The sequence below is a fragment of the Chrysoperla carnea genome, chromosome 1, assembly GCF_905475395.1.
Source record: "Chrysoperla carnea chromosome 1, inChrCarn1.1, whole genome shotgun sequence".
Classification (NCBI taxonomy): domain Eukaryota; kingdom Metazoa; phylum Arthropoda; class Insecta; order Neuroptera; family Chrysopidae; genus Chrysoperla; species Chrysoperla carnea.
Window position 1 is genome coordinate 21,201,991 of NC_058337.1, and position 116,741 is coordinate 21,318,731.

The window sequence follows — 116,741 nt, forward strand, 5'->3', positions numbered from 1 at the left end:
TAAAAATAAGTACTATAATTTTTTTTTTGCCAATAATCTATTTTGCTAAAATTTTAAATGTTAATCTGGCGTTAGCTATACGAGCTTTATTTAAAATCATAACTGGTGATATAGATAGTATTTAGACTATAAGTATTTAAAAACTCTTCCACTCCCTTACGGATAAACAGTGATATTTTAAACAACAGTTGTTTATTTTTTTATAACGGACATTTTTTAAGCTTAAACTTGCGTTCAGTCTCTGACGGTTTACAATATGGCATATGGGTCCTACGGACCTAAGACCCAATTGATCTAAGTTGCTCATTTACAAACTCAAACTTAATTTTTAACTCCTGAGCACGCTATAAAAAGAGGACTTTTGAATGATAAATAAGGTAAATAACGACATATGTTAATAATAACATTATGGGTTAAATTAACTATAGTTAAGTTTGCCACTTATCAATGGATTCTTAATCTACGTGTAAAAATGCTTTAATTTGTTTTTTCCTGATGTTCTAGGATCATCTTAAAGAAAAGCTGCTAAACTGAACTTTTACCAAAAGCGAACTCAACTCACGCAGTCGATTGTCGCTGTCTTGAGAATTAAGTATTGTTAACTATACTTACTAAATTCTAAACACGTTTCTTTAATGGGCAAATTTTTCAATGAATCCTAACTTTAAGGGGGAGGTGGGAAATGTTTGCCCGTGTCGTGTAACGTTTATGCGGTCGTTATGCAAGTTACTTGGTAAGCGGCAGAAATTTTTTTCAGGTTTTACTTACCTTGTTTTACAGTAGTTTTCAGAAATTCTCCCACGCATGACTTAAATTACCGTTATACTGCCAGTTTGTGATGTCTGCCACTATTTTTCCAAAAAAGTTGTAATATGAAACTCTCACTAGAGTTTATCCGGTTAGGATCCACTTTACTTCAACAGGAATACCAAATTGATGTTCTTATTATCTCCTAGTGGTTTAGAAAAAGTTCGAATCAAATCAAATAGTCACTTTTGGATTTAAATTTTTGAATTATTACAACTTTTTTTAAAAAATAATTCACTAGTTTTGATAAATAGTACATATACATATTTGAATTAAGGTAGTTCCTCCGCGACAGTCCAGTCAAAAAGTTTTGGACTAATACTATCATTCAGCGCATTAACTGTGCTATGACTATACCATATATTTTTTTCACAAGACTGTACTTACTCCACTACTATATCACCTATACGTATACACACATGCATATATCCCCTATACGTATATCCAATCATCGCTAAAACGAGTTATTTATTTAAGTTTTTTATCGAAACTATATGGTAAATTTAAAATTTTTATTTTTTTTTTTTTATATTTTCTAAATATAGTATTCTACATTATATTAGATTTTCATAGAGATGGTGAACGTCATTCATTGATAAATAAATATAAATTTGTCATTTTTCCACGCTTCTCCCATGTACACGTACAAATTGCGTCACTTTTAATTGCTAATATCTCATGTATGACATGGTAAATCATCTTCTAATTTTAACAGCATGTGTATTATGAATTAAATATTTTATATTCTGAGTTTTGAGAAATTCTTGAAATATCACTTTCGTGGAGGTACTACCTTAATTAAATAAAAAAATTTGGAATTAATTGGAAAAATGACATTTTATTACTGAAAGAAAAATCGAATTATTCGAAATTATTAATATATATTTAGAGTGAGTCAAATTTTTGCCGATTTACGAATCTCCTTACGGCGGTGTTCTTTGGATTATTTTAAGAATTTTTGCCCAAGAAACCATGCCCAAGAAATTTTTCCCAAAAAGGCGATAAAATTCAAAAATATGTACGGAAGCGCCCTCTGGTGGCACTCTAAAATAAAAACTAAAAATGGATTCCTCGACCCCAAAACATCCAGCTGTGTTTTTGTTTTTCTCATAAAACATATGAATCACTTTTTGGAAAAAACCTACTTTGAAAAAATGACTCATATGTTGTATGCAAAAGACAAAATACATCTGGGTACTCTTAAGGCCTTTCAATAATAAAATGTCATTTTAAGAATTATTTTCCTTACGGCCATAACTAATTGGTTTTCATCAGATTGGAAATAGTTCTCCGACTTGCTTTAATAATTACTTTAGATCCTTAAATGTTAAGAGTTAGAATAACACTTGAAATTAGATAGTTGATACTTATAACAAACTAATATTTTTTATTTAAAAAATTTTTTCGAAATTGTTTGCTTTCAGAGGGAATACGATTTAAAAATATGTCACTATTGCATTTAATCGAAAGAAAAAGCGCTAGCCAATAGGACAATATAGGACATTCGCCTGTGTCCTTCGACCTGAAATTCTAGTTTCAAGGTCATTTGACTTTAATTTAGAAATGAAATTTACCTGGACCTATGTATGTATATGTTACGGTGGATTCTTTGAACTCAATTTTGAAGTAGATATCTTCAACCGATTGAGCTGAAATTTTGCATGCACATCTAGTTTGGATGACAATGCATGGTAAGGTTGCGCCGTCCTGATTTTCCCAGCGCTTCCACCATATTTTATATATATTTTTAGTCTTAAATTAAAAGTTTTAATAAAAAATACTTTTTAAGGGACAAGCTTTTATTGAACTAAAAAGTAGAAAATAATTTTATCTATAAGTCACTCATACCCGACTATTTGTAAAAGCTTGAGGCGCTTAATATCAAGGATGAATCGAAAAGTAATTAGGCATGTGGAGTAGATGAGGCTTTCCGATTCATTTTTGATATTTTAAATTAACCGCCTCAAGCTTTTTTTTTTCAAATAGTCGTTTTGATTGGTTTTTGGCCTGTCGCATGCCTTGCGCAAAGTCCCAGTAATCAAGATGCGCTTGTGGTAGCCATTGGATGCGTTTAGCAGAAAAAAGCGCTAGGAAGCGCTTGTAAGCAAAATGGCGATTGTTAAGCGGTAAGCGCTGTCAAATAGTAAATAGCTATATTCCTCTAGGACCCTAAGTTAGCTTTAACCGGGGAACCTAACCTAATTTAAATATATGTTTGTAAATTATTCATATTAAAAAATTACCAATAATGAATAAAATTATCCATATTAAAAAATTACCAATAATGAATGGCGGATTGTGTCAGCGCAACTGAAGTTAGCAAACATATCCTGGCCGAAAACTGGACAGTTTGTTTTTCAGCGCTAGTAAGCGCTCTCAAGCGCTTTTTTCTGCCAAACGCACCCATTCTTTGATTCAACTGAAGTGGCTGGTAGGGTAAAAAAATAAATTTTTCATTAAATAAGTATAATTTGTTTATTCAAATACAATCAATTTTTTTTCCAAATATATATTACAAATAATACGATTTAAAAAATATATTTATATTTTATAACAATTGTCTATTTATTATTTGGCATTTATATTAGTTAATTTAATAGTTACTTACAAAGTTTTATTTACAGCATACTTAAGTTCTTATTAATAAAAATTGGTTAATAAATTTGGTGTTTTAACTTAAAAAAAATCACTTTTCATAAAATCATAAAACAAACTCTACACCAAAAATTATAAGCACTTTTAAAATTCGTCGTATCTAGGGCCACTTTTTAAACTATAAAATTAAATTTTTAACCATTTTTTATTGCTTCATTTATTTTTTTTGTAATATTTAACGTTCATTGGTTAAAAATTCTAAAGTAAAATCCTTAAGGCAGTTTTTTCGAGTAGTCGGAACTATTCACAAAATGCGTATAATATACTCACGTATTTACGGCTATGTGCTCTAGTAACATTGTTCTGAGTGCATATTTGTTTAACACATTCTCATGCGTGAATATCATATCATGCTTCATCGTTGGGCAGACGTGAAAATTAAAATAGTTCGAAAATTACCTAACTTTGTGATTAATTGGGATTTTGAACCGAATTTTTTTTTTTTACAAAAATGGAAAGATCATATATAAGTTTTATAACAAAACTGTTTTTATTTTTTCATGATAATTTTAAAGTTACAGGCAGTTTTAAAAGAACTTTTCAAAATGTTCCTAAAGCATCGTTTGTGACGTAATAATATACAATTAATAATTAACATTATGACGTTAAACGATCTTTTACGAACATTGTTTTTGTCGTGCATTTTCGTTTCTTTTTTGAAAAGTTTTTTATAAACTGTCTGTAACTTTAAAATTATCATGAAAAAATAAATAATAAAAATAGCTTTGTTATAAAACTTACATATGATCTTTCCATTTTTGTCAAAAAAAAGAAACAAATTTTTTTTCAAAATCCCCATTATCCTCTGATTCTAAGACCGTGAAAAATTCACAAATTTTGGTATTAGTTAGTATACATTATTCTTAGTCTGTAAAAAAATAAGAGACGAAATCTTATCAAGAAAGGATTTTATGCAAGAACTACCTTAAAGTAAATTTGTTGCCTTTTAAATATTTATAAGAACTTTTGCGTACTGTGTTACATATAAAAAAAAAACTTAATTTAAAAAAGAATAAAAATGCAAAATAGTTTTCGTTCTCGTTTTATACGACAATTTTATTACCTAATGACTAACATTTTCGGAAGGCAGTGATAAGTTTGTTACTTTTTTATGACACAGTACAAAAATTATTTATTTTACTCTTAACCTACATTTGTCACTGGCGATCTATCGGGTATAGGCCGCCTTGGCCGATATGGTCGTCTTGGACGATTTATATTTGCTGGCCTTTGTCGTATTCTTGGTGGGGGTCTGGGTTGGGGTACGGGTTGGGGTTGAGGTTGTGGTACACTTTGTGGAAAATCAGAACGTCGTTCAAGCTCTGTTAATTCTGGATAGTAAATTTGCGGAGAAGGTGGAGGTGGACGACGAACTGTTTCAGTTATACGACGTCGCATGCAAACTGCACATCGACTAACTTTCGAAGTTAAATCAGCTTTTAGTGTATCTGGTCTTGGTTTTCGGAACATGTCATTATCGTTTATTATAGCCATCCAGAATGAAATTGCTGTTGTATAATAGTTACATCTTCCATGTCCATGGCATTCGATAAATGGTTTTGGTCGGAATTCTTCTAAACATGAGCCTGGTGATACTAATTGTTGACCAGAACCTAAACCACCTGCATCGGTGTGCTAAAAAACAAAAAAAAAACAATAAATTAAATAAATAAAAAACATGTTACACCTCGTGACAAATTTCGACTTTTTTGGAAACTTTGAACAAAATAGCAATTTTTAAAAATTGAATTTGCTAGTTAAGAAAATAGCAAGCAAAAACAAACACATCACGTTTTAAAGATTTGTGCCGTGAAAATACTCGCTTATTTATTTACTACAACAGTAGGAACTCGCCGAGTTAAGATTTTGGACCTCCGAAAATTTTCCAATGAGCAGATTTTTAGCTCAAAGCTTTTTCTGGGCATGAAACTTATTTTAAGGTCGGTGTGTCAAAGCAAGGATAAGTAACATGAAAATTTCAATTCAACACGGGAAAGTTATTGGCCTTTCTGGCCTTCTGGTGTGAGTTAATTTTTTTTTCAATTCATTTTAATTGGAAATTTGGGTTTATCGAGTTTTTTCGGAATGAATAAATTTTTGTGGATTTGAGTTTCGTAGTTGCGCAGCCTTGCTTGAATACGTGAGCTGTTCTCATGATCCAAATGAAGATTTGTGAAGTGTTCAGTGGGTTGAAGTTCATAGAATATAGCAAGTATTATTCAGAGTACCAAAAACGTGTCACACAGTCTTATTAAAATAATTTCTTAAAATAGTGTGCGTACCATCAAGAAACTATATCCAGCCCATAACTCTTCCCAACCAGCTGGACACTCAGGTATGGAAACACTTTGACTATGAAGTGTGATGACTCGAGTTGGCGACTCACATACTGAACATCTAAAAGAAAAAGTTAACATTAATATTTGGATAATTAATTTAAAAACACGATAAAGACATGCCTTGAAATATAATTTCCGGCGGATTTAGCTGGAATTGGATTCATCATCATTGGCATTGGCTCTGATGTTGATAACCAATAACTATAATCGTTTCGATTTGCATAATCACATACTTCATTTATATTACAGAACATGTATGGCATTGTTGAAAATCTTCTCAAGCAACTTCCAGGTGCACCTACAGTAAGAATAAATTTTATGTTAAAAAATTATTTATTTAAACAGTGTTGAAGATTACTGACCTAAATCTTGACCATAAGCATTTCCATTTCCTAAAATGTGTGTTAATGAAAAACCATCCCATAATTTCACAGTATTTTTAGGGCAATAAGGTATTTTTGAAGATTGAGAATGTCTAGTGAAATAAAATCCACGATTAAATGGTCCTGGAGGAGGTGGTGCAGGATCTCCACGATTTCCTGGGGCACCTGGATAACCCTTGAGACCTATAGGTCCAGCAATACCTTCTGGACCACGCGGACCTCTAGGCCCTGGAGGTCCAGCAAATCCTGGTAGGCCACTATCACCAATATCACCCTTACGACCAAATGCTCCATCTAAGCCTGGTGGACCCTCGAATCCCATTGGACCATCGAAACCATCTAGCCCAGGTGGACCCTGATCTCCTGGTGGTCCAGGAATTACAAATCCTTCGCCACCTGGCTCTCCGTCTTCTCCTCTAGTCCCTTTTACACCAAATGCTCCTGTGAACCCAGGTGGGCCTGGGTAACCATCGGGTCCAGGTCTTCCCTTCAATCCATCTTTCCCATCGATGCCTGGTCTACCTTCTTCCCCTTTTTGTCCTGAAGGGCCAACTTGTCCAGGCATACCTGGTAAACCTGGGCCACCTATCTCTCCTTTTATGCCTTCTCCAGGTAAACCTGCGTCTCCTTGTGGGCCAGGGTATCCTTTTCGTCCTTGTGGGCCTGGATATCCCTTTGGACCTGGTCGTCCTGGTATACCTAACAAACCAGGTAATCCATTGTCTCCAGATTCTCCTTTAATTCCAGGTTCAGATCTTCCAGGTTCTCCAGGTATTCCTCTTGGACCTTCACGACCTGATTCTCCCGGTGCACCCTTTCGACCAGGTCTGCCATGCCTTCCATCACGACCATCTATTCCTATCAAACCTATATCGCCTGGTTCAGGATTAATGCCTGGTAAACCAGGAGGCCCGGGAGGTCCGACAACACCTTCTTCTCCAATTTCACCGGGATATCCATTATCTCCGTTAGGTCCACGTCTGCCCATATCGCCTATGTCTCCTTTATCTCCTTTGTAACCAGTATAACCAACAACACCCATTCGGCCTTCTTCACCTGGTAAACCGTGTAGGCCGAATTCTCCCCGATCACCTTTTGTGGCTGGTTGCCAACCAGTAAAACCTGGTAATCCTTTTCTTCCTTGCGGTCCAGGTGGTCCACGTATTCCTTTAGGACCAGGATATCCGGCATCACCTGGCAAACCAGGTAATCCCATATATCCAGGCTCACCATCCATTCCTCTCTCTCCTTTTTGTGCATCTAGTCCTGGGAATCCAGTCGGGCCTCGTGGACCTTTTTCACCATTGCGACCATCGCGTCCTTGATAACCTTGATATCCCTTTGGGCCTGCGTCTCCTTGTACCCCTTTAAATCCTGGAAGACCAGGATTTCCTCTTGGTCCGCGTAATCCATCAACGCCATCTTTGCCGAATCGTCCAGGATTACCTTTCTCACCTTTTTCTCCGGGTGTTCCATCAAAGATAGGTGCTGGGTCACCTGAAATAAAAAAAGCCAAAAAAATGAGAATAAAATACTTCCATACACCTTAAGAAAATTTACCTTAAACTATTTTTTAATCAATATATATCAGCTGAGTTAACTGAGTTAATATTTTATTACAAGAATTTCATATCTACCAATGTCGTTTCTTAGGATCCAACGAGTGACTATACGTGGGTGGCACTCATTATAGATACATATAATACATATAATTAATAAATAATAAAAAATTTTCGCATTAGTCCTAGGTACCTATTTCGGATCACATAAATAGACTTTTTCATCATGCCAAAAGCGCAAGTGCAGTATTTATTTTTTCGGACTGACAGCAATAATTTGGACTAAGATAGAAAATATTTTCTACTCATTTTTTGACGTTGGGTGTAGATTATTTAGTCCGAAACATAAGTGAATCGTGATTTTAAAATGAAAAGCCCTATTTTAAAGGACTTTTGTCCTTTAAAGGAGATATTTCCTTTATATCAGATTGTTCGATTGTGCTCGTTACGCGGTATCCTTTGTATGTGTAATATAATAATTATTGTATTTTTCGTGTAGATTGCGCATCTTTGTAGATTGCGTGAAGGTTTCGCGTAAATTTCTATCAAAGTGCTTTTTATTTATCAAAATGATTTGGAGTAAAGATCTATTGACTTCGCGTTATATCTGGACTTTTTAGGTAGGAACAATTTTTATTTACTTATTTTGACAAACAGTTAATGTAGTGTAGTTTGTAAAAAATCTGCTTTTTTATCATCTACTGCAAAACTTATTCTAATTCGATCGATCTTCGGAAAAATTTGTTTTTTTTACAGGCCTTGATATTAAAAATAATTTACTTTATTTAACAGTTTTCTTTTATTAACTAAGGAGATATAATAAAAACAAAAAAATAAACATGGAAAATTCAATTATTTTCAAACAATATAATGATAATAATATTCTCCCTATAAATCCGCATAATTCAGTAATAACTTTTGTTGAAATAAGATAAGAGAATACTGCAATTGTTCCACCATGTCTCGTTTTTCACTGTACTTTCTCCCCTAAATCTCTTAACACACTTATGCTCTGTCTTTAAGGTATAAAAAGTAAAGGTGCCACTTATTTTATTATTTCATAATAACCAATTTTTATGAATTAATAATTTATTGTATTGATTTTAAAAGTTTTTATTATTAGTCACATCAATGAATGTTTTTACTCGGGAGTCCTCAATAACAGCTCCGATTTTGATGATTTTTTTGCAATGATTCTTTTTGTATATTATTTAAAATCAGAACATTCCAGATGGAGGAAATAATCTGGAGGGGGGATAGGCAATCTTGGGACTGATATATCGATGCCCAGCCTAAATCGCTAATGATGGAAGATTGTAATTTCAGGAGGATATTGATTTTATACTGTAGGTGAACCGATCTTAAAAATTCAAAGACAAGCAGAGCCTTTACGAGTTAAAATAAAGAAAGTAAAAATTATAATGCTGCTTTTACCTGGTTCTCCTTTTTTCCCATCAATTCCAGGTAGACCATTTGGACCTGGTGGACCATCGAATCCTGGTTCACCAACGTCACCTTTCCATCCACTGAAAGGTGATTCTCCCCGTCGTCCTTTTTTACCAGGTAGACCTCTATCACCTCTTGGACCTGGTAATCCTGGTGCTCCTGGAAAACCTGGTAATCCTTCGAATCCAGGATCACCATGTTCACCTTTAGGGCCAGATATTCCAACAGGGCCTGGTCGACCTGGTAAGCCTGGAGGTCCCATGCCACCCATGATTCCCATTTCACCATCTTCACCAGCATCGCCAGTTAAGCCCCATACTCCTAGCGCACCTTGACGTCCTTTAATTCCTTTAATACCATCTATTCCTCTTCTGCCCTGCAGTCCGACATCTCCTTTTTCTCCTTTCGGGCCTTCATATCCAGGTGGCCCTTCTAGACCTGGCAAACCTTTATCACCTATTTGACCAGGAAGTCCAGGACGTCCATCAAATCCGGGTAAACCAGGCTGCCCAGGAATTGATATTCCAATAACTCCTTTGGGACCCTGAAAATATATTATTACAACAAATAATTTTTATACTAGTTACACCAATACGAGAGAAATGAATGTGGTAAAATTAACTTACAATTAGACCTGGTAAACCTGGTACACCTGCTTCGCCTGGTAAACCACGCTGCCCTTTTGGACCTGGAAAACCTGATCTTCCTTGAGGACCCGGAGGTCCTTCTAAACCATCATCACCTTCTTCACCTTTGGGACCAATTGGACCATATTCACCAGGTATTATACTATATCCTTGATCACCGCGATCACCTTTCTTTCCTGGTAATCCATGACGTCCAGGTAATCCAGGTTTTCCTAAATAGCCTCTTGGACCCTTGGGTCCCTGTTTTCCAGTAGAACCAGGGTAACCTTTATATCCTTTAATGCCTTGAATGCCAATTCCTGCTGATCCGCGATCACCTTTAAAACCTTTCAAACCAGTCTCACCATCTTCTCCCTTTACTCCAGGGTAACCTCTTAATCCTTCTTCTCCTGGTGACCCTTTTAGGCCTGGATCACCTTTTAGATTAATAGTATGTTCACTACTTTCACCAGGGTCCCCAGGAGCACCTTTATCTCCTTGGATACCTTTCACTTCTCCACTAAAATGAAAAAAAAACATGAAAGTTGTAATATTTTAAAATATTACCGTTAGATTATTAAGTGAATTATCAGTTGCATTTTTTATAAAAAAATTGTCTTTATTGTTAAATACATCGAAAAATAATAAAGTTACAAAAAAATTTAGCTCTTTTTCCGCAGAATATTTTACTTTCCAAACTTTTTTTTTATAACTTTATAATTTTTCGAGTTATTTAAATATAAAGACATTTTTTTTTAAATTTTTTGCATTTAAATTCAATATTTGAAAAAATATGTATCCGAAACTACTAGAAGTTTTTGAGCATGTTTTCTGTACTTAAATAAAGTAAATTGGAACACGGCAAGCAAATAATTTTTATCCCTGTGGTAAATTCATCAGTTTTTGCGCTGAATAAAACATAAAAAAGGTACTGGAGACTTTCTTTTCATTATACCTACGTTAATTATCATGCAAATGATTTGAAACGTTTTTCATTTTCAAGATTATTTATAGAAATTTTAAAAGTGTATGATACATACTTTTTTCAAAAAACGTCCAATTTTTCATTTATTTAACGATAAATGCTTCGAATTTCAATCGCCAATAGCACGGAAAGTATTGACTTTTCGAAATATATTTGAATGGCCCTTTTTGCTTAGATTTATTTCATCGCTCGATCGATTTTCGTTGCTGTTGATTTTCAACATATATTTTTCCACCCCTTAGAAGAGGTGGTCTCCTGGGCAAAAGCACAACTAGGCACATTATTACTTTTGATCTAGAGTGTAAACAAAGCTTAATCCCAAATTTCCAGCGAAATCGGTGCTACAGGTCAAAATTTAGAGATTTCGTCGTTTATTGGATTCTAATATTCTAACATGGCGTTTTGCCCAAAATTTCTAGACAATAAATACATTAAAATCGCAATTATATGTGCTTGCAAAAATAAAATCTGTCATTAGGTATATCCTAGTAGATTTTGCAACATTTATGGTCTATAATTGTGTGGTTGCTTTTGATAACAATTTCAATTACAAACTGATAAGCTTTCCAATGTGATTTAAATATTTACTCTCTTCCTGGTGGCCCACGTTGTCCTTTCAATAAGTCAATATCGATGTAGTCAGCTGGTTGCCCTTTTCGACCTGGTAAGCCATCAACACCGGGCAAACCATATCTTCCAGGCTGACCATCTTCTCCAGCATCTCCTCTTTGACCACGATAACCAATCCGTCCCGGTAATCCCGGCAAACCGTAATCTCCTTGATCTCCTTTCTCTCCAGGCTCTCCAATAACACCTCTATAACCAGTGTCACCTTTTTCACCTTCTTGTAGTTGGCTATCTCCTGAAAAAATTATTGAGATTTAGTAAGTCGATATGAAAAAAGTAATCTTCATAATATTTATGCCATATTAAAATTTTATATACCTTTGAATTTAGTTGACCCATCGCGCCCTTTTCTTCCAGGTAAACCTTTTGAGCCCATATTTCCTTGATTTCCTTGAATACCCGGATTACCTTCAGGTCCAGGTAAACCTGACTTCCCTTTAATACCTCGAGGTCCGATTAATCCTCGTTTACCAGGAATTCCCGGAGCACCATCCCGACCAGAGTCACCAGAATCTCCTTTCACGCCAGGTGTACCTGAAAATTAAAAAAAAGTTTTATTAAGTATATTATACGTGTATCACACACAAAAAAAAAAAAATAATTTACCAGGTAAGCAGACTCCACAATCATCACCACGATCACCTTTCGATCCCAAAGGCCCAAGTCGTCCAGGCAAAGCATCATAACCTTCTCCTGGTTCTCCTGGTTCTCCTGGGGGACCAGGTTCACCTGTAGGTCCAATTTTATTTATACCTTGTCCGGGGAAACCTTTAGGTCCCGATGCACCAGTAGCTCCGCGATCACCTGGTAAACCCCAGAAACCATTTTCACCAGGGCTACCTCGATACCCTTTTGGGCCATAGACAGTTTGCCCTTCTAATCCTTTAAGTCCAGGTAACCCTGGCGCGCCTTCATCTCCAGGCAATCCAATTTGCCCTGGGATACCATTTAAACCATCAACTCCTCCTTCTCCTTTAATTGAAATACCTTTTGGTCCAGTAACACCGCGTGGGCCTCTTTGTCCAGGGGGTCCAGCAGGACCAATATATCCCATTGGCCCAGGTTTTCCTGGTTTACCTTCTAAGCCCATTGGTCCATCTTCTCCCTGAGGTCCTTGAGGACCAACGACACCCCCGACTACTTCGTCCAAGGTTGGATCATAAGCACCTTTTTCTCCTTCTGCACCTTGAAAACCAGGTTGACCTATATAGCCAGGCTCGCCAAATTCTCCAGGAGGTCCATCTTCTCCGTCTTCTCCCGTGTAACCTGGTGCCCCTTTGCTTCCTTTAATACCAGTTGGCCCGCGTAGACCTTGCTTTCCTTGTTTTCCACGATTTCCATCAATTCCAATATCTCCTTTTACGCCCTTAAATCCTTGAAATCCAATATCACCCTTTTGAAATAAAATTTACACATGTTATCGAAGATAATAAATTTAATGTTATAAAGAGAAAGTTAGCGAAAATACAATATGAATACTTACTTGATCACCTTCAGATCCTCTTAATCCAGGTTCACCTCTTAGAGAATCTCCTTCATCACCATCATCACCCATGTCCCCTTTTTCCCCTTTTACAAACTTAACTCCTTTTGCACTATTCGTTAAAAAGTTCCCACCGCCTCTTTGACCAGGTGGTCCTTGATCACCTTGTTCTCCTTTAAAACCTTTTAAAGCGGGGGTAGAATCACCTTCGTCTCCTCGTTCGCCGTAATCTCCCATTATACCTTTACGTCCCTAAAGTATTTTAATAAATTACGATTAAAACAATGCTTAATACCATGCATTTTAAACTGTCTAATAGTGTAAAACGACAAGGATTTGGTTAAAGCGATAACATTATGAAGGGCGTTTTCCGAAATATACATCAGTATACGAACCAGTAGAAATGACTTCAGAAATCCGACACCATATTGTGCTCATGAGAATAGTTTGTCAGATAACTATTTAACCGAGCGTGTATACAATAGAGTGTGTGGAGTAATAATAAAATAAAAATTTTATTAAATTATGTTTCAACAAAACAACAAGACATATTGTCGTAATAGATAAAATTTCCAATCTTGAAATAGACTACAGTTAAAATTTGGCGGCAGCTAGCTTATTTCGGGACGAACCATCAGTATGGCATCAATTCATGACGTCATTACCAATGACAAGTATAGATACTGATATATATTTCGGAAAATGCCCGAAGAACTAAAAAGAAAAAATGTGTGTTTTTTTTTTAAATTTCTTTGTGGGATATCTTTAAATGGGTTCTATTTAATTAAAATATTTCTGGCAACTTTAGACTCAAGATATAGGCATTTTTGACTCGATGTTATGAAACGTCTATTTTAACCCTCAAAAAAGAGAGAGGAAAGAATGACAAAGCGGACTGGTTTGAAATCATCAAAAAATTGATTTTACGGGTCAAAAGACATAGAAAATAATCTCTTATCCTCTTTCACGGCCACAGAAACCTTGCTAGCTAATAGAGTAAATTTAGAAACAGAAATAATAATTGCCGTTATTCTAGAATCAACTAATGAACCTTGTAGCACCAATCATTTTGTATACTAACCGTATCACCAGACGGTCCTTCAAGTCCTCTAGGTCCTGGTAAACCAATACCACCATCAAAACCCCGAAGACCGTCTCTTCCACTATCGCCGGTATCCCCTTTATCGCCTTTAGAATTTGAGCCACCGACACCTGCATCTCCTGGCATACCAGGCAAACCAATCGAACCATCAATTCCTCTAGCACCGTAGACTCCAGGTCTTCCAGAACGTCCTTCTTGGCCATCTTCTCCATCACAGCCTTTAATTCCATCATATCCTCTTTCACCTTTTTTCCCTGGTGTTCCCTATTTGGTATTGTAAAATATATTTTATAAAATAAATATGTAATAATGGACTAAAAAAAATTTTTACTTACATCTCTTCCTTCAATTCCTTTTAAACCAGGAATCCCTTTTGGACCCTACACAGAGAAAAAAAATGTTTTTTTTCAAATTTTTATGTTTGGATTAAATGAATAAACAAATTTCTAATATATCTGTGTAAAAATATTTCTAACCCGTTGTCCTTTTTCTCCTGGAGAACCGATATCTCCATCTGCACCTTTTTCACCCGGTGGTCCATATGGTCCAGGAAATCCTTCAGGTCCAGGTAAACCTTGCTGTCCTTGTACTCCTGCAATACCTTTTATACCAGGAAAACCTTTAATACCTCGACAATCACATTTCGCAGCGTTTGTACATCCTGTACATGGCTAAAATAAGAAAAAAAGTTTCGTTAGGTTAAAGTGAATATCATAGATTGGAGAATTGTTTTGTTATGTATCATTCATTTTGTAAAAAGTATACTTTTAATTTGATTGTTAAACTGAATTCAATATTTCTAAATATATATTTTTTTCTTTTTTTTTCTGAAATATTTCAAGATAATTCCGTAATTTTCAATAAAATAATTGTTAAAAAAACACCAGCTCTTTTGAGCCAACTTTGAAAAAATTGTTCATGAAAACGAGATGTTTAGATTTTTATCCTAAAAAATGTATGAATAAGTAAATTTTTATTCCAGGAATAATAATTTATGTAGTATATGTCATTAATGTATTAAATCTAGTCTAAAGTGCGTAACATTTTGATATTTCAGTAGCGAAGAGTGTTCTAGACCCAAAAATAATTTGGCGCAAAAGCGGTCCTTGAGTCATACATTCTAAAATGCACTTTTTATGTCGTAAGAAATAAGAGAAAAATTTAAATATAAAGAATGTTCTTTTCGAAAAAAGACTGTACAATTTCTGTTCGAAACATTTTTTTATATAGTCATATAGAATCGCCACAATTTCACCTTAACCTACGCTAATACAGGGTGTTTCATTTTAAATGAACCGGGCATTTTTCTACTCAGGTTACCGCTTGTATTCAACACGGATGATTCTTTTGAACAGAGAAGAAAATATATTATGCGTATCAATTTTTTCTTTAGAAACGAAGGTCAACATCGTTTACTTTTTGTCAATTTTTTCAATAAAATGTGCGATTTTCGACTTTTTCTCTAAAAATTAACAATTAAAACGGGTTAGTATCATGACCCGTTTTGTGTTAGAAAATCGTTTAAAAACACAAAATGGGCAAAATTATGCCAGCTGCAATTCTTTTTTTTCAATTTTTATGTAAAATTTCTGTCGCTCTATTAACTCAGTTGGGTAAGGCGTAACCAATTCCGCCCGCGGTATGCATAGGGTAGCGGGTTCGATTCCCTCCGTCGCAACAAAATTAATTTAATTAATAATTGTGATGGGCTGGTGTAGTGTATGGTATATGCATTAAGGAAGTGCACTCAGCCTCTGAAATTGAGGAGCTGATAAATGAAATTATCAGCGGAAAGGTCGTAAAACACATATATGATATCACAAAGGGCTCTATAACCTAAGTGTGTCCTTCGTGGACAGCCAATATAACCTAACCTAACCCATGTAAAATTTCTAGCCATCTGATGGTTAGTAGGTTGATAGTTGGAGATAATATTTTTGTTTCGTCTATGCTCCACACTTATCTGGTAAAATCGGGGGGATAAATATAAAAAAAAAAAAAACAAAGAATTCAATTATCGGCGAAACTTTTTTTTCAAAGAATGTAAATTCCAAAAACGATTCTTGACAATACTTTCGAATACCAAAGTGTTGTTTTATTAATAATAAATAGTTCAAACACTATCATCCATGGGTAGGTATTTAAACAGTTAACTTTTTAAAGTAAGTTATTATTTTAGCTTGTGTATAGACTGATTTATTGAGACGAAATCATGACAACAATATTTAGGTATTGTCAATAATAAACAAAACAAAAACATTTAAACAAATATTATGTTTTATTATATAAATAAAAAAATATTAAAATGTTTCAATATTGTGATACAAATGATAATTATTTCTACTTAAATATCATAAATATATGAAGAAATTATTTATATGAAAAATGAAAGATGAAAATGAATTATTAATGATGTCACGTGGCGGCGGCGTTAATGAAATAATACGTGATCGTTCTGCATCGCATCGTATAAAATCAACGACAAAATCACGTCATGAAGTAAAACCATTAACAAAAATAGTAATACGTCATTTGCCAGGACGTATTACAAAAACAGAATTACTAAGACAATTAGAACCATTGCCTGAGTATGATTATTTAAATTTTGTAACACCAGATTGGACATTGGGTATGTTTGTAATGTTTATTTATTATCCGGTTTTTAATCTTTACTTGACTACATATACAAAATGCCATTTGCCATTGGATTAACGACAGAAGTGATTTTTTTGGTTAATTTGTGGTTGCGTTAAAAAAGTGCTAGTAGCGGCACCCCATATATGATAATCCATTTCTAACCGACTTCAAACAAAAAAGGAGGAGGTTCTCAATTCGACTGAATTTTTTGTTTATTTTTGTTACCTCAGAATTTTCGACTGGGTGAAACGATTTTCATGATTCTTTTTCTAATTGAATGCTGGTGCTTCGCGAGTGGTCAAGTTCTGAAAATCAATTTGAAATGGTTTTTCCAAAGCTCTAGTTAAGCCCATTGCCTATTGTAACGATTTCTATTTTTTCAGGTACAAAACATGCATATTCACGTGCATATATAAATTTTGTAAATCCACAAGACGTTTATGATTTTAAGAATAAATATGATAATACATTATTTTATTATGATAACACAGTCACAACAATTATTATTGAATTTGCACCATTTCAACGCATTCCCAAAATAAGAATAGGGCGACGTAAAGATGATAAATGTGGAACCATTGAACAATGTGATGAATATAAACAGTTTTTATATAATTATGAATTAAATACAAAATATAATAATATATTTTCAAACATTACCAATAATCAACAACAACAATTATGGTTTCAAAAAATTCAAACAACAGCAGCAACATTGGGTGGAGTAAATAATAATATCGATCATAAAAATGTAAAATTAATAACAACGCCATTATTAGATTTTATTAAACAACAGAAAATCGATAAACAAAAAATTAAATATCAAAAGAAACAAATACGTGATAAAGAACGAAAACTACGAAGATGTGATTCAGATAATAAAAATTATTTACGTAATACATTTGATTATCAAAAAAATGATAATAATAATAATAATACCATTGTTATATAATAAAATAACTGGAAGTTTTTCGATGGGACATAACCTATACTTATGTTATATAACCTCTTTGATTAAATGTCAAAAGAAAAACCTAACCTTACTGATTACACAAGTTTTCTTTTCTTTTTTTTTCTTTTATCAAATATTAATTATATTATATTTATTATCAATTCTTATTGTACGATTTCATGATGCTGTTGTTTCCATTTAAATATAATTAAATTTCATAATGTGTGTTTTATAGTAAAATAAAAATACAAATCCTTGAAATGAATTTGTTTTCATTTATTTTTTAAATATTTTTATTATATAACTTGTATGTATGTGACATGTGTGGTATGACATAATACCATATGACTGGATGTCATTATGAAAGAGAGGCATCAATTTTTATTCATATTCATATAAAATTAGTCTTGTGTGTAGAGAACCGGTAAAATAGGAATTCAAATCGAATTGAAAACATATTTATAAAGTTTTCCCAATGTGCGGCATGCAATTTTAAGGGTATTCTCTTTATCATCTAGCCAGTGGCATGCAAAAAAAAGTTACATAATATATGGTTTTTTGTTTGTTTATACCATGGAGATCGATTAAAGTGACATCTATAGTCTCTTGAAGTCGTATATACATTCATTTTTCAATTCAGTTTTATTTATTTATTTTATATCAAATTTTTAATTGTTATAAAAGTGAAATATAATATTTTGTTTATTATTATTTACTTTTTTGCAACTTTGAGCTCCAATAAAGATTAATTTTAGCGAAACTATCAATCATTATTTTCTTACGTTACTATACGAAAGTAATTAAAGCGAGTTAAGTAGTTGTTTGCCCTAAAATTTTTTTTTGCTTACAAGATACACAAGTAGATGAAAAGTTACGTAAAATGTAAGAAATGTAACCTCCTGGCAACCATGCATCTAGCGTAATACGATTCATATGTTTTTTTTCCTTCATGTTTTTGCTCTAAAGGTGTACTTTGGTATTACTAGACTCGAAAATTTAATTAGATGTTGGGTTTTTCAATTAAGATTTCAGAACCTTAATGCCATAAATTTAAACCGATATCTTCGATAAAATAGCTATTTCCTCGTTTAGTAAATAATATTTATCGAATTCAATTGATTTAAGATAAATTAACAGTCTTTTAATCAAAATATATTTAACAAAATATGTTTTTAATAAGAATCAAAATGACAAAAATTGACAATTATTATTAATTTATGTAAAATAATTTTTCTTATTTGATTTATGAAATATTTTGACAAATATTAAGAAAAAAAAACAAATTTTGAAAAAAATTATTAATCGAATAATAATGTATCATACCTATCACGTAAGTGTCTAAAAATTACTGATGTCTATTGATGTTGTTGTGAAAAACAGGTTGTTTATCGGAGATGTGGGTTATTACTTAAAATGCTAGATAGAGTATCTCTTATCTGGAAAATCCAGTATGTATCACAATAGCCGCCTATATAGGGTACTAAGTCTTTCTTTGACAACGAAGAAAAGTTTAAATTACAATCTTTAATTCCTTAACTAAGGAATCAAAACCTATTATGTATTTCAAATTGTGAACAAGATTAAAATGGACGTTATAAGTTGGAATATAATTTTTATGAAATTTTTTAGCGATTTCGAAGCGTAATATTCAAATTGACGTTTAAATGTTTGTCTATTCGTGTGTACAAGCCTTAAACCCAGTAGTCAATCATCCATATACATTCAAGCAATTATTGCTTTATTATTATGTATACAAAAAATGATTTATTGTTCGGGGTACTACATAAATTCATTTCGGCTACTTTCAACCCACAAATGACTATAAAAGTGCACACATATGCATGCATGGTAACAAAAATTAAACACTTAAACAGACCATGATGTCATCTTTAGTTTTAAAGATAAATATTTTAATACAATTTGTTTTACTGAGTGAGAAAATTATGACGCGTACTTGTTAAATATCTAATAATAATAACATGCAAACTTTTTATGATTATCAAACATAAACCATAAAAATATATAATATACATATACATTAAAATGTTCAAAACTTTATTATAAAAAAATTGTCTTTCAAATATATTCCCACACAAATTCAAATAATTTAACACCTGTATTTATGTTTTTGTTTATATATTTGTTTGTATCATAGCGCTAAAGCGGTAAAAGTTTGAACTATTTTGAATTTGGTAAATCAGCCATTCAAAATGGAATTGGAAACAATAGCTGCAAGTATAATTCTTTGACGAATTTATTTTGAATTAAAATAATAGTTCTAGTATGTATTCTAGTAAGTAAACAAGTATCCCTATGGTGATTTTATATGTTTATAGTGATTTGAATCAAAATGAATTGGCAAAATAATACAAGATAATACTACTATTCGCTCCGAGCGTGAATTTCGTTTCCATGACAACGATACACTACTTTAATTATAGAATTAATGGATGCATATATAATTGTGTGGATTGCATTGAAAACTTACATTTAAAATTTAATATTCTTGTTTCACAAATTTAAATAAATAATTACGATAATTAACATTTGAAAAATAATATTTGTACAATTTGATTTCTTATTTTCACAATTTTTAATGCATTAAGTTTAATTAATTAGTGTTTTTCAATCATTTTAATTTGACAGTTTCTATATCATTAACATGTAAATAATTGCAAATTAGTCATAACAGCCCACTTTATCTCCAAAATTTTTCACTTAAAGCGCTGGCATCGATTTTATTATCCCCACCATGACTACGCACACAACGAATAAGGAAGCTAGAAAGTAACTGGACATGATCGATGATCATATGGTGACAATGCAGGGACGTTAATTGTGAATTACTCACATATGTTAATCTATATTCATTTCAAATAACTGTTAAATCCTAATTTGTTCGCTACGAGCGATAGTGGCCAGTAAAACTAGACACTTTAGGCTATCTATATTTCCTAGGCTGTTTGTATTTAACAGCGTAGGGTAAGGACCAATTATATATTTATGCGATTGATGACGCGTGATTCAATTTGCATAATTCGCTTATTTTAACTTTGTTTGTTTTTTAAATAACGTTTTGGTTTATTGAGTTTTGGAATAAAACCATGACTGCCTAGAACTTAGCAGTTACGCTTGCTATTTAATATTCTTTCACCGTTCCTGTGTGGAGGAATATAATACTTTTGCTTCAATATTCAAATTCAATAAACATAAGCATGTTTGAGTTAAGGGATAGAGGCGTGTGTGTTTGGCCATTAAACAAACTACAGCTTCTACCTGACAGTGCTAGACGTCACCACTCGTATTCGTGAACAGGCAGCTAAAGAAACTGCTTTTCCCATCCTATTTGGACTATCCTTTAAGGGCTATTCTCTATGGCCTTTATCTATTGTGACCCCGTTAACGAACACCGATTAGTATTTTATCCTTTTTTTTTAGAGTTTTAATGTTTTTCCATTTACTTGAATATATGAAACAGAAATACTCTTACGATATTTTCACGACAGGTGTTATATAGGTATAAATGGTATAAGCAAATGTTTTTGTATCATTTAGTACAGTTTAATTACGTCATTGTCTACATACAATATTATATATTAATATATATGCACAGGTTAAAAAACATGGCAATATTTATATTACTTTTAATGATTGATTATTCATAATAATGAATATTAAGACCTAATTTTGATTATAAGAGAATCTCATTCGTTACAACACAAATCATATTCATACATATAAATGTTATACATTGTTATGTAAAAAACAGATTTTTCAAGGCTCTCCTCCAATCAAATATGATGTCAGTTTAAAATTGACCCAACATACATTTAAAACTATACATTCAAAGAGCTTTATTGTTCATGTAGAGTGTTTAAACACATTTGTGTTTAACTTATAAAATTTATTAAAATAAGTACAATGTTAAACTTAATTTGTTGCATACGTTAAATAAATTTTTATTTTATATAAACAAAAACTTGTGTGAAACCATTCCTATACATAACAAGTCATTCATAAACGGGAATATTCAATAGCCTTTTTATTTTAATTATACAAAGATTAATTGGTATTTTTGGTTATTCGGCATTTATACTATTTGGTAGCATAATATATTTTTACAATTTTATCGAAAATAAAATATTTTTCGGTGACATATTTTGATTTTGCTTGGTTTTGGTTTGTTCTCATTGTACCTAAACTTATACAGATGTTGCTTAACATATCATCTGTTTTAAATCACACAAAAATATTTCTAAGTTAACACTTACGAATAATTAAATAATTAAATAAAATGAAAAAGTAATTTTTATATTCCCATTTTTTTTAAAACAAGCACTAATATACTGTGGTGTATCATCGAATTATGGAGGGCAGAGATAAGGAGAACTATCTCTCTATATAAAATGTGTTAAAAAAAGCAGAAAATAAGGATAGCGCTGCTGCAGCATAAGTGTAAGCTTTAAAAGAAGTGCTCAAAGTAATAAGAGTAAGATACAGATCTAAACAAGTTGTTAGTTAACATCAAACACCTTTTGCTACACTAGCGCCATTCTAGCCATTTTATTTACTGTTTTTTTGACACTCTTTTTGTCAAACAGCCATTCTGCTCGTTTACCTTTATACTCCATACACCGAATAGGTATATTTAAAAAGGTCAGGAAGTAAAACAAATTTCACGATACCTAAAGAGCTTGTATTAAGTGTTATTGCAAGCCGGAAATAAAATATTTATTTTAAATATGAATAAAACTAATGAATGTAGGTACCATAATCTGTAGATACCCGGTATATAAAATTGTAAATATTGATTTATTTATTTAGTACTTTGTTGATAATTAAAAAATACAAAGTATTAAAAATCAATATTGATAAATTGGCTTATTACACCTTAAATTGCAATCGTAAAAATTATAAGGTTATTAGATCATTAAGCAAATAAAACTCGATCTATATTTTAATCATATAGTTAGTTCTTGACGTTTTAATCCTATACTGCCACTAAAACTACTTGAAGTTCGCTTTATAGACTAATAGAGTAGGTATTTCTGCCATTTATTAAGAAAAAAAAAAAAAAATAGATTTGTGAGACTTAAAACAAATGAACATTTGTGTCAAAAATTTTATTATAATTATTTTTAATATTATCAAATGATCTCTTATTAAATTAATTAAACTAATGAAGTGTTTTTAACAAATCAATTTAGATGGTTTTAAGTACAAAATGTATCTATAAAAGTCCAAAATTATATGCTAATCAAGTATTCAAATTTTATGTTATTAAAAACAAAAGAAAATCATATGTTAATATACTTTTTTAATTTAATGGGCATTGCCTTGAAAGGATCACGTGATCCAAGCTCATTGACTAAGCACGAATCACTCAATCGAAGCTGATTGGCGGACATAATAATTTCTTAAATACTGGGAAACTATAAATTGTTCACACTCCAAAACAACAGTGCGCAGACCGTCACCAAAATAGCGATGAGTAACATACAGTATTTATAAGAGTAACAAGTGAAAACAAACAATTGACTGAGTTAATTGTTGAAATACCATGTATAGACAGTGTTGATGCGCAATCGTATAGACAGTATTGAAGCGCAATCGTTTGTTTTTTTGACGTCACGTAAATAACAAAAGACATTCACTTTTAAATACACAACACACACACAACTGATATTCCTATATTAATACATACTATAAAATTTGCACCTATTTAACGCCCTCGTGGGTAAACAGTGATGTTTACAAAAAAATGTTTCACACAAAAGTTTTTTATTTTTTTATAAGGAATATTTTTTACATTTAAACTTTTGTTCTATCTCTAACGGTTTACAAGATGGGTCTTACGGACCCAAGACCCAATTGACCTATGATGCTTATTTACGAACTTGACCTCACTCTTTACGTCCTGAGTACGCTGTAAAAATTTCAGCTCGATATCTTTTTTCGTTTTTGAGTTATCGTGTCCACAGACGGACGGACGGATAACCGGAAATGGATTAATTAGGTGATTCTATGAACACCTATACCAAAATTTTTTTCGTAGCATCAATATTTTTAAGCGTTACAAACTTGGGACGAAACTTAATATACTATGTATATTTCATATATACATGGTATAATAATTGATTGGCGAGAAACTTGAAATTAAATTTGAAATATCTTAGAGTTCTCATTTATTATCTGATAATACTTATATATTAATGATACATTTGAAATGAATATTTTGATTGAACTGCAAATAAAAGATTGATATTGTATAAAGATTGTTAATTTTTTACTATTCGTTAATATTCCTTTCAAAATTTAAATAACAAAATAATCTTTCAGGTAAAAAAAAAAAAAGTGATACTAAATATTATAAAAACAAGTTCAGAGGTGTAAAACATTTAATATTCTAATACATTTGTAGCCACCGGAAGGGTTTAATTAAAGTGTTATTGTCTCCTCAAATGAGGTAAAGCGATATGGCATATTTGAACAAGTTAAATTTACAAATTTTTCGGGTACGAAACCCTAGACTCGTACTTGAAACATAGCTAAGAACACTCTCCATTAAATTACCTTTCAAACGAAACAAAAAAAATCAAAATCGGTTCATAAGTTTAGGCGCTACGATACCATAGACATACAGAAAGACACACGCACACACATAGCGATCAAACTTATAACTCCCGCTTTTTTAGTTCGGAGAAAACAGATTGATTACAATAGCTACAAATATTTGTTGGCAATCTAGATATATCAAACACGTCTATGTGTAACAGTTTAATGCGCCTACCTTAAAGTCTTTTCTTTTAGTGTCTTATTATATTAACTACGATGAATAAGTTCATGACACTTAAAAAAAATATGTCAGTAGAGTAAGAAAATTAATTTGACAAATTATAAAGGATAAGTACAATTTTATTATTAAATATAATACAAAATAATAATGTTTAGTTAAATGGAACGTTGATGTTGTCTACAATACAATTATATTTTAACTTGTAACGTACGTTAAACATTAAAGAAATATTATAATTTATAAAAAAAAAAAACAACAAAATATAACACTCGCTGTACTGGTAAGTTTCAAACAAAATAATTTATGTATTTAAATTGAAATATTTGGTTTATTAATCAGGGTCGTATGAATAAACGCCACTGCCGTTAAGAAATATCGTACGTATAATGCATACATGTTTTTGTTTTCTTTTTCATTACTAGATGTCGGATGTAATCACTAAATTTGGTAAATAATTTAAATGTAAGACTTCAAATGCGGTTATCTTAATAATTTTTATTTTCAACGGTTCAACTTAAATTATTTACCGAATTAAGTAATCATGTTCAATATCTAGTAGTGAAAAATAAAACAAACAATTGATTGAGTTAATTGTTGAAATACCATGTATAGACAGTATTGGTTACTCTGTCACATTACTCATACATACATGTCACACATACATAACTGATATTCCTATAAAATACATACTATACAATTAGCGCCCTCACGAGTAAACAGTGATGTTTACGAAAAAGTGTTTCAAACAAGATGTTAATTTTAAACTTTTGTCCTATCTCTTGCGGATTCGATCTCTCCAGCTTGATATCTTTTTTCGTTTTTGAGTTATCGTGTTGTCAGACAGATGGACGGACGGACTTACAGACAACCGGAAATGGAATAATTAGGTGATTTTATAAACACCTATACGAAAATTTTGTTTATAGCATCTATATTTGATATCTATATCATATACATGGTATAAACATGTAAAACTATTTTTTCTAGCAGATTTAAAAACAAGAAATATATGAAGGTATATTAAGTTTAGTTTCAAGTTTATAACGCTTAGAAATATTTATGCTATAGACAAAATTTGGTATAGATGTTTACAAAATCATCTAATTAGTCCATTTTCGTTTGTCCGTCCGTCAGTCAGCACGATAAATCAAAAACGAAAAGAGATAAAGAGGACGTAAAAAGTGAGTTTAAGTTCGTAAATGAACAATATAGCTAAATTGCAATTGACCCATCTTGTAAATCGTAAGAGATAGAACAAAAGTTTAAATCTAAAAAATTAGGGTCCAAATTAGAGCAAAACTTAAGTTTCCAATTTCTCAAAAACTATACAAGAAAGAAGGCGAAACAATGTTTTTATGGCGAAATATTCAAGAGTAAACGTTATACAAAAGTACTTTAAATTAAAATATCAGTATTTTCTCATCTACTAGAAACTTTTCATAATAAATTTCTAGCATGATAAATAAGAACAAGGCGAGTGAATCTGAGAGATTACAGTCTCAAATCCTGCCAACGGTAATTAATTGGCAGATAAATTTTGCATACGTTATGGATTGTTTCTGAAGTAAGAAAAAGATAGATAATGTATGGCAGTGTGAAATTTACATTGTGAGTTTATTGAGCGGAATATTTTCTGAGTACGACTAATTATACGCTCTATAAATAAGGACGAAGTAGTCGGCTATACTCGTTTAGCTGGGATATATTTGAAAAACGGAGGTAATATCCTTATTGTATACTCAAATAAATGGGTAGGTTCATCCTGCCAAGTATAAACGTTTAATTATTGACTGGACTACATGAATTTTCAAATTTGAAAACAATTTCTACGGAAATGTTTCATTCACGGAAATCCGTTTATTTTTATGGTACCAGAGTAATTGAACTCGTGTTAGTGTTTTGACTTATACTTTTAATAATATTATTTGTCTCATTTTAATTACACATATGAGACTATGGAATAATAATATAATCAGTATTTTATGAATGTGGGATTTTGTGTTCTAAAATACATCCTACGTAAATGAAAGTTAAATATTTAATGTTACTATACATATTGTATTAATAGATTTTTAGAAAAAAAAATTCAATTATTGATAAAATTAAAAATAAACAATCATATTTGAGATTAACCACTAATATATATCGTTATCAAAACTATTAAGATGAACTATTGCATTATGCAACAATATGCTTAAATTTTCGACAATTCTTGACAATACATTTAAGAACCTAGTCCGGTGTCTGTGTATGTCATCTTTGCGTTTTATATTTTGTTTTTAAAATAATATACATAACCTATAAGAATTTAAATTTAAGTGTTTATTCCCGCTAGTGATACGTTATTGCCAACAATCAAGAATTTCATTATTTAACAGACTTTAAAATAACACTATTGGAGACAAATTCACACATGCTTAAAGCACATTGAATATGAACAGGATCCGATCTAGCTATTTTGCCGCTAAGAGCAAAAATAATGTTCCCCACCCTTTACACTAACGATATACAGGCTGTCTTTTTTAAGTTGACATATGCTTGAAACTCAATAAATAAATTTAATCGATGAAAATGCTTCGAACGAAAAATATTAGTTTCAACGGCACACACATCTTATACCGGCATCGAAATCGATCTAAGTTTCCAGGTTCAATTAAAACCTCACTAGCAAAACTCTAGCTTTTTGTGCGCTTGTTCATGTTATATATAATAATCGTTCAGTTTAAATCTAGGCATAGACGTAGCACGAGTATGACAGAGTATATGTGTTAAGCAATGCATCTAAGTAAGAGGTATTATTGATGTTATATGAAATTGCAAAAGTATGTCTTACAACTCCAAGCATCTTACAACTAACTCAACGCGTATCGAAGCTTCAACACGTGCCTATAACTATAACATCTCTTTCTTAGATGCATTGCTCAACGCATGTATTGTCTCATACTCGTGGTAGGCCTATGCCTAAATGTAAACTGCACACTAGGTATAGAATTGAATAATATTGATGAATGTTAGTCTCTTTGAACAAGTATACAAAGTTTATGAGGGATTGTATGTCTGTATACATGTTTGTAAGCTCAAAGTGAAAAATAAGAGTCGTTCACTAAACTACGGTAGGTTTGTGACACACTCTATATCATTTTTTAGGAGTTTATTTCCTCTTAAATGTCGCATTGGAAGAAAGTAGGATAAAAAGGCACTCCCCCAAAATTATTATAGTACTTATGTACAAACAAGGGAAATAATTACTTATATCAAAGTTTGTGGGGAATCCCCATCAAACATTAACGGAAGAAAAACGGTTCAGAAATGTAAAACCGCTAAAAAAAACGGGATAATTTTTGTGTGTTGTCGATATACATAGTTGATCCCTTCTTACCTATTTAGGTATCTCTTCTTCTTTCTTTCGGCTTGACTGTCTTAGAATATTCTGACTAAAGATTTAAATAAGTAAAAGTAGTGTTTTTTAAAGAAAAAACTTATAAACTTGCTTTTTAGGTTGCATTTTCCCGACTGCCTACCCCCTTAGATTGGCCCTTGAATATGAATCAAATGTACTGGTTGAAAATGTTACAGTTAACGTCGAAATAAATCCTAATCAATCTGCTAAACTCATTCTACGATAACATAATTGGGACGATCAACTTGCACTTGAGTTTGGGAGAACATATGTTAACCATTTGAAATCAACTTCAAAAAATTATAAATTGATGATGAAATTAAACAAATGTTTTGATAAACTCATAAACATTTTTTTTGTCATTGCAATGTTTATAATAGATTAACTTCGAGTAACTATCCTAATAACATGATAATCTCTTCCTGAATAAGGAAAGCAAAACTTAAGATATTAGCATGTTTTAAACATTTGTTCAATACTCACCATGCATTAAAGATAAGTTTACAACCGATACTCTATCACCTCGTAGAGCATGTAAGTAAAAATAAGAAAAAATGTAAAAATAACAGTTATCTTACACTTTCCTTAGACCTAATAGAAAACTACTTCAATGAATATCCAACTTCGTCGAACATTCATCAACATGGTTATTTTGAAGAAAGTTTGTATAAAAGTGTAGATGTTTCTCACCAAAGCAAAACGTCGAATCAATTGAGTACTTATAAGTTTAAGCAGTATGATTAAATTTGAAAACGTGTCAAAAGAGAATTTTATCATGTTAAGAATGTGTTTTTGTAAGGAATATAACCACAAAACTTAACTTGAAGATGAAGCGCATAGATTGGGGACCTACAGCGAACTAAAATCGGAAATATAATGTTTTGTATACAGGCTTCAAAAATAATGATTTTGATGAGGAAATTAAACAATTTTTCACGGAAAATGTTGGAAAGTTTAGAATTAGTGCTGTACTTGCAGAATCATTAACAAGTGACACGCAACGGTTAGGGCTTAGCTGTCATTTTCAAGGGTAGACAGTAGGATTAGCCGTATAGCAGTCGAAGCAAAAACTACGGGATCCGTGCTTAAAGACTCCGAAGACCCAGCGCAAAAAAGTTTTGATAAGGGACGGTAAAATATGGTGGTGAAACTGTCGTTTAAAAAAAACAACGTTAATGTGATGAAAACAAGTTTATCTCTTTATTGATAAACGGGGCTTCGTCAACGTTATTTGCTTCGGGCCCCGCGCTTGCTTAATCCGACACTAAGGGTAAATGAATAAACATGTGGGTAAACAAGGGCACATGTAATTAACATTAGGTTTTGATTAATTTTCAGAAATAATATATTCTTATCAATTCAAAAATGGCGTTCTTAGGTTTTATGACCTACTTTTAGTTAGACGAAATTAAATTCTAATATATGGATATGTATTTACATTAGATACGGGGCACTAGACAATGAGGTAAACCAAGGAGACGGTGACTGAAGGAAATACAGACGCGGGCGGCCTTGCAATAATAAAAGGGGCAAAGGAAGACTATGTATAGAAAACAGTGATGTAAATTTGTTATGCAATGATCAATTAGTCATATATATCGTATTTTCTTGACTAAATATACACTATTGATAAAAAAATTTGATACTATCGGAATGAACGATTATAAATTTTTTTACATAAAATATATAATAATCCGCCACTGAATTAGATAATATAAAGGAAAAAATGTCAAGTATAAGTGAAGTAATGTTGACTACCTAATTGAATGAAATAGTGTGGTCGCTTTAAGTGAATTGTATGAATAAGCCCACACTTTTATAATCAACAACGATTGAATTGAATGGTGTATGGTGTATGGTGAGTGGTGTATACACTATATTGGAATGGTCTCGTCCGCGATGAGGTCGATTGGTACATGGTGCGGCGCCTACACAAACAACCAATAAAACACTACATACAGAACAATATATACAACATACATTTGAATGAAATAATATAATGAAACACAAACAAGTGTGTAAAACATACGATTATTATTATTTTAAAACATAGATTATTATATATACTTTTATATAATAATATGTTTATTATAAATATCACGATTCTAAAAACATAAACAAAATACTTAATAATATTTGTTTTATACTGAACTCTTATGAATTGTGAACATCGAGGAAATATTTATCGATTGAAATATAAGTATATGCTAATTTATTTGCAACAATGTTGTTAAAATTGGCTTTATAGAGATCCACTTGATTTGAAGAATATGTTTTGGAGACTGATTAGATATTTAATGGGGGGGAGGCAGAGGCGTCGCCAGCAAATAGGCCACCCTGAAAGATGCAGAAAATTAATTATTAGAAAAAAAAATTTGAATCGATATTTTGCTAAAACTGTTAAAAAAAGGGCAAACAGAATTTTTGTGCATTCAGGGATAGCACAGTTTGCTTAATTGATTATAGATGATTCTTTGGAATTTAGATAAAGCAATCGTAATAATTTTTTGAGGAAAATTACATTAATTAATAAATATTTCTTCATTATCTTATGCAAAACGTCTCTCAATGGCTACATATATCGATTACAGTGACGGACTATCCGATTGTCCCTATATACATGCCTCTGATCCAAATTTGGTAAAGAAAATTTTTTTTCTCAGCTTATTCAAGAAGCGATAGTTCTGCAGTCAACTATAGAACACTTTGTATACTGCAAAATACTCTAAAACTTAAATCTATCATTCTATTCATTTATCAATATTTTCACACTATAGCTTTTAAGTCGCGAACTTATTTTTATAAGCATTTGGGTAAATATGAATGGTGAAGCGTTTTCTTTTATATAATCGTCAATAAAAATGGTTTGAAAACGTTAACCAAACAGACTAGCACTTCATTAATTAATAATTTGACAAATCATTCAAGTGAAAATATAGGGGAGACAAAACCTGAAAATAGTGGTGTTTTTAATTTTCAGGAATCTCTAGAGGGAGATTCCTGAAAAAGAATACAATAAGAAATGATACAGAAGCTAATTTATTTCACATAACAAAATTAATACCAGTAAGAAAACTATAATATAATCTTTATAGTATTTTTTCCGAACCAGTCCGTGACTTCAAGAAGGGAAAATGTACAACAGTTTTAAGTTTAGTTTGTTTTGTTCTGTCAGAAACTGGGGTTTCTGATTAGACAAAATAGATTCAGGGGTCGAATTAGCTGTTCAGAAGGAATTTATATTTGAGCCAGGAGAGAGCAGGATAGTGAACAGAAAAAAAATTATGGTTATAAAATGTATAGAATTTAAAAGTATTAAAAATAGAAAAAATCAAATACAAGTGATTAGCGAAGACAAAAAATCATGTGGAACTGTAGAGACTAACGAAATTCGATCTTTCGGTTGATATTTACTAATGGGGTAATAAAGGAATTTGGTAAAATTTTTTCGAGTTTTCTGCCCCCTACTCTGGTGCCGACACCCTTTCCTACCATATGATTTGGCTTTGCTCTCATATATGTTATATAGGAATAGGCTAGATAAGAAAGTCTTAGTTTCTTTAGTGTACAACATTCCATATCTTTATGCTGCAGATAATTTAAAAAAAAGTAATATTCCAAATATGTAATCCTCCATGCATTACTCCTACACCTAAACTAAATTCGCTGATTTAGTATATCTTAAAGTACTCAATAAATCAACTTCAGTATTAATATAAATAGAACATCATATTGTATTTTCTAGAATTGTATATAGAAAGTAGGAGCTTTTCTTTACTATAGATAATGAGCTAACTAATAAAGACATAGGTATAATAATATGTGACAGAATCCGTGTAATCTGACATCGGATTCGTATACAGCGACCAAAAGTACCGACTAGATGATAATTTTAAGACAAAGTAAGCATTTCAAAAAATGCCCCCGCTGGGTTTTTTTGCCCCCCTATGACTAGGTTAAGTTGACTGAATGTTCCTTGGGTCCTATAAACACATTACAAAAAGTTTCATTTCGGTGCTGTTTCCCAACTTTTCCACTATCGATACTTTTTCCGGCTTATTCACTGTATTTAATTATTTATAAAGAAAATTTATCGTTTCATATTAAATAGACTAGATGAATGGGGTTTAATTATGTGACATTAATTTTATATTGAAATTTATTTTACTATTTATCAAGCATTTATTTGCGCTTCCACCACATTTGTTAAACTGACTGGTTTGAAAATATTTGTGAAACTGACAAAATTTTATCAGAGAGCCTACTAAATCGTATCGAATGTTTTTTGTCTCTTTGGAACAATTTCCAAATATTGAAAATATTTTATAAACGATCAGACATTCATCTTGTTATTCAATTTTATAATATACCTATATAGATTAATATTTACATCTGTTATTTATGCTATGTACAATTCTAAAACATACAATCTGAATATAATAGGAAAAGGAAACATATGCATGTGTGTATTTTTGCCCTTGAAAAAAAAAGAATGAAATGGTGGTATATTAATAATTATATTTGTAGTTTAAAATTTATGATAATTTGTCACAGATAGATATGCCGAACCGATAATAGTATTAAGTTTCCTTTTGGTAGCAACACTTGTAGAATGCTATTATATATTATATTACACATGTTTTAAATCATTCATATAATACTTATATATAAGCTCTATTATATCAACAATATATACAAAATCTATGCCATTAGGCAGTTATCGCACTTGTTCGGTTAAAATAACGGGCTGTTTTTTAATCAATTGCAACGTTAAGATAACGAAGTTGAAAATATTCGAGTTATTGAAATCTCGACTATTGATTATTTTTGTTTAGTTCGCATATTAGGAATTGATTGCGAGCTTGAAGCTACATCCACTTATAATACTGATCAGTTTTGTCGTTCAGCCACACTGCCGAGTAGGGCTGATATGGGTAATTTCTAATATACAAATTCAGAAATTTTTTGATACAGCACGTAGGAATTATATTTATCGTAAACCGTAATTTCTCGTATGTCCGGTTTATTTGAAATAAACATTGAATATTATACAGTTTGAATATAATATACCTACTTAATAATAACTAGTTTATTTATTTTAAACAAAACTGTTTTAAACGTGTTAATTTATTTTATAGTTAATTATTTTATATTATATATGCTCTTAAATAATTAGTGAGTATTTATATTGCACTACTTTTATACTTCTTAAAGTAAGGTTGATTCTCGCGGAGGTCTATTGGTATTGTTATATGAACATTATTAGGAAGACATCTTGGTAATATTCTAGAACAGGAGAGAATAATATGGAAGCTTTTTTAGCAAATTTTTGGTGATTTCTATATAACATGTTATTCATTCAAAATAAGAAAGAAAATAAGGTTTATATCTAGATTACTTCAGCTAACATTTTGATATAATCAAAATAAAATGATACTAGCTCAACCCGTGTGGAATTCTGCACTCGTAACTAACGGACCCCTGGCTACTCTAGTCCCGTGGTTAAAAAAATAACTACAAATTTAATAGAAAAATGGTGAAAAAAAAAACAAAAATTTTGCTTAAATTACTATTAAAAGAAGATGCTAAAAATAATTTATATAAAATAGGTCTAATAGTTTTGAAATATCTGCAGTTGTTACTACTTAATGATGTCTTCAGTATGAAGAAAACATCTATAAAAACTGTTACATTCGAACATACTAAATAATAAGTGTATTAGGCAAATTTAATACTTATTTAAATTTATGATATTTTTTCGTTTACATTATTACTTTTGCCTAGCATATTTTCCTAAGCGGTACATTTTTTGACTATGAGTATCTTTTCCCAAGAAGTCTACATGATAAGCTTAAAAATGAGGGATGAATCCTGGAATTTGATAAAGGAATAAAGAATATAAAGCATGTACAGAAAAAAAACATGCTGGAAAAATATTATATAAGAATTGAGAATAAATAAGAAAAAATTCGCTGGTTTGTTGAATTCAATATCGTTAGTAAGTCTTAGATCAATTTGATAATACAGAACTTGTTCTAGTGTGGAACATTTATTACACCAGTACGAATTATTCTTGACCTACATATTATTGAAAAATAAACCGAAACATGTTTTTAATGTAATTTTATTAGCAGTATATTTGCAGTTGTATTTGTGAAACTTAGGGCCTATTATAGTCATACCGATCCTAGTTTCAGTGGTGAGCTTAACTCGCACCCGGGGCATAATACCTTTTTAGAGCCTCCCTCCATTCGAAAACTATATAGTATTATATGTAAAATAAACTCGCATATTAATAAATAAATAAAGTAAAATAAATAAAGTCATAGGCTCATGCAAGGCTTTAAATTTGAGACAAAAAGTGTAGTTGAGAAAACAAGACTAGATTTTGAAAACTATATGATCATCTAGAATTAGTTCAAAAGATTATTTATTACCTATTATTTATCTTTAGTCAATTATCCGGGCATCTTGCGGTGTCTTCTTACACGTATGGCTGTATCAATTTTCCATTTTTCACAAAGAGACCTCGCTTTTTCTATTGCCTCTTCACAGAGCTTGTCTCGAATTCCGGTTAGTTCAGTCGCTATTAATTTAAGATAATATCTAACATATTATTATTTTATCAGACAAATCAAGAAAGGGGATAATTTATGTAACCACACAGCGTAAATGCCACAAGAAGTGCTGAAAGATACAGGTCGATTCAACCCTGCCAGTAGAAAAGACGAGCCATTTCTATTATGAATATATTATTACATTTTGATTTAGACTATTAGTGTTCCTTTTTTTCCTTTTTATTTACGAATTAACATTTATTATATTACACTGACACTAAATTTAAAGCATATTTTCCAGAAATCAATTATAACAATTATAAATAAAAATTATCTAGCAATTTTTTCTTTTACGGACCCGATTTGGCGCCCTTTGTGAGTTGCGCCCGGGGCATGATACACCCATTGCCTCCCCTTCATTACGCCTCTGCCTAGTTTAATAATACAGTTTTCACCTATTTTTTATTATATTCGTTTTACATTTTAAAAACATGAAATTTTGGAAATATGCTATCCTATAGAAATATGGTGGAAGCGCAATGAACAAACACAAAAGATATTAATTAATTAAAAAGTATAAAATAATTTTTAGAATTTTTTGTAAAATTCATGGTAATAAAACAAGTTATCAATTTAAAATGACTATAATTCATAAATAACCGCCAAACAAAAGGGCATTAAATTTTTCTTGATAGTTATATTAATAAGGGTTTCCGTATTTCCCTTTCAAGGTATGGAATCCTAAACAAGGATTATATTTTATATCCTGTAGAATATGTAAAAAAATTATTTAAATGATCATTTTTATCACATAATTATCTTCTATGTTTTTCTAATGATGTAATTATTTTATATTCTTGATCGTTTTAAAAATAGACATGATCTATTACTTTTTTTTTTTTTTTTATAGACTAGCTGAAATTTGTAAAGAGTTTCTTTCTGAAGGTAGTAGAGTGGGGGTTGTTTAAAACGTGACACTCATTAATATAAATTAATTAATTGAATGTTATGTTTCCTTTATAAAACTTTTAAAAACATTTTATTACATATTTATAAACATGTAATTTCTAATTGTAATTTTAAATTCTTTAATAGCTGACTTTATAGATGTAATTTACATTTTTTTTTTAAATTTAGAATCAAATATTGACGTGAGTTTATTATAAGCATCCGAGAATAAGTAATACGATCTCCAGAAGTAAAATGCGAGCTATGCGTATATAAATTTTATATTGTTTGAAAAATTAGTGGATGGGTAACTTTGTCTACATTCCTTTTCAACAATTATTCATTTCCTTACATCTTTAGTGGCTCTAAGAATTCAACATTGACAGTCATTCGAAGTTCGAAACGATTATCTGTTCTTTGTGTTTATTTTTGAATTGAAGGATATTTTAAGATTTTTTTTCTCGTTTATGGTATCTTGTATGCGCGTATACAAAATAATTTATGGATGCAAGTGTCATGTAATCTGAAACAAATGTAAATTTGGTTTCATAATAAAATTTGAAGTTTGTATTACTTATATGATTAGTTTGAAAATGTACTGTCATAAAATGTAGCCCACTCCACTGGTTTAGTCATTCAATAAACAGACTATTCTGCTTCTTTTTATACCATGTATATATGAAATATATCAAGGTATATTAAGTTTAGTCCCAATTTTGTAACGCTTAAAAATATTGATCCTACAAACAAATAAAATATACCTAATTATTCCATTTCCGGTTGTTCGTTTCTCCGTCTGTCTGTGAGCACGAGTGAGGAAGTGCTCACGAAAGTTCGTAAATGAGCAACATAGGTCAATTGGGTTTTAGGTCCATAGGACCCATCTTCTAAACCGTTAGAGATAGAACAAAAGTTTAAATGTTAAAAATGTTTCTTTTAAAAAAATAGTTTTGTCTGAAACATTTTTTCGTAAACATCCTTGTTTACCCGTGAACATTATTATAGTACTTCTCTATCTCTATCTCTACACATTATAAATGGAAAGTAAGCATGTTTGTTTGTTTGTTACGCTTTCACGCCATAATACATATATTTTACCTGTGTTAAACAATCCCTACCATTATTTTGAGTGTTATTGAAAGGGGATAAGCGAGAGCAATCTTTACTTTTAAACCCACCGAAGCGGGTGGGTATCACTCTAGTATGTATATAAAGGTACCTATTGTTTATACTTGAAATTTATATGTTACATATATTATGTATGTGTTTTTTTGTTTACCTATCTTTGCTTGCATGACAAACGAATGCGTAATCAACACTGTCTATCCGTGGTATTTCAACAATTAACTCAGTCAATTGTTTGTTTTCACTTGTTTTAAAACTTAATTCAGAACTAAATGATTTTCCCAATCTTGAACAGAAATAGTTCCACACGCAGCGTTATTCGGCCCTGTACGCCACGAAAAGAAGTTAGTAATTGGCATAAGTCATTTGTTTACTATTTCTTATTTTGTTTTAAATTGGTTATAATTAAATGTGTTAAAACATTTTCATATACAAATGTGATTTGACATAATGGAAAAAAGAAATACCAAAGCAAACACAATTTATGCTAACGGCTAATAAAATTATATTTAAAATTATTTTCTTTAGAAATTTTTAGAAAATATATTATTATAACTTCGATGTAAGTGAATTATAACTAACAATGCACATATGACGGTAAAGAAACATCTATTGCGAAATAAACATGCGACTTCTATATAAAGCAAATTTTGAAACAGTAAATAATGCAAAAAAACCCCGGAGATATACATAGATATATATGGAATATACACGGAAGATATAAGGACCTTCAAACTTTTGGTTTATTGATTCTAAATAAATTCAGAATGAGGGTCTGTTCAATCCATTTTACGAGGCACACTTAAATTTAAAAATTAAAAATATCAACAACACAAGAGAGAAATCTTTTTAAATAATGAAAGGAATCAGCTGTCAAAAGCATGCTTTAAGCTGTCAAAAGCATGCTGACGATCTCCAATCTTTTTATTCGATAAAATGATCAGCTGAGCGGCCTGATAAAAGGTTCATTTTTTTTTTCTACCGCGGCGCTGAAATCTTAAAAATATTCTCGGATAAAAAATATTCAAATGTTCTGACGGAAAAAATATTTTTGGAATCTGCAGGGTGAAAAAGAAATTCCATCAATTTTTCAAAATGATATCTTGAAAGTTATGAATGCACTGAATGTTGTACTATATATTGTGTTTGAAAGTAAATTCAGTTAATTTAGTACTAATTTTTAATAAGTTTAACACTAATAAGATAAGGCGTAGACATTTTTTTAGGTCATGAGTCTGGAAGTTATTCATCACTTGCCGCAGCATTGCTAGTCAATTTGAACCATTTTAGCGGATCTACTCCTCCAATGCTTCAATTTTGTTTTGATAAAACCCATTCATAGCGTAAGCGCAAAGCTAGGCAAGTAGTTGTGAGGATTTTGAAGGAAATGCAAGCTCCGGGGTTAATATAGTAATAATAATGATGTTTCCTTCGCTTCTATAATCGAAATATAATAATTTTTATTATGGCGGCAGTCAAAATATTGATTCTATTAATATGTATGTACATAGAGGTTAAAAACGAATAAAGACTTAACTGCTCGATTTTATATTTGTGAAGAATAAATTTTATTTCTATTTCTAAAAAATATGAAATAAAATTAAATATTAATAATACGCTTATTAAAACTTATTATACAAGTTTTTGTCCTAATATTATAGTATATGTATTATATTGTGCATATAAGAAGTCATTGAGTATTTCCAAGAATTGAGACGAATGCAAAGAACACTAAATCTTTTTTTTTAAATACCCATTTACATAATATTTTTTACAGCATGTTTTAGTTAAAACGATACAAAAACATAATTTTCGTTAATTTTTGCCGAAGTAATAATTTTTCATTGAGTTTAAATAAATATTACCTATTCAGGTTAGTTATATAGCCTTGAAGAAAAATTGAACAGACCGGTGGAATAAAGGCGCAGGTATTTTAACACCATTTTTGCTCCGATTGGTATTTTAGATTCTTGTAGTAAAACAAGACAGGAAAACATTTGCGAGCCCAAACTATTTCAGCCAAAATGAAAGAGAATTTCTTGAGTTTTTGCGTCAAGGATCGGAATTTTAAGCGGAGGATGGAGTTGGTTTTCATCCACTTTACAACTTATTATTTTTTTTTGAAACTTTTTTCTTCAAAAAAATTGCGAGGGATCTAAGTCAGTTTAAATAGGCCGTAAAATCTTTCCTCTTAACTAGTGGCATCTTCAGAAATTATTTTAATTTTCAAAACTGTTACTTTCATAGTATACGTTTAATTCTCATTTCGCCAAGCATACGATAAAAATAATTTTTTTATCACATTATAATCAGCATTTTTTATAATAATTTGTTATCGTTGTTTGATTCGTCTTATAGTAAAATGATTTTTTTTTCAATTCAGCATTAAATTATATAAAATTGTGACCAAAGATTAATATTTTTTATTTGTAAAAAATTTATAATAATATATTGAACATTTTTACATCAGCTAAGCTTTTAAAAATAACACTAGTTTTATGTATTTATTCGTGTCTGTGTTCCTTAAAATAGACCAGCAATAATCTTATGGACCCAGTATCTTTCAATAAGGTTTGGAAAAAATCGAGGAAAACGCTTAAAAGCTATGCTAACTTTATCTAAAGCCTTAATTAAGTTTAAAAATAAATAATAATTTAACTAAAGTCTGAAAATAAAATGTGATGACAAAATGTGATTTGACTTTATTTAAATGAAATAAATATATGTTTGCATTTAGTTATTGCCACTAAATAAAACGATATGAAATTCACTGGAAGTACTTGACCTTTAGATTTTGTAAACCAGTGTTATTATATTTTTGTGGAAGCGCAGGGAAATCATAATATTTTAAAATTAATAATATCTTATCTCGATAAAATTAACGTTTTTTCAGTGTTTTCTTAAGATAGTTCGGCTGTTTGAGAAAGTACGGTGGATGATCATTTCTTTTTTAAGGTAGAGGATAGTTTAAGGTCCCTTGATCACAATAAACACCAAAATTTTGAATTATTTCATTTTAAAACAGTACTTTATGGAAGAACTCATATTAATGTTAATTGTACAAAAATTAATCGCTGATTGAGCTTCAAAAAAGTTTTCATCATGAATTTATCACAGTTTCTGTTTATGAAAAGAAACTTTACCTTACGGCGCTCTCCAATAAGAAAACATAAAAAACTTTGGTTTTTGACGCTTTTACGATATTTTTAGAGCATTTTATCACATTTATGTCATATAAATTGCCTAGTTTACGATATTTTTAGAGCATTTTATTACATTTACGTCACACAAATTGGCTAATTGGCATATTGACTAGTCACGTGACGGACAGACTACTTTAAGAAATTTTAAGAACTACCTAAATTGTAAGAATTTTAAGTAGTTCAAAAGAGAAAATTAAAAAAATGAAATAAAATTACTAATAATTAAAGAACAAAAATTTCTAAAAATAAGATAATTCTAGAAAAGGATTGTGTTATTACAGTGTTATAAGGCTCTATTTTTCTACCACCTACACTGGAAGTAACAACAAGTTCTGTACACAATTACAATTACAGTGCTCTTAATTTATTGCAAGGAATTATTAGAACTGCAAAAAAGAAAATTTAATTCTGCACAAATCAGAAGTAGAACAGCACAATTTGCGTATAGTTGCATAAATTGTGTAGAATTGCATAATTTGTGTAAAATTGCAATATGTGTAGCCGGATGATTGAGATGTATATTAAAAATTTTTTTTAATGAAAATGTTTTTCATGTCTTAAGTTTTCATTAAAATTAAAAGTGTAGGTATTTTGTATAATTTTAATTATAACTTTTAGTTAGTTAGTAAGATAGATGTGTTGAATTATTTATAAAATATAATAAGACTTCAAAAAGTTGATTAAAAGAAACTGATAAAGTTTTATAAATTTAATTATATACATGTATGATGTAATCAATGAATGTACAAAATGGGCTGTGCGTAGTCATATTTTTTAAGATTTTTTTGATTTATAATATATCCTAAAAAGTACAATAATTTGTATGGCTTGGTTTTTGGTTTTTATAACAACATTTTTTAACGTCTCTTTCAACAAAATAATTATTTTTTATATTGCAAGTCTTGCAAATGTTTGTGTTGTATATAAAAGTGATCATCTTTAATAACTGTAAAGAATTTCATATCACATAAAAAGGTTTTTATACCATGTATATGAAATATATCAAAGTATTCCAAGTTTAGTCTCAAGTTTATAACGCTTAAAAATACTGACGCTACGATCAAAATTTTGGAATTGGTGATCATAAAATCATTCTGTCTGCCTGTCTGTCTGTCAACACGATAGCTCAAAAACGAAAAAAGATATCAAGCTGAAATTTTTATAGCGTGCTCAAGACAGAAAAAATTAGGTCGAGTTCGTAAATGAGCCACATAGGTTAATTGGGTCCTGGATCTGTAGGACCCAATTTGTAAACCGTTAGAGATAGAATAAAAGTTTAAATATAAAAAATGTGCCTCATAAAAAAATTAACAACTTTTGTTTGAACCACTTTTTCGTAAACATCACTGTTTACCCGCGAGGACGCAAATTAGGCGCAAATTATATAGTATGTATTATATGGGAATATCAGTGAAGTGTGAATGACATGTATGTATATATGTTTGGCTATCTTTCTTTACTTATATGACGTAAAAAAACAAACAATAGCGTAATCAACACTGACTATATATGGTATTTCAACAATTAACTCAGTCGATTGTTTGTTTTTACTCGTTTAATATATAAAATTATGATAACTCATTTATATTCGAGTAATTCGAAAAATACACCAAGAAATAAACGTATTTTGGGAAAGCAAAAGCGTTTACAAATAAATTTTAATGGAAAAACAAGTGAAAGAAAATAATTGACTGAGTTAATTGTTGAAATATGATGTAGGTATAGACAATGTTGATTACATAATCGTTTGGTTTTTTACGTCATGTAGCTAAAGATAGATAGTCAGTCTTATATAATACCATAACCTAAACTGCGCTCTCACGGGTAAACAGATATGTTTACGAAACAATTATTCAAACAAAAGTTGTTTGTGTTTTTATAAAGAACGTTTAAACTTTTGCCCAATCTTTAACGGTTTACAATCCCAATTAACCTAGATTGCTCATTTACGAACTTAGCTTCACTTTTTAAGTTCTGAGCACGCTATAAAAATTTCAAGTTGATATCTCTTTTCGTTTTTGAGTTATCGTGTTCACAGACAGGCAGACAGACAAACGGACAACCGAAAGTGGACTAATTAGGTGATTTAATGAACCCTTATACAAAAATTTTGTTCGTAGCATCAATATTTGTAAGCTCTAGTTACAAACTTGGGACTAAACTTAATATACCTTGATATATTTCATATATACAAGGTATAAGAAGTAGAAAATACACCTTTTCCTGAATTAATTTTACCTCCATAACTATAAATAAAAGTTTGAGTCGCTTAAATTTAAATTGTTTAAGAATTTGGATGATCATATCATAATCAACCATTAAATTATGAAAATGGATTTTTTAAATGGAAAGAGGTACTACGTTCTTATCCGCTTTAGTCTAGTATCCGCTTTGAAAAGAAAGAGTCTCAAGATATGCAGCTACATGCTTTAATTTTGAGTATATAGAAAAGAGAAATCCAATAAAAGCATCTCATATAAAAAGATATAAAGAGGAAAGAAACCCAAAATTTTTTGGGTGTAAAAAGAATTACATTCATGATAGACATTCAAATATACCTTGGACCCATGTAGCCACATCAATGACGTTTTTTATTCCTCCTTCATTGAATGATGTAATATATTTTTAAATCAATCCATGCCAATGCACATACACGCAGAGAGTGCTTGTTGGCTTTTTTCGTTTAAAATATTATGAATGCAAAATTTGAACAAATAAAACAGTCGCTGAAGGAAACTGACTATGCAAAAAAATGATCTGCCTGTATTTTACATACAATCTAATGTACAGTTTTATTTTTGCAGGAAGGTGGGAGACCTGAAATTCAGCTTCGTGAAAATAGCACCCCGAAATACGAATTTTCATAAAATGCTGACTCATATGTCGATCATTTGTCCGCCAAAAATTTTCGTTTTCCCACAAATTTACAATTGGTAATGCAAGAGTAAAATTTTAATAAAGGTAGAGACACTGTTGAGTTAACCCTTGTAGCTAGGTATGCCTAAGGTAACGGGTTCCATTCCCGCATAACAAAAATTAATTTAATTAATAGTTGTGATGGGCTGGTGAAGAGAAGAGGGGCATGAAGGAGGTGCACTCGGCCTCTGAAAATAATTGAGGATCTTTATTAAATGAAATGATTAGCGGAAAAAGTGGTAAAATACATATATGGTATTACAATGGAGTCTATAGCCTAAGTGTGTCCATCATGGCAGCCAATATAACCTGGCCTAACCTTGACAAACTGCTGCCAAACGAATAGCATCCGAACTTATAAAGATTCGCATTTGGGGATGCTCTTATCAAATTTTAATTTCCTCAAAATTTAGAATTGTATGGTAGGCAAATAAAATTTTTTTCTCCACTCCGGGTGGAAAATTTCAACGTTTGTCCCGCTGTGCTAAATGAAGTTGCGGGTCTCCGCCTCCGTGGGGCAGAAAATAGTATATACACCACGAGAGCAAGTAAAAAAATCTCAGGCCTCTGTTTATCACCCTCGGCTTTCCCTCGGGCGAAAATGAACATGAGATCTGAGACATTCCTTACTTTTGCTCCCTAGATGTGTAATATACTATTTTGTTCAAACGTGGACAAACCGTTGAATCTAAAGAATGGCATTTGTATAAACATCCATTAGGGGAAAGGGTGAAGTAAATTTTAATTGCCTCAAAGTTTAAAATTGAAGGGTGGAAAAACGTGGAAAATTGTTGTAAAACGAATGACAACTGTCATAATTTTTAACCCGATCATAATTTTCAATTAGAGGGTGGTTGATGGACAAACAAATTCACTTAGCGTTACTTACAGAAGTTACAGTGAAATTTCAACCAATAATCAAATTTAATCATTCTTTTCCTAAAACACTCATTGTTGATGAATTTTTCGTATGACTACAGTGTCTATTTCTCCACAGTTATTTTTATACAGTGCCTTTCTCTTTTTTGCGGTCATGGGATTCCTTGAACTTAATTTGCCATAAGCTCTATGTTTGTTTTTATTACATAATGCCTGCCATTCTTGCCCAAAAATATACTGTAATACTTTTTTATACCAATCTGGTCTTAAGAATTTAAAGAAGAGTACTGGATGCCTGCACAGTTATATCTCAAGTCTACCACGCGGATGCATTTTGGCGCAAGTAATGACCATTTTCAATCATTTTTTGACCATTTGTATAGTATATAGGTCTGCAAAGCTGTAGACGTTCATCCATATAAGAATTTCGGGTGGCTTGAACAATCACCTGTATTTTGTAATTCATTTAAACTCTCCAAAGCTATTATATAGAAGTGTCGACGATCATGTATTCGAATAATGAAGGTTCAAAATAATGGTCCATATATTTAGATTTCTTTAAATGATAAAAGAAATTTTACACAATGTATTTTTTATAATTCTAACTCGACAGTATAATGTTAATGTATATTGTACATTCTTCTGTCTTTCAGAGTCCGTCCTATGATTTGCAAAAGAAAAGAATTGATCTACCTCAAAGTATTTGGTTTTTATTTTTATTTTATTTTTATTGTCTGCATAATGAACCAATCCACATGGTTCTTAAAGTCAGTCTCTGTTAGTGTACGATGGTCATTTCGTTGGTACCTTATACATAAATCTGTATACAATATATGTAAGTTTATAAAACCTCTCTGTTGGTCCAGATTTCATTTCATTTTAGTCAGTTACATGACCAGTTTTGTAAAGTAAAAAAAGAAAAAAAAATGATTGTATACATCACTAAAATAAATTCTAAAACACAATGATTTATCCTTACGATGTCTGAGTCACGTTTTTATATAATATTTTAATAAAATTTTTAAAAGATTTACAGATTTTAAATAAATATTCTTTCCGTTTTGTATTATTAACCGAACATTCAACATTTAGAATATCTAGATATTGTATAAATTAGAATAATAATAATTTTCTAACCTATAAAACTCTCTGATAAAGATCATTGACATATTGGTTTATTAATGTCCGATTCATAAACAATTTTCTATTATTTATATTTTTACTTTGATTTAAATTACTTGTATCCACCTCACTTTTCGACTTTATTTTTCCTTTGCGCCTAAAAATTCATTGAATAACAAATATAGAGTGAAACAGACCTTTATTAAAAAAAGCTACCAGTTATATGAATGAAATATATGAATGTAAAAGATGGTTAGAAATATTCCAATATTATGGGAGTAGAGTTTCATGGTCCTAGGCCGGTAGAGAGTCTCGGATGACTTTCTAGACAGAGCTGTTCGAATGAAGTCAATGACAGTGTTGCCAACTCAGTTTTACCACTAAAATTCGTGCTTTTTCTCTTCCTTTAGTGGGCAAATAATTTATAATATTATTTATGCTGATTATTGAAAGTTTATAAAGGTTTTTTGAAAAATATTCTGGTAACACTGCTTTCTAGTGGTTTTCTACCGTCTGTTTAATGGGTTTGAGAGTTGAAATTTGGTAAAACTCCTAAGTTTCTTTGACAAGTGTGCAAGTGAAACGAAAGTGTCTAGCAAATTAAACCGAATTACAAACCCCAACCAAGCTACTAGCCTAGTAACTATCTGTTATAAGTGTATTTATTTCACGAAAGTTTTTTTTAGGTCACTAATACGTTTCAAGAAGAAATGCCTAGTACTTCAATGATAATTGATTTATTAACAGATAAATTTAATATGCTTTGAATAAGTGATGACAATTAATAATCTTTGAAAACTTTTTTTGTAAGTAATAACAGCAGGATAGAATCAAATTCAAATCGAATGATTGACATATCATTTTTCTATGATATTATATCAATTTATCATGGTACCAATCATTAAAGGGCCATAATATACTCTTCTTTTTTAATATTATATATTAAACAATGTATAGAATTGTATCAAACGCTAGACTATCTAATGAGTTTGAATGACTTAAAAATATTTTTATTTAATTACATTTAACATTATTTTAAGACCCGCCTCGTCTCATGAGATCTATCATATTTTTATATTTAAAAAAATAAAAGAACAATTAACTTCATTCAGGAATTTTAATATTTTGTGTTAGTTCCTTAATATATTTTGTGATTAATACTACCGAATTGGCTAGAACGTTTTTGCCTGAACGGGTAGTACTTACATTGCGTTCTGAGTGGCTGGACAATTTTTGGAACTGAAAGATAGCGAATTGAGCGCCTTCGATGTTTTAAAATATGTAAAACATGAACTTTTTAACTCAGCTTTGTTATCAATTTAATAACCGTATGGTTGAGTAAGAGAAAAAGGTGTGGCATACCACGTTAAAGTTTATAGTTTTAGAGAAAAATTTCATCCTATCGTGCGTATTATCGTTGAATATGCCTTTGTGTAACTATGTTTTTAAAAATGAAAGACGAATATTTCAATTTAGGTTTCCTGTGAAAATATGCCAAGTAATCGAAATTAAATGCGCTGTAGTATACTATTTTCGAAATAATTTTCGTTGGAGTTATTAGTGAAATTGGAGAAAAAACGTTTGAAGAATAATTAAAACTACCTAAATTATGCTGTTGCAGACTGCATTGTAGACATATTTATAATGGTGATGGATTTTATAATCATACATAGTATAAAACAAAGTCACTTCCCGCTGTCTTTACCTATCATGTCTATGTGTGCTTAGATCTTTAAAACTACGCAACGGATTTTGATGCGGGTTTTTCTAATAGATAGAGTGATTCAAAAGGATTCAAGGTTTTTATGTTAATAAATGTATAATATAGTACAGTAAAGTTAAAATAGGGACTGAAAAGAATGTGCTTCAAAAATTTGAAAAGTTGTGCATCGATGAAGCTCAAATATTGACATGTTGTATTGAAGATATGATGAATAATCGAATATATTTATTTAATTTATTTATTTATTTATTTTTTTTTTAATTTTTTTTTTTGTCAGGGCACATAAACTAATAAATTAATAATATTAATAATCGAATATTTTCAAATATACCCAAGTGTTATAGTAAAAGAGCATAACATGTACATTACAAAACTGTAACTCTTACGCAAGGAGATATGGGGGGAGGGGTTGAAACTGGAGATTTTGCCGATCAAAGCAGGTATTTAACAGCTAGTTTATTTATTAAATGCTAATGTCTGTACTATCTGGACTATTTCTGATTATTAAACTGCTTATATCCAGCAAAACATTTGCCAGATGATAAAAGTCAGATGAAAGAATGTTTAAGAAGATAAAAGTTTGGGGAATGACCGTGTTTCTTCTCACTTAGGCATCTGGACGAATCTCACATATAATAAACTGAAGGTAATCGTACCGAATCTACGATTTTTTAGGGATATTCCACGGCCTCTCAAAACAACAAAGTTTTATTTTAAAATATTCCACTATGAAGATATTTGAAAAATTGAAATATTAAGAAATTCAAATGTTTAAATCGATTGTAAACAATGCATTGATTTATTTTGATAATAGGTTTGTCAAATTGTTTAAATCCTAGACATAATATTGTAATCGTCACACTTAAAAGACAACAATTTAAAAAGAATCTAATACTTTTAATTTTATGATACATAATAAATTATCATTATATATTTGTATAGCTCTCATAATGAGTATGAGTAGATATTTAATACACGTATGTACCTCGTATTAGTGTATACACTGCACATATAAGATATAATACATAGTAAGGCCAGTGCACTTCTTATAATTTTATATTTTATATTTTAAAACAGATGCCTTTGAATTGAATATAAAAACATCAGAAAATATTTTACAATAATAAACATTTTTTAACATATTTATATTATCAATACAAAGTGTCTTTTACATAAATATATTATGTAATATATTCATTATAAATTATATATTATAATAAATGGATTAAAATCTGTCTATTAGACTGCTTGTAACTAGAGTTTAAGTACACAGAAAATTTTACTAAAAAATGCAATACAATTTCATTTATTTTCTTACTAGCTGTGAATTATCCGGTTTGCTGAGAAACATCCCCACTTTCACCCCTCCTCATATTCCCTTGCGTCGGGGTTACAGCTTTGTATTATACTCGCCATGCTCTTTTATTTGATACTTGGGTATATTTAAAAATATTCAATTATTCATCCCCACTTTCTCGCTATACCATTCCACCACCAGAAGGTTAAAAATAGATAAAAGCAATCCTTGAAGCTGGTTGCATATCTTGTTAATATTGAGCTTAATCGTTGTACAACTTTTTAAGTTTTTGAAGGAGGGATGTGCATCGTTTATTTCAACCCTTTAATCTACTAATTATGCATGTATCATAAGAACCTTCCTCTTGATTAACTCCGTCTATGAAAAAATTCATCAAAATCCGTTGCGTAGTTTTAAAGAGCTAAGCATACATAAGCATAAGGGACAGACAAACGGAAGCGACTTTGTTTTATACTATGTATTGATTTTCGCAGTGAGAGCTTAATTGCAAACTTAAAATGTGTTTGATTCATTAATTTTTTAGACAAAATTCACTAAACAAAATATTAAAACATTGGGTTTGGTTTAAGAGCTATAGTTTTAATGGTAGATATGTATTGATGTAATCATTGTTTGTTGATGTTAATCGGTTGCATAAATGTGTGCTGCATAAAGTAGCTATATAACGTTCATATTTTTAGTTATATCTCTTCTTTATAATTAAGGACTGATACCTGCACGCAGTTTCACATGCAACCATTAAACTAGCTCTTAAGTGATGTGAATATTACTGTAGAAACTTTGAAACGATTTATAGGATGTTTTAAAATTGGCACTATTTTAAGTACGTGTTCTTCTAGCTTGAAATAAGAAAAAAAATTTATAAGTATGTCCAAAGATAAATCATTACTGACATGTTAGAGAAAACAGATATTAATTCAACAATACAATATTTATTCAAAGTAATTGTTCAAAGTAGCCGCCGTTTTGTTGAATCAAGCATTAAGCACAACGAATCCATACATCTTTGGGTCTTGGTACAACATCAAGAAATTCTTTAAAGTTGTTGCGGCTTCCAAAATCCAACTTTTTAACAATCAGACTTTTAATAACCTAATAACCAACTAGTAACAGTATTCAACGCACTTAATTGACATCTGGCTTTAGAAAAATAAATCTTTAAACATCTGTATCTTAGAAATAAATTATTTTCGGTCGGATGTTTACAAATATAATTTTTTGCTTATCTTGAGCTAGAGAATACTTAGGTACCTAAAATGGTGCCGTGCAATTTTGAAAAAAATTAAAAGGTATGAAAATTTATAAGATTTCCTGTTAATTCATTAGTTGGACTATAGTTCGAGAACTACTAATCCAACTTATATCGTTTTCAGTTTATAGACAAATTCTCTCAAGTCAAGCGAAGTTTTTGTATGTACGTATTTCGTTACGATTAAAGAATGGATTTTTTTACTATACCATCATCAGTACTAGTTTAAGAGACGGTATGAGGTCGATCTTCACCTAACTGATAACCAGATGAGACATATTTTTATGAAATTTTATTGATTTTTAAACACTTCTATCATAGTTTTTCTATCGAAAAGTGTTCAAGTCTATTTTTAATTAAATTAATTTTAATCAATTTTTTCCAAAACGAGTTTTTTCAGGCAAGCCTATACCGTTATTTTCATAATTAAATTATGTTTGTTCTGATACCAATTTCGATTGGTTAACAGATCGGTGTTGTTACCTATATTGACTTATCTACTCATATGATATTAACAGATCTACATCGATCTGTTACTCAATCGAAATTGGTATCAGAAGAAATATTAAATTACGAAAATAGTGATATAGGCTTGGCAGAAAAAAACCGTTAATGGAAAAATTGATTAAAATTATTTAAATTAAAAATAATCATGATCACTTTTCGATAGAATAAGTATTATAGAAGTGTTTAAAAATCAATAAAATTTCATAAAAAATATGTCTCATCAGATGGGTGAAGATCAACCTTATACAGTCAACCTTGTAGCGTTACTAGCTAAACGGTTAGATAGTAAGAAAATGAAATTTCGTCACAAACTGCATCTGCGTACTATGACATTTGCGCTATGATAGTTTAAACAAAAAAATGATACAAAAACGGTTTCATATGAAAAGTATTTCAATAAACATAAATTGAAACTTTAGAAATTACATTTTAAACGGAGTTTCAATAAAACATGTCTCCAAAAGGTTTTTATTATTTCTTATTACTTGATATATTTTTGTGTTTATTTGATTAGATGCCACTCTGTATAGTAAAAACATATCAATGTTTGTGAAGTAAAAAGTTTGTTTACAATTATTTTGAGTAAATATTTATTTTATTCACTTTTATAAATGTTATCGTTATGGCAAATCATTTAGTTAGACGATAGACGAACATTATCTAACGTTTAAGTTTACTTTATGTACACAAAGTAACTATTAAGCAAAAAAAAAAACAAAAAACTATCATCTTCAAATAAAATGGTCATATACACACTACAAAAACTGTTTTTTTTATATTACAGTAGAGTCTCAATAATCTCGAGAATCGGAAAACTCAAGAATCGGAAAACACGAGAATCGGAAACGTCCAATAATCGGAAAACTTTTCGCCAACCTGTACTTTCCACAATCTCACTTAATATAGAAAAAATGATTTTTTCCATACCATCTCTGTAATATCCCCGGTTTTTATTGAGTCCTGATTTCGAGACTCGACTATATATGTATATTTACATTAATTGAATCTTTCAGACACGGTAGAATATGTTTTCTTTTCTAACTTTATTTATTCAAATTTCAAGAAATGTTTCTATACTGACCCGCAAAAAAGTGGCGCACTTGTTTATATTTTATTATTTTCTCAAAATTTCAAACAGGTTATATCTCGGTAATGTCTAGTTTTTCAACCAATATCTCACACACTTTTATCATCCCTTATGAGCAGGGCTGAAACTCTGAGAAAATGTATTGATTAATTTTTATATAAATTTTTAAAGTGTGCTATTTATACAAGAAATTGAGTATGTTCAATTGAAGGCTTCTTTATTTCTTTTTAAAATGTGCTTATACTATATTGACCATTGAGCTTTAAAGATCCAGTTATGTATTTGCCATGAAAGCAAAAGAGAAACTTTTCAAATACTCAATTTCTTGTATAAATACTCATGCACTCCGCGAACGTTTTTAAAAATTTATAAAAAATTAATTTAAAAAATTTTCTCAGAGATGATAATATTTTTTGATATATTCATTCAAAAACTAGCAAGTACAAGCTATCCGATTATATATATTTCATTCAGATCCAAGTACTTTTTGCTGAGATATAAACCTGAAATTTCGAGAAAGTTAAAAAATTTTGCATGGTCGCTGCGTTTTTTACGGGGCCGTATATACTGATATGTACAGTTTGTCTGGGATTCTGAATTAATGACAGACAAAAAATAACCCGTAATTTAAACGTTTGAGATTTTTAAAATTTCTCAATTGATTAGTCAAATTGAAAGTTTTATAGTGAGCAAAATTACAGAAAAAAAAATTATAAAATTTTATCCTTGGCGTTTGACCAAAACCTTGAATATTTCAATTTTTTAAATCTAGATTAATGGACATCCCATTTTTCTGTATATCGGACTAGGACACCCTATTTTTCTGAATATCGAACTAGTTTTTTTGGTCGCTATAATTTACTGAAACATAGAGTCGTGTCATGTCATAGAAACATATTTAGTTGAAAATTTGTATTTAATTTTTAAGATAATTTTAAAACCAATAAAAATTTGTGCGTGTATTTCTCCTCTATAAGAAAATATTTGCAAATATCGCACATTCTTTACTTACGAACTTTTAACTAAATCATAAATTTTCGTAATGTTAAATATTAGTGATAACCTCTGTTGTTCAATTATGTTATTTTACAATCCAACTCAATTTATTAAATAAAAAACTTGTTAATTATTTGAAGATAATGAGAAAATCATTCATAAATAATTTTAATGATAATTTTTAGTGGAAGGTCATTTTACATATATTTATCACATGGGAAATATTATATTTGCAAAATATTTTTTCATAAATAATTTTAATAAATGTCTTTTTACCCTTAAATCATCTTCAATAATATTAAACATTTTTTTTTCAATTACAGATACAGTGCAACCTTAATATAACGAACCTCAATATAACGAATTCCTCGATTTAACAAATCCCCTTGAATTTTGTAACCCACCTAAATGTTTTTCCTTATAACAAGATGAGTACGTAATGCTGAGGTAAATAAAACTATTTCTTTACCCCTTTATAACGAATTTTAAACTTAACCTCAATATAACAAACCTCAGTTTAACGAATTACTTGATATAACGAATATTTACTGGTTTCCTTCAGATTTGTTATATCGAGGTTGCAGTGTATTTACAGCTCGCTTAGCAACACAATTGTTCGAAACATTGACCTTGACCAGAGTCCCTGTATCAAAATTAGTTGGGGGCCCAAATTAAGGATAAAGATTTCTCATAAATGAAACTTGCATTAAATTAAATTAAATATTTATTGATTATTAAAGTTATTACTTTCTCCTAGAAATTGAGCTAGCCAAACAGTTCAAATTAAATATATACTTTTTTGTTATCTTTTTTTCGGCAAATTGATTTATTAATGCTGCTCCTATAGACAATAGTGACAAGTCTGATAGCCTTTCTTGTTCCATCGAAGTCCTTAAGTTATTTTTTATCAGTTTTAATTTTGAAAAACTTCTTTCAGCTGTTGTGGTTGTATCTGGAAGGGTCAAGAATATAAGCCATGCTGTTATTGAATTTTATCAGCAATAATTCCATGACTTCCTTAATGGTATGCATTTTTGAATTTCAGATTTTAAGCATGTTTTCAGAGCAATTAATTGTTCATAACATTTTACTAATTTTTGTTTACACAGTTAGGGGCCTCTGTTGCCCGGGGGACCCGTATCATTGATACGGCTGATACGGCGGTAGCTACGCCCCTGACCTTGAAGTTGCTGATATGTATCCCGTTAACATACACAAAGTTGATGAATACTAGTTAACACCATTTGTTGCGTGTTGATTGCATCCGTGTTGTTATCCCTATCAGATAAAAACATCGTTTTGTGGATAGACGTTTTGTTGTCTAAATGTCAACATATCAATCAAAACAACCACTGAGGTAATGTGTAGATTTTTTAGGAGTTACTAAACTAAGAAATTTTTCTAAGCTTGTTTATCGTGGACTGACGGAACTTCGAAATTAGCTGCCATCTCGTTTTACTTATATAGATCTTAAGATTAATTCAATTATTTTATAGATCTTAAGATTAATTCAATATTCATAAAAATTCCTATTCCTTGCAAAAATCTTGCAAAGATTCTCTCACCGTAATAGCAACGTTTGCGTAAACTATAAGTCCATGCGCAACATAACTAATAGCATATTTCTGGATATAAGGTTTTGTGTCTTAAAATAGTAGACTAGCGGCAAACCAGTCCCTGTCTAATCTGGCATCCCTTGTAATCCGACATAACTATTCGCTCCGTGCGTGAGTTTTTTAGGAGGCGTTTCCATGGTAACGATACACTACTTTAATTATAGAATTGTATGGATGCATATATAATTGTATGGATTGCATTGATGACTTTCAATGAAAATTTAATATTATTGTCTCACAAATTTAAATAAATAATTATGATAATTTACATTTGAAAAATAATATTTGTGCAATTTGATTTCTAATTTTCACAATTTTTAATTCATTAAGTTTAATTAATTAGTGTTTTTCAATAATTTTAATTTGACACTTTCTATAAGATTAACATGTAAAGAATTTCAAATTAGTCATAACAACCTCCTTTATCGCCAAAATTTTTCACTGGTAGCGCTGGCATCGATTTTATTGTCCCTACCTGTAATTACAATGCAGATTTATTATAAATATACGAATTCTTCGTGGTTTAAAATCGAAATCTTATCACTTTGATATGTAATTTTTCGGATTACAAGGTATTCCGAAAAGGTATTTTTTTAAAACTTCCGGACTAAAGGAGGTTTGTGGCAGTACTCTTTAGTACGACAAATTCGAAAATTTGACAGCACCTAACAAAATATTTGTCGGATTACTGCTCGGGTCCACTGTATAATGCAACAATGCAATACTTCAGTGAAGGTTGCCAACGATGTTTATTTCCCGATGCGTAGCTACTAAGCTTATAACAGGACATCCAAGCAGCAGGCAGAGGTAAGCTTCTGGTGGTTTTCTGTAATTACCTTTCACGAAGTTTAGACAATGAATCTAGACTTTGATCTGTATTTCATTTTTAGTTAACTGGGAGTTAAGTAACTTTGTCAACTTAGTTCTCATCAAAAAGACCACTGTAACCGGACTGTCTACCAATTAATGGTTTTCACCAAATTTCTTTCCTTCACCCACATCATCAATCTAGTACTCATGGATATAGTTAATAAAAGATAAATAACGTATTGGTAAGATACGTTGCCGCCTAATATATTGATAGATCTTTAATGAATCAATAGACTTTTACGGTCAATATGTTTGAAGCAATTATATTATTGTCTTTAAGATGAAGAAAAGAACGTCGTATCAGAAAGAAACTAAAACAGAAAAACGTATCGAACTACTAAAATCTTATCGAAAAACTTCTGAATATTAGCAAATTAAAGGTGATTTATAATGACTTCCCGAATTTATCATCCTTCTTTATATAATTCACAATTTTGTAATGTAAGGGGTGAAAGTGCCGTATTATATATTATTATATATTATTACTTTTACATGATTGATGATGTTATAATGTCTGATGTTTGAACTTACAAATTTACAAATTAATACATAATACAACTCGAAAAATGTGTAAGACAAATAAAACAAATCATTTATGAATAGTAATAATAATGCCTTGTTACTTTTTATTTACAAAAATTGGAAAAAATTTAGTTGACAAGCTCAATAGAGAAATATAGCCCCAAACTTAGTCTTGCCTCGGGACCCCTTTAACTCTATTTCTGACTCTGATTGTTAAATTTCGATATTGGGTCATTTATATTGGCCGTGTAGGACAAGCCCTAGATAAATTCGTCGTACATATTAAAAGCAATAATTTTTATCGAAAATAAATTTATATTTAAGTTTGTAGATAGGTATTTTAAATATATAAATATAATTTTAATCCTTGGCGACAAACAGAATGTGTATGATATTTGAGAGACGTAAAAGGTATGCATTTTTATTGCTGATTTCGTTTTTTAGTTATACATGTCAGATAGATAATTATCGAAAAAATGCATAACAATTTTTTTTTATATTATAATGGAATATAATTCATAGAATTAATATTTTAACTTCTGTATAAAATACATGCTATATAAAATAGACTACAAATAAACTTGAATTAGTAATAAGTCTTAATAAGAGATCGATACAATTATTGTACTTAAATTTAGTGTTTTACTGTTTCTCTTTTATGGAGGTTTAATCCGACTTTTCTCACTTGCAAGAAATAAAAATATGAAAAATTTAAATTTCTCTACAAAATCAAAGTTGAAGATAAGAAAGATAGTTGTAGAAATGAAGATCAAGCAAGAGACAGTTTCAGTTTTATAGGACTCAGTTACAAGACGATTCAAATGAGTCGTAGGAAGGCAAAAGGATAGGCTATGGCAATCAATCTTTCTAGTTCTTATTTATGTATGTACAACTCTTTGGAATTTTTTTATTTATGTATGTTCAACTGTTTAGGAAGAATGAAAATTTGCATCTATATAAGATACGAACCCGTTAATTCGGAGATATGATACATAGGTGATTTGATAATTTTATATCAATTTATTAGATAACTGAAATTTGTTTATTATGCTAAATTCTCTGACATAAACCTTTCTTCTAGCTATCGCTGTCGAAAATCAATATGAACCATATGTGTTTCATGCCAAACACAATCTTACCTATATTTCTTAAGCACGACTTAGATAACTCATTGTAAATGTTAAATAGTTGCTCTATATCTAATACATTATTTCTCTGGCTTACTTATCCTTTTATCCAATTCCATGATTTATCCCTCATTTTAAAACTTATCGTGGCAAGAGAATTAATATTAAGAATTGTCCCATAATTGTTGAGGTTCCATTATTCCTAAATTTTGCCTATGCTTCACAGGTATTCTAAAAATATTATTTTTCAAATTTAAGGAATTGATTAAAAATACACTAAATACCATAACCTTTTATGGGGATGGTTATGTTATTTTGTGGATTTTTAATTAATGATTTCTCTTTTAATTGATCGGTAACGCACTCAAATTTAAAAAAGAAAACATACTAAAAATTCGGATCATTATCTACTAATTTATTTTTTTCCATTACTGGCGAGTGATGATACTTAAGCCTATACATAGAAGTTGGATGAGTATTTTGCTGCAGATTTTTATTTGTTATCATAATGAAAGATGAAAGATGAACACTAAACATTCTTTTAAATAACTTTGTAAATATTTTTACAACAATTTATCTCTGTCACTCATATCAATTCAAAGACAGTAAGTTATAATACTTAGTTATAATACTAATTAGTAAACTGTATTGATCAATAAAATAAATAAATAATAAATCTATAGGAGGGTTTGTAGTTATGAACGAAAATTAATTAATGATAAACTTAATTTTTATTAATAAACCATTGAGTTGTAGGAAACCTAATTCATAGGTCTTGAAAACAAATTTTTACCAGTGGCATGGGATATGGCCTTGGCCTCACCTGAACTAAGAAGATAAGCCTTAAATTATCTTAAAATATTTATGAACAAATACTATAACTTCCTGAAATAACTATATACTACTGAAAAGTGTCTTTGTATTCGTATATTATAAAGCGTTCACAAAAAGGACCTCCGATAAACAGAATAAATACTCCCATGTCAAATTTTGGAAGAAATGTTCGTGAAAAAACAGTTCTTAAAATGTGATTTGAAAAACAAAAATTAGAAATGTTAGTGGTTTAAACATAATAAACAAATTTTCAAAAATTATATTTTGTTGAGCTATTCAGAATAAATAATTCTTAAAACGAATGATCAGACGATAAAATTAGAGTTGCTACTTCAAATTTAAGGGAAGTTGGGAGATAAGTATCGAAATTAATCGAATAATATTACCGAATCATAATAAATCTTATATATTATTTCTTTAACCTGTTTTTCTGCCACATAGCAAGAAGAATCATGGAAATTGATAAAGAAATAAGTAAGTTCTTTATCAATTTGCATGGTTTACCCCCCCCCCCTATTTTGAAGCTTATCGTGCTGGCTAATGACGAAAGATTCACGGTCTAAAAGCTTAGCAAAAAACAAGCTAGAGAAATAATATAGGTAAAATTTAATTTTTTTCAGTATGTAATTTGTATATCATATCTGTAGTAAAATTGCTTATAAATAAAAAGAAAGTAAAGTGTTTTTAGCCGTGGAAATTCCATACATTACAATTTAAAATAAAACCTACCTAGAATTGACAAATTTAACTGAATATGAAACACAGAATCAAAAAAAAAATGTTTATTTACTGAAATCGGGAGGGTTTATGCTTATATCAGCAGTCGGGAGAAACTATACGTTTTCGGGATTCTCCCGATAAAATCTGGAGAGTTGGCAATCTTAAATAAAATCCAAAACAATTCTAATTAGATGCTGACAAAACCTTTTTTTTAATATCCAGATGTTTGTCAAAAACTTTAACGATGCTGGCCTGAGACAGGGATATAGTTTTCCTTAAAACATAGTCAAAATAAACCTTTATACCAGGGTTGCGACAATAACAATCGGCATGGGATGATTTTCCTTGTTCAATTGTTGTTCAACTATACCAATGCATTCCAAACCTCTTATCAAGATTCATCAGTTCATCTATTTAGTGTTTAATTCTCCGATTTCCATTATTATGTGTATGGATGGCACACCTTATACCTTGACAACTTAAACTGAATACATTTTTTATTAAATTTATAAATGAATATACAAGTAATATAGATTACATGTTAACAATCCTATCATCTATGTATTATAAAATATTTATTATTTCTTTGCAATGTGCGTTATTAAAGAGATGTGTTAAACATCCGCTATATTATCTGTCAATGCACTTTCAGTTTTCCGTTTTTAAAACACATGTTTAATATTATTATTATTAAAATTACTAAATTATTATATTTTATTACATACTATGTTCACTGAAAAATATTCAATATTTTATACTTTTAAACAAAATTATATTTTAATTAATAACTCACTTTTTCATTAGTAAGAAATTGTTATTACCTAGGCTATAAAGATTAATCTATAAATATATAGGAGACTTTCTATAGATATAGATAGATAGATAGATAGATAGTCACTCATCACGATATCTCTGGAACTATAAGACCTAGAGACTTGAAATTTGGGAGGAATATTCCTTTTACCAAGTAGAGGTCAGCTAAGAACGGATTTTACGAAATTCCACTCACAAGGGGGGTTGCGGGGGTGTTCATGAATAAAAAATTCATATTTTTCAATTATGGCTTTTAATAGTTCAAAACTTGGTCAGAATGTTTTAAATTACATTTAGAAATTTTTTTAACCTTCGGAGGGTAGAAAGGTGTAGCGAGAAAGTGGAAAGGAAATATCGAATATTTACAAATATACCTAAGTGGGGTATCAAATAAAAGAGCATGACGTGTACATTACAAAACTGTTATCCAACGCAAGGAAATGTGGAGGGAGGGGTGCAAGTGGGGATGTTGCCCAGCAAAGCGGGCGGGTAACAGCTAGTTATGTATATTTTGTCTGGGGTTAATCTTATAGCAAAGAAGTGCAAAAACTCAGCTTTTCAGTTAGATGCTACCATAAATAATGTTATATAAAGTTGCATATACAGGGTGGACACATTTAATCTATACACCTATACATCTTGTTTTTTAATTAACCAATCAAAAAATAACTTAAGGTGATTGTAAACCTACATTATTGTGAAAGTTTTTTGGTTTATTGCACGGTACATACATATAAACCAAATACATGCTTTGTAGTCAAGTAATGAGTTATTTTTACCTTTACAATGCGATGGAACTACAAAAATATAAAATATATTGTGTGCAAGTGATGCTTATAAATTTGAATTTAAATATCGCTCTTCAATCATCAATACTCTAACTATAGTCGTCTCTGTTCATCAAATGATGGATCTTCGATGAACTCATAATTAAATTAATATTTTGTTTTTATATCATCGACAACCTTATATTGTTAAGGTATAGACTACAAGATTGTCTAAACATTTTAGATAGTTTTTTATCACACTCTCCAGATTTTTTGATATAGAAATATATCCAATTGAAAAGAATAACCTATATGATTCATCATTTTTTCAGCCAACTTTGAACGATAAATTAATAATAAAAAGCCCGATGACCTAGGAATTTTTTGTGATTTTTGGAAACTTTGTTAATCAAAAAATATATTTATAAAGTTTTATTGAAATCCCTAGTATTATCCAATCCTTGCACATCTCCTTAAAATTTTACAAACATATTAATGTATTAATTTGACCATTTACATTTCAAAGAAACCTCTAAATTGGGTTGTTTTATCAGTTATCATCATCTGCACATGTAGTTTTTGTCACTTATGAGACAAATACTTTTTTATACCGAAACACTCTGTACAGTGAAGTGAAATACAAGATTATTTAATAATAAAAATATGGTTGTGGATCAATAATAATGATTGCTATTTTGAAATTTCGTTTGAAATACGAATACAAGACGACTTTATTATATCTTGGACTTGACTTTAATCGTTTCTCTATTGTGTATATTATATATTATATATTTATTTATCTGAAGTATTTAAAAAAAAAAAATATGTATTGCATATTTTTTTATATTTCAAATTCGAAGAATTTTATATAAAATATGATTTATGATGATAGTTCGTCAACATTATTTTTTATCAATAATTATAATTAATTATTATTAATGAATTTAAATTTGGGTCTTTACGTATTTATGAAATTTACATAATTTTTAAGAAATTAATATCTATTTAGGACAATGGAATTGTTTTTATTTATTTTATGTTCAATTTTAAAAAACAATTTTATGTCAATTGGAATTTAGAACAAATACAATGGGTCAAAAACGATTTGTTAAGAATTAGTATGAAGGAATCCAGGATAGGCTTTTTCCACGCAAATCTATCTTCTTATGAATATCTTATTATTCTAATCTTATTATGATTATTTTCGAAAGAATGTACAAAGATTTTGTATTACAAGCACGGAAACAATTGCTTGTATTTTGTTAACCCCTGAATTAAAAAAAAAGGTTGTTATAAGTTTGATCGCCATGTGTATGTGTCTGTCTGTGTGTGGAATCGTAGCGCCTTAACGGATGAACCGATTTTGATTTTTTTTTGAATTTGTTTGAAAGGTTATTTAATGGAGAGTGTTCTTAGCTATGTGTAAAATGCGAGAAGGTATGTTATGCAATTACCTCTACAAGGTCAAAAGCTTTTTGATGTAAACATTACTCAACCTGTGCGAACAAACGAATAAAGTAATCTTAACTTAGAAGTATGTTTTGTGTTAGCAATGTAAGACGTTATACTCGCTGGCTAAACTAAGCAAGCTCATTAGGAGTAAATAGGAGAAATAAGAAACGACATTTCATTGTTCGACAAAAAAGGCACTGGTACCCGTTTGATTCAAATGACGATCAGTCTGAGAAGTTTGATAACTGAATTGGTCTTAATTTGAATATCGATTCAGATAAAATGCATAAAAATGTTAGAATTTCTCCAGTATGGACAATTTCATGAAATTTCGCTACTTATAGAACTTTTACCATTTATTGTTTTAAATTTCAATACAGTTTCATATATTTAGGCACTTATCATCAATTCTTAAAATAAGTATAAACAGCCTGCCGCGCAAAATAATCAGTCCTAGAAAATCTTTAACTTTATTATTTGTTGATTTATAAATATTATATTATTATTGAAATAACAATTATATTATTACTTGAAATAATTTTAGTTTTAACAACTTAAAACAAACAATTGACTCAGTTAATTGTTGAAATATCATGTATAGACAGTGTAGATGACGCAATCGTATGTTCTTTTACGTCTTATATGTAAAAAATGATAGTCACTCTTAGATAGCCATACATACATATAAGTTACATACACATAACTGATATTATCATGTAACACGTACTACATATGTTATAAAAAATGTTTTAAACAAAAGTTTTTTATTTTTGAACAATTTTTACACTTAAACTTGTGTTCTATCTCTAACGATTTACAAGACCCAATGGACCTATGTTGCTCATTTGCGAACTCGACCTCAGTTTTTACGTCCTAAGTACGCTATAAAATTTGGAGCTTGAAATCTCTATTTGTTTTTGAATTATCGTGTTCACAGACGAACAGACGGATAGACAACCGGAAATGGACTAAGTAAGTGATTATATGAACACTTATAGCAAAATTTTGCTTGTAAGATCAATATTTTTAAGCGTTATAAACTTGGAGCTAAACTTAGTATACCTTGTTATATTTATTTCATATATACATGATATAAAAAGTTTATATGTACTTAAATTACACCGAAAGAAATTGGAATTGATTCTGTTTTATTAAATATAGCGAGAGTGTAATTTTAAATAGATATTATTCATAGCTTGAAGCATCTCTTAACATAAGAGCGTGTCACAAGAAAATTTTAATTTTTAATGTTGAAACACTAAACATAAAATATTCATGAACGAATTGTAGCACGACTTTTATTTTTTGTTAAATTTAACTCAATTTTTTTTGTCAGATATTAATTAGAATAAAAAAATTTTATTGGAATATTATCGTGAATTATTTAATAGTAATAAAAAATATCATGGTAAATATTAACTTGAACTTTGAGGTTATCGTACAAAGTCTATTATAAATATACAGGATGTTCAGAAAAACAGTGCAAAAGGTGTACTCTAATGATGCATATACCAAAAGTAAATAACTTTAATAATGGTTGTGTTCAAAATGATGGAGAAACATTTGTAGCCTACAATTCAAGTTAGGGGAAGAGGTCCTGTAATGATCTCACTTAGAAAAAGTGTAATTAATAGTCAAACTATTCGAGTAATGTATAACGTCGAAGTAGTTTTTGTTTCTTTATTCAAGTGTTGCAATATTGGCATGCCAATTTCTATTGTTTTGTTCAAATTTTTAGAACTATTCAATATATCTCAAAAGGAATCGTTTTACTAACCTTGTAAGGATAAGTGGGTAAATGATACCATTGATTTTTTTATCAAACAGTTCAGATAAAATATTAATTGTTCTTTTACATTACATGAACGATTAGTATAAAAAAAAATTACTGATAAAATCATATAATGGGGAATCATTTTACACACAAATTAGGGATCATTTTAACGTGTATAAAAAGGATCATTTTACCCGACAAATTTGAATATTGTCATTAAAACTGAAATTAATTATACTGAATGTAAAATTTTTTATACGCCTATCAAAATGTGTTATAATATTATTAAAAGTCAACAAAATACAAGAGTAAAACAACCAGCCTGGGAAAAGTAACACACAAAAAGAAATTCTATGTTGAAATTGTCTAACCATAGATCAAAAGCAGTAAAATTAATATTTTGACAATGAAAGATAAAATAGCTTATACATCGCCATAAGCCTTTGCGTTAGCATTTATCGATAAATATACTAGATAGCTTTGATGGTTCACTTAAAACAACGAGAGATTATTTTACCCTGAGGAATCATTATAGAACACATTCCTCTTCTGAGAATAAAATGCAAATTTTATTGTTTAATTGTAAATAATTAAAAATTTGCAAACTAATTCTATGTGGCAAAACCGCTGGTATCTCATGTCATGACACAGTTCCATAGAGAATACCATGTAATGTTTCTCGAACTTAATTTTGATGGAGTTTTCATAAAATGAAGACCGCCAAAGTTACCTATATTGCTTTTTTTTTATGAGAATTAAAAAACAGGAGGGAAAAACGTAGGTACTTATTGATCATGTTTTAATTTTTCTAGTCTCAAAAATTTATATATAAATTTATAATGAATTTTCAATCATTTTCACTTTTTTTACAAAATCAGCTTGGGGGTGTAGCATTAAAAGTGAGAAAAAATGAGCATCATTTTGAACCATAAAATAAAGAATTCTGTAAAAATTTAAAATAGTAAATGTCAAATGTAAAAATCATGGCAAACTCAATGAATTATGACTATTTTACATTTAACAAAATTGAAAACTGTGTATATCAAGAGAGGATGGAGGCTATAAAGCGGTGGTTTTTACTTTTAAGCCCAGTGAAGCGGGCGGGTATCAATCTAGTTTTGAATAAAAACGAAATCATAGATTCTTTAAAAAAAATTCAAATTTTTAAAAATGAATAAACAATAATTTTCAAAAGATATTCATGATGCTGCCTGGTGTCTACATTTTAATATATAAATCAAATATTGTTTTTATACTATTTTAATATTATTTTTATTTTTATACAGAATTTATCCCCACATTTAATGCCTATCTTATTTACTTAAATTAAAAAATTGCAAAAAATTTATTTCATTAAAAAAATGACAATTGTGACTTGTTTGAGTAAAGTCTTCCATTTCAAGAAATTTATTAGTAATAAATTTCAAAAATAAATTATTATATATCAAGACAGACATATAAAATTAAATTAAATTAATTTGTAATAAATAATATAATTTAAATTCATTAAATTTATTGTTAAATATAATTTGTTTTAGACAATCAATTGAATTTATTTGAATTAAAATGAAATCTTATAAAAAAGTAAAATTCATTGATAGATAGATAGATGATATTATATTTTGTTTAGTAAAATTTAATGATAAAATTAAAAAATTAAATATATATATATGTGACGGATCTCTTCTTGTTAAATGTAGAGCATAAGGTCATAACCCTTTATCATCATGTACTACACTATTCAGTTTATAAATATATTCAACGTAAAATGTAAATAAAATATTTAAATAAGTATATTTTAAAATTAAACCAATTGATTAAAATAGTAACTAAAAACATGTTTCGTTACTAACTATTTTTTTTACAATTCCTATATATTTATAGTTTGACATTGAAATATTATTTTAATTCATGCATGATTTTCCCGTCATTTAAATTGCAACGGAAGCAATTTTTAAAACTGCACAAATTGCACAGAATTTTTTGCAGTTCTAAACAGAAAATTTTTAAAGTGAGATAAAATTGTCACAGAAAGTTTTTAAATTGAGATTTTCTAGTTTTCACAATTAGCAATTAGTAAACCAGAAAAGTGCTATAGGTTATTTCTTCCCTATCACTGTTATTTCCTTTTCTTGTTACACTGAGTATAACACAAAGTGGTTTACACAATTATGGATACATTATCCTTAATTTTTTTATAGGAATTTTTGGAACTGTACGAAAAAAGATCCGCATTCGTCTATTATTATTATTAGCTACAAAAAACGATTTTCCGAGGGGTTGCGTTGTGGAAAATAAAATTCGAAATTTTCTGTTATTTAGACTTTATTTCAAGTCGATTGCTGCAAATCTCATCTCGCATGTACAGAACAGATAATTGTTATTTTTGGGTGCTTTTTCGCGCGCTCTCTTAACAATTAACAGTTAATCATTTTCAATGCAACTAAGCCAAAATCTTTTATCGCACGTTGTTGAGTAAGCTTTACACTACAAATAAAGATTGTATACATATTAAAAATATGACTTTTTCATTCACATTTTTCAAATTTATTTGAAAGAATCGCCTTTGTTCAAATTTTACGAAATTTTTATTCGAGAACTGGGTTTTAGAGAAGAATATATAAGAACCTGTTTTTGTTAATTTGGGCCCCTATAGAGAATATTCATGCAATTTAAATTTGGTTCAAATATTTTTTTTCCTTAACTTTTTTGGCTGGAAATTTGAACTAAACTATTATTTTAGTAATTCAAATCTTTTTAATTACTCAAAATAAATTAATAAAAGTATAAATTCAGTGAGAGAAATTCAAATTTCTAAAACGGAAATTCAAATTTTAAAACGAACGTGACGTCATAGTATGTGGCTTGTCAGACTTGTTGACATAGTGTGTGGTATTAATTATTTATATTTTGTGTGGCATTACCATAGATATATACTATCAATTACTACATACGTTTGTATTACATCTGTAATAAACAGTACATTAATTTGACCATATTACTTCGGTCAATATTATTTATTTGTTTAAAAAAATTGTTTAAACAATATCCTACCGGACTACCCACCGATAACCTAAATTTTTACGTTTAGGACCATTTTTTATACGGGATTCTCCAAAAATTTTCCATGCGAAAATAATTCATGCGCAAAGACGAATTTTACCGGGTCTATATAAAATCTCTATTGTATTATTCTGTTTAGATTCATTTCTACCTGTGATTTGAAGATTTCACTTTCTTTTCCTTGATGCTGTGTCGAATTGCATATCAAAACTTATCTAAACAGCTATTGTACAATGACCAAAGAAATAAATACATACTTTTAAAAACTTAAGTTTATAATATGAAACATAAGTACATTTTTTTCATTGTCCCACATTTAAAAGTGCAAAAAAAAAAAAATTAACAGAAGTATATAATATTGCTATGAATGAATTTACAAGTAAAGTATTTCTACATAAGGACATTATTTACAGATTTAGGTTCACCAAAAACTATTGATAAATCTATTACAATAGGCAAATATACACATTATTATTATTGTTATTAATTATTTGTCATTATATTTCAAGGTTATTTTAGTTTAGATCTTTTACTAAGAACTATAATATTTTGAGTAGGTAGAAATTATACAATAATTTTATTATTCAAAATATAAATATAATAAACTAGGATTTTTTATTTCCACGACGAACAATTAATTTTATAAATTAATAATAAAATTGTTTGTTTACTCTTGTGAATAGAAAATACCTATCTATTTATATTTATTTCTTCATATATATGTTAGCTTTCTACCTGTTTTATTTGATTGTTTTAGATACATAGAAGACCTCATAGATATCGGAATAAAGACTGCCATCGAAAAATGCACTTGATTAACTTTAAACTAATTTCAATTTGAATTTCTTTGTTAATTTGTAAAAAAAGGTGTTCATTGTAAATCCGTAATAATATTATCAAAGGCAGAAACTTGAGGGTATTTTTTCAAGGATTTGAAAAGCGGGAGCAGCTCCGAAAGCGAGGTCTAATTTCAGGTATTTCCAGCATGTTATTTGCAGTTCCTACGCTAAAGCTATAGTAAAATTGCTTTTCTGTACGTTCAAGAAGAGTTTTGGTATTTGAAATTTACCAAATTATAAGCTCATTCATGAGAAAAATCGACACATAAACAAGGTTTAAGGAGGGATTGGTCAAAGTACAAAATTTTGGTTGTTTTCCAAATAAAAAATATTTTTGTATTTTTTGACCAGTTTTAAGAAAAAAAGTACTTTTGTGATTTTTGATTTAGACGCTTAGTTTTAAAAAAATTCTTGAAAAATTAAAAATACTATATTCGATTTTAAGAAAAATGTATTCCTTTTTGAATCTCTGAGGGAATTCGCTTGCTAACACAGCTACGAATTTTTTGTTTTTTATTTTACAAGCATAAACTGTTTTATTACTATTTACCTATAAACATGTTTTGTTACCATTTCAATAAAATGAGGGCCATTTTTTGAGATTGTTGAAGCGTTATTTTCAATTTTGTTAGGTAGATAATGTGAAAGGTAAACTGAGAAAAAAAAAACTTGATTTACGGTTTAGGCCAAGTATTTGATAATATATCTCATCAAATTTCTTTTCTTAAGAGATTTCCTAAAACGTACCCACAAAAACATTAAAGCTGAGTTGAAGGAAATGTGTGAAATTTAAGTGGATAAAGTGCAAGCTGATATTCGTTTATTTCGGAAATCATAACAAATATTTTATTAATTATAAATTATTATTTTATTTATGAAAATTATTATTTTGTGTTTTGAAAAAAAAAAAAAATTAATAATGTTATAAGATTCTATAAATGATAAGGACATTGCATGTAAAAAGATAAAACAGTTTTTAGCCTAAAGATTTGAATATATTACAATTTTATTTCATTTAAAAAATAAAAATGCAATTAGATTTAGATGAGAAGTGTATGCATGCATGTATGTATAATATAAATTGCTTTTAGGGATTATATTATAAGTATATAATTAGTTTATTTATAGAATACCTAAATATAATTTATTGTTTACATGTGTTTTTTTAAGTCATCCTCTGTCAACACACTGTCAATGGTTCGTCTTAAGGTAGTCCGGCTGCTTAAGCAAGTACGGTGGTAATTCATTTTTTTGTGGTAGACGATAGTTCAAAGTGCATTGATCCAAACAAACACCGTTTTACGGCCTCTTGAGGGACAAAATTTTGAATTTTTATTAATATGTAATATATATCAAGTTTTATTAAGTTTAGGCCCAAGTTTGTGGTGCCTAAAAATATTGATGCTACGAATAAAATTTTGGTATAGGTGTTCATAAAATGACCAAAATAGTCCATTTCCAGTGTCCGTCCGTCTATCCGTCTGACTGTGGACAGGATAAAAAAAAGCAACAACAGGTCAAGTAGGTCTTGGGTCCGTAGAACCCATCTTGTAAAAATGAAACATAAAAAATTTGGTTTTTGATGCTTTTATGATATTTTTAGAGCATTTTATTACATTTACGTTATAAAAATTGACTAGTTGACTAATCACGTGACGGCCGCACTACTTTAAACAGTTCTGAAGTAGAGGTAGAGGATAACAATTAACTTTAGACATTTAATTATATCAATGGTAATATTCATCAAAATTAAACATTTTTTTAAACAGTTTAAAAAGACCATGCGGGTGTTAATTACCGTGAGCCTAAAGAGAAAATTTCTACGATTTTTTTTGTTTGCTATTAAGAGGATTAGATAATAAAGATAAATTTAGAAATAATTCTTTTTTGTGTGTGTTTTAGTGAAGTTTTAACCAGAACTATAAAGAAAAATAAAGTTTTAATCGGAGTAACGCGAGTTTTCGATTTTCATGCTCCGATGTTTGTTTAATTATCGATTTCGAATAAAAGAAGGCTAAGAGATGATAAAAGGTCGATCTTAACCCATCTGATAACCAGATGAGACATAGTTTTTATGAAATTTTATTGAATAATAAACACGACTATCGTAGTTTTTTATCGAAAAGTGTTCATGGTTATTTTTAATTAAATTAATTTTAACCAGTTTTTTCCATGAAAGATTTTGAAAGCCTATACCACTATTTTCTAAATAAAATTATTTTTCTTTGGATACCAATTTCGATTGATTAACATATCGGTGTAGTTACCTATATTGACTTACCTGTTCATATGGCATGATCAGATCTACACCGATCTGTTAAACAATCGAAATTGGTATTAAAAAAGATAATTTTATTACGAAAATAATGGTATAGATTTGTCTGCAAAAAACCGTTCATAGAAAAAATTAATTAAAATTAATTTAATTAAAAATAGTCATGAACTATGAGGCGTCTTTATAAATCAAAAAAATTTCATAATAAATAAAAAATTTAAAAAAAAACACGCTTTTGTAACTAGTTGAACTAAAAGGTAGAAAATAATTTCTTTAAACTCAAAACATTGATTTTATCGTAAAAAAGCGTGGGGTGCTAAATTTCAATTAGTGTAAATATTTGATAGAAAAATATTGGTAAAAGTAAAGTCATTACAAAATATCTTAAGAGCACTCCACACTTGTTTACGATAAATTAATTTTTTTGAATTTAAAGAAATTATTTTCTACCTTTTAGTTCATCTAGTTGAAAAAGCGTATTTATTATTTTTTAAAGAGCAGAAATGGCCGAGCGGTCTAAGGCGCCAGTTTTAGAATGTTTGACTATTTAGACTTAGGTTGCGGGTTCGAACCCAGGCAGCGGCAGTGTGAACAATTTATAATTAATGAGAGTGCAGAATTGACCATATTGTCATCGCTTGGATAAGAACGAAGTAACCGACTCCACCCACATCAAAAATGTAAATATGTTTGTAATTTAATAAATAAAGATTAACAAATAATGATGTGGGTGGCCTCTGTGATTAGACATGCGTCCCAAAACGGAGGTTTAAAACCCCCATTATTATTATTATTTTTTTTTTAAACTATTATTTATTTTGTTTTTTTTAGTTTTTTAGACTATTATTTATTTATCAAAAATTTTGTATAAATATGGTGGGAGCGCAAATAAATGTATATATTTTAAGATATGGAAATCGTTAATCCTAAAAATCCTGTTGAGGATAATCAAATAAACTTTTTAATTAAATTATTGTATTGTCATCGGGCCTTGATAAATATGCCGAATTTCGAGTTAAAAATCATGTTCTAAGTTTCCGTTACATACTAACGTACTAACATACGTATGAAGCTAATAAAAGCGTGTTAAAAAATTTGTCTCAACTGGTTATCAGGCGGGTGAAGTTCGTCTTCATACCTCTTTTGTACTAATATTAGCTTTTTGATATTATTTATAATTACTTCTGAAAAAAGAGGAAGCAGACTGGATATAAGTGTTTCTAGAGAATTAACAATATCCTAAAACAACAGTACGTAGTTTTCCTTGCTGGGTCATAGCCTAATTGTTGTCAAAAGTAGGAGTTCAAGGGTGTAGAAAGTTTGGGAAATACAGGCTACATACGTATCCATAGACCAGAATGAGAATTTGTATGTTTTTCAAAATGATCTTGTGAAATATTATTACAAATTGTTTATAGAACAAAAAATAGTTTAATACAATACCACTTACTGTGCATATTTTATTAAGATATAATTATTTTTTTTAAAATAATAATAAATTGATTTTTATATAATTCAATTGGTTATTTTTTATTCTTTCATTTGAACATGAAGAATTAATCAATAATTTCAAATATGATGTTGTTATAAATGGGGTTTAGTTACATTCAAATTGAGAAGACTTAAAAGTTAAAAAATTTAAATTTCGACTTTCTATCTATGGCGGTTCTCTGAATATCCGGAATTCATGGAGCTACACCTCTACTTTTTGTAAATTCACTTATCTTCATTCTTTATAACTGGTTCCAAAAAGAAGAGTTACATCTTTAAGGTATTTCCAACATAAAAGCATTTGTCGACAGATTTGGTCTATTTTTTCACAGACACAGAATAATGTAGGCTGTGAGATTCCAAGGTTGCAGAATTTTTTATCGTTTAGATCGCGAAATAATAAGGGTTGGAAGGAATATTTTTAGAATAAAAAAATAAATAAATAAATAAAACCACGTCGTTTGGTTTTCGAGATTTTGAGTTTTTAATTTTGACGTAGATTGGTCCATAACTGCCTGTGAAAGAACTTGCCTGTTAAAAAGTGGATTTTACCATAGTTTTAGCATAGGAACTGTACATACTACTATTTCTGATCAATTTTAACATCTTTAGCTTCAATAATAGAGGTAAAGAAATTTACACTTGAGCGGAGATCGAACCCAACATTTATGATATTTCAGGCCAGCAGCCTAAACTACTGTGCCATACTGTACATATTTTTGTTATCTCAGAATGTAAATGTGATTTACCAATTCTAAAAAATAAATGCGACAACGATGCAGTGATTTGCATCACATCAATGTAAATGGTCCGTAATAAATTTATTATTTCTACTTAAAAAAATATCAATAAGTAAATATATTCTATTTAAAAATAATATTCATTTTTGAAATTATAAACTCAATGATATATTTGATGAATAATTCCGGCCCGTACACTTCAGTTATAGATAATGAACCTACACACATGTCCGTTTGTTATCATAATTAAATTCCAGGAAGTTACTCACTAGAATATGGACTTGTGCAGATTTATTCTGTAAACTATCATTCACAACTTTTTTCTTTATCGTTTTTTTTTTTCTTTTTTTTATAATTCATAAAACAAAGAAATTATTGAAAAAATATTATAATGTATCAAGTACATTTATTTTGAGAATTCGAGTGACATACATTTTGTCAATATTTTTTTTTGACGCTTTTCCATGAACTTCATACCGCAAATGTGGATTGAACTCATTAGTATTTATATTTGTCTATAGATGGAAGCACTTATAATGTTTATATAGAATTATTATGTCATTTATTTATCAAAAATTACTAAACAGGATGTAGGAGGAATATTTCGCTCTATTTTACAATATAACAAATGATACTATGATATACGGAGTGTATAAAAAAATAGTGCAAAAATAAGAACGTAGTGGATACTGTAAATTAAGATACGAAACTTTTGCTAAGAGAAATTTAAATAAAGTAATTTTTTTTGTTAAAAAAGCGAGCAAAGTTTTGGCTCGAAATAGTAATGCGTTAATTAGGAATAATTATTAGGTTTAAGAAGTTTTATATATAGTATAATAAGAGGGTTTTTTTATTACCGGAACACAAAAACTTTAAAATAAAATAAATAATTGAAAAAATAAAAAATCGTGAAATAAAATCTGAAAAGAAAGAAACAAATTCATTTGTTTACATAGCAATTTTAACAATTGGGGCCTATTCAATTCTAGACCGACTCAAATCTTTCCAATAATGGTAAATTATTGATTCACCAATAATTAGCATTATTGGGATTGCTAAAGTGACTATGAAAACTACTGGACTTGTTAGCTCTCTTTTTACATTTTATTGAACGCAGTCGGGTTTTTGAATTTTTTAATAAATTACTTTTTTAATAGATTTTTTCAAAGAGTATTATTTATCTTTAAAAATTTGAAAACCCGATTAAAGTCATCGAAAGTTCTTTATTTTCACGTAAAAAAGTAAAATTTTTGAAAATAAATTTTAAAACAGAAGTAATATATTTAAAAAAAATTGTGATAAGCTTATTTTCAACTTTTGTTGCTTCAATAACTGTTTTGTTTCAAAAATGTACTCCCTATAAGATCAAAATTTTCAAAGAAAGAAAGAACACTCTGTAAATTTTATGCCAATTTGCATTATTTTTCACTTAAGGTTTTTGTATTAATATAAAATATTAGCAAATTTCAAAAAATTGTTGTGTAAACTATAAATAAAACGCCTTTTTTTAAGAAATTATCATTTTAACCAGTTCAGTGTTCAATTTTGGACAAATCATAATTTTTAATCGCCTACTTAATTTGTTCAAGTGAAAATAATTTGGGTGTTAACGATGTTATTATTAATTTGATCGCATGCCTTTTTATCTGAATATAAAAACTGTATTATATTGAATACCAGCATTTAAGTTTACAGTAGGGTAGAGTGTTATACCAAAAAAAATTTACAATTACAAGAAAATTTGTTTAAAAAAATTTTAAACAGTTATCACTAATTTTGATTTCAATTAGGATTAATAGGACTTCTTTTTTTTCACTTGCACAAAATTTAGTTCTTAACCTTATGAAGTATTAGTGATACAGCAGGTTGGTTGATTCAAAGTACATGACTGTGTTTCTTTGCAAACTGTACATCCACCAATAAGTAGTGATTTAAACCCTAATTCTCTCTAAATCACTATTTGTTGGTGGATATTTTGTCATATTTCAGTTTTAAACATAATGTAAAGTATAGAGGATGTATAGTTTGAAAAGACACACAGTCATGCACCTTGAATCAAACAACATGCTGTACCACTATTACTTGATAAGTAAAATTTTGCACAAGTGAAAAAAAATGTCCTATTCACCCTGATTAAATCAATATTAGTAATAACTGATTAAAAGTTAAGATTGTGATTGTGTGAAAAGTTTTTACTTTTTTCACTGATTTCTATTTTACTTGTTAGTAAGTGCACAGGGTTTCCTGTTTTCTGGCAAATAAACTTTATCTTCATATAGTTGCTGGCAAATAGATAACCATAATTTCCAAGAAACTGAGTGATTGTTTCTAAGGTACAACAACTTACTTTATAATAATAATATTTTTGAATGTTTTTATTAATTAAAAATATTAAAATTGTTTAATAAAATTCTTGACTTTTATTAAATGCAACGCTGCTGAATAATTAACATTATTAATAAGTTTTAATAAGTAGTCTGTTTTTATAAATATTAAGGCAATGACATGAAATTAATAACACAAAAATAATAATATACTTATTCAGACAAACACGTGCTTCAGGCCCTGAATTTACAAAGCCTTTATGTGTTATATTTATTAATAAAGAATAAGTGATATAGAGTATGATCCATGATAGTTTCATGATTTTCTAAACCATTTTATTATTGTTTAAAAGTATTAATTCTTTTGGGAAATAAAGGATCTGAGTTAACTATTAAAGGATCTAGACGCAGATCAAATCTGATGCTAGAATATGATGTCCCACTTTAATTTGAATAATTTTTGTACGAAACATTTTTTTGTAGTGTAAGTATTTTAGAAGATATGTGGGTTCATCGATTAAAATGGGTTAACTTGTATAATGTATAAGTAATAATAATATGTACTATGACGGTAGACCAAGTAGATAAGTTTCCCGTCCCGTGATTTGTATATTATATTGGACCACTTTTATCTATTTACTTATTTATTTAAAAATCATTAAATTTTAATTTTAATTAGGTATTTTACGTATATCAAAGAATTTATTAAATTAATTTTATGTGCAAAATTATTTTCATACCTAGCTTATACAAAAGGAATATTAACAGGCGAGTACATGTTTTAAGGTTTGAATTTACAAGGCTTTTGGAGTTCGACGTGATTGCGATATCTGATTAATAATTTTCATGATATTTATAAGCTTTTTTATTAATTTTGAAAATTGGGTAATTGAAAAAGTTACATTTGTTAAAATTTGCTCGAAGGTTTTCCCTATTACGGTCTTCTTTGAATTGATTGTGTCAACCATCACCGCGGTCAGAAACAGAGATTTCTGTGGCCATGGTGATTACTTCAAAAATAGTCTTGAAGATAACCTGCCTCCTGTATTTACTAAAGGTCCCACTTGACGTCATAAGGTAAGATCGTATAGCGGTGAGGTTGGTATTCACTTAAAAGACATTTTTAACTCTTATAAAACATTTACTTGTTTGGTGTTATGGTGTGAAAGTTTTTTAACCTTCTTTAAGTTACAAAAACAAAATTAAATATTTAGTAGCATTAGAGGATTGTTTTTCTGTAAAAGTTACTTTCTGTACTACAAAAATTCTTGAAAAAAATTTATTTTTAGTTGCCACTAAATAAGATATAAATATATTTTTAATCGTTATGAAACCTCCAAAATTATAAAAAATTTTTTTCTTTAATTTTTATCAATTTAATAACATCCTTGAGCGGCTCGGTCAACCGGTCCATTTTTCATTCATATTTGATCCAAAAATATACAATTTTTATCAAATGGGTTATCATCAATACACTCACACAATTTTACATTTTTTTTTTTACATAATAAGATAACATACGCAAGTGTCACATGTTTTAACATATTTTCTATTCCGGACAAATGGCTACGCACAAATCTAATTAGTGCGTAAAGGTTACCATGAATGCTGAAAGATTAGAACTATTGTTTTTTTCTTTTTTGATAGATACAAAAAAATTTTGTTAAAAAAACTAAGACAACACTTTTTTTTTTAAAATATGTATTAAAACGTGGTATAATTTTAAACTTAAAGTAATAAGGCGTGATGTGTTCGATACCTGTTAGGTAAAGTAATTAAGAGAGTAAAAAAAGGCCTAAAGACCTCGCTATTTTAGAATTTTTAAACTTGTTTTGGAATGTTTGGTTTAATCTTTAATAAAAATGTTACTTTAGTTCATTTAGATTATAATTTTATAAGACCATAAATTAATTGACTAGCGTTTCTATTTTAATATCATTTTGCCACCTCTTCCACCAAAATTTAATATTTCTTGTAGGTCTAATATTAATAGGAACATTTAAGAATTTAATGTTCTATTTGTCACAAGGATTCAAAATATTGTTGTAAAAAAAAGTATTGCACTGCGCTTCGATCTTCGATGATATGATGATGCTATCATACAGCGTATAGTTTGGTCTATGGATATACAAAATTGATTTGTTGGTAAATAAATAAGGCTTCGAAGGTATAGATATGTACATGTCAAATTATACAAGGTTATACAAGGTTGATGAGATTACTGAGCTTCAAACTTTGATAAATTTATCACGTAGGCTGAAAAAAAGATTTCTAAACACAAGAAACTTTTTCTTCAACTAAAAATATTCTTTCTTGGCGCAGGATTTTAAAAGAAGGCAAATATTATTGAAACGAGAGGAAATAACTTAGTGACAAGAAGAATTCCTTAATGCAAGAAAATTTTTTTCTTCTCTAAATAAAATGTTTGTTTTCCTTTTAATATTCTTGAGTCAAGAAAATAATTTTTTCTGTGTAAAATTTGGTACACGAATACAAAAATTGTTGATTTGGGTCCATATGGAATAAAATATTTATGATAATGAGTAGGTACCAAAAGTTTCGAGAAATCGATGTACCCACATGACAAAAATTTATAAAAATAAGTTAAACGAATTAGTTAAATTGAATTGGTATATTAATTTAATTTTTGTAATACTTAAATTCAAAACAGTCCAAGTTTTTTTAAGAGTGGGAAACTGCACCTACAGTTGCATACACGTGACGAAGTCGCGGGCATCAGCTGGTTAATTATAAATACAGAAATTATGTCATCCATAATATTATATCACAGATAATTGCATATGCAGTTTTTGTATTTAAGCGATTTATCAATTATCCCTTCTTAAACATCTGCCAAAATGATGAGACTGATTGTATTACAATGGGTCATACTTATGTGAAATATTTTTTATAATTATAATTCTTATAAATTAATTAGTTCAAAGAAATTCATTCCCAAATCATAAAAATAATTTTTTTTTAAATAAAATATACATATTCTTAAAAACTACATTAAAATGACATCATTTTTTTATACATTCTCATATCTGCAAAATAATTTACAATTTATTTATATTATTAAAAAGTTTAGTCACATGTTAGCACATTATTTTAAATAAATATCTCTGAAGTTTGCAAAGCTTTCTTGGTTTCCTTGTTTCCAAGTTTCTTTGGTTATATTAATATTATGGAAGAAAAACGATTGAAAAAATATTATGAAACAAAAATGATTGGCCAAAACCGACCGGAAGGAAGCATAAAAAATTATTTACATATTTTCCTAGTTAATTTTTATAATTGAGTATGTTGACTGCTATTTAGAATAATGCGGCCAGCGGTATTTTGAAGACATAGTTCTTGAAACATTAAAATGCTTTAAACGAAAAGAAAATGAGGTTCTAGATCTCCGTTCCGTAAATCTGAATTTTTAAAGACTACTCAAGCCTAAAAATTATTTAAATTTACCGGTGTATTAAATAATTTAAAAAAAAATTTTCTATCGCTCCCTTATTCCTTAAATTTTTTTCGTATTGTGTTTGACTAAGTATTTTTGAACTGATTTTGGAAAATTCTATTCAAACCTTTCCTGAGAACATAGGTGTTTTATACAACTTAAAAGAGTTCAAAACTTACCATATGGTTCTTGGTAAAAGTTTTATAATGTAGGTACTTCCCTCTACCATCTTTACGTTCACACATGAATTTGTATAAAAGATATGGAACCATGAGAACAGCTTTTATTAACTAATCTTTTTTAAACCAATTTCCCTCTACATTTCCGTAACCATTAAGATTACTTTGGCCTCAAATCGTGTTTTTTAATTTTTTTATGACTTAATCAAAAAAACTTTCGCCTTCACGAGAGTTGCAAACTTTTTAATATATGTGTATAAGGCAGAAAAAAAGGCAAAAAAATTTTAAATTAAAAAGAAAATAATTGCACGTTTTATGTTGCCAGAATAGGATTGATTACAAGCATTAATGATAAAAAGCCTGAAGATCATAGTGATTTCATCGATATAAAATTTCTATAATTAGTTATTTAATACATTGTTATCAAAAATTTATAGACTTTTTTACTTTAAATTTTATAATGAATATTGCTCTCTCTCTTGAATTTGTTGAGTAAATCCAAAACAATATTTTAACGTTACCACGTGAACATACACTACATTGTGTTAAATATGATACAATGATGTAATGAATTATGATTGAAACTATATATAACACATAAATATGATTTCATTTGAAAATACGCTATTATTTTTATTAATTACATAATTGGTCATTAAGTCATAACATTTAATTAACAAACAATCAGAGTAATTAAAATAGTCAATGATTCTTGATTTTAAACATTTATTAACCAAAGTAATTCGCGAATTTGTATCAACTATTCTAAGTAGTTAACTAACCAACTTTCCTTCAATTTTGTGGAAAATCCTTGCATGTCCCAAGCCACTCTTTACAACTTTTTTAGGAATAGATTTGGAAAAATTCTGGAGCTAATATCTTATATCTAAAACACATTTTCATTATTTATTTAGAACAGAAAATAAACTTCTTGTAGAATAAGTTTAACTTATTTGTAGAATTTTTATTAACAAAAAGGTTTTAAGAAACCAAAAATATCTATTTTACAGAAATAATATTTATCATTTAAGATTTGATCTAGTTTTTTTTTGTGGGTGATTTTCGGCAAATTTATCTTAGTTCATGAATTTCTACCTCTATCGTTTTTTAAATAGCGTGTTATCTGTCAGTAAGTTATGAAACTGCAGTTGCAATTCAAATTTCACTCTGTTCACATTTTAAGTTGTTAGTTCAAAAACAATTTCCTTCCCGTTTTCCCTCTCTTATCAAAGTTATGATTTAAGAATTTAAATAAGAAAGCTAAATCAAATTTTATTGGGTATTCAATTATTGAAGAAAAAAATCAGTATTTAAAAATAGAAATATGACGTGTTGTCCTGTTCGTTACAATAATTTTTTGGTAGGTCAAATTATTTAGAATAACGGTTTGAGAAATATATATTTTTTTAATCGTAATATCTAGATCAAATGTCAATGTTTTGTTTTTTTTTCTCGCAGGAAATTTTTAGATAAGCAAAATTAATATTTTTTTTATTTATGAAAATAAAATTATTTTATTTATTAAGTCCTAGTTTCACATGATAAAATATATATTAAAAATAATTTTGAAATAAAATAAGAGGATAACGTAATTTCTTTAATAGCTATGCACTGTTAATAACAACAGGGGTGAGTAGCAATAATCGTAGCACTTATTTTTAAAGAACCATTTTTCCGTAAACATCATTGTTTATCCGTGAGGGTGCAAATAAGGTTAGCAAAATAAAGTAGTACCTATGTGTACAGGTATTGTATATAAAAAAAAAGATTCTCTTACACACAAAGTAATAAGAGAAAAGGCTCTTATTACTTTGTGTGTAAGAGTGGATTTCTTTACTTACATGACGTAAATAAATAAACAATTGCGTAATCTACATTGTCTATACATGGTATTTCAACAATTAACTCAGTCCATTGTTTGTTTTCACTTATTACATTTAACATTCGTAAAAAGCTGACATTTTTTGTCTAGATATTCAATTTGTCATTTAGTGTATGAATCGATCGTCAGATTTTGCATTAAAATTACCAATTATCGGAAAATCGGCTGGTACGAATTAAGAAACCACACACAATAAGGTACGATCTCCTATAAACGTATAGCCAGTATCGTATAGCCTTGTGGTTAGCATTTGAATTGGGGAGGGGGGGGCGTTTGCTAAGGATTAGGACCATTAATTTTTCTATGAATGAATCAGAACCAATAAGACTTATTATTTTACCTACTACTATAATTGTGATGGATGAGCTGATAAAATTAAATGTTGATCAACAAAAATCGATTTTTGACGATACGTAAACAAAATTCCTGCAAATTTGTTTATGTAATCATTATCTTGCCAATGATATTCAATTACTTTTTTAAACATACAACAAATACAAAAATTGTTGAAGCACAAAAATTAAAAAATTGGATTGAAAATTTTATATTTTAAGGATACGATTAAATATGTCCCAATTATCAACCAATATCTTTCAAATAATAATCTTGCAATCCTGAGGGGCATACTCCCAATTCTATCATCCCAAAATTTATGTTGGTCTACTATGAAGATCTCTACAATAATGAAAAAATGCAAATTAAATCGCTAAATAGATTTTCATAAAACAACATTTAATTAAATTGATCTTCTTAAAAAATCGTACTTATTCGTTTTGAAGCTACGATTTCCTAGAGATAAGTAGTATTAAATATTAAAAAAATAAACTGATGAAAACAAACAATTGACTGAGTTAATTGCAGAAATATCCTGTATCGAAATTGTCAACGGTCAATGCTTGTATTATTTTAAAAAAATTAGAAAAATTTAAAAAACTTACACAATTATAGCGATGTTTTGGTTTTCGAAAATTTTTGAAAGTATTTTTAATAATTTTTTTTTTTCATTTTCCGAGAATTTTTCACAAGAACACTAGTTGAAGCTACTTGTAAATTTTCAACTGCCTATCTTTTATAGTTTTGGTGAAAATTGATTCTAAAGTTTTATCCTAATTTGGGCCCTCATGGGTAAACAGTGATGTTTATGAAATAATGTTTCTAACATAAGTTGATAATTTTTTTTATAAGGAACATTTTTTACGTTTAAACTTTTGTTCTATCCTTAATGGTTTACATGACAGATGGAAGACTACGAACCCTAGACACAATTGAGCTATGTTGCTCATAAATTTCAGCTTGATACCTATTTTCGTTTTTGTGTTATCGTATTTACGGATAGACAGATTTTATGAACACTAAAATTTCGTTCGTATCATCCAAATTTCTATGCGTTAAAAACTTGGGACTAAAAATAGTAAAGCTTGATATATATTTCATACATACAGGGTATAAAAATTGAAAGAGTCAACCATCTGGTCCACCATCATACAGTGAGTAAGAAACGTAAAAATATTTATTTAATTCTGTCTTAAGGATGTATGAGCATGGTAGTGGGGGCACAAATTTAAAAATAGATATTTTCAATTTTGATGATAAATTTATATTATTACTTGACGATATAAGACGAAAAGTAAGAATAAAATTTTTCGATATCTGGCTTAATTTTCAAAATATCGAAAATTGAAAATTTTGTTTAATTATTTAGCTTTCGATATTTCGAAAACCAAGACACATATCGAAAAATTTTATTCTTATTTTTCGTCTACATTCATGAAGTTATAACAAAATTCATCATCAAAGTTGAAAATAAGATAAAAATAATTTCAACCCTTAATCTACCCTGCTCTTACATCCCTTATATGGACGGTGACACTTAGTTTTTTTCTTTTCTAATTCATTGCTAATATGTTTACTTTCTATTAAAAAGTTTTTTTTAAATTTGTTTTCATTCATTGCAAATGAAAATTATCAAAAACTTCCAAAATATGTCGTTTTTTGAGATTCCTCCATAAGAGCCAATGTATTTTATATCGATTTTTAATGACTTTTTTCTTAAAAATTTGCACGGATACCTAAGCTGAAATTTTAACCACATATTCTTTGAGTAAAAGACTACCTACAAACAAATTTTGAGCCTTTAAATCAAACATTGTTGTCATGCTCATACATCCTTAAACGCTAAATGTATCCTATCGGGCTCTTAACGTTTGAAACAAGTTTATTAACGTATCAACACCGTGTACCGCTTTTTGTGAGCCACTTTGTATAAGTATATAATAATATTTTTATAGTATTTGTATAATGCTATAGTTAATCATTTGATTATAAAACAGCTCAAAGCTGAAGTCATCAACCATCCAACACCAAACATGAATAACAAGAATCAAGTATCGTCAAATCAAGTGCATTCATTTCATTAACTCTATGAAATATTTTTTAACTGCTGTAACTTATAATTATTAACCAAAAAAGTGCATATACAAGTAAAAAAACTTCTTTACTTTATTTGTATTTTTATAATACTTTCCCTTGTTTACTCTGTGATAATGAAATTCATTCATTGTTTTTGGATCTTTATGAAAGTCCGCTAACATTACATAATAGCCTGAAAAATATTACATTTAAGGAAAAATGGACACTACTGTTTATTAAATATATAGACCGGTAGCTGCTAAGATCGGCCATACTATTGGCTTTTGTATAAAAAGAATTTGGGAAATCTAAGTACAATGTTTCAAAGGTCTATTTCATCGATTGATAAAAGTAAAGCGCATTAGATAAATTAAAAAAATGGGTTAAATGATTAGAAAATAAATTAAATGGAATTAAAAGCCCAAATTATTAACTTTTTTTTCTGCTCTATCATTCGAATTTAGTACAATGGCTTTGGAAAGGCTACTTTAGTTAATAATATACCATGTATATATGAAATATATCAAGGTTTAGTCCCAAGTTTGTAACGTTTAAAAATATTGATGTTACGAACAAAATTTTGGTATAGGTGTTCATAAAATCCAAATTCCGGTTGTCCTTTCGTCTGTCTGCCCGTCTGTCTGTCTGTCAACACGATAACTCAAAAACGAAGAGTTATCAAACTGAAATTTTTATAGCGGACGTAAAAAGTGAGGCAAAGTTCGTAAATGAGCAATAAAATTCAAGTAGGATTTATCTATAAAATATGTTCCTTATAAAAAAATAAACAACTTTTGTTTCAAACATTTTTTCGTTAACATCACTGTTTACCCGTGAAATTAGGTTAGAGCATTATACATGTATTGTATTGTATCAAGTATACATTTATTTTATGTATGTAGGTATTTGTTTATTAATATTTTCACTGAGGAAGTGAGAAGAAAGATACTCTTATTACTTTGTGTGTAAGAGTGACTATCTTTTTTTATTTACATGGAGTAAAAAGCAAACGATTGCGTAATCAACACCGTCTTTTTATGGTTTTTCAACAATTAACTCCGTCAATTGTTTGTCTCCACTTGTTTTTAGTGTCTATTATTTTTTTATTAATCGATGAAATAAAGAATGCTTACAATTATTTTTTACTGTTCAAACCATTAAAAATTGTCTCTATTTTTAAATTTGCAATTTTTGATGTTATTTGAAAACATAGTTATCGGCACTTCCACCATTTTTTTTTTTGGTGCGAGTTTTACAGTTTTCAATAATTTTCAAATAACGATTTCCGATTGATATTTTAGTGATTTTGTTCATTTTTTTCATAATGTAAGGTAAAATTCGCTCGCGTGTATATATTACTAATTTAAAATATTTACAATACGCATGCGCAATATTTAATAAATGTTCGTATAAGAGATAATCAATCTTTGTAGCATAAACGAAAGGTGAAATTTTATTTAAAATTTAAAAAAAATTGTCATGGTTTAAAAGAAAATAACTTATAAAAAAAAACTTTTGAATTAATTATTCAAACTAGAATCCTTATTGCTTAAAACATTTATGGCTAAATGTAAAAAAGAAAAAATTAAGGAAAATGAGTGATTTAATATTTTTAAAAGAATAATAAACATTGAAATTTTTTTTAAATGTGTATTATTTCATCGGCAATATGAACATTGCAATCCGAGCCATTTTTAATTTACACTTTTCCAAAATTATAAATTAATTATTATGAACAACAATTATGTTCAAATTAAAAAAATTATATAATTGTAAAGAATACACGAAATAATTGAGAATTTAAAGTCGATCAATTTCGTATTAATATATTTAAGTATTATCATCAGCCATGCGCAAACACTTGAAACCATTTTTTGCGCTAGTTTTGAAATTAATAACAAAAATATTAAATTAAATCATAATTTACGGAATAATAAAAGAAAATTAAAAAAAAATTTGAAGGTTAGACCATTTTCAAATAAGTTTGCAGCGCCAGGACGGTTTTTTAATAAAACTTTTGAAAGCGCAATTTAATTGTTTATATTATGTACTTTTATTTGACATTAACATGCGAGGAAATAAGAGTAAAGCTTTTCTTTACCCTTGATTAAGATGGTAATTTTCATACTTTCTGATTATTTTTTGTAAAAATTTATAATTCATGACAGCGACCTATTTAAACTCAATTAATCCTAATAATTAAATTTACTCATTTATTTTGAATGAATGGGGTATTGCGTGTTTTTTTAATCAATATTTAGAAATTTCAATGAAAGAAAATTTTGATTTCATACCCGTAAACACTGTTTATAAATGCAATAAATAAAAATATTACATGTCTTTTATTTTTTAGCCATTTATTTTCAGATGACTTACAACAATGAATGAACTTAATAACAATACAATTTTCAAAAAGAAAAAAAATGAATATTTGAATAAATATAAAAATCAGTTGAATTAAATAAATATATTAAATAAATAATTTAAAAAAATAAATAAATAAATAAAATATAAAACTTACTTTTTGACGATTTTCAGCACTAACATAATACACAAACAATAATAGAAAAATACCGATAACGATAATATTCGTTCCGAAAAATTGTTGCCGCCTGTGGCAGCAACTAAACGGCCGTTGCATGGTCGTTACTGTGGCATCAACACATGCCATGCCATATTCTTACACTCATATTCATTGCTGGATTTACTTGATTCCCTCTCCAAGAGTTAAAAAAAGGAAAAAAGAAGTATTAGCTCATATGTAGATGCGTTCGTAAATTCTCGCCGCCTCTAATCACACACAAAAATTGTATTAATCCGCCACAATGTATCGTATCAAAAAATTTTAAATAATTATTAAAAAAAAAAAAATTAAATTAAAATATTTTGTGTCATTTATTAATTTAAATTCAAATGCATACAATTCAAATAAAGATGGAAAGATCTTTTCTGTTAGTGAGTTAAAGACTATTTGTGTGTGTTTTTTGTGAAGATAAACGAACGATTGAGATTACTTAACTGAAATGGTACTTTATGTTAACGCGGAAGCTGAGGGGAGATCATTGGACTAGATAGAGTATTTACCCGCCTCTGTAAGGCTGCTGGAGTGTTCAGGTCTTCAGTGGCGCACGATCTCGCATCTTGCAGAGTGCAGATCTAACCTATTACCAACAAACATCAATTATCTTGTGTGATTTAATAAAATAAAAGAATTGTACATTTCTTGAGAGAGTGTTTTGTGAAAGATTCCTTTACAACGTTGTGCTTATTGTAGTATTTGTCGCCCCAGGCATTTTAACTGCCGGGGCTAATTTTAAGCCCAAAAATATGAATTATTATCGACCATTACGGTAATTTAATATTTATTTTAAATATTTTAATTTTATTTAAAAAAAAAATTATTTTTGAAAATTCTTATTTAGATTATATGCGCTCCTTGTGTGTTTTTCGACTTTAGTTCGCGCGGTAAGTACTTTTTATTAATTTTATTTTTAAATTATCTTTTAATTTTTATCTCAACAATGAACATTTCAATATTTCATCCAACAATTAAATCTTTGATTGTAGTACTAAGAGTAATTTAACTATTAAAATATATTAAAATTCAACTATTTGGCAATTTTAGGAAAATTTCAAGCAATTAATCAAAATTAATGCATAAATTTTTATTTGATATCAGTTTGAATCAAGAATATTTCTTTCGCTTAGATATATTTTTGAGCATAAAAGTGCTTACAGTTAAAGTTTTACAAAGCTATTTTAGATAATGTAATTTTTCTGCCCTGAAAATATAATGTTGCATACATTTTAACAAATTAGCTGTTCCAATATCTTACTTGCAAATTATTTAAAAGAAAGGTATTAAAATTGATGATAAAAAATAAAGGATAAAATAATTAAAATTTTAAAAATAATCAAAAATAAATAGAAATGCTAAAACTTTGTTTGATAGCTATATATATTATATTTGTATTTATAAAATAATAATTTATTTAGTTAAAAGTTTAATTAAACAATCACAGATTTTTTATCCGTCGCATCGGGAACAAAATTCCTTAGCTTATTTTTACGCATTTTTTAAATTTATTATCAAAATTGTTTAAATTAAAATATTAAGTTATTAATGTAAAGTAGCATTACTTTTTGTAAGTTTTTATTTTTTAAACATCGATATAATTTTTAAGCATCAGTCAATATGATTTTATAGTTTACTTAATTTTAATAAATATAATTCCTAAATTCGTTATTACTTGCCAAAAAATATTAAATATTGAAGAAAATTAAAAAAAAAATTATAAAACAATTTTTGATAAAATTTTTCAGTGATTGATAACTTTTATTAAAATTCTTAAGTAATAAAGAAATAATTGTATAATTTTAATGAATAAAACGATAGGCAACTTATAATACAACTATACATCACAAATTGCCTACATTAAAAAAATATAACTTTGCTTTAGCAACAATAGTAATCAAAGTATAGTCAAATAACTACGAGGCACTCCTAAGTATAGCAGATAAAGACACTTGCATTGGATTAAGTAAGAGAGAAAGTTAGATTGCCGTTCTCTAAATGGCACTTTATAGTATTTGACTATACGGATCAAAACTGTTATTCCGGAGCGTAATAAAAAAATTAATTTTTTTCAAACTAGAGGTTTTTATAATTTAAAAAACGGCGCACATGTAATGGTCTTTAATCAACACTGGATAATAACCACGTGTTAAGATATCCGATTTTAAATTATAGATTAACTTCTTCTAAATTGTTGCTAGATTAAATTTGCACATGATACCTTATAAAAAATTATTTCTATTATTTTGAATTTATTTATGAATTTTTTGAATGCATTTGTAGAACACATGCGTAATATAAAGTGATCCAATATTTTAATAACAATAATTATGAACAATATTTCGATTAAATAATATCTATACTTGAGTTGTTTTATAGAGGTCAACATTTAAAAAAACAAAGTGCATTTTTAAAGCACACAGTTTAATTTAAGGAATACGGTCTTTTAATTCCGATTTAAAATAACTTATATTTAGCAAAAATATAAATTCGAATCAATTAAATTGTACTATTAGGCTCGAAAACACACTTTAAAATTCAAAAAGTTGGATAAAACAACTTAAGTATAGGTACTAATTACAAAAAATGAAACAAATAATGGACGCTATTTAGACAAATAATGTTAATGGACCTAAAATTAAAATAAAACAAGCCATGGGTAGGATCTGATGCCCCTTGAGGTCCATACGAAAAGTTCCCAACATAATAAATAGTTAAAAATATATAAATTCGACCAAATGGAAACGACTCGATCGAATATTATGAATTTCTTTTCGAATCATATTGCCGTTAATACGCTTCGTTCGACACCTTAACGAAGTCAATACCATTTTTTGTTCGCGCGATATCAATCAAGAAAAAATCTAAGAAAAAACTTCCCCGACTTCTAAGAGAGTCGCCCGAATATTATGAAATTATTTTCGAATGATATTGCCGTTAATACTCTTCGGTCGGCACCTCAGCAAAATCGATATCAATTTTTTTTTCGCGTTATATCGACGTCGAAAAAAATGTCTACGGACGTACACACACACATACTTCTTCTCAAAATTGGTGTTAAAGCCTTGTTCTAACCATGAAACGTAAAGAAATATTGAAAATTACGATTTCGAAAATCGGACCCATTACAATAACTTCCTATACTGTTCCTATAAAAAAAAATGTATCCGTCATAGTTTGAAAATGTATTCCGAGACATATGTCACATATTACAAATGTAACCACTGGTTAAAGCAAATTCAAAGTGGAAAAACAATTCTTGAAATTAAACCAACTACTCATTCCTCATTGTCAGATAGAACATCATGCGTATGTTGCCGTTAAAGAAAAATTTTGGATTCAGTTTTGCAAATCCACTGTTTAAACGACTCTTAATATATAAATTTGAATATTAATAAATTAATGTTTTAAATCAATTAAATAATAATTTTTGAACTAAAAAAAAACCTACTTCAGGTCTTTCAAAGAATCTTATACGATTATCTACGATTGCGATTATCTTTTGTAAAGTTCACCGTTTTCGAGATATCAAAACTTTAATGTTTAGAAAACCTTCAAAAATGCAATTTTTAAAGTTGAAAAACAATGGTAATAAATGAAATTTTTGAGCTTATGGAAATACTAAAATAATCTTTGAACTTCCTTTTAACAAAATCCTGAAAACTCATTATAAATTATTTTATTTTAACGCTTTACTGTTTAAATATTTTAAAGTTTTTTTTTAAACATTTTTTCGTTAACAACACTGTGTACCTACCCTTGACGGCGCAAATTAGGTTATAACATTATACATGTATTGTATTGTATCAAGTATACATTTATTTTATATATGTAGGTATTTGTTTATTAAAATTTGCACTGAGAAAGTGAGAAGAAAGAACTCTTGATGTCTAAGAGTGACTATCTCTCTTTAATTACATGACGTAAAAAGCAAACGATTGCGTAATCAACACTGTCTTTATATGGTATTTCAACAATTAACTCAGTCAATTGTTTGTCTTCACATGTTAGCTCTGTTTGTTTGTCTTCTTGTCTGATATATTGTTATTAATTGGAACTACCTATAGCCTTTTCTAACAATTAAGGTAGTACCAGCATGAAATCACTTTTCGACAGATTTGGCTGAATTTTTTTTCTCGGGTTTATAATAGCTTTATTTATGAATTCCTAAAATTTCATAATTTTTGACCGTTTAGATCGCGAGATATTTAAAGACAAAGTTCGCGATTTTGAGGGTCATGTCCCATTTAAAGCATGTAAAATGTCCGGTCTCTCCAACTATTTTTTATGATATTATTATATATTGAAGAAAAAGTAGAAAAAAATGTTTATACAATAAAATTCTAAAAAAAAAATTTAGAAATTAATTTTCACTTTCGAGATATTAATTTTGACGTAAATTGATCGAAATTGGGACGTTGGCATAATTATTTCCCATTTTAAACGGTCAAAATTTCGGAAACTTTGGGAATTAATAGTAAGCATTATTAAATTCTTAAATTTAATTTTTCGTTAAATTCTGTCGAAAAAAAAATTGTACCATTGCTTTAACATAGAAACTGCAAATACCATGCTGGAAATACCTTAACCATTTAGACCTTAGAATAAACAATCTGTAATAATGAATCTTCCGAATTTTTTTCAAAGTAGTAAAATAATATTCAGATAATAACGGTAAAATATAGAGGGTGTGCCATTTTTATCTATGCATTTTTAATCTATGAATATCTTGCCAGAGGCGCCACCTATTATAAAGTCACCTGAACAAAAATGGTAGAGTTGAATAGGGGACATCCTGTTTTTACTTAGTTCTTCGGGTTTCTTTAATAGATAATTTAGATCCTAAACGCAAAGAGATAGAATAACACTTTAGATTAGAAAGTTGATCCTTAACGCCAATTATTAACAGTTTAAAAAAAATTATGTATCAAAAAATAGTCTGGAAATGCTCCTTAAGAATATACAATTGCTAAACTTAAATAATTAATAGTAAATTAGTTATTCATAATTAAAAAATTTGAATTCCTAATTATTTCCATTTCCAATTACATATTTTAATCGTTAATGTTTAAAAAAAAATCTATATAAAAAAATTGCTCCTAAAATGCTCTTTCAGAATATACAATTGCCTCACTTAAATAATTAATAAGTAATTAGTTATTATACCATGTATATATGAAATATACATAGTATATTAAGTTTAGTCCCAAGTTTGTAACGCTTAAAAATAATGATGATGGGAAAAAAATTTTGTCATAGGTGTTCATAAAATCACCTAATTAGTCCATTTCCGGTTTTCCGTCCGTCCGTCTGTGGCCACAATAACTCAAAAACGAAAAAAGATATCGAGCTGACATTTTTACAGCGTACTCAGGACGTAAAAACTGAGGTCAAGTTTGTAAATGAGCATCATAGGTCAATTGGGTCTAGGGTCCGTAGGACCCATCTTGTAAACCGTTAGAGATAGAACAAAAGTTTAAATGTAAAAAATGTTCCTTATAAAAAAATAAAAAACTTTTGTTTGAAACATTTTTTCGTAAACATCACTGTTTACCCGTGAGGGCGCCAATTAGGCGGAAATTTTATAATATGTACTATACTTAATTATCAGTTATGTATGTGTCACATGTTTGTATGTGTAATGTGATAAAGAAATCAACACTGACTATGCATGGTATTTTAACAATTAACTCAGTCAATTGTTTGGTTTCACTTGTTTATAATTAAAAATTTGTAATTCCCAATTGTCTCCATTTACATATTTTAATAGTTAATATTAAACAAAAATTGGAGATGACGTTAGTGGGATATGTGATAGTTGTATTATTTTCCGCGAAATTTGGAGTACCATACATTTGAATTACTAATTACTTAACTGAATTTCTATTTCTAACTATTACTTATTTAAGTGAAACAATTGTATATTCTGAAAGAAAAGAATTTTATGATGTATATATATTTTTTTTAAACGTTAATGATAAATATTTAATTTTAAATGGAAATAATTAGGAGTTCAAATTTTTTAATTATGAATAACTTATTAACTATTAATTATTTAGGCCGAGCAATTGTATATTCTTCAGGAGCATTTCAGGAGCAATTTTTTGTTATATAATTTTTTTGTAAATATGGTTCTGAATAGGTTACGGTAAAAAATCAACATTTTTCATCTAAACCAAATTTTCGAAAATCATTACCTTTCGGAGGAAGTGCGGCTTAAAAATATGCCATTATTGCATTTAATCGAAAGAAACTTCGGATAAATACTTTAGCTAAAATTTGTCAAGGGCAATAAAGGACACTGCATGTGAGCATGACTTTGACCTACAATTATCGATAAACTTTAAGCGTATTTTCTTTCGATAAATTGCAATAATGACATATTTTTAAATCGTATTTCCTCCGAAAGCTAGCACTTTTCGAAAAAATGTTTTGCACAAAAAGTGTTATTCTGATTCTACCTCTTACTGTTTAGAATCTAAATTAGTTATTGAAGCAACCCGGAGAACTATATCAAATTTGATATCAGAACATAATGTTCCCCATCAAACTCTACAATTTTTGCTTAAGTCATTTTTTAACAGATGGTGCCTTTGGCGAGAACTTTATATGCACTTATACACTTCATCTAATTCCGTCGAGTTCTAGTATAATTTAACATACACGTAGAATAAAGTGTATTGAATTTTTTGATTTATATTGATTTATTCTGTATAAAACGCCACACTAAAAATCAATATTTATGATTATTTATCGCATAAATTTATTAAAATTAAAAATGATATCCCTTGAAAATTATTGGGAAGAAATCTTTCTTTGACATCTTCATTGCACTTCAATATAAATAATATTAATTTGGTTTTCTTTGGATTTTCCTTAAATATCACGTTTTTAATATTCTCCAACCGACTACCTCAGTGTTATGAGTAATTTTGTAATGAATCTATTAATTTTTCAGCAATGGTATCCTGACAATCGAAACACTAGGGTAGGACTATATCGACGATCAGATATAGCACCGCTAGAGAATCCTACAAATAACGAACCTTATCAATATATACCGGAAAATTTTAATGTTTTTGAATCGCCAGCTAATAAAAAAAATTCATCAAAATGTTTACCTAAATGTTACGCAGAAAAGGGTGATCGGGTAAGTGAACACAAACATATTTTTCCATACAAATCTTTATAATCAATAAAATTTAAAATAGGGTTTTCCTGGATTTCCCGGTTTACCTGGTCCACCAGGTAACAAAGGTTTCGAAGGCCCTGAAGGTCCAGTAGGGCCAAAAGGTCTCAAAGGAGAGCCTGGATTACAAGGTCCACAAGGCCAAATAGGAGATCGTGGTGAACGAGGTTATCCTGGCCATCCAGGTCGTGATGGATCTAAAGGTGCTGATGGACCACGTGGTGATGCTGGAATACCTGGACGTGATGGATGTAATGGAACAGATGTAAGTTACACTGAATTTGATTTATTTCAATAATTTTGACTTTTTAAAATACAACCAAGCTGAAAGTAGTGGGAGCATACAGTCTTTGAAAATTATGTAAATTTTTGCTTGTGTACTTGTAAAAATCGCAAACAAAATACTGAATAACATTTCGGTGGCAATATTTTTATGGCTACACTTAGTTTTTAATTTTTCGGAAACTTTCATCAACATATAAACAGTCTACCACATATTTATTCCCATAGACACCGCCTCTCATTAGTATACCGCAAATTTTGGAGCTTAATAAACGTTATTTTACCATTTTTATCTAAACACCTTCTTTTTGTTTTTTCGTAAATTTTGACGTCCTTTCCCTAAATAGTGATATTTGGTGTAGCAGACCAGTCCCAGTCCAGTTCCATATTTAATGCTATCGATTGCTATTTGGTCTGCCTAAAACAAAGCAACAAATTTGTTTTTGCTTTATTTTCATATTCATTGCTCATCTCTACTCCTAATTTTTTTAACGTGTCTAAGACTATGTAGATTGATGCTTCTATGTAAACAATATTTAAACCCTTTGATTACTGTACGAACTTTCACATCTAGTTTTTATCAATTTCTGCAATTATCTCTCAGCCTACCCACGCTTTTCAGCTTATTTGTTATTTTTGGAGAGGTTTATTGGATATACTGTTTTGAATACTACTATAAAATGTACTATAAATCATTTGAATGAAATATATTTTTTATGATGTAGGGACGGCCTGGAGTTGATGGTACACCGGGTATTCCAGGACCCAGAGGTTATCCAGGACCTCCGGGAATAAAAGGAGACAAAGGACCACCCGCAATATGTGGAAGATTTCCTAAAGGTCAAAAGGGAGAGGCTGGGAGAGATGGTGTACGTGGTCCACCTGGTTATCCTGGACCAGAAGGGCCTCCAGGGTTAATAGGACCAAAAGGTAGTTTGGGTCTTGAGGTTAGTATATCTATCTACCACCGTGGATTACCCAAAAGTAAAGTTTGTTTCACATTTGGCTTAGTATGTTTATTGTAAGCTTAGAAGTATAGTATTGGCTCATTTGAGGAAATTTTTTTAAAATCAGAAATTAAAATTTTTTGAGATTACAATATTTGATTTATTTGAAACAAGGAGCAAAATTTTGTAAAGCTATATAAATTATAATAATAAAGGATTTTGCTTATAATATGCGTTACAAAATTTTTAGATAATTGTAACGCATTTTTAGAAAAATACGTCGAATTTTAAGCGAACGAATCCATTCGATTAAAAATTAATCAAGTTATTACAACCAGTTTATTTGTGTAAATTCCCTGATTGCATTAAAATGATGTAATTTTTCCTTGGTATTTTGCGATTGAATTATCCATTTTGGATATTTCAGAACTATCAAGAGAGTAAATTTTTAGAAAACAAAAAAATTTTTTCCCGTACATTAAGATTTGATGTTATCCGACTGAGTTACAAACAGCAGTGAAAGTTTAAAAAAATTTTGGAGCAAAAATAATGCCTTGGAAAATATCATCCACGCCTTCATTGTATAAGGATTGAGAGCTGCACTATAATATACTTCAAGAGATTCAAAACAGTGTAACTTGGTCAATACTTATCTAAAAAAAGCGTAGGTCTTTTACGATGCATTATTTTGTTTTTAACACTTTTTTATTTAACTCGGCCAGATGCCATTATATCTTAATAGAGGCCACGGAAAAGTTGTAATTTATGGTTTTTAAAAATTCAGTTCAAAATAGTATAAAAAAAATCTTTTTTAACAAAAAACGGTTTACCTTTACTTACTTGAAAATTTTATATTTCAAACTGAACATTTTATTATCAAGAAACTTTCTATTGCATATTGTTAGCGATAATTTATAGTTTTTGATTCCCTATCAAAAATGTCACTTGTGCACCGGAATTTCCCGGTTGTCTCAACCCGCTTTATACGCGAAAATGTATGTATATACATGGGTTTTTTTTATATTCTTTTCCTGGATTTTAATAAGAGAAGATATTATACTTGTAAACTGATTTTTTGTAAAGAATTTTGCTTGTAAAGAAATTTAGAAGCTAATATTTACATATATTTCTTTAAAATTGATAGGGACCAAAGGGGGATAGAGGTTTAAAGGGTGAAAAAGGAAATATTGGTGTATCATATAATGGCGACAAAGGTGACAAGGGTGATATAGGTCCAGCTGGTATTCCTGGAGTTGATTGCACATGTGAATTTGAAGACAGTAACACAACTGTTGTATATGGAAATAATGGTGATAAAGGTGATAAAGGTTTGAAGGGAGAGCCTGGAATAGGTGAACGTGGATGGAATGGTGAAAAAGGTGATAAAGGGCGACAAGGTGAAATTGGCTTAGACGGGGAAAAAGGAGAAAAAGGTTTACCGGGACAGCCTGGCATTCGAGTAAGAATAAAAATGTGTGTAATCTTCTGAATGATGAATGTAGTTGACAATTTACTTTCTGTTTATTAGGGTCGTGATGGATATGCTGGACCACCGGGTCCCCCAGGGCAAAAAGGTGATAGAGGTGAAGATGGTTTAGATGGATTACCAGGCCGACCGGGACGTAAAGGTGAGCCTGGTCCTGAAGGGCCTATGGGACCAACAGGTTTAAGGGGACCACCAGGGCCACCAGGAGGTGGAAAAGGAAGACCCGGTCCACCAGGACCTGCAGGCCCAAGAGGTTTTCCAGGAAGACCTGGACCTCCAGGCTTAGATGGAATACCTGGTAGCCCTGGCTTACGTGGCCCTACTGGACCAGCAGGTGGCCCAGGAGAACAAGGGTTGCCTGGACTTGAGGGACCTGGAGGTGATAAAGGTGAAAAAGGTGAGCCTGGCTTGCCTGGATTACCTGGTCAAGATGGTCCACGAGGTTATACCGGACCACCAGGACAACCTGGGGCACAAGGGCCTCCAGGAGAAAAGGGATTATCAATCAGGGTACGACTTTCAAGAGGGTAAATTTGTAGGTAAAATTAATATTTTTATGATTTACTTATAGGGACCACCAGGAGATAAAGGATTTGGTGGACGTGATGGAGAAAAGGGACAGAAAGGTGAAAAAGGACATCCAGGAACTAGAGGATCACCTGGTGATTCAATTGATGGAATACCAGGACCACCAGGGCCAATTGGTCGAAAAGGTGAAAGAGGTAAGCCAGGACGTCCAGGTAATGATGGCCCAAAAGGAGATAAAGGAGATAAAGGAGATCGTGGTGGAACTGGTCAGAATTGTTCACCTGGCTCTAAAGGAGATAAAGGAGATAGAGGTTTTGATGGATTTCCTGGAACACCTGGTGTAACAGGACCCCCTGGTGAACGTGGATATCCAGGTGAAGATGGACAACCTGGCCCGCCAGGAATAAATGGCCCTCCAGGTCCACCTGTATGTATCTTATGTAATAAATATGGATCGATATCATTTTTATTTCAACATAATGTTTTTAAACTAGGGTGTGGATGGTGTTCCCGGACTTCCTGGGGCGGAAGGTCGGCAAGGAAAAGATTGTATCTATGATTTAAGTTTAATATCATTGAAAGCCGAAAAAGGTCAAAGAGGCAACACAGGATTACCAGGTCCACAAGGACCTAAAGGTGACAAGGGAAATCAAGGTTTTCCTGGTAGTAAAGGTGAAACGGGCTTTAGAGGAGAAAAAGGTGATAAAGGTTACCCAGGTCGTAGTGGAAATGATGGCGTGGATGGACTGCCTGGATTACCAGGTGTGGATGGTGAAAAAGGAGATAGTTTAATAGGCAGACCAGGAGAACCAGGATTTTCTGGTGGTCCTGGCCAAAAAGGTGAACCAGGATTTAAAGGAGATAAAGGTGCACCTGGAATAAGTGCTCCATGTAATATTCGAGAAGGTCAAAAAGGTGATAGAGGTGCAACAGGTCAGAAAGGTGAGCCAGGACCGGAAGGGCCAATGGGTTTCCCAGGAGAAAAAGGTGAAATTGGATATGATGGAGAAAAAGGTGACAAAGGAGATCGAGGAATACCAGGGCCTGTTGGACCACGTGGTTTACCGGGTCAAAGGGGAGAAAAGGGTGAACAAGGTGTTATGGGTTTCCCAGGTGATGCTGGAAATGATGGACCGCCAGGTACACCCGGATTAATGGGCATCAAAGGAACTAAAGGAGAAGCAGGTAAATACAATTATTTTGTAAAAATACACTATGTGTGAATAAGTTATGTAATGATTTGATTATCTAATCATTTGTCTCGCTGCAAAACAAAAAAAAAGGAAAATTTGAGATGCACTTTATTATGTCTTGGTGTAACACTATAGCGAATCACCCAATATAATTTGTTTTTATCATAAGAAAAGGTTATAGATGCATTTGGCAACATTTTGCAATAACTATATATCGATACGACTGATAGGAGTATTTTAAAACTTTCCAACCTAGGTTAGGTTAGGTTAGGTTATATAGGCTGTCCACGAAGGACACACTTAGGCTATAGAGCCCATTGTGATACCATATATGTGTTTCATCATCTTTTTCGCTGATAATTTCATTTATCAGTTCCTCAATTATTTTCAGAAGCTCAGTGCACCTTCTTCATGCATATATATGCACAACACCAGCCCACAACCATTGATTAAATTAATTTTTGTTGTGATTGCCGTAATCGAAGGCGTGACCCTATGCATACCACGGCATTGGTTACGCCTTAACTAACTGATCTACTAGGCTTGACCTAGCACTGCTATTTTTTTAATAAATCATCCATTTATATGCAATATTTTGGTGTTATTGAATTATAATGTTCTGTATTGTAGAAAAGGGACATGTAAAAGCATCCCTTAGAAGAGTGTAAAATTACGTTTTGCAAGCAAAAAAAGTTGTGCTTCAAATTTTCTGACTTTTTTCAGTTTTTCATGTATTACGCAGGTACATAACTCACGAGAAAACAATTATGTTAACGAAAAATTGTTTCAAACAAAAGTTTTTTTTTTTTTTTTTTTCATAAGGAGAATTTTTTACCATTAAACTTTTGTTCTTCCTCTAACGGTTTAACATTATGCAAAACTCAAAATTGTAACATATCTGAAAACCATGTAAATATTTCAAGGATCATATCTGAAAAACTATTAGACATACGGAGCTGTGGGATGGTTTTAATTGTTTCAAATTTAATATACTTTCAAAATAATAGTAGCAACTAATGTCAAAAGATCATGATTTTTTAATAAAATTGCAAAAACTGAAAGAAATTCGAAAATTTTACACATTTTCACGGATTACGCAAGAAACACAACTTTTTTTGCTTGCAAAATGTGGTTTCACACTCCCCTGAGTATTTTTGTAAGATTTTACGGGCGGAAAATTATACCGTTTTAGAACATGTTTTGGTATCATATTATTTGTATATGAAATGCGAACGAATAGCTTTTTTTTCCAAATCATGTGCTTAAACAGTAATAAAATATTTCAAAGAAAAAAAACGCTTTTTAAATATAAAATTAAATTAAACTACAAATCATTTAATTTTATTTATACTTGTATATCTCTTAAATCTACGTAAAGCTAATTTTTTTCTAAATCTTCCTTTAAAATTTGGAAATGTATTTCAATGACATTCGCAGATAAGATAGATTCCTCGATTTAAAAAATCGATGATCATTTAACGAATGACTACGGTTCATTTTTTAAACGGCTGAAAAATTAAAGAGCCTTTGTTTAATGAAAGAATTGTAAATATAATACCAAATTCGATTCATTGCTTCACTATAAAAGTACAGTTTGAAATGGAATACTTATATCAATAACGTACTGGTGGGTATATTTATAAAAAGTATTTGTTTTTCATTTAAAAGTAAACGAGAACAGGAGAAAGAAAACTCGAGAAATTATAATGCTTTTAAATCGTTGGCGATTCGTTAATCGTTGATTATCAAGAAGATAACCATGAAGATTAACCATGCAAGATGCCTGCAAAACTACTTTTTTGTAATTTTCTTGATCACCTAGCAGGTTGAAAATCCCATCAAAATGGCCAGTCTTTTTAAGAATATTTATTTTTAATATTATTATTATTATCTTTAAAACTATGCAACGGATTTTGATGCGGTTTTAATAGATAGCGTGATTTAAGAGGAAAGTTTTTATACATGCATAATATAGTAGAGAAACACTGATAATTTTAGAGGTGAAACGAAATTGTGAACAAAAATTATAACACAATAATCTTTGTATTTAAAATTGAATTTGCCTAGCGAAGCGGGTAGTTTACAGCAAGTAATCTATAAAAATTTCAACTGGCCTCAAAAATATTTTTGTATTTATGACAGGCTTGTTTATTATCTTCATTTTTCAATATTTAAGTTTACTTTAAATAAAATTGCCTCAAAGATATTTAAGACAACCAAAAAGTTTATATGTTTGACAATTTAGGAGTTCTAAAGATACCGCTACCTTCCAGCCAGGTCTCTATTTTTCTATTAGGATATTATGGGAGAGATATATGACGAATTTTTAGAATGCCTCAAACACCTACCCAAAAATGTGTACCAGCTCTCCTACTATTTCTGCTAAACCACCGTTTTAGAAAAAATAAATCGCAAGATGGCGCAAAGGTCATCCGTCCAAAATGCTTTATTAGTATTCGTTGTGTACGTAGTCATGGTAGGGACAATAAAATCGAGTGTAATATTTTGGCGTTAAAGGAGGCTGTTATGACTATTTTGCAATTCTTTACATGTAAGGAAATTCATGTAAAATAACATTTACTGAATTACATTCAGCTACATAGCAATATATTATAATTAATATTATTATATCAATCAATGAAGAACCATGTTTGATAAACAAACGTTGGTGTTCATTATATATAATACTAGCTGTTACCCGCCCGCTTTGCTGGGCAACATCCCCACTTGCACCCCTCCCTCCACATTTCCTTGCGTTGGATAACATTTTTGTAATGTACACGTCATGCTCTTTTATTTGATACCCCACTTAGGTATATTTGTAAATATTCGATATTTCCTTCCCACTTTCTTGCTACACCTTTCTACCCTCCGAAGGTTAAAAAAATTTCTAAATGTAATTTAAAACATTCTGACCAAGTTTTGAACTATTAAAAGCCATAATTGAAAAATATGAATTTTTTATTCATGAACACCCCCGCAACCCCCCTTGTGGGTGGAATTTCGTAAAATCTTTCGTTCTTAGCTGACCTCTACTTGGCAAAAGGAATATTCCTCCCAAATTTCAAGTCTCTAGGTCTTATAGTTCCAGAGATATCGTGATGAGTGACTATCTATCTATCTATCTATCTATCTATATCTATAGAAAGTCTCCTATATATTTATAGATTAAAAAATAATGTATCGATATGCCAATCTAAATTATTTAATCGTAGATAATCACTATAAATAGCATATAATTAACAACCATAATAATGGCGAAGCCGTACATCAGTATAACATTCTATGCCTATAAAGTGACCTGTAAAAAGGTTCCAATTAAAATTGGTAGATAGAGTCTTACGTAGTAGGTTTGTCAAATATGAATCTGGAATAAATAAATATATATTATTTTATTTACAGGTATCCCAACAGCGGGACCTCCAGGTCCTCCGGGACCACATGGACCAAAGGGTGATTCTGGCTTGCCGGGATTGCAAGGGCCGCCTGGACCTGATGGGGATTATGGTGCACCAGGACTTACAGGTGAAAAGGGTGAACAAGGTCGACCTGGTATTAATGGATATCCAGGACAACCGGGTCAAAAAGGTGATCCAGGACCAATTGGACCACAAGGAATACCAGGTATACCGGGTAAAGATGGTGAAAACGGATTTCCAGGAGAGCCTGGAAAACCCGGAGAAACTGGTCGTATTGGGCCAATTGGTTTTCCGGGACAAAAAGGAGAAAATGGTGTACCAGGTCCAGATGGTCCGCAAGGTTTTCCTGGCCCAAGAGGTGAACCAGGTTCTCCTGGATTAGCAGGACCTAAAGGTTTAAAGGGTGTGGCAGGTAACAAAGGACAACCTGGTATGCCAGGATGGCATGGACCACAAGGTCCTATTGGAGAAAGAGGATTACCTGGCCTTCCTGGAATGAAAGGTGATAAAGGATTAGATGGAGTAAGAGGATATCCAGGAGCTGCAGGACAACCAGGTTTCAAAGGTGAAATCGGCTTTCCGGGAATAGATGGACAAAAAGGTGAACCAGGCCCACCATCTGATAAAGGACAAAAGGGAGAACCTGGTTTATCTGGTTTAAGAGGACCTCAAGGATTACCTGGATATCCTGGTTTTAACGGTACAAAGGGAGAAGCAGGACAGCCATGCATTGGGCGGAATGGATTGCCAGGAGAAAAGGGGGATGAAGGAGAACCAGGTCTTGATGGAGCGCCTGGATTCCCAGGTGAAAAAGGAGAACCTGGTCTTCCTGGATATCCAGGTCCAAAAGGTGATATTGGTCCGGCAGGAAAAATTGGTGATGCTGGATTGCCTGGAATGGAAGGTTTGCCTGGAGAACCCGGTGAGAGAGGATTCCCTGGTTTACCAGGTGTGGATGGCGAAAAAGGAGATATTGGATATACTGGAACACCAGGATTAAATGGTCCAAAAGGTGAGTCAGGACCTATAGGACCCGCGGGACCTGCTGGTGATCTAGGATTTCCTGGTTTGGATGGAGAACGAGGTCCACCTGGACCAGTTATTAACGTTAAAGGAGAAAAGGGAGAGCCCGGTCCTCCTGGAGTTCCTGGTGCCACTGGAAAAGACGGACTACCTGGTTTTACTGGTGAAACTGGAGAAAAAGGTGATAAAGGAGATGCAGGTTTACCTGGACCTCGTGGTTACAATGGATTACCGGGAACTAAAGGAAATCAAGGTAATTATAAATTTTAAAGGTATATACTCTCTCAAAATAATAATATTGTTAGTCTAAAAGTATCCAAATACCGATATAAACTCATTGCGATTTGCAATCTTTTAAGGAAAAGGAAATTCTTAAAATTGACATATAAAATGTAAAGTTTGGAAAAATAGGCATTGTCTTTTTCTAAAAACATTAAAATAACACTGAAATTTTAAAATTTAATACTACCGTAGGTATTAAGAGTTTGTTAGTGAAATGCATGCTAAGAAATATTTCAGGTTAATAGGAAGGAAGATATAAGAAGGAGAACTGTGCCTAATAAAAAGAACACACTTATTTCTTTCTTTCATATTTAACATTTTTGAACAAGCTGAAAACCATTTGAAATGAAACCTACTATAGTATTAGTTTGAAGTCACAAGGCACAACAAAATTATTGAATTAAAAATTAATTAAATTGTTTTCATTAGGTTTACCGGGACCACTTGGACCTCCTGGATTACCTGGTTTAACAATCAAAGGAGAAAAAGGTCTTCCTGGTTTACCAGGAAAACCTGGAAGAGACGGTATACCTGGAAGTACTGGCGAAAAAGGAGAGCTAGGTTTACCTGGACTTCCAGGTTTACCAGGAATACACGGAAGCCCGGGGCAAAAAGGTGTTCAAGGAGATAAAGGAGATGCCGGTTTACCAGGTATACCTGGCTTACCAGGAATGGATGGACAACGAGGTGATCCAGGTATTGAAGGTTTACCTGGATATCCGGGAGAAAAAGGAGAGACTGGACCGCGTGGATTATCAGGAGGAGTTGGTAACAAAGGTGATACAGGACCACCAGGTCAACCTGGATGGCCAGGAATTCCGGGGCCGAAAGGAGAACGTGGAAATGATGGAATTCCAGGCGCAGATGGTTTAGATGGCCCACCTGGTGAAAGAGGATTATCTGGCTTACCTGGTTTGCCAGGTATAGATGGCCCACCTGGTGAAAAAGGTGATAAAGGTTTACCTGGTCTAACACCACCACCAGGACCAAAAGGTAATCCAGGGCCACAAGGTCCTCCGGGAAGACCAGGTGAACGTGGAGCAAGAGGTTTACCAGGTGCACAAGGACGTGATGGTTATCCTGGTGAGAAAGGTGATAGAGGTGTAGACGGATTACCAGGACCACCTGGTTTACCTGGTGAGCCAGGTGTTGAAGGGCCACCAGGCTTAGCTGGAGTACGCGGTTTAACTGGTGAACCTGGACCAAAAGGTGATATTGGTGAAAAATGTGTTGCAGAACCAGATTATTTAACTGGAATATTATTAGTAAAGCATAGTCAAAGTAGTGAAATACCACAATGTGAACCAGGTCACATAAAAATATGGGACGGTTATTCATTCTTAAATGTACAAGGTAATCAAGAATCACATGGACAAGATTTAGGACATGCAGGCTCATGTATTAGAAAATTCTCAACAATGCCATTCTTATTCTGTGATTATAACGATGTATGCAATTATGCAAGTAGAAATGACAAATCATATTGGTTATCAACCAATCAAGCGATACCGATGATGCCAGTTAGTGAATCTGAAATACCCAAGTTTATATCAAGATGTGTTGTTTGTGAAGCACCATCAAATATTATTGCTGTGCACAGCCAGGCATTAAATGTTCCAGATTGTCCTTATGGTTGGGAAGGCTTATGGATTGGATACAGTTTCTTAATGGTAAATGTTGCCTATAAATATCATTGATATTAAAATTATTTATAATACCTTCCGCGTTCATCATTATTTAGGATAAAAACCTACCTGTATTTGACCAAAAAAATTTTAGATTTTTTTTCTGCGTTTTCTTTCATACTTAAACAAAATATGAAAGAAGATGCAGCAAGAAGAAATTATCCTCGGTTTAAGAAAAATTAAAACTGCGAAAATGGGAAACATCTGTTTAATCTCATATCGTCAACGAACTGTATACTATACAAACACTCTGTATATATAAGATCTACAACTGAATGTTGAGTATTGAAACCAATGAGAGTGTGTTCCGTTTTATAGCTGTGCTAAGAACTGCTCGATAATTTTGTAAAAATTCTTTTTCACTCTAAATTTTATATGTATAAGTAACAAGATCAAAAAACTACTTATGTAATTAAAACATAGATAAACGTTCTGTACCTTCTTTCAAAGAAGGTACGTGACATGACAATAATTCTAAAAAGTGGTTTTACTTCCATTGACAGTCGTTCATTTTCACATATAAGAAACGAGGCACAATTTAAACTGAAGTAAACTCACGCGATGCATGCTTTTAAGTTGTTAGTTCGATGATTCATTTCATTGAATACTTACAATAGTGACATTAGGATCATCCAATTTTGGTTGTCCTATTGGTTATTAAAAACAAAAGACCATAAAAGTACATTGAAAATCCGTCAAAAAGTGCATTGGCTACGCACCATCAAAAGTTCTCTCTAGAGGATTATCGATGAGTAATTTAATCCGGTTAGAATAGAAAGGTCAATTTGAATTGAAACAATAAAATTTTTAATCCCTTCAACAAAGTGGGCAAGGACTCATATGGTTCGTACGCCCCTGATAAACGATGTTTTATTTAATTCTGAATTTTTCACAGCACACTGGACATGGAGCTGGTGGAGGTGGACAATCATTATCAAGTCCTGGTTCATGTTTACAAGATTTCCGTGCAACACCATTCATTGAATGTAATGGCGCTAGTGGTACATGCCATTACTTTGCAAACGAATATAGTTTCTGGCTAACAACAATTGACGAGCGACAACAATTCCAAATGCCACAAAAAGAAACACTCAAAGCTGGTAATCTACGACAACGTGTTAGTAGATGTCAAGTATGCATTAAAAATAGAACGTAGTAATTAATTCCCACTCACTTCTTCTCTAAATAAATAAAAATGTATATCAGAATAACCTAAAAAAAAGGATCACCATAGTAAAGACACAAATGAATTTTGAAACGAACTTATTACGAATACACACGCTGATAAAAAAATAATAATTAAAAAAAAAAAGTTAGTAGGTCCACAATAAATACTAAAATCTATTATTATTTTTTTAAATTGTTTTTCTTTTTTTTTGTAAAATAATTCAAGATTATAAACAATATGTATAATTGATTAATACTTAATTAATTTTGATTGATTGACTGACTTTGTGATAGGGTCAATTCGAGTAGTAAGAAACTAAAGTTACCATCACAATTTCAGATTTTTAATTCTTGTATATAAATGGTAAACATTTAAAAATACATACATAAATTCCGTTTTTTTTTTAATTTTAAATTTTGTACAAATAACAAAAATACAATACTTACTATGGTCAACTTATTTAATAATAGTTCCGTGTATTTTTTATAAATCATAGTAGTGCTTTCTGCATGGTACCTTAGACTTTATGATTTATAGTCCAGTAAAATGAAGATTTAAACTACCATCAAAACGGAAGCATGAATTTTTGTAGTTGGGTTTGACTTAAATTTGAGTTATACACATTGTTAAAAATATTGAATTCTATGAAAAGGATAGAAAAACATTAAAAACTACACCCAAAATTATTTTTTTGAAAATATCTCGAAAACATACGAAAACAAAGATATGGGAAAAAATGTTTAAATAAAAAATGTAGATATCAAAATTTTCTATAAAATCATTTCTGATCGCTCTGGATGTATTTGCAATAAAAACCCAGATATTTGCAATAAACAAATCCCTCCCCCCTATTTCCTCCCGGAATATCGGAAAAAAACCCAAAATACGTTAAATCTTATGAAAGATATTTGTTCATTGCAAATATCTCGGTTTCTATTGCAAATAGGTCAAAAGTGATTATATATGTTTTTATAGAAAATTTTGATATCTACATTTTTTATTTCAAACTTTTTCATATCTTCGTACGTTTTCGAGATATTTTCAAAAAAGTGATTTTGGGTTTTTTTTTTATGTTTTTTTTCCTCCTTAAAAGAATACAATATTTTGTAACTATGTATACTTCAAATTTATGTCAAAACGAAATTATATAAAAAAATACAGGCTTCCATTTTGATGGTAGTTTAATTCTTCATTTTATTGGACTAAATAAATAAATACGAAATGCTGAGCATTTAACAACATGTGTTTACCATAATAAAGATCGTAGGTAATGTATTTTTTTATTAAATTGATAATTGTAAATTAAGAAGAAAAAAATGTACAATTAGTAAATTAAAGTGGCCACAAAACTGTTAAAAATGAATGTATATGTCAAATTAATTAAAAATTCACGTTTGTTTTTATGAATTTGAATAAAAATCACTGCCTTTCCGTTTAGCTTGAACCAAACTGTCTGTGGCCATCTTGATTTTGGTGCTATATACATATTAATTTTTAGTAAAAAAACAAAGTACTAATACATACGTGTTCATCAAATCAGTTACTAAAATATATTAATTATTAAAAACTATCTAGTCAACTAGTTCTATTCATTAAAAGATTCCGTTCAGAAATTTTAGCTAAATGTTTTTCGCATTAATCTTGATCTATTCATACACATTTTGTTTTAAAGGAGATCTACAATTTTCAAAAATTGACGGACAGGATCTTTTATAGAATAAACATGTAAAAATTATTTCTGTACTTTGTTTTTTTCAAATTATTACTTTTTGGTTTTTTTTTTATTTATTTAAAAATAAATAAGCGAAACCACTGATCATCGATTTAAGATCCCAAAAAAAAAAACCAAACTAAAAAAAATTGCTTTAATTTTAAACTAAAAATATTGCATTTTGTTCAAATTTATAATGTAAGTACGGTTTGTTGTAACAACACTGCCATATTATTTTTTTAATTATATATAGATTTATATATATATTGTAATATATATTTTCCAAATAAATAAATAAAATTTTATTAATAATAATTATATAAAATAAAACAAAGAAAATTAAGTTTTTAAATAAAAACATTTTTATTATAAGCACATGTTTATATTTTTTTTTTTAATCCTTTTAATACTTGAGTAAAATTTTCTATGAAAGTTTTGTGCGATACTTAACTGTTGCTGTACTAAATCCACAATATTAATAACTGAGAGTTGCAACCCGCCAACTGGCGATAATATTTCGTACTAATTAAAACAAGAAGTGAGTCCGATTCAGTAGTTTAAATTTGTATTACCAGATGGCAATACTTATTTATACCATTTTTAAAGGCCAATCAAAATATTCTAATTCAAATGGACAAGAGGAAAATCCTACCAACCGGCGATAAATATTAATACTAAGTAAAACAGGAAGCCGCTCTTTCAGTAGTTCCAATTTAGAACATCAGATTACTTACCATATGTAAATAGGGAATGAAAATAGGTTATATTAGGGTAGAATATAACATGCTCTTTGTTTCGGTCCTTGGGGAACAATTTATGCAATGTTAACAATTTATGTTAAATTAATGGATGCAGAGTTGTTGTACTATTTTGTTGTATCAGAAAGCGGTTGGTTGTACCTAAAACCCGGTAAAAAAACGATAAATGAAAAAATTTATGTAGCAAGGAGAAGTTGTTTATACTACAATTGGTTTTCGCCTCTGTTACTTTACATTTCATAATTGTATAATGTTTTATTCCTAGAGAGCGCAATGAAAACGACATCTGAAGCAACAGTAAATCATGCTCTTATAACATTACGTAATATGTGTTGGATGCCAATTATTTATTAAAAAAGTAGAATTTAAAGTAAAAAATATATTCTTTCTATATAAAAGTTACAATATAAGTTTAATTAAATTTTTCCCCTTGAATCGGCTTAAAAAGTAAGTAAAATAAACATAATAACGATAACAAATATTATAAGAACTATTAAATTGACATCAATCTTTCAGATATTAAATGGAATTTCTTATTGTCTAAACTGAACTATTACCTTTATACAAAATGTAAATATAAAATTTATTTTAATTCTAAAAGTGAGCATGATTTAACGAAATTTTGTCCGCATCGTACGCTGTGATCGACTCAGTTGATCGATCATACGGTGTGCTATCTACAAATAGAGAAAATCGTTTTGATACTGTGAATTATTATTATTTTCGATTCGTTAGGCGCTTACGTTGTTAAGCAACCGCAAAAAAATGTTTTGTGCCAAACGGATAAACAAGCGCGTTCACCACTTTGCAATATTCTACTGCAGGCTTGCCAATATTCTACTGTAGGCGTGCCATGCGTACAATAATAATTCGGCCGAGCAGAAAAAAAGAGCCATCGCTGAAGAAGTCCATTGTCTTTGTGTATGGTCTTACGTTATAAAGTTATAAAACGTAAGAGTAGGAGTTAAAAAATGTGTTCGGTATGGCCTGAACATAATAGTAGGAAAGCTGGTGAACCCTTAAATTTTATAGTCAAGATCTGGCACCCTACCAACTCTTGAATTTGTCACCCTACCAACCCTTGAATTTATGGAAGGGAAATTTCTAAAAAAACTTTTTGAAGCATTTAGAAATTTTTATATCCTTAAGTTAGATATTTAAGGAATTAAATAATCAAAAAGCCAGACCAATCAGTCAGGTCTAGTTGTTAACCAGACTGTTGCAAAATAGATTTTTAAACAAATGATAAAATGTTCTTGAGACACTTTGGGATTTTCGGAAATTAATATAAGTACTTAAAGACAAATAATCCCAAATTTCCAGACGATGATGGAACTTTCCACCTGCCAGACTATCGAGAAATTGCGGGCGCACTATACATTGCTTGCGATGCGAGAGAGAGTCTATATCGGCTATACCTCGCGTTTCAAGTTGGGCTCTTGGACTATAAGATCTGGTAGCAGCAGAAGGATATGATTTAGATGAAGTAGCAAAAATATTTGTAATAAAAGTTGAATAATACATTAGAAATTATGAAATATTTTATTGTTTTTATACTTTTTATACAATATTAACAACAATTGAAAATAATTAAAAATTAGAAAATTAAATATTACATATAATTTCATTATTTTTTGTATTTTTTTTAAAATTTTATTTTTTAATCAAAGATTACGTTTTTATTTATTTTATACATGATAGATAATAAATAGGATTTATATTTAGTTTCTGTTTCAGAGCTTAGAGGTACTTACGTATCAAGTTTTTTGAGTATTCTTTTTATTTTATTGTTAGTATTATTAATATTATTTGATAGAGAAAAATAAAATGTCTTTTAATACTTAATATTAAATTTTTTTTCAATAACTTTATAGAATTTATTCAGAAAAGATAAATAGTTTAGTTTTTTAAATAAATAATGGAAGCCTTTTTGTTAAATCAAATTAATTATGATAATTGTTACTGTTAGCTTTGTCTATTATTATTTTTTTAAAGGTATCATCTAATCTTTCAATTTACTTGCATTACATTTAATTTATTGCTTGGATTGAAACAAGTCTATAGAAAATATTATTAGCCAAATAAGTTCGTTAAGTGTATTTTTGCATTTTTGAGTATTTTTTTCCGACATTTTGTTGGTTATGAAATAAACAAGTTGTTTTCTAATTGAAAAAGTTAATCGATTGAGCGTCTTTCTTTCAAATCAATAATTTGGTTTTTTAGAAAATCTTATTAGAAAAAATTTTGTTATTCGACTTCGCAATATTTTAAATTAAGCCAGTCTTACTTCGGACCATCACGAGATTCAAGCTGGAGTCTCCCAAGAAAGTGTTTTAGTATATATATATTGTGCCTCTTCTTTACGTCTGACCTACCAGTAGCTGATGGTGTGAAGATGTGAAGGTGGGCACCTTTGCTGATAATACAGCTATTCTCGTTGCTAAAAAAACGGGTTCAGTTCATCTGTTATCATCCTGACAACGTTTCCTCCTCAAGATATGACGTATTACAGCAAAAGAAATTAATTTAGTTCTTCATCATTGAGGAAAAACTTGCCTACCTGTTATCTTAAACAATGCTGAAATATCTCAAGCCGAGATTGCCAAATATTTTGGATTATTTCTAGAAACAATTATCATTTTTAATAAAAATATTGCTGAATGAGTCTGCTGAAAAAGTCAGACTAGCTGTATTAACGTTATGTTTATGAGTTAAAATTGCTAAATAATACTAACGCAATTAAATAAAAAATATTATTAAAATTCGAAAAATTAGATTGTACCTTCATCAAAATTCATAGATGTTCTGTAATCTTATAATGATAATTTATACAATTTTCACTACTAAAAGCTAACATTTATTGAATTTATTTATATCTAAAGGTGCGTGAACATTAGCAGAAAAACAGTCTTAAATCATGGTCTTTTGTGCTCATTAATCCACATCCGCCATTCGACATAAGACTTTGATTGCATAGTGGGGTTAAGGCCTATTTTACAATTGAAATCGTATGTTGTTTGTTGAACGCAATATAAACCGTATTTGATATTTATGTTAGGTTATCCACAATAAATGTCAAGTATGACTTACATAATATATTGCGCAAGCGTCCGACAAACGTATATGACGTAAATTGCCGAATAGACATTGTTCGGTTATATCAACAAATTGTAAATTTCCAAGTTTTGAGTAATATGTTCGGTTATAAAAAGACGTGAAAAAAAATTATGACCAAAAAGTATTCATAAAATGAACCCCTCGTACGCAATCAGTTGCAATCAGGTAATTGCTAATGAACACAGGCCTATATTATTCATTTCTATTTTTCATAGAAATAAATCTAAAAGTTTGTATCTAAACTATAATTAAAATACTACTGTAAAATTTTATAAGAATTTTTTTAATACCAAAAGTAATACCAAATGCTTTTCTTTTAAGTATAATATATTTATGTGTAAAATATTAAAATATTACTTTAGTTTATTGCTGTTTTGTTGACATGTTAGGTCTTTTTTTTTACTTCTCGTTTAGTAGTAATAATTATTAATACTATTTATCAATATTAGGTTATATTAATGTTATAACAAGATTTGGTAGAAAAAAATGAATCAAATAATTTTCATAATATTGCTTTAAGTATGTTTTTTTTAATAACAAGTATTTTTATAAATGTTTACTGTTTATTATATAGGTAGATAATAATTATATATTGAACACTTTATATTTAGTTTAAGAAAATGTTTATGTTTTGTATAGTCAGCTACGTATTTCAATATTTAGTTTTTTTTAAATATACACAATATTCATATTTATAATACTACCGGTATTCTGAAAATTAAATATTTTCTCCTCCGTCTGTAGAGCAGTAAAATTGTTTTCATTCTGAATGTGTTCATTGATTGGTTAATACAGAATAATACTAGAATAAAGAAAAGTTTACTCCTGTTCAGAATGAAGGTTTAGTGAAAAACATAAACAGTTAATAATAAATTAAATATTCCTCTTGTATGCGCTAAATAATGTTTTTTCTCTAATACACTTTTTAGGATTATTACCGAATTTAGTCTTCGATGGCAAATATGAAGGAAATATTGAATTTTAACTAGACCGGGATAAACTGGGTTATATATCCGGATATTTCACATGATTTCTTTTGGTAAAAAAAAGAAGGTAAAACTGAGATTATAATAGATCTAGTTATGTTTTACTAGACAGTGGCGTACATTTCAGAAAGACAGAAAGACACTGCCTACCCTACATAATTCAGACATATATATCTAATCTTGTTCTGACATTTTATATTATTTATCTACGAGTACTATCAGTAAACACAACATTTTAACGGGTTCATCTATAATTCTATACGGTTTGCTTTGAATTTTAAGTATATTCTGCACTAGCGCTTGAGTGCTTTCAGGCAAAGACACGAACTAATCTTGTCTAAATGTTTATACATGTGTGCACTCATAGTCATACGTGTGTGCTTTCGTATAAATACAATAAAATGCCACACATAAGAACGCATAGAAAGACAGATCTAACACAGCGTCAAACCTAAGACAACACGACAAACTACGGCATTTACCGAAGTAGCTTCGTTTCATATTTATTTAAATACACCCATACTTCAAGTATTTGATTGATCAGTTGTGAGTTGATCTCCATAATTTATAACGATTAGTGATCTACGCACATAAAGCACTGTTACTTTTTCGTCTTATTGTTTTTATACGTCGAATATTGATTGTTTTAGCTTGTTTGGACATTATTAGGTGTTTAAGATTTTAACGTTGATAATAAAGAAAAATGGATAATATTCACTGCCAAACTTGTTCAAATGGTGTATGTATTGAAAAAAAAATTATGCGTTTTCATAACTATCTTTCGATGACAAAAAACAGGTGATCTTGAAAGGTCGTTCTACACCCAATTTGAAATTAATACAAACTTAAGATAAAGTCAATCGTAAATTCTACACAAAACGATCTGCTTCATATTATTGGCTCACACGTTGCAAACGCAGCTGTCGATTGTTTTGTTTTCCTTGTCTACTACTTGCCAACAATAAAACCATTTGGAACGATACCGATTGCAACAATGTTCATTATTTTTCTACAACCGCAAAAAAAACAATCAATCTGAAAAACACTTAGTAGCTTCCTTTAAGTATCACACCTTTGAAAAAAATCCGTATACTCACACCGCCATCTTTTAACTGCTATTATTTATTTCTAATCATTAACGATCAGGAAATCTGTGGATATTTATGGTTACAAATACCTACATCATTATTTACTCACCATGACGATGAACCAAAACCAACATGCAGTATTTTTGATTATATAGTAGCTTTTAAAAATTTCTGCCTACCCTGTCTAAAAACTCTGTGCACGCCACTGTCTGTATGGATCTACTTACATTCAATTGATGTACAGTATAGTTCATCGGTGTACATACATGTACATAAGCGTTCATCAGTGTTGGTCTACTATACTAAACCTATTGATATAAATGTAGACCAACACTGACGTACAGTTATGTACGTTGATGTACTCTGTACTCTGTGAAATGACGTTGAATTTGACAGCACGTGGTAACGTGGTGGTGAAACAGAAGTCACATTTGTTTATTGTCGCGTTATAGACTTTAAATAACATGTCTTATAATTGGTAACCAAGACCTAACGCATGTACTATCTGTATTGGAATAAAATCTTAACTTAAAAATAATTCGAGATTACAACTTATGTATCCACTTCATTGGCGACACAAAGAAGACATATTAGTTGCCATGTATGACAGTCATTGTGGATTCTCTTTTTGTACCAGAACTTAGAATGTGCTGCGCCCATTTAATTTTGTTCATATTGCTTTAGGAGTCACTTGATCACTAACTGTTCTTCCTGCTTTAAAATGATATCTACTGCTTAAACTAGTAGTCAACAAATATGTTACCATTAACTGATTTCTCTAATAAGTTTACTATTTGTATCGTTTTTTCTACGAGAGAGTATTTGAACCTTTACAAAGTACAGTCACATTTGTTCGGAGCACATCGTCAATCTGAGAATATTCAATAACGCCTTTTTCGGAAATTTGAAATAATTGTTTTAATATTATATGTATCCGGATTTTACATCTCAACACGTGGAATTAGAGAGAATATGGCTCAGTATTTTAGTAGAAGCTCTTTTATCTTTCAAAACAATAAGTATAATACATGTAAATGCTCTAGCCTCCCTTGGATTCAGTCCAAAAATTATTAATTTCATATTATTTAATTAAAATTATTAATTAAATATTGTGTATATCATTTAAGATTATGTTATCTACATAGTCTACAACATTTACTATAATGACATTAAATATAGTACTATCTCCTAGTATTGTATCTTTTAATTACATTAATTAACTTAATTAATTACCTATGTTGTAATTAATTTAGTGCTAATACTGATTAGTGTGTGCAGCATACGGTTTGTTTTATTGTTAGTTCCCTTCTAACCTACCTATTTTCTATTTTCTTATATTGATTGATTAGCTATAATTAATAATATTATCAACTATCTACTATTTATTATATTTACATTATATTGAATAATATCTACATAAATCTGTCTAATATTTAGAAATTTTTTTTTATTTACTCGTAACCAGAACTTCAGTAAGAAGGCGGGAAATCAAACCTTAGACGTCAGTTTCATTCAAAAGGATATGTGACGTAAAACGCTAGTGTTAACAAATCAGAAGCCAGAATTGGTTATGTCGCTTAACATCCGTAATACGCGATCTAGAAAATGCTGGATTCTGATTGGTTATCGCTATCGTTTGAATGGAGCTGTGAGACCTAACCAATAATTTGATGTTATCTGCAAACGAAACTCGACACGAGAGTTTTAGTGCCATGTTATCGTAATGAAGTTCTAGCCATTAACACATAATGTTAATTTGTAAAATAAATTTAAAAGTATTTAACTGAACGTATATCACAATTTTTGAAGGGTTCATCCAACCCTATTGTGTCAAAAGGTACAATTTTAATTTTTAACTTAAACTAAAATCACATGTATAATACGCATTAACATGAAGAATAGATTTGTATTGTACGTTCAAACAGTGCAGTGTTTCGAACAATCACATAAATTGACTTCAGTGATACTTTCAGGAGCTATGTTCTTTCGTGTTGAAATTCCGAAACGGAGTGAAAAAAATCCGAAAAAAGTCCGAAACAGAGTGAAGTATTTCTGTTGAGCTTGCATAAACATTGAACAGCACTTACTATCATCATAAATTGCTTTCATAAGCAGATGTCTGTTGCGCACGAAAGTCAACGGCGTTTGATTGAATTTAAATACGTAGGAAAGACTTTTTATGGTAATGTGCTTTATTCTTTTAGGATTCGCATAGAAAAGAAAGAGTTTTTTGCATATACTTTCAGCATATTTAGTCGGAACATATCCAACAATAATCTGAATCCATCCTTTTTTACAAAAAATCTATTTTAAAAAGAAAAAAAAAATTGTATAGTCTATTCTCTATGATAATACGTAGTTATGACATCTTATTAAATTTGGCGGTATTTTTAAGCATCTATGTAGAGAAGGAAAATCCTGCTCTATAAAATAAATGAATAATAAATATACAAACAAATTAATAATTGTTAATGACGTAGAAAAAATAATTTAAGTTTATAAAATATATAATAATTTTCATAATGAATGATATGTATTTATAAATCACAAATAATTATTTTTTAATAATAAATAAAAATCAAAATTTATTAATTTTTATTAATCAGTCTTTTTTAATAAACATATTTTAATATTTAAAGAAAAAGAAATTAATAATTAAATATAACATTTAATAAGCATTTGATTACTTTGAAACAATTTTTAATGGTTTTGTAATTGTCTTCGTAGTGCTTGATCATTGTGAATTATTGAAGTAGTTGTGCTTAAGAGCTGATCATTGTAAACCGCAAATCCAAAATGATAATCCCTATCATATTAATGTAAACCAACCTTAGAGCTAGTATCATCTGAATGTCGTCAGCTATAAAAACCTTGTATTGACATATGTTGTATATCAGATCAGGAGCGCATTTTTCCATATGATTTTCAATACTCCGGGAAGTTAACTACCCCCTTACTAAGTTGTAAGAAAATATACATGACTTAAACGAGCTGCCAAAAATCTGAGATCAGTTCACATAATAATTTCCAAGCCTCTAAGTGTTATTGGAGGCCACTATCTTGTACAACAATATCCAGCTTTGTGCGGGGGTCAAAATTATGTGGTAACGTGTGATTTTGTCAGGTTCAATGTCAGATTTTTGACTGGTAAAGACATTCATTTACTATCTCACGGACCTTTTGTAGTTGTAAAGTTTCCTATCACTACACCTTAATATTCTAAAGGTCCAAGTACACTATAACTCTAACTCGATTAGCGTATGATATTTACATATTGTTTGCTACGTGATTAAACTAGGTAAAACAGAAATAAAGTAATTAACATATTGTCTTTATACCTTGAATATATAAAATATCGAATATATGGTGTACTAAGTTTAGTCCCAAGTTGTAACGCTTAAAAATATTGATGTTACGAACAAAATTTTGGTATTTCTGTTCATTAAATCCATTTCCGGTTGTCGGTCTAAATATCTGCCTGTCACCACGCCTGTCTGCCTGTCACCACGATAATTCAAAGTTGAAAAGAGGTAGCAAGCTAAAATTTTTATTGCGTGATCACTACGTAAAAAGTAAGGTTGAGTTCGTAAATGAACAACATAGGTTAATTGGGTCTTGGTTTAAAAGTAAATTTTTTTTTATGAAATTTTTTATTTATTTATTAATATAAGTGTAGGTTAATTATCTCGTAAATTAGCCGTTAGATCCAAATTTGGGTAAGAATATTTTCTTCTTTTTTTCTCTGTTTATTCAGAAAACGAAAGTTCTGCACGAAAAAAACAAACGATTGCGTAATCAAAACTGTCTATTCATGGTATTTCAACAATTAATTCAGTCAATTGTTTGTGTTCACTTATTTATAGCATAAAAGTAATAACATAGAACGGTAATGTGGGCTTCCAAACGGTTGATCGTTATAGAGAGAGACCTAAAAAAAGTACGCGTATAGCTGCCTTCGTCTGTCATATATAACCTTTGACAGACAGACATGCACGTGTTTATACAATAATTCCAAAAATTAATAAAGCGCTTTGTCTGGCTGAGGGACAAAGAGGGAAGATGGTTCCCTTTTTTTGGTCTCTTTTTTAACGGTCAATAATTCACTTATTGCGTTTCCTATGCTTTTAAGTCTCTATGTTATATATAATCTCTTTGATTTATAGTCAGATTTGGATGATGTGATGCATCGAGTACTTTTTACAGATTAATGTATTCGCACAATTTTTAAATAATCTAACTATTTTAAATTTTTGTGAATTTAGTTTTTAACTTCCTCTATTTGAGAAGGATCTTTTATTTATGGCAGATCACCACGGATACGGATATCAAATAAATCACTAGCGTATATAGCTTTGACTTGATTTATTAGAATTGTAGTGTACTTGCAGCTTCATACATTTTTCGTAATATAACAGCACCGTTGTATAAGATTATAAACTATGAAAATTCGTAGATGTATGTTTTAAATATCATAATTTAAATATTCGTTTGAAAACGTCATACTTATTAAGTGGTAATCCATATTTTTATCAACAGATCATTAGCATAAATCATAAGAATAAATGTTCGTTTTGCGTTTGATAATTAGTGCTTGTCTCGTATTAATTTTAATAAATTTTTTTTCTAAATGAAATTTATAAAAATGATTATCAATATGAAAATTGAGAACATAATAATTTACATATATATTTGCTTTTCGATTGTCTATGTATAAAAAGATTTATCAGGATATTCCCTCACCTTACTATTTTTTTAAAAAATATTTTACATTAAATTAATGTGCCCACCCACAAGTTTGGTGGTGTTCTTTTAAGTGATGCAACTAAAGTTGAAGAGATTGACCACTGTAAACGCTAGTTGCTATCTTAGAACGTCATTTTTTCAAGCATAAACGATTATAGCTGAGAATAACTCAAAATATTTATCATTTATTTTAGAAACTTAGAAAGTTAAAAAATCATAAATGGCAGCAGTCGATTTTGTAATAATAAGGCAACTAAAACATTTTAGCCTTTCAATTTTTTTGCATGTCATGAAAATTTTGAGTTTCGCGTTCTTGCCATTAAATCTTTTTTGGAAAAAAAATATGAACTGTTTAAAAATTGTGGATGGGCTCATTACATAAACTAACTTAACGTAAGAAATTTTGTATTATTTACATATAGCCTAGTCAACAAGTTCAGATTGGTGAAATATATAATTGCAAAAATTATAAACAATTAAAGATTTAAAAAAAGTATTTCGTTTTTGACCAATATTTAAAAAAATAGTAATATTTAAGAAATTATATATATATATATATATATATATATTTAACAAGATCACGCCATAAAAGTTATTAAGAACAAATTATTAAAATTTTTTTTAAATTTTTATGATGTGATCTTGTTAGGTATATACATAAGAAGTGTTCCAGGTGGCCAAATAATTTTACGCCATTTTTTTTAATCATTTTGTTCAGTTCACACTGAAAACGAAAAAAGCGAAAATTATTATTGTGAGATAATCATTTATGTTGCTACTACAATAATCTAAAAATGACGCAAAAAGACCTATTTTCAGCGTTAAATTAAAATTATAAATAATTGAGATAGAGTTTCGAGAGTGGAGATTTTTTATTGGAAATTTCTTCCACCTTAATAATTTTTTTAAATATTAGTGAACATTTTATGAAATATTTGTGAAAAACGAAAAAACTTTTGATTTTCATCTTTAATTGCTAATAACTTTTGCAATTTCTAGACATAATTCCGAATCCAACAAGCATTCACACGTATTTTTATGATCAGTATTTGTATATTTCACCAATTTGAACTTGTTTCCTAGACTATGACGCATGCGTATTATTGAATATGACGCATGCGTATTATTCAAAAATATTTGTACAAATTGTATCAATTAATGCAATAATACATTAGATATGCCATGAGTAATGTCCAGAAACCTTTGGAATGAATGTTTAAAATTTTCGCAAGCTTTGTGCGATAAATTCGAGAAAAAAAATCAAATAGGGAGTAAATGAATACATCTAATTGTAGCCGAAAAAATTACAGTCTGATTGAATGCTACACTTTGCAGAGAGATGAATAGTATAATTAAATCTATTTCCAAGGTTTAGTCAATATTCATAGCATATTTAGATGCATTATTGCATAGGATGATCCCAGGATTATATTCAAATTGTTCGAACTGTACTTAAAGTAAGTACTACAAACTGCTCCAGGATATGATGGCAGTTGCTGTTCTGATTTTTTTGATATAGTTTGGTACGAAAAAGCTCTTTATCAAATTTCGATCTGAAGCCTAATTCCCGAGATAATAAACAAATCAATTAATAAAAAATAAATAAATTCATCCAATGACAAAGCACTTAGAAATGGAAGGATGTCTTTATTGTCTTTATTTAATTATTATATTATCTATCTCACTTTTTAAAGTTTTATTAAGCCCCAACCCGTAGCCTATGAGTATCATTATATATCATGGTAATTACTGGATGGGGTTTAATAAAAATTTAAAATATGAAATTGATAATTTGATAATTAAATTCAGCGATAAAGACCACAAAAAGCGGACTGTCTTTATCGTTGCATTTAATTATCATATTATCTATCTTATTTTTTTAAATTCTGGTCTATATGTACATAGCATAATTACTGAATGAGGATTAATAGAAATTTAAAAGTGAGATAGATAATTTGGTAATTAAAAGCAACGATTAGGACA

At 29.7% G+C, this 116,741-nt stretch overlaps 2 protein-coding genes across 3 annotated transcripts; one reads left to right on the top strand and one right to left on the bottom strand.

The window, feature by feature from the left end:
• Positions 1-4,491: 4,491 nt before the first annotated feature.
• On the bottom strand, positions 4,492-83,313 carry LOC123290581 (collagen alpha-3(IV) chain-like). Of its 2 annotated transcripts, XM_044870824.1 has the most exons (15): positions 83,100-83,313; positions 14,489-14,683; positions 14,348-14,392; positions 13,992-14,276; positions 12,911-13,162; positions 12,162-12,820; positions 12,034-12,116; positions 11,746-11,961; positions 11,389-11,662; positions 9,816-10,335; positions 9,178-9,733; positions 6,164-7,681; positions 5,922-6,099; positions 5,745-5,859; positions 4,492-5,097 (listed from the first exon to the last, which is right to left on the bottom strand). In XM_044870824.1, exons 1-15 carry the CDS (start codon positions 83,247-83,249, stop codon positions 4,606-4,608), a joined length of 5,538 nt encoding a protein of 1,845 aa, XP_044726759.1. In that variant the 5' UTR covers positions 83,250-83,313; the 3' UTR covers positions 4,492-4,605. The 2 variants fall into 2 exon arrangements, with proteins under 2 accessions (XP_044726759.1, XP_044726758.1); XM_044870823.1 differs by having other exon boundaries at positions 12,034-12,820.
• A 362-nt stretch (positions 83,314-83,675) lies between these two features.
• LOC123306198 (collagen alpha-2(IV) chain) lies at positions 83,676-102,510 on the top strand. Its single transcript, XM_044888110.1, has 12 exons — positions 83,676-83,928; positions 84,001-84,043; positions 90,112-90,303; positions 90,365-90,607; positions 91,350-91,571; positions 92,716-93,030; positions 93,100-93,567; positions 93,629-94,012; positions 94,080-94,770; positions 98,181-99,473; positions 99,932-101,172; positions 102,083-102,510. The coding sequence occupies exons 1-12, from the start codon at positions 83,906-83,908 to the stop codon at positions 102,341-102,343; spliced, it is 5,376 nt and encodes a 1,791-aa protein (XP_044744045.1). The 5' UTR covers positions 83,676-83,905; the 3' UTR covers positions 102,344-102,510.
• The last annotated feature ends 14,231 nt before the right edge of the window (positions 102,511-116,741 follow it).

What these genes read in the sequence shown, in the direction of transcription:
- LOC123290581 (XM_044870823.1), bottom strand. Translation starts at nt 83,249, where the DNA reads ATGGCATGTGTTGATGCCACAGTAACGACCATGCAACGGCCGTTTAGT. An exon ending in GAGGATCTGAAGGTGATCAA is followed by an intron (nt 12,821 to 12,910) that starts GTAAGTATTCAT and finishes TTATTTCAAAAG; the next exon opens with GGTGATATTGGATTTCAAGG. An exon ending in TTGTGGAGTCTGCTTACCTG is followed by an intron (nt 11,962 to 12,033) that starts GTAAATTATTTT and finishes TTTAATTTTCAG; the next exon opens with GTACACCTGGCGTGAAAGGA.
- LOC123306198 (XM_044888110.1), top strand. Translation starts at nt 83,906, where the DNA reads ATGAATTATTATCGACCATTACG. An exon ending in ATGGATGTAATGGAACAGAT is followed by an intron (nt 90,608 to 91,349) that starts GTAAGTTACACT and finishes TTTATGATGTAG; the next exon opens with GGACGGCCTGGAGTTGATGG. An exon ending in AAGGTAGTTTGGGTCTTGAG is followed by an intron (nt 91,572 to 92,715) that starts GTTAGTATATCT and finishes TAAAATTGATAG; the next exon opens with GGACCAAAGGGGGATAGAGG.